Source organism: Chiloscyllium punctatum, chromosome 2, assembly GCF_047496795.1.
Source record: "Chiloscyllium punctatum isolate Juve2018m chromosome 2, sChiPun1.3, whole genome shotgun sequence".
Taxonomy (NCBI): domain Eukaryota; kingdom Metazoa; phylum Chordata; class Chondrichthyes; order Orectolobiformes; family Hemiscylliidae; genus Chiloscyllium; species Chiloscyllium punctatum.
In genome coordinates, this window is record NC_092740.1 from 152,911,537 (window position 1) to 153,037,708 (window position 126,172).

Below are 126,172 nucleotides of genomic sequence, written 5' to 3' on the forward strand. Positions count from 1 at the left end.
TTTATAATCCAGCGAAAAGTTTTGTTTTGTGTGCAGTGCAGGCAGATCTTTGGATAAAAACAGAAAGAACTGCAGAAGCTGTAAATCTGAAACAAAAACAGAAGTTGCTGGAAAAGCTCAGCAGGTCTGGCAGCATCTGTGCAGAGAAATCAAAGTTAATGTTTCAGATCCAGTGAATATTCCTGAGAACAGAATCATTGAACAATTGAGTCGAGAGTGTGGTACTGGAAAAGCACAGCTGGTCAGGCAGTGTCCGAGGAGCAGGAGAATCGACGTTTCAAGCATAACTTCTTCATCATGCTCAAAACATCAGTTCGCCTGCTCCTCAGATGCTGCCTGACCTGCTGTGCTTTTCCAGCACCACACTCTCGACTCTGATCTCCAGCATCCGCAGTCCTCACTTTGTCCTCATGGGTGATTGAGCCCAGCGAGCAATAGATATTATGGCTGCAAAGAAGATGCACATAAATCAGGATCAGCATTAGATTTGAAATTTGAGAAGCTCATTCAAAAGTCTAATAACAGCAGGGAGAAGCTGTTGGTATGTGCGTTTAAGCTTTGACATTATGGAATGTGATAATACTGGAACCTGATCCTGGCATGGTTCCATCCTATTTTACACTGGCTCTTTACATTTGCCGACTCTCAGGGATAATATTTTGATGACAGATTGGGGTAAAGTGTGGAACTTCCTTTATTCAATTAATCATCTTCGCAAGTAAACCTGCTGATTGCACTGAAGTATGAGATGGAGAGTTTATCTCAGTGTCTATAATGGCCATTCCTTTCTGCTGCTGCTGTGGCATTTTGTTACCTTGGTGTTCCAGCTGGGGATGCAACTTAATTCATTACAGAGACTGCAGCTCACAGCCATTCCCCTACAGCAACAAGAACCTGCCTCATATTTGTCCTGTTCAAACAATTGTCTAATTGCATTTAAAAATATTTTTTGTTGAACTCAGCTTCAACAATATTTTGCAGCAAGACTTCCAAATTACAGCCATCACCTGTGTAAAAAAGATCATTCCTAACCTTTAATTCATGGCAATTCCAAGCCTAGAAATTTACAGGGGCATCACAAATTTCTATTCCACCACCTGCAGGAAGCTAGTAAAAAAGTTAGTCCAAGAATATTAAGGACACCATCTTTTATGCAATTCTTTGGGCTTCTTCCCCATTTGTGTCAGGATGTGAGACTATTAGAACCATCAAACCCCAATATCTTACAGGAAAATGTATTTCCTAGGGTGTCACGGTGGCTCTGTGAGGCCACTACTGCCTCACAGATTCAGTTCTGCCCTCGGGCGACTGTCTATGTGGACTTTACACGTTCTCCTCATGTCTGTGTGGGTTTCCTCTGGGTGCTCCGGTTTCCTCCCACAGCCCAAAAATGTGCTGGTCCTGTGGATTGGCCATGCTAAATTGCCCATAGTGTCTAGAGATGTGTAGGTAAGGTGGATTAGCCATGGGGAATGGAGGGTTAAAGAGTGGAGGGGTGGGTCTGGGTGGGCTGCTCTTCAGAGGGTTGGTGTGGACATAATAGGTGAAATGGCTTGTTTCCACACTGCAGGGACTGTATTTAATAATTAACTTTAACAATGAGCCAAACAGGAGCTGGAATGTATGAGCTGTATCTGTATTGTTTTAAATTTGTCAATGGGTTATGAAGTATATTTCAGTGAATCTATCCATTTTTGAAGTAGCTTATGCAGGTTAATGAGGTGTGTCACTCTCAACCAGATAGAATAAATGTTTATTTAGTTACCAAAGTAGAATAGCACAATATGATAATTGCCTCATTTCTGTGTCTCTAAGTTTCATGAGCATTTAGTGCTCATGTATAAAGTAAACATAAACATAGGAGTATAAAATCATTTGGAAAAGAACGTGTTTGGTATAGTTATCTGGGAATAGAACTCTTGTGACTGAAAACAAAGAGTAAGGGGCCCCTTCAAACCACTAAGCCAAGTATGAATAACATTGACTGCAAAGAAAGGTAAACTCCTATCAGGATGATCTTTGGAGTTCAATAAATAAATGCAGAATGTCTGAGCAGTTTTGTTTGAGGTCAAAGCCAGTTCTCACCTGACATCTTGCCATGATTTTGTCTAACCATTTCAGATATTTAGGCTTCGATTCTCCCTGAAGTTGCTGCCTGTTTTTTTAATGAAATAGGATCAGGAAAACACCATACATGGACCTCACAAAGAAATAAGGTCATCGCCAACTTCTACATCAACTCCCCTTTCTCACTCTACTCCCATATCCCTTGGTTCATGCCATGCCCAAAATGCCTAGACAGTAAACACAGGAAATAGCATTCTTAAAGGCTTAGTGTGGTACAAAGAAACTGGATCTGAATTCTCATTTTTGAGAAGAACTCTCCAGTTTCCTTTACTGTTACAGACTTCTTACACCACACATACATTTTTAAAGGTTTGTCCATGGGAAATGGGCAGCATTTATCACCCATCAGTAATTGACCGGAGGGTACTTAAGAGTCAACCACATTGCAGTGGGTCTGGAGTCACATGTAGGTCAGACTGAATAAGGGCAACAGATTTCCTTCCCTAAAGGGAAATGAACCAGATGGTCCATAATAATAAATAAAACTGATTGTTTTTGACGAGCTTTTAGTTCCAGAATTTTTATTTTTAATTCAAATGTCACTATTTGTCATGTGGCTTTCAAATCCATGTTCTCAGGATATTAGCCTGTAGTTCTGGATTACTAGTCCAGAGACATTGCTACTACACCACTGCCTCCTCACTGGGGTCAACAAAGTAACTTGTTTGACCTATTCTCTTCTGCTTAGATCCCAGACCCTCTCCACAGTCTCACCATCACTATAATAGTTGCAGGATGCTCTATTATAAGCTATCTCTGAGTTGCATCCAATGAAGCAAAGATAGCCATGACATTTGCTACTTACGAATGTTTGCCAATCCACCTTCACATTCTTTTGACGGATGAACCAAGCCTTCGGTTGACTCAGCTGTGCTCAAATTAACAGCTTGCACACCAGCCATGGATCCTTCACCTAGATTTTGACATTATGAGGAGGAAAAGGATGACCATGTAGAACAGACAAGGTTGAGGCTTGGGGATAAGGCATTACTGAAGTTATCTTTTATCTAATTATCGGAATTCATTGATCTTGATCTGTAGACCAAGATGATGTTACGGAGCTGTACCTTCAAAGTAACAGATCTAGCAGGAGTTAATAGTTCTTCCACATTATAAAGATGAGGAAATATGTGATCTACATGTGTGCGTGTGAAAATTATTGTCCATATTGACCCAAATAGTCATTGCGCAGATATACAGCAAGGTCTTTATTCAACAGAAGCAAAATTTACAAATAAATTGATGATTCCCCAGTTCTCAGCTCCAACAAAGCAATCAATCCATTGAAGTTAAATCCTTAAATCTGCTTTTCTTTTCCATTTGTATTCCATAGTATTATTATTGTAACTTTAAGACAATTTTATTGCATTTCTTTAAATTGTTTACACTTTATTACATTTTTTTTTGCTTTAACCTCATGAACATCTTATTTTACATATTATTTCAAATTATTTCAAATGCTTTATTGGTTTGGTCGGCTCAGACCATTCACAATGGTTGAACATTTCCTGTACCAAATCTCTGTTTACACCAAATTTGGGTAACGTTCAGAAGTGGAGTAAAGAGCAGATACACATTTTTTTTCCACAGAGATTCAGTAACAACAGAAATGCTTTTCCAGAAATCAAGTGTGTCATATTTTTGATTGTGGATTCATGCAGATATTTGCAGGTATCGTTACCTCTAAGTTAACTGTACATATATTCCTATTCCTAGTGATACATCTACATTAATATTTGGTTTCTACAATTAATACAATACACCCTGACTTAGCTATTTTATCAAAAATCAATACTTTTAGCTACCATAAAAATATTCCAAGGTTCAAAAGAAAATGTCACTTTTGCACTTGTAAACTTTATTTAAATTTTCTTTTACACAGAAGCCTCTGCAATGTTAAATCTATTCATTGAACTTTGCATGTTTTGAATATGCATTTTTAAAATGGGTTAATTGAAAGTATGATTGGAAGTGTTTATGTACAATTGACAAGACAATTTTAACTCTTCAATTTGTCGAAAGGAATAGGACGATAATAAAAATGGAGGAACTTTATCTCCCACTCATCTGCAATATTACCACAGTTGGTTTTGGTGATAGGTAAGATTCCAGATAAATTCAAGCAGGAACATTATTTGTGAATACAAATCAAGGTCTCATAATATATGCTCCATTGAATGAATGCGTTTTGCTCGTGGCATTGAATGAATGGCTGGAGCTCGATTCTTTTAATTGAATATTATGAGACTCTTGTGAAATTTGGCCTCTCTCTTAAGTAGGTCTTCAACTTCTAAGCCGAGGGGAAGCTGCTCTTCCAGATTAAATCTTGCTGTCATCAGCCTCACTTCAGTGCTGCTGTGTAGCCCTCAGATATCCTGATCTTAAACAGCCCCTAACTGCGACAAATTGCTGAGCAGCTGACCCAGTCCCATGTGGGACTACCTTGTACCCGAATTGTCCTCCTTCTAGTTGTTAATTGTCCTCCTTCTAGTATTCCTTCACATTGGAAATGGGAAGAACTCAGACTGTTTGATGTCTCGTCAACAATTTATCTAGATTAGATTAGATTACTTACAGTGTGGAAACAGGCCCTTCGGCCCAACAAGTCCACACCGCCCCGCCGAAGCGCAACCCACCCATACCCCTACATTTACCCCTCACCTAACACTACCGGCAATTTAGCATGGCCAATTCACCTGACCTGCACATCTTTGGACTGTGGGAGGAAACCGGAGCACCCGGAGGAAACCCACGCAGACACGGGGAGGACATGCAAACTCCACACAGACAGTCGCCTGAGGCGGGAACCCAGGTCTCTGGTGCTGTGAGGCAACAGTGCTAACCACTGTGCCACCGTGCCGCCCATAAAGCATTGCCATTCCCTCTAGAATTTTGAAGAGAGGTCCAAAATAAATGACATTGATGTTGTGTTCATGATAACATATAAAATGCAAATAAATCTGTTACAAAGTATAAAATTTGCATGGATGGGGTATGCTATGTAGAAAACTGGATAGATATGCTATAAATGTTCATAAAAAATAAGAATCAGAAACTTTCCAGTCTTGATCCTTGGTCTTTGACGAGGTAACTGAACTGCTCCAGTGGGTCAGTTGGTGGCAGAGTGCTACAGATGGTGTTAATGCCTCTGGGCAACAAAACAAAACCTGTCAATGAGAGTTGCACTACCAGTTCTGAGAACGCACTCTGACAATGTTAGAATCAGGTCCAGATCAGCTGTTTCCCTCGAATGAAAGGCTCTGTTGTAGAATCCTAGAATCCCCACAGTGTGGAAACAGACCATTTGGCCCAACTCTCCAAAGAGCATCCCACCAAGACTCATCCCCTACCCTATCCCTGTAACCCTGCCAACCCCACAGCTAATCCACCTAACCTACACATCCCTGGACAATATGTGATAATGAGCAGTAAGCTGTTATTTTTGGTAATGTTGATTAAGGGATCACCACTGGCTAGGACACCCAGGATTACCTCCTTGGTCTTCTTAAAGATAGAGACATGGAAACTTTTAAATCCATGTGAATGGGCAAATGTCTTATTGGAAAGCGAGCACCTCTTGCAGTACAGCACTCCCTCAGTGCTGCACTGGAGTATCAGCCTTGCTGCATGTGCTTAAAGCCTGGAGTACAATCTTGTGATTCAGAGCATAATTCACTGAGGCACAACTGCCATTTCTGCTTGAATAAACAAATTTAGGCTCTGTGGGACCCAATGACCTATTGGTAGTCATTGATAAATATAACAAAGAATCTGTTAACATTTTTACATTTTTGGTACAGGTTGTTTCTCCTGGGATCATAATAATTCCCATCCATGTCACTCGGGGTCCTTCCAGGGATTACCCCTCCCTTCAACCCAACTTGCTGATTGGCACCACATACAAACCAGTCCAAACCCCACCCTCTGAAATCACCATCAGTATTGGAGCATACACGATTCTTCAGTGGCAGTTAAATGCGACTCACCTCCAGATTTGGCTCTGGTTCCAGGCCAGTGTGGACCCAAAGGTGGAAACATTACTATGGCAACTTTATATCTGTTTGGAGCACAAGGCAAATTTTTTGACTTATGCTCTCAAAATAGAAAAATGTGCTCCATCAAAATTATGTTGGGACAATTGCTTCAGATGTTTAAAGGCATTGCCAACAGTTTTCTGCTAGTGTCTAATTTTATACTGGCTCTGAGTGATGTACTTTATTGGTTTCTGTTTTGAGTCTTACTGAGTAGATACCTCTGGAAGATTTTGCACATGCATCTTGTACGTGCATAAAGTTCTAGATATATTTTTCTAATCAACCTGTCATTAAACATCTCTGGAGCAGATGGCACTTAGACCCAGACCTCCTGGCTCAGAAGTAAGGATGCTACCACTTTGCCATGAGAACTGTGCAGAAAGTTCCATTTTGTGTAAAGAAACATGACAGTGCCCAATATGTAAAATATGAAAATTGAAATCAAGTCAAAATGCTCCTTAGCTTCAGCACTATTCATGTTTCCAACGAGAACATCAACAAATTTCAAAGCTAAATAAAAGATTAACTCTCCTGAGAAACAAGTAGATAATGACAATAAGAGAAAATGATTAAGATAAGTGAATAAGAGTCCAAAAGGATGCAAGTAATGAAAATAAAGTCAACCCAGCAAAAATACTGAAAATTCTAGAAATCGGCAACAGAAACAGAAAATGCTGGAAAAACTCTGCAAATTGTACATAATATGTGCAGAGAAGAAAACATGAACAATATTCCAGGTGAGCAGCCTTTTTATCTCATAGCTTCCCATTATCTGGGGTTCCAAACTCTCTCTAGGTATTAGGCTATTTACACATACTTCTTTCAATTTAATAAACTGTGTATTCCCTGAAAATTGTGCTGTCTCATTCCCATCGGCGAAGATCAAGAAAAACTTGGGTGATCAATTTGTTAAAGACTCTGTCTGATTCATTGGCATGGTCCTAAGTTTCCCATTTGCCCATCATTTTAATTCTCCGGACCATTCCCTCCTTGCTCGTTCTGCCTCATATACTGTTACATGACGTGGTAACGGAGTTTGAAGAATAGCACCTCACTCTTCTACACCAATCACTTAGACTCGACATTGAGTTGAATCTCATGTCATGACCACTGGCAACATCTCCATGAGATTCCGTTCGGATGAAATGTGAGTGAACCTGAACCATTACTTCTCTTTGTCTCTCCGCGAATGCTGCCTAACATTGTAAGTACTTTTAGCTTTACATAGATTGATATTAGATGATTTTTTGGTGCACTGCACAATTATGTCCAGTGAAATCAAGGTCAACTCCTTGACATTCAGTTGCCAGCAGTCAAATCTGGGTTGGTTTATAATGTCCAAGTTGAGATTGGGCAATCAAGATTAGATTAGATTAGGTTAGATTCCCTACAGTATGGAAACAGGCCCTTTAGCCAAACAAGTCCATACCGACCCACCAAAGAATAACCTACCCAGACTATTCCCCTACATTCACCCCTGACTAATGCACCTAACACTACAGGCAATTTAGTATGGTCAATCTACCTAACCTGCACATCTTGGACTGTGGGAGGAAACCAGAGCATCCAGATGAAACCCACGCAGTCACGGGAGAATGTGCAAACTCCACACAGACAATTATCGGAGGTGGGAATTGAATCCGGGTCCCTGGCGCTGTGAGACAGCAGTGCTAACCACTGAGCCACTCAAAACCAAAAACAAGATTCAGAAGAAGTAATATACTCACAAATATAATTCCAAAAGTGAATGCAGATCTCACCAGCTGAGATCATTGACAATACTAGTTCAACTTCACCAAACAGGGTTTTAGCTCCTTTTTTATACTTGGAGCAACAATGTGGTAGTAACAGTAATGAACGCAGACCCTGCAATGTATGAGACATGTATATTTAGACAAGTACAGTGGCAATCTAAGTTTTGGAAGATGCCATAGTATGCAGCCAATAACGTTATAACTACATATAATCACCAACTAAATATCAGAACATCATCTGCCAATGTCTAGTTGGAAAATCTTTGCATTCTGATTAATATGCAGCCATATATCATGCTCCATGATCAGTGGCATTGAAAAATCATGAATGAATTAGATATTTCAGAAATTTTTATTTATATTAGACACAACAAATGGGAGATGAATTTCTTTGAGGTTTCCCCCAATCTGTCACCACAATGACAGTGCTTACAACCAAACTATCTCCAAAACTTATAGTCACAAAGTAGAAGAATTAATGAGGGAACTTATGTCAAGTATTAATCCATTTTTATAACACTACCTTTGACCATATGAAAGAGGGGTAGGAATAGACCATTCGGCCCCTCATACCTGCTCTGCCATTCAATTAGATCATGGCTGATCCATCATTCCTCACATCCACTTTCCTGCCTTATCCCTGTAACCCCCCCTCTACTGGTCAAGAATCTATCTCAGCCTTAAATATACACAAAGATATTACCCCCACAGCTTTCTGTACCAAGGAGTCCAAAGGCTCATAACCTTCAGAGAAGAACTTCTGCCCATGTCGGTCTTAAATTGGCACTGCCTTATACTGAGACTGTCCTCTGGTCCCAGTCTCTCCCATGAGGGGAAACATTCTCTCAGCATTGATCCTGTCGAGTCCCTTAAGAATCCGATATGTTTCAATGAGATCACCTCTCATTCTCCTAAACTGCAGAGAGTAGCCTCCCAACCTGTTTTGTCTTTGTTCATTCGATAATCCCTCCAGACCAGAGATCATCCCAGTGAACCTTCTCAGAACTGCCTCCAATAAAATAAAATGACCTGTCCTTTCATGAACGAATGCAGTTAGAACCAATTTGTAACTATCAGTCCTGAGTCATAGTGATATCAGGGAATATATATATATCATATGGATATGAAAAAGGTTAATAATTTATTCTTGAAACTGCACAAATCAATTATATCTAGACAGGTAAACTTTGAGGCTGGTTTCAAACAGATTTCACTGCATATGTGATATCATTATTATTATTTCATCTTAATGTTAAAGGTTGCTAATGCTGAAACATCATTTAGAACATATAAGCAACCTAGAATGATTCTAAATTTGACTAATTGAGAGGTAAGCATAGAGTTAAGAATTGTCTGAATCACGAGATAGGATTGGTGCCCAATATTCCACCTTGACATCTCCTATCTTTTTATAGAATGCACAGTTTTAATTTCATGGAGGAGAGATTATTCATACTAGCTTTGTGTTAGTTCCACCAACAGCTACCTTGCTCTCCCATTCGGACTGGAGAGTGACCCTACCTTGTCTGCAAGCAAATGGAGGAATAATTTGCAATTGATTATCAGGGTTTCAATAGCCAGTGTCTATTATATTTTCAAAAGTTTATCTTAAGGTACTCATTACTGATGAGGAGAAATTTATGAATAGATTCAAATGTACAGCTTTGTAAGGTCATCCTTATGTCTAACATATTCACAAATGCTCATTTGCAACTCATCCTTACTCAATCAAAATTGCGATGTTTCTGTGACAGCTACCGAGTCTGTTTTATCTACATCAAAGGCTCCATTGACATAAGCTTCCTTTATCTTGTTTTTGTCCTTCTCAGATGCAGCAGTTTCCAGAGCAAATGGATTCACTATGTCAATGCCACTTGTGAGATCCATCTGCTGCAGTTCTTTACTGGACAGCTTCTCCACAATTCCGGCTCCGAAAGAGTCGCCGAGTACGTTCACCATTGTCCGAAACCGATCCCTAAGGAAACAGGCAGAAGAGGTTATGGATCAGAAACAAACAGACTGAATATCTTTATAAAAATATCAACTCTTTCTGACCATGCAGTCTGTAAAGATGCAAGATCCTGAACTATCTGGACATCCATTTACATATATTTTTGGAGTAACCTACAGTAAAACAATTTGAAACATAATTTGCTCAATTCATTCTTTTAATCAATTTCTCAGTTTCAAAGAAAGCTCTATGGAATTCAACAATTGTTACAAATATGTTACAAATCCTTTCAAGCTTAGCATCACTAGACACTACAGAATGAGCATGATTATATCTTTCTGCTGCTCAATATTTAGTTAACAATACCGTGATCCAGAGATGATAAAATTCTCCTGTAATCTGCTGCTGTAATATTTCACATGATACCATGCTACATTTACCAACCTTTTACAAAGAAACCTATCATGGTAAAATATGATTATAATCCAAAAATTGGTTTAATTTTACACTAAATCACAGATAAACAAAATACAGTTCTCTGAACCATCAGTATTAAAATTCCATGGAAAGCGAAAGAATGTAAACTTTACTAATGAAGTGGTCAAATAGTAAACTTGAAGTTAAATAGTCTTCAACGAACTAATTTCCTGTTTTGCATGTAAACACTCCATAGATTTGTGCACCTAATCTATCAATCAGTCTGAGGTAGAGAAAAATACATTCCCTTAAGACTGAAGTTTGTGGAAGGAGTTGGGGTGGAAGGTGTAAGGGTTAGCCCAATGATCTAGCAATCAAAGTTAAAGAAAGCTAACAAGAACTGTTGATGCTGGAAATCAGAAACAAAAGCAGAAATTGCTGGAAAAGCTCAGCAGGTCTGGCAGCAGAGTTAACATTTGGGGTCTGGTGACCCTCCCTCTGATTTCTCTCCACAGATGCTGCCAGACCTGCTGAGCTTTTCCAGCAATTACTGTTTTTGTTAGCAATCAAAGATACCTTCGAACAAAATGCTTCTTTGTCATCTAAAGGTCTGAATGTTGAGCCACCTGCCATAAACGAATCAATGCTTGGCCATTCAAAACATCAGGCCTGCACAAGTCTTGAGTACAGGAGTTGCAATCGTTGGTTAGGATGTTGGTTAGGTCACTTTTGGAATATCAGGTGCAATTCTGGTCTCCTTCCTATTGGAAGGATGTTGTGAAACATGAAAGGGTTCAGAAAAGATTGACAAGCATCATGCCAGAATTGGAAGGTTTGAGCTATAGGGATAGGCTGAGCAGGCTGGGGCTGCTTTCCTTGGAGCATCGGAGACTGAGAGGTAACCTCATAGAGGTTTAAAACATCTATGGATAGGGTAAATAGACAAGGTCCTTTCCCTGGGTGGGGGAGTCCAGAATTAGAGGGCATAGGTTTAAGATTGAGAGGGGAAAGATATAGAAGGGACCTAAGGGGCAACGTTTTCACACAGCGGGTGGTACATGTATGGAATGATCTGCCAGTTGTGGAAGGTGTCATCAACAGTGCTATCAAGCAACATCTGCTCAGCAATAACCTTTTCAGTGACACCCAGTTTGTTTTTCAGTGACACTCAGCTCCTGACATCATTACAGCCTTGGCTGAAACATGGACAAAGGAGCTGAATTGCACAGGGAAGGTTAGAGTGACACCCCTTGACATCAAGGCTACTTTACAGAGTGTGCCATGAAGGAGCCCAAGAAAAACAATTCAAGGGAATCAGGAGGCTAACTCCCTGCTGGTTGCCATAGTTGGAGGTCAGTCAATTCTGCAGCAGCTTCTCAGGGTTGTGTGCTAGGCTCAACCATCTTCAGCTGCTTCAATGGCACAACTTCCATCAGACGTAGGGATGTTCACCGATGTTTAGCACCACTCGCAACCCCTCAGATACTGAAGCAGTCTGTGTTCAAATGCAGCAAAATCTGATCAATATCCAGTTTGGATTGACAAGTGACAAGGAGCATTCACACCATGCCATGTGCCAGGCAATAAGCATATCCAACAGAATAGAATCTAACCGTCACCTCTTGACATTCAATGGCATCGCCATCATTCAATGTCTTACTGTCCATGAACAGCAAAGTATTGTAGATGCTGGTAATTTGAAACAAACACAGAATGCTGGAGAAACTCAGCAGGTCTGGCAGCATCTGAGGAAAATTATAGAACTAATGTTTTGAGTCTGCAGAAGACCAGTGATGGAAGGTGTCATTAACAGTGCTATCATGCAACACCTGCTCAGCAATAACCTTTTCAGTGACACCCAGGTTGGGTTCCACCAGGGCCACTCAGCTCCGGACCTCATTACAGCCTTGGCTCAAACATGGACAAAGGAGCTGAATTGCACAGGGAAGGTTAGAGTGACAGACTTGGAACATGAACCTTCTTTCTCTCCACAGATGTTGCCAGACCTGGTGAGTTTCTCCAACATTCTCTGTATTTGTTCCCCAGTATCAACATTCCGAGGATACCATTGACTGGAAACTGAACTGGATGAGCCAGTTCAATCCCGTGGCTGTAACCGCAGGTCAGAGGTTTGGTATCCTGCAGCAAGTAATCAACTTCTGACTTCCCAAAACCTCGCCACCATCTACAAGGCACAAGTCAGGAGTGACTTCCCCTTCCCCCACCTCACCCTAGTTTCAAACTTTCAGCTCAGCACTGTCCCCATGACTTGTCCGGACTTGTCCTACCTGCCTATCACCTTTTCCACCTATCCACTCCACCCTCTCCTCCCTGACCTATCACCTTCATCCCCTCCCTCACTCACCCATTGTACTCTATGCTACTTTCTCCCCACCCCCACCCTCCTCTAGCTTATCTCTCCACGCTTCAGACTCACTGCCTTTATTCCTGATGAAGGGCTTTTGCCCAAAACGTCGATTTCGAAGCTCCTTGGATACTGCCTGAACTGCTGTGCTCTTCTAGCACCACTAATCCAGAATCTGGTTTCCAGCATCTGCAGTCATTGTTTTTACCTCGCTGATTTCTGTTAATTGAATATTAATTGAATTTAATTGCATTCAGGTTGTGATATTAACTGGAAAAGTCAATTACGTCTCTAAAAAGGAACACAGTTAAACTGTAACTGTGGGGTGAGAAATCTTTGTAAATAAAGGCTTATTGAGATATGTAAAGTTTTGTTCCTGTACAATTTTTCATGAGCTGGGTTAAAATAAAACTTTTACCTAATAATACAGAAAATGAAAAGAGCACATTTAATTGATATTGTCATTCAACTGGGTGATTATTACGTTGAGAGGGTTGTGATGGCATTTTGGAAGCTGAGTAGGGGATTGAAGGCATGTTCATTTGTAGTAAGTGGGGAGGACCCCACCTATATAGTCAAATGTAATTAATATAAACTTAACAACATGGTGTCAAAGGCTGTATTGTATAGCAGTCTTCAAGATTACATGCTGCAATGTATTATGCAGTAGTAACTACACATTTAACTCCAGTAACTCTGTATGTGATAAAGTTAGGATATGGACGAGCAATACCAACTTTGAGTGACACATTTGTGAAGGATATAGCAATTTATGAATAATGATGCAGAACCATTCTCAACCTGTCAAAGGAACAATAACTTTATTTTAAGCCCATTATGTCACTGAGTCATAAATCATACAGCACAGAAACAAATCCAACTCATCTGCGCTGACCAAGTGTCCCAAACTAAACTGGTACCATTTACTTGTGTTTGACCCATATTTCCCTAAACCTTTCTGATTCATGTACCTGTTCAAATGACTTTTAAATGTTATAACTATACCTGCATCGACTACTTCCTCTGGCAGTTCATTCCACATACAAAGCATCATCTGCGTGAAAAAGTTGTCCCTCAGGTCCCTTTTAAATCTCTCTCCTCTCACCTTAAAACTATGCCCCATAACGTTCTCCTGATGACCAATCTATTAAAATCATGTACATTGTAAAGCTCCTCTGCTATAACATGTGTTAACTAAATCTAAGGAGCAAATGTCATTCAGAAATTATTTGTTGTCATGATTGGTTACCATGGAGCTGTCCAGAAAGGTGAAAGTTTGATTGACATACATGTTATGAAAACTTTAGGCATTTTCCAAATTGACATGTTAACAATGTGCTATATGTATAATGAAGTGGAAGACTTTCTTTTAAGGTACTTGAAAAAGCTTACAAAGTATCTTGGGCATTGATTGTACACTGATCCTTAAGAAAACCAACAACCTTGTAAAACTGGATGACCTGACCTTGCTGTAGTCTTTCTGTGATGTCAAAAGCAATGAATTCTCTGGCTACTGTGTGTCAGGCATTTTGCAAAACACAAAAAAAGAAACCCAAAGAACTGCGGATGCTGTGAGTGAAAACTGAAAACAGAAATTGCTGGGAAAACTCAGCAGGTCTGGCAGCATCTATAAAGAGAAAGCAGAGTTAACATTTTAAGTCCAGGGAAGCAATGCCTGTTCTGAAGAAGGGCATAAGTGAGGACTGCAGATGCTGGGAATCAGAGTCTAGATTAGAGTGGTGTTGGAAAAGCATCACTCTAATCTTTTCTGAAGAAGGGTCATTGGACCTGAAATGTTAACTCTGCCGGATTAGAACAGAACTTCTACCTAATAATATAGAAAATGAAAAGAGCACAAGAATTTGATACTATTGTTCAAATGGGTGATTATTATGTTGAGAGGTTTGAGATGGCATTTTCGAAGCTGGGTAGGGGATTGAAGGCATACTCATTTGTTGTAAGTGGGGAGGACTCCACCTCCATCCAGAGATGCTGCCAGACCTCCTGAGTTTTCCCAGAAATTTCTGTTTTTATTTTTACAAAACACATGTCTATTTTGCAGCCTGATTGATATTTGGGAGTTCCTCACATTGTAACACTGAGCTGCTTTAATTTCATATAGATTCTGATCCACAGACTTCCTGCCACAGTTTGAATAATATGGTTTTTGACCTGCCATTCTGAAATAATTTATTACATCAAAGAAAAAATATATGACTAGTACTGTGAATAACATCTTGAACACTAAATATAATTCTCTTTAACTGAATACATTCCATTACAGATCAGTTGTTAATTTTAAATCTAAGATTTGTTTTTTTGTAAGGCAAGGGTACTAAGGGATATGGACCAAAGGCAGGTATATGGAGTTGGACCATAGATCAGCCCTGATCACACTGAATGACAGAGCAGACTCAAGGGGCTGAATGACCTTCTCCTGTTCCTATGTTTAAGAGTTATATTGTTTCCTAAAAGAAAAATGCTTCCTTAAAAAAAACTTCATGCAGACTTACAGTAGCCAATCCACGGCCATGATCAGAGTGATGTCATTAGCAGGCAATCCAACTGCGGTAAGAACAATTACCATGGTGACCATGCCAGCTTGAGGAACTCCAGCTGCTCCAATACTGGCTGCTGTGGCTGTAATGCTGGAGAATTGAGAAACACTGATCAGACTCCACACTGTTTGCTGCTTTACCCATCATGAAAACTGTAACACGCTGCACAAGCACTCTTGTGTCAGTGCTATTGTCCCTAACTCTGGACCAGGAGGCCTGGGTACAAATCCCACCTGCTCCAGAGGTGTACAATCTCTGAACAGGTTAACTAGGAAAATATCTACATTTGAATGGATGAAATCAGTGCAAATTAAGTACCCAAAGAGATGTAAAAAAAAAGCTAAATTGGTTTAAAAGAGGGAGGGGAAAAGCAGTAAAATCTTGTCCACTGACAGTACTCCCACTTCATAGGGCTCAGTGGTAAATGCACAGACTGGGATGACACTGAGCATTACAAATCAGTTCACTCCCAGTTTCAAACAGCCGGGACAGAGAAGTGAAACAAAAGAACTGTGGACTCTGGCAATCCAAAACAAAAAACAGTAACTAATGGCGACTGAAAGCAGATGCTGCCAGTCCTGACGAATTTTTACAAAGATACGAAGGCAATAATTAGCCTGTGTTCTTGGAACAATAAAGAGAATTCTAATGTTATTAGCTATCCAGGAACTAAAGTAGGATTTGAAACCTTTAATGTTTTCTGGGTAAGTATTAAGTTTAAATGAATCAGAACCATCAAATCTCCAACTCTTTTAACTTGTTGGACAGAGGTTAAGGTAGCCCCACGGGATTTACCCCAGCCCTTAATTCTGAGTCCCTGTACTTCTTTCCATCCATGACACCCAACCCAGGAACCCCGAGTGCAATTTCACCCACTGTTTTCTTGATACTCCACAATGCCAGAACAATGGCAGTTCACTTCTGACAAGAATCACAGCCTCCACAGTGTTGGCTGACAGTCTGCAACTGTGTGTGGAGTTTTCATTAGGGCAGGACTTACACCTCTAGGTTCATGATTCCAGGGGAAGGCTACCACCAACAAACCCTGTTCTTGTGGGGCATTTGGTGGGTCTTCCTCAAAACAGTCAACATAGGTCACTTGATAACTTGCCAGCAGGTAGATGGGACAATCCTTCGCCATCCACCAATGACTCAGCCAATTCTCTCTTTGATTCTGTCTCTCCTTGTGGTTTACAGGTATGTTTAGAACATTGCAACTTGACCACAATACCTTTGCGTATTTTACATGGAACATAACTATGGAGGGAAATGGTTTAATTCGAATGATTTATTAAATTTGATAGCACCAGCACGTTTTAAAAGAACCAATATCCTTACATGTTGAAACCTGAGCTGGAGGTCTCACCTGATGGTGACTATCTGTCCTGCATCCAATGGATAGTCATTAAGCTGAGCAATAAATATCGCAGCAACTGCTTCATAGAGAGCTGTTCCATCCATGTTTATTGTGGCACCCACCGGCAACACAAATCTGGTGATCCTTTTGTCAACCTTGTTTTTGTCCTCAGCACATCGGAATGTGACTGGCAGAGTTGCGGAACTGCATAGAGGAATGCATGTTACTACCAGAGCAAAGTTCTTTTCACTTTTGTTTTTAACTTCTTAGCATTTTCACATCTTTGTCTAATTGCTCTGTTCTGATGCTACAACTCTGAACCATCCCCGAGCTACATCCAACATCTCTCTCGTTTTATCTCTACCCTCTTTCTTAAAAATCCATTTTTTTGTCACATGCACAAACAGTATTCCAGAACATTTTGGTTCATTACATCACTCATTCCAAGGCATATTGGGCTAATATTTGCCTTGTTTGATTTATTTAAGCAAAATAATCATTTCTTCCACAGCATAGTAAAATAATGAGGATTACTTTGGAAAAATGTCACAATTGCTTGTGCAAAAGATTCACTATCTCACTCTCACTCACTCACCATATTAGCTCCTTTTAAAGATCGAAGCTATCCTCTGGCAATTGACCCAAGTGATCATTCCAACACCTGGGAAGATATAGTGAGTGTATAGACAAGGGGCATTAACACCCCTATGCAATAGCAAGAAACTGTTATAAAACCTTGCCTGTCATTACCCAACCTGCAGTTTCCAATGGGATCAGAATAGCAAGCAGAAACCAAGGCTAACTAATGTCCTTCCTGGTCTAGAGATGCTTAAGACATTTATTCCTGTTGTTGAGGTGCTGAATCAGCACATGGGAATTAAACACGCTGCCTACTTAGTCAGTTCTATTCAGTAACAGATCGTGAATTTCATTCAATCAGTAAATCTGCAGGGACTCAGTATTTTTGATTTGAGTGGGACATTACTCATTAGAATCTTAATTAAATCCTGCAGAATAAATGATTAATCAAATTAACATTTTTCCTTCTGTGCAGTCACTATAAATTCTTCTCCAAACAAGGTCCAGGTTGCTTACTGGATTGTACAACAGTCACTAACACCTATCCCATTACCTGGATGAAATCATGACAGAAGTCAACAATGCCTCAGCCATTCCTCCAACGAATATAAAGGGATTTTTCTGAACCACAATGAAATAGATCATAGGAAGAATAATTCCACCATGGATGGCTAATCTGCCAAAGGAAATTGCAACAAAATTTAAAATGAATTGGATTTTACGTAATATTGCCTTCAATAAAGACTTGTAAAATCCTATATAAAACCATCCTATACAATTTAAGCCAAATACTATGTGAAAACTCATTGTGATTGTACAATGATTACACTATGATTTTGTACTTTTGAAGATGTGTAATACTGTAATCATTATTTCTTGTTTTTCTATTTTTTCTAAAGAATTTGTACTTAAGAATCTGTATCGAGGCAACTTTGTACCAAATATGGCACTGTAAGTGGTGACTTCTAAACTTTTCATGTGAGTACATGTGAACAATAAAGCTAATTCATTCAAATCAAATCAATTGAGACCTTCAAAGAGTTAATATTTCTCTCTCTTCTTTTTCTTTCATTCAAGAGAGCAGTTAAGAGTCAACTCTGCACTCACATATAGGCCAGACCAGGTAAAGATGGCAGATTTCCTTCCCTGAAGGTCAGTTGTGAACCAGATGGGTTTTATAATGATCAATGGTGGTTATAACTATACAGTTTTAAATCTCATATTTCACTAATTGCCATAGTCCCATAGCTAATTGCCTGTTGTTCTCGATTCTAGTCCAGAGACATTACCACTGCACCACTATTTCCCCCAATATGTACATTCCTGCTCGAAACAACATCATGGTTTTCAGAAGATCCATTGATACATATGTAGCATCCACTGGTAAATCACTGAGCTAAGATGAAGAGTCTTAGATATATCCTGTGAAGCATCTTGAGATATATCTTCCATTAAAGATACCATATAAATTAAAGGATTAGATTAGATTCCCTACAGCGTGGAAACAGGCCATTTGGCCCAACAAGTCCACATCGACCCTCCGAAGGGTAACCCACCCAGCCCCATTTCCCTCTGACTAACACTATGGGCAATTTAACATGGCAAATTCACCTAACCTGAACATCTTTGGACTGTGGGAGGAAACCGGAGCACCCGGAGGAAACCCACGTACTCGCAGGGAGAATGTGCAAACTCCACACAGACAGTCGCCCAAGGCTGGAATCGAACCTGGGACCCTGGTGCTGTGAGGCAGCAATGCTAACCACTGAGCCACCGTGCTACCCCTAAAGCTACTGTAAATTTTCTCTAAATAATTATTAGGGTATTTACTCAGCAAGGCAAAGGTTAATATGAATTGGAAGGACAACTTTCAATGTTTCACCTGTGTGCTCTTGGAACAATACATTTCTACAAATGCAGACATAATTTATATTACAATAAAACTCAATCCGTATCCCAAAAGAACATGCTTATGAATGACAGTGATTATCTGACAAATACACTCACATCATTTCATGATTTTACAGAGAGAGTACAAAGCCAATATGAATTAATGATGCACTTGAAGACATTTTTGATCTCTGGGTTATTGGCTAGTGCAATGTGAATAGAAACTGCTTGTGCTTTGTTAATATAAAGTCCTCAACAACAATTTTCCTGTCCATGTGCCATGTATTTAACATCGGCCTTGGAGATCATGGGTGTCATCATAACCGTTCAACCATGCCAGGTTTAACCCTGCATCATCACTGAACTATTCAGACCCAGATATTCTGAAGGCCAGATAGTTGTTGGAGTACTGAGGAACTGAGTTATGCATGCAGAATTCCCAGCACATGATTTTGTGGGAATTGCCCTGCTTCCGGAACCTTGCTCAAAGTCTAAGATAAAGGGTTCTGCCAAACTTTTATGGTTAACCAGGAAAATTTAGAGGATTAAAACTTTACTCTAAGTCCTGGATAACAACAGAACAGAACCTTTGACCCCCTACTAACCACACCCAGCATCTCCACATACAACTCCTACAACCTCTGACAACCCTCCAGGACTGGCCACTAGACCTGACCCTGTCAGATTCACCTCCCACTGCCAGCCCTCCTAAAACATGACCTGACCTTGCCAGATCTAAAATCCACAAAACCCCACCCTGCCCATAATGGACTCAATACCTATCCCCCACCAACACAAACCATCTCACCTATTACAATTTTACACTTCTCACTGGCTGCCAGAGAGCCTATGAAACCATTTACAAATGATTTAAATCCTAAAGTAGAGCAGCATGCTATAAAACAGGGGCACGTCTTGCTTTGCAATGCTACTCCTGCACAAAATGGATGTCTACAGGTTTTCCCCCAGTGGACACACATGTGGCATACCTGACTTGGAAATTCGACTGGAAGCAAACTGATGAAAGGTAAGTGGGTAATTTTATAGAGAATTACTGTTGGATGAATCTTTTCCAACATTTCTGGGCCGGTCCTCTTTGATAACTCCATAAAGAAACATTAGTCTGTATATTTCCTATTGAAATAACTTAATCCGGACACTGTACATTTAAAGACAAATGCATTTGTAAACTTTCAAAATTTGCTTCAGTAATTCCCAATTAAGCAATTTAAAAGTTTTGTGATACATACCCAGTCAGCACTGTTGCCATATAAAGGCCAAGTCTACGGAAAATTTCCCAGTCATCCACTCCCATTACTTTTGCAGCAATAAGAAATAATATACCTATTGGCATATACCTAAAAAGAAATCATTGACAAGTGATCAAATTAGGAAATATAATTTCAATTGAACATCAATATGTTTATTTCTAACCCTCAGTTTAGAAATGATAGTTAATTTAATTTTATTTGCAGCTCAAGCACTAAAATAGCAAAGTTTGCTTTTTCAGAGTAAATCTCGACATTTTAATTTGTGAAGTTTAAATAGTTTAGCCATTTTTTTTTTCACTTTCACCAAACCCCAATGGCAGGAGTCACCCAAGATACAATTGACATAAGATTCTTGTTTTTGTGGAATGCTACTACTGGAATCTGATTACAGGGGCTAACACTTTCCAAAAACAAAAACAGAAACTGCTGGAAAAGCTCAGCAGCTCTGGCATCATCTGTGGAGAAACATTAGAGTTAACGTTTTGGGTCCAGTGACCCTTCCTCAGAACTGACGGTAGCTACAAAAATATTGTTTTTATGCAGAAGATAAGGTGGGGAAAGTGGGGAAGGGGTAAACAGCAGGTGGAGATGGAGAGCCCAAAGAGAGAGAAAGGAGTAGATAATGGTCAGCCTAGGAAAATGAATAGGCTACTAGTGCAGACTAGTAATGGCTAACAATGGGTTGTTTGTAATAGTGGGCCACGTGATAACAATTCCTGATGAAGGGCTTATGCTCAAAACGTCGATTTCCCCTGCTCCTCGGATGCTGCCCGACCCGCTGTGCTTTTTCAGCACCACACTCTCGATTCTGATCTCCACCATCTGCAGACCTCACTTTCTCCATGTGATAACAAGGCCTGGTGTGTGGGGGTCGGGGTAAGGACATGGAAAAGATGCCTCAAAACCTAAAATTGTTGAACTCGATATTGAGTCCAGAAGACTGCAGAGGTCCCAAGTGGAAAATGAGGTGCTGTTCTTCCAGCTTGCATTGAGCTTTGCTGTAGCTCTGCAGCAGGCCTTATACAGTGATACAGGCCAGGGAACAAGGTGGTATATTGAAGTGACTATAACTTCTCACTTTACTGTGTCTCCTTAGACAATGAAAACAGTGATTAACAGAGAAATGTGGATCATTGTTAACAAAAAGAGTTATGATCCCTTCCTCTCTTAGGACAATCTTTCTTGGTGGGTATATTTCTTGCATGAACTGAATGAAGGCATCAGAGAGTTGATTGCTGTTTATGGATCTTGTAATGGACAAGAATGAAAACCAATCATTGGTTGCTGCAATGGTTCCAATAATTAGCACAGGAAGGATAGTGTTGAAAAAAGGTAGAAATTAATTTTAATGCAACATTCTACTTACCACATAATAATCTGTACAATTTTCATGGTGGCTTCATTCAATGCATCAAAGAAATCTAGCAGAATTTTGCCTTTTTCGCCCATCTGTCCAATGACAATCCCAAATACTAGGCAGAAGACAATGAGGCCCAGTACATTTATTCCATCAGAGTATGCACCAATCACTTTGTAGTCACTGCTCTTAGTCTATGAGGAGTTTTGAACAGATTAAAAATAAGAATTTTAACCTATTTGTTAATTGAACACATTGATGACTTCTTTTCAAGGAATTGCTACATTTTCTGCACTCAACAACTGAAGCTCTCAAATGCAATGCAATATGAATAATTTTTTTTTAAAAAATCATGTGCACAAGACCGAGGACAGACCCTTCCAGGTTAAAATTTCATTATAACATCAATATTTACAAAAATCACATCCAAATTTTCAAGATTCAATTAAAAAAAATTTCTTCGCTTGTCAATGGGTTAACTATTGAATAACCTCTAGGGAGGTTAAATCCTGGGACTTAACACTTCCTCCTCCTCACCACAAACAAATGTCATCTTTGATGGCTGTAGTGCACACTGCAGACTATCAATTATGGGATCTTCTTGCTCCATATGACTCAGTAACTATTGTGTAAGCAAGGTAACCCTCCAGGAAACTAACCTCTTTACTTGTTTCAAAAATCTCATCATTCTTTACCAAAGACAGATTGGAGAGAAAGTGACATGAATATCTCTGCAGTGCCACAAGACTGGCTTTACACACATAGCATTGTGGGAAAGCCATGAATGGAAAGATTATAGGGATAGAATGTGTGTCAGGCGCAGCAAGATTGACTGATTGAAATCTGAAAATTATCTATGCTGTCAAAATTCTTTGCATGGAGTGGACTATGTGGGAGGGCAAGAAACTGCAAAATGTTGCGCTATCCTGCAGTCACACCGAGATGCAGAACGCTGCAAGGCCAAACCTTGTTATTGTGTATTATATTCATGTTTCTGTCTTTCATAGGCCACCTCAAAATCAATGGGTCTTCCCTCCTGCCAGTTCTTAACTTTAAAAAGGTAAATATGTCCACTAGTTTAAAGGATATGGATATTTCTTTTCCAGCTTGTTCAAATACCTTTTTAACTGAAAGAGAATTAGCTTTGTGTTTGATTTTTAATTATGGAAGAGGTGAAAGCAATTCACTTCCAAGGCCTCAATGTGTTTTCAACTGACTTAACTGAAGCTGTGAGCCTTGTTGTTGTGTAGTTAGTAGTAGATAATGTTTGTCCCTGGGTATACTTGAGGGAAAGACTTCAAGACGAAGGCAACCTTCTCTGAGACAACGATTGATGCTATCCTGCCCTCAGTCAATAGAGGGCCCAAACTGACTCCTTACGCTTCAATCTCCAAAGGCAATTTCCAGATTTCTGCTTTCCACCTTTCAAAAGTGCAATTGATGCATCACGCTCACCCAGCAGAGATTTGCAAAGGTCTGGGTGTTCATAATGCATGTATGTAACTTTATTTAACAGAGTTCAGCAGAGACCGTACAGCCAGCAGCCCGGAGCAGAGCAGGGATGGTGACAAGTGAGGCTGGGGATAGGGGGAGGAGGGCACAGCCAGTGATCTGGAGCAGAGCAGAGACAGTGGCAAGTGGGCGTGGGGGGAGGGAGAAGGGGATACAAGGATGGCAGCGAGCGGGCGTGGGGGGAGGGTGAAGGGGATACAAGGACAGCAGCGAGTGGGTCTGGGGGCAGGCAGAAGGTGATACAGGGATGGCAGCGAGTGGGTCTGGGGGTTGGAGAAGGAGATATAGGGATAGCGGTGAGTGGGTGTGGGGGAGGGAGAAGGGGATACAGGGATGGCGGCAAGTGGGTATGAGGGAAAGGAGAAGGGGATACAGGGATGACGGCGAGTGGGTCTGGGGGGAGGGAGGAGGGGATACAGGGATGGCAGCAAGTGGGTCTGGGGGAGGGGGAAGGGGATACAGGGATGGTGGTGAGTGGGTCTGGGGGGAGGATGAAGGGGATACAGGGATGGGGGCGAGTGGGTTGGGGGGAGGGAGAAGGGGAGACAGGGATGGTGGTGAGTGGGTCTGGGGGGAGGATGAAGGGGATACAGGGATGGGGGCGAGTGGGTCTGGGGGGAGGGAGAAGGGGAGACAGGGATGGTGGTGAGTGGGTCTGGGGGGAGGATGAAGGGGATACAGGGATGGGGGCGAGTGGGTCTGGGGGGAGGGAGAAGGGGAGACAGGGATGGTGGTGAGTGGGTTGGGGGGAGGGAGAAGGGGAGACAGGGATGGCGGTGAGTGGGTCTGGGGGTAGAGAGAGGAGGGTACGGCCAGCAGCCTGTAGCAGAGACAGCTGCTGGTTGGGAACCTGTGGGGCCCAGTAAGGCCACATGGAAGCCCTTATAGAAGGACTGCAATGTCTATCATTTTAGCTTTATTTCTCATTTTCCTAACTTATACTATGTATATCTATAATGTAGTGTTTTTTTTTATTTACTTTATTTTTATCTATCAAGGATTGCACTGTGTATTGGCAACATTGTCCACACTTCACTATCCTCCCTGTTCTTTTGTGTACCTAATCCGAATTCTGATCCATTGGTGCACTAACAAATGTAGAACAAGTCACTCCTAAATGTAATGTTTCATGAACACAGAGAGTGATGGGTGCGTGGAGTGCACTGCCATCAGTGGTAGTAGAGTCAGATACATTAGGGACATTTAAGCGACTCTTGGATAAGCATGTGGATTATAATAAAACAAAGGGTATGTAGGTTAGTTTGATCTCAGAGTAGGATAAAAGGTCAGCACAGCATCGAGATCGAAGGGCCTGTACTATATTGTTCTATGTTCTTTGAACACCATTGAGTTTATTAAAGCAAGTAGCTGAGATTGTCTAACAAAAGTCTTATTAGTTTTCTCACTTCACTTTAAGGCTTGTCAAAATGTTTTGTGGCATTTTTACCACAGGTATTTACATTTTTGAGGGTGAATCAATAATCTTGGACTTGAGGGGGAAGAAAGCAATTCCTCCTTTAAAAATCAGGTTCAGAGATAATCATAGGTTTTGTGCCGGCACCATACTCTGGCACACTCATCTTTTGGCATAAGCCACAAAAGAAAATAAGGAGGAGGATTATTAAATGGGAAGGTCAGCTTTAGCAGTGAATCTGCTCACAACGCATACTCAAAATGGAAGCAAGTTTTACCTGAGTTTATAGAATCTATTTAATTTCCCTGGTTTTTAGACTGCAAATAATGTTCAAAAGTAGCCTAGAACTGTACATGACAATGCAAATTTCACTACAATGATCCTTACTTAAAAATTAGGACATAAAATCATTGTTAGGAGTTGTTTTTAGTGGCAATGTAAGGTATGCCACACATCAGGAAGTCATGCTTGATGTAGTAATCACTGGGGACAATAATCTGTATATTGACGGGGTATAGCTAAATTAAACCCTAGTGCTTTGGATAGCAAATCCCTGGAATGGATGAAGAGGCTTCATATTTCATAATTGTTGTGAATTTGAATTTGAAAGATTGCAGACGCCTGAATTTTAGCTTCTGTTTTGTCCTTCATTTTTTCCCTCCGCACCTCGTACTTCACATGTCCACAGTTCACAATTGCTCCATTTTAAACAATGCTTCTGAATAAAAAGTGGAAAGAGTGTCTCTTAGAATGCAACATTGAGACTTAGGAACAGGGTTTCTCTTCACTCTGTGAAGTTGGTGTTTCTCTTCACTCTGTGGATTTATGTATTAGTGCTAGGAAAACTGGAAAACTAAGAATGTGAGGAGACTGATGCTGTTTTCTTTATCCTGATGTACTGCGTATGTTCATTTACTCAGATCTTGAAAACACATTTTATAAAAATTGCGTGGCAAATATCATGATGCAACTGAGTACCAAAGAAGTTGTGCAACATACTGCAAATACAAAAGCAAAATGCTACACAAGATATAAAGAAGCATTTTGGGAGAAATAAATAGATTGAACATTTCAAGTAGAGATCATTTCATTTACTGTGTTTCTCTCTCCACAAATGCTGCGTGATGTGCTGGATATTTCCAGCAATTCTTTTTGTATTTTATATTAGCTATGTTACCTCATTCACTTGTGTTGTCATAACAACATTAACCATTGGGCTAGTGGGAATACTGGCATTGTTTACAGGTTCAATTCCTAGTCGTTTGCTTTTATACTGAAAAACAAAACCAAAGATGAGGTCACACAATAACTCTGAATTGAATCAATCACTTTATGTACTGCCAAATCAACTACAGTTCTTTAATAAAAACCAACCAAAGGTAACTTAAGCAAATATGAAACATTTTAAGGGGAAGACATGAATACTGGCATTTTGGATAGTTATGAAAATACTATTTATGTCTTCTGTAACTGGTTAGTTATGAGGCATGCGTGAAGTGAGGTGGTACATTTTCAACACAGTTCCTAGTGGCCATGGGGAGAAAACTGATGATAGTTAACAATCTTACACATGATGGCATACCGTGACTTTTCAGAGATTGGAACCCAGTTTAAATTTTGCAGCACTAAAGTTTGCAATCCATCTGGCTGGAATGTTGCCAATTCTTTTCAGCACAAGAGTGTTTCGAGGCAACATTGTAGTTTTACCAAATTTTTGGAAATTTTGACTCCTGGCAGATCAGAGATCAGAGTGACTTGTGGGTTAAAATATATCCAGTTGTCATGCTCCGGCAGCACCACTAGGGAAGGCTTTTGGATAAAAGCCTGGAAAGGACAGATCTTTGTTGAATATGATCATTTTGAAAACATTAAAAAATATTTTTACAATTCTTTTATGTGGCTAAATACCCCCATGGTGAAACTTACACCAATGGAAATGTTTATGCCTATTATTGCGTTGGAGACACAAATTTAATTCCCTCTCTCTGCTGTGAAAGATGGAAATGAAACATTCAGAATCTTGAATTTGAAAAAATGTTCCCTGATTTGCCCCTTAAGCCTTAAAGAGTGACTGTAGAATATTGCCATTAAGTAGCAACTTCTTTTTATGCAGTTGCATCTAATTGAAGCTGCCGAGTTGCCTTATTTATACACCATTTCCAATTGTCCTCTCCTTATCTGAGAAACTAGATGGTGTCCATTCCCTTCATGTAAATCACAGCAGGTACCTGGTAGCTGCATCTCACCAACTGCATTTCCCAGCCATCAGTCACTTGCTTCTTCACAGCAACATCCTTGCTTGTTGAGTGAGCACCATCCTCAATGACCCATCGTTCACACAAGTTGACATTGGCAAATAGCTAGTACATCCTTTTGCCTCTACCAGGCAGCGCTCAGAAAGCTAGTGTTTCCAATTAAACTTGTTGGACTATAACCTGGTGTTGTGTGATTTTTAACTTTATGGCTTTAAGCTTGCTTTCTTAGAACTCATTCACTTTGTGCTATCTGGCGATTACCAGGCTCTGTAAACTTCACAACATTGTATGTAGAGCATACTCACTGACTTTACCACAGACTAATGGAATAGCGGCCTGTGTGTGGCTGGCATTGATTTCAAGGTGTACAAGGTGTTGTCTTCCAGGCTGCCTAACTCAGTGGCTTGTATTGTTATTTAGCACAAAAGGAGAGGCAGGCAGCTCGTGATAGTGGGAAGTGCTAAATGTTCAAAGGGATGCATGTGTTGCTGGGCATATGGCTCGATGCTCTGTCAAGGTCACACCTGTAGCAATGCGCCAGCTGGTTCCACATTTTATGTTTTCAAGCAATGTGGCCCAATGTGAAATTCAAAAGAATGCTCTCCTTCATGGGATGAAGGGGGTCTACAGTCAGTCAGAAAATACCACCACAGTTAAAGAGCTCATCTGATTTCAGTCCAGGGGATTGGTCATGGTCAGTCAGGATATTAGCCCCACCAGAGCCTAGACCCTGGCACATGCCCTCTACACTGTGCTTACTCCATATTAATGTGAAACACATTGACGGATCGCAGTCCCCCATCATTCTTCCTGTATCTGCGTGGGTTTCCTCCGGGTGCTCAGGTTTCCTCCCGCAGTCCAAAGATGTGCAGGTGAGGGTGGATTAGCCATGGGAAATGTGGGGTTACAACAGGTAGGGGGTGTGGGTCTGGGTGAGACTTTCTCCGCCAATTCGGTGTGAACTCGATGAGCTTTCTGTACTGTAGGGATTCTCTGAATCCCCGAAGTCTGTAGTTATCTTTAATCAAGGAGGGGTTTGCTGGTGAGAGTTGAGTAATGTTTGACCATTCTCTGTCTTTTCTTCATCCTCAGGATAGCTCGAGTAATTTAATCAGATTGAGCAGCAAAAATTAATCTTCAGCGGATATATTTAACAGTGCAAATGAAGGTATGCTTACAAAAGCGAACAATTATGTACTCAAACCACCTATAAGCATTTTGTAATTTTTTTTTCTCCTGTGTCTTCCATTATCTAAGTGCTGTCCCAACTTCAGCCAGGATGAAGATTGTGTGCTGGTGTTCATGATGTGACGCTTTTTGGTAGAGACAGACGAGGCCTGCTGACTTTCCTGTCTGTTCTTGGTATGAAATGCTGCAGGCTTTGGGATCATAGGCAGGGGAAGGTGGATAGTAGTGGGGGGGGATGACCTTGAGAAATCCAAGCAGTAGCAACAACAGGCTAGAATCTGGATGTACCTAGGATGCTCTGTGACTGCGAGTTACGAGTTTATTTATTAAGTAAACTTGTTTCAGATTTCCAAATAAATTTACTCATCCTGCTTGAGTGTGGTAATTTTGTTAAGGAACATTGTACAAGAATACAGAAACTGTAACATTTTCTCAGCAAGTATCAATATTTAAAAGACACGAATTAATATAGAATTAACACATTTATTTGGTTGATATAGAGTTTTCTGCCTGGCATACTATTTTATTTGAAGCAATGGCAGTGATGTTTCAGTGATTAGCAATATTTCACATGAAGGTACCTTTTGATTTTGAATCATTTATCTTGGAGCCGTGTTAAACAAAAGCAAATAAAATTAACCCAAAGCTCTGTAAGTAGCTGAACTGAGATTTTTAAGCAGAGAGAACAAGAACTCAATTACCTGTTGAAAGCTAGCCTGCACCAGGTTTTCTGGGAATGCATTCCTGTACGAAAAGAAAACATTAGTTATGAGACTTCTTCAGATAAATTGATATGTGGAACAAACACTCACCCAAATGTGGTAATCTTGCATTGACTATATTGTTTTTAGATGGTTCAAGTACAAACTAATATTACTTGCAATTAACTACCACCAGTCTAATGTCTGGCTGTTTAATGGGCTATTCCTTCTTCCAACTATCTCATTATATTTCTAATCAATGAACATCATGATCCTTTTGATAACAAACCAGAGCCAAACAAGAGGCCTTGTATCTTTTTAACTCGAGTGAAATCCTGTTAGCTGTGCCCACCACACTGTACATTTTGTCCTGAGCCACTCCAGATGATGATATCATGAACACATTTTATTTGAACAGGGCACATATCTGAATTAGCAACCTAAATATATTTACAGAACTTAAGCAGAACATTAAAGTTGAGGGACGTACAAATCTCTGTGGAGTTATTCAATGAATTTCAGAAACTAATTATAAATCTAGAGAGAAACAAAGCCACTGAAAAGCTGACTGGAAAACCAGAGAAATTAGCTTAGATTAAGGTTTAAGATGAAAGTTAACCAGGGAATATAAATGTACAAGAACGATAAATTAGTTAGCTGTTTGTATTGAAAGAAAAATCTTGTGGAATGGTGATTAATCTGACTGTTATGGATGCCATATATATTGAAGGAAGGATTAAAAGGTAACAAATGTCACTCACAGAGAATCTCCTAAAATGAAAAGAAGGGGATACAAAATACTATGCTCAGGGTATAAATGAATGATCGGAAAAATTATAAAAATGACCAAGCATCACTTGTAAATACTACCAATACTTTCCGAGAAATGGAGCTTGTTACAAAAGAGACATAAGACTCTGAAATAAATGTGTGCACTAGAGACAGGACAACTGGCATTCCGTGAGACTTTCAGTTATTGGAAGAATCAATCTTTGATGGATCAACAGGATAAAGAATGACAGTCAATCTACTGTCAGCTTTGAAAGTGAGGGGTTAAGAAAATTAAGTGACTGCAGGAATTTCCAGTATTTCTGATGACTGCAAAGATCCTAATAAAACCTTTCAGATTTTACATTCCATGGAAAATGAAGGTAAAGTTGCCACAGTATTACTGGAGCACTGGGCTGCTCTCTCATTACAAAGAAAGAAAAGGACAACTGGAACTCATTTAACTTGAGGGTTATCATGCCTTGGGAAAGGGGTGAGAGAAAATGAGAATCCTTCATGGTAACTTCAGCTGGGCAAGAATTGAACCCATGCTGTTGGCATCACTCTACATCACAAAGCAGCTGTTCAGCCCACTGACCCCATGGACACCTGAATCCCTCTTGCATCATTGAAGCAGATGGACCACCAATTACAGTCTGGCAGTATGCACAGGTCAACCTACTCTTCTGATTTACAAGGTAACAAACCCATCAGAGCTGAAAAATGTGTTGCTGGAAAAGCGCAGCAGGTCAGGCAGCATCCAAGGAGCAGGAGAATTGATGTTTCGGGCATGAGCCCTCCCAACAAACCCATCAGATGTAACAACAAAGATTCCTGATGCAAAATCGATCTCATATATTTTGTTCAAGCTAAGCAGGACAAATTCAGTAAGTTACACCAGATGGCATTCAGCTGCAACAACTCATAAAGGTCATCCTCACTGAATGTATCTAACGCATTCCCAGGCCATTGTGTCCTTTCAGCTCATTTAGGGATGAACTAGGACTTTCCAAAAATGTAATCTCCAAAGACTTCCGCAAGCTCTACATCAAAAAATGTTTGACCTTGTGAACACGTAAGCTCACATGAGGGTAGAAAAAAGATTGATTGTCATGTCAGTCCATATATTGGTTTAGTATTAATATAAAACATCGACCAACAAATCACACTGTGTGAAACTTGTCAACTCTATCAATCTCAACAAATTGCGAAACTGTCCACCCCAATGAGAATCTTTCCAAGCTGTGAAATAAGATCACCTCTGATTATTTTCCATGCCAAAGGATACGATAGCATTCTAGTGACTGACTATTTCATCAGGTTTCATATTTTACAACAAATTAAAATATACCATTAATGGTAATTGATTTTTGCACATTGACTGCCATGGTTAGTGTTCAGGTTCAGTGTACCTTGTGTCCAAGTGTTTTACAGTGGATTAGAGGCACCCTTTCAAAATGTGAGAGAAAATGGATGCTCAACATGTTACCTCTTCTCCTCATTATCCTCAGTCAAACAGTCTCACAGGTTTCATTTTTCATTCCATTAAAATCCATAAACACTAAGTGAGAAGTGGGCAGCATGATGGCTAAATGGTAAACACTGCTGCCTCACAGCATTCTCCCCGTGTCTGTGAGGGTTATCTCCGGGTGCTCTGGTTTCCTCCCACAATCCAAAGATGTGCAGGTTAAGTGAATTGGCTGTGCTAAATTGTCAACATTGTTCAGAGGTGTGTAGGTTAGGTGCATTAGTCAAGGGAAACGTAGAGTAATATGGTAGGGGAATGGGTCTGGGTGAGTTACTCCGCAGGGTCGGTGTGGACTTGTTGGGCCTGTTTCCAACTGTAGGGATTCTGTGATTTTAAAATGACTAACCAAGTTTTCACATGGCTATGTTAAATCTATAGGAAATGGCTTATCCTCACTGGCAGCTGCCATGTTTGGGCTTCAGAGTTTGTCCTCACACGCCCTGACCATCCAAACATGTGCTACAATGCATTTGAAATGAGAGCAAAATCAATGAACAGTTATCTCAGTTTGAACCAGGGCCAAGCAAACAGGTTTGAGATGCTCACAGTAACATGTGGATTTGTGGAAAGTTACTGGGTCATAGCCAGCTGAGGTCACATGTCATTGGTAAGAGCAATAGTCCAATCCTGTGAAGAAATAGATGACATGGCGCTTCATGTAACAACCTTATCTAAAAGAGGAGGGAGATTAAAAACTGAACTATAGGCCAGTTAGCTCAACATCTGTCACCGGGAAAATGTCCATTATAAAGGACATATTAGTCAAGCATTTAGGAACTTAGTAGAGGCAACAGGTCTTCATTCTGCAAAGAAAGGGATTGAAATGAACTTAAGGTCACATGAAACATGTTAACAGGGTGTAAATTTGAAAAGGGAAAAAAGCAAGGGGAAATATTTTAATCTATCTTCACCACAGAACCAATTGGATGGATAAATAAAATTCCTTCAGATTCTTAGCCACTGAAAATCTGGTAGCAATTCAATGTTCACATTTAATCTATTCTCTTGAGCTTAAAGCAAGGACATCTGTCCTAAGTTACTGGGGAGCCTTCTTTGTATTTTGATTCTGATGTTAGTATTGAATCCTTTCAGCATCAATAATACCTGAGTGAAGAAGATGCTGTTGCTTATCCATCAGGTGAAGACAGTGAAAAAAAATGAGCTACAGACAAAGAGTTCTCAAATAGTTAATTCCTTTCCTTTCCCTCTATACCAGGGACAGCAATAAAAATACTCAAATGCCCAGAAAGAGACCTCTAGCAGATTCTTTGTCCAAATATGGATGCAGCCTCATCGATTAGGTTGGCACAGTGACTGAGTGGTTAGCACTACTGCCTCACAGTGACGGGGACCCAGGTTCAAAACTATCATCAGATGACTGTCTGTATGGAGTTTGCACATCCTCCCTGTGTCTGTATGGGTTTTCTCCCTCAGTCTAAAGATGTGCAGGTTGGCCATGCTAAATAACCCATAGTGTACAGGGATGTAGAGACTAGCTTGATCATCCATGGGAAATGGAGGGTAATAAGAATTGGGTAAGGCGTGGGTCTGGGTGGATCAGTGTAGACCTGATGGGTTGAATGGCCTGCTTCCACATCGTAGGGACTCTATGAGATTGCCATCACTGAAAAGGGGAAAATTTATTTTTTTCATTATCAATTTGGTGCTTAAGTTCTTCTATGTTCAGAGCAGGAAGTGTTGGCAGAGAGCTGTATAGTGGAAATATCATTGGATAATTACTCTACAGGCTCAAGTTAAAGCTCTGGGAATAGGTTTCAAATCTCACAACAGCTACAGGTGAAATCTGAATTGAAAGCTCATCTCAGTAAATACAGAGTATGGTAGCTGTTGATTTTTGTATAAAAATTATTTGATTTTTCTAGTATCTTTTTTAAGGACAAAACCTGTTTTGTGTGATTTGTCCAATACATAACTGCAGTAACCTTGTAAAGGCTCTGACACAGTCCCGGACTCCCACCAGAGTTTAAAAGACGGCCTAAGAATGATACTGATGGAATTTGTTGTCATTAAATCAATGGAGTTTAATCCCATAGAGAGTCCCTCCATTGTACAAGTGGTTTCATCTTATGACTTATAACATCTAACATGTAACATCTAACTTTTTAATCTTTGATACCCGCATCTGATGAACAGAGTGAAGTTTTCAAAGATTAAATATAATCAGCAACCGTTTCCTAATCTTGTGCAATTTGCTGTAGTCATCACTTATAGTTGAAGTTCAATAGGACTGCTTTAAATTCTATAACTTTTCATGCAATCATTCTTTCTATTTCCACACCAGAGGTTGGATTGCCCCATTAGCCTTTGACCTATCTGGAATTCATTTGAATTCTGACAAAAATCAGATAAATGCCTGGTAATGATCTAATGGCTCCTGCGACAGCTCCATTTCCAGACTCAGTGATCCCTGGGCATTATTTCTCACCCCATTCCAAAACATTTTCCTGATTTAGTTTTTACATTAATATCTTGGGTTTATAACAAAAGCTACATTAGTTGGTAGCCATCAAAGTCTTCACACCATATTTGTGCAGAGCACCAGATAGTAATTTTATATTAATGCATACAGAGGAACCTTGATTATCCGAATATCAATTATCTGAATTTCGGATTATCTGAAGAAGATCTCAAAGTCCCGAGAGAAACATTACATCAAAGAGGTGTTTTCAACACTGATCATGTCTTTTGTTTACAATAATTAAAAATGAACTCGGCTTACTCCAGCATCTGCAGTCCTCACTTTCTCCTTACTGAAATGCAGCCAAGAACAATGCTGTACATCGATGGGAGCCCGGGTACCATCTCCAAATGACTTACCACCCACGATCTCTCTCTCTCTCCACACTTTCCCTGGAATTCTATACAGGGGTGTACCCTAAACCCCGTTTCCCCAGATAATATCTACAACATTGTCCTGTATAGGGCAAAGGCGGAACCTGTCAAAAAGTTGCAATAAAACCTGTGTGTGTGTGTGTGTATGTGTGTTATTTTGGGCACCCCCCTCCCCCCCCCCAACAAAGGAGGCGTCATATTGTCGGTGTCCATTCCGGCTGCCCCGGGGGGGAGGCAGGGGAGGGGGTGGATGGGGACTCATGGGTGTTGATGGAGGCAGTGGCGCACGGGGTTGGGGGGCGGGGGGGGGGGGGCGACCAGAGAGTGGGGTTGGAGGGGGCAGACTGGGCTGGGGCTGGGGCCAGATGAAGTTGAACGGGGTTGGGGGGGGCAGGCAGGGGGGGTCGGGGTGGGGGTGGGGGCGGGGGTTCACATGCATTGTGCTGCTGCCTAGTGTCCTGAACAGGGAGCAGACTTAGCAAGTGTTCGCTGTGTCAATCCCATTGAACTCATTGTGTGCGTGTGGAGGGTGTGTGTGTGTGTGTAGTGTGTGTGTGGGTGTGTGTGTGTGTGGAGGGTGTGTGTGTGTGTGTGGGGGGGGGAGGGGGGCGGAGGGGGTGGGGTGGGGGGGGTGGTGGCGAAAAGGTTTGAGGTCCCTTATACACGAGTGTGTGTCTGCTCAGAAACAAACCCTGAGACAGAGAGAGGGAGCATGGTAAGCAGAGCAAAAAAAAAGGAAACTTCAGAAAACTCCGAGCCCCAGAGGAGTGGCATTGAATCAATTAACCGAATAATCAATTATCCAAACAAAATAATGCTCACACATCTCGTTCGGGAATCAAGGTTCCTCTGTAATACTAATGACACTTCTGGGTCCATATAGCATGGATTTTGTTACAGACATAAGCTTGTTTTAAAATTAATTCACAGGATATGGGTGTCACGAGCTGGGCAACTGCATCTTCCTTCTCCCCCTCCCCCCAAACGGCAGGAAAGAATCAACCACATTACTGAGAGTCTGAGGTCACACGTAGGCCAAACCAGGTAACAATGGCAGATTTCCTTCCCAAAAGGACATTAGTGAACTAGATGGGCTTTTCCCCAGCAATGGATAATGGTTTCATGGTGATTATTAGCCTCTTAACTCTGAGCTTCTCTTGCGTTCAAATTCCAGCTTCTCTCCTAGCAGGATTCAAACCCAGGTCCCCAGAGATCCTGTCAATTTCTTCAGCTTTCTGAGAGATACCAGGTTTAATGGTCAGAGAACAATACCTGGATTTCTGGATTTCTGAATTAATAGTAAGGTGATAACACCGCTCGGCCATCACCTGTCCTGCTGAGTAATTGTCATCTGGAGAAGGAAACCAGTGCTGAATGGTAGATTGGTGAATATTGTAGAATGCTATTTGATAACTTTTGAGAATTAAAGTACATTTTCAGAATCTCTCCTCAATATTAACTGTACATGCAGAGTCCATGAGAGGGTGAATATTACATGATCTGTGGAAGGAGCAATCTTGATTTAATAAATACTACTTTTCTATCTTTCACAACATGAATCTTTGACTATAAAAATAATAAAGTTTCCTTTGCTAAAAGCTTGGTGATTTGTTAAGTTCACGAAAAAAGTGCTCTTGTGGATGCTGAATATCTGGAATCTTAAACAATTTACACAGCTGGATAAAGCTTTAGTCTATTAGAATCTGATTAAAGATTAAATACTTGAGGTGGGATTGATATCTGACAATAAACATATAATTTTTTTACATTGTGTTGCTTAAAACACCTGACATTACAGTAAAAAACAATTACACTCAGCCAATTTGATAAAAGCGAAGCCCATATATATTAGTTCTGTCTAATAATGGGTACAGTTAATATAAAATTATATGCATTTGGTTAAAACCTAAACGGATTAAAAAGATGATATTTTGATTAGTCTGTGATACTTTTTTCAGTGATATGATGGGGAAGTGAAGTGGTTAATCTGTGCTCAAGCAAAATTTATATGTTGATTGTAGTTAACATATACAGAGGTGAAGGTCTATAAAGATTGCCTCGATTGTGTTAACTCACCTAAGGAGATCTAGCAACGCATCCACAGTGGTGACCTCTGGGGTACTTCCACTCCTGTCAATTTCTTCAGCTTTTTGGGAGACGCCGGGTTTAATGGTCATCACCAACACAATCCCTTGCACAAAAAAAGTTTGCGTGTGAGTAAATTCAAAAATTTCTCTGTCAGTAAATGTTGATTAAATAAGGTTCACACATCAGTTAATGCTGTATAAATTTCATGGTTTAATGCTAGTTACAAACTCTAAGGCATGCATATATATCTTACACTGCAAGTTTTACTAAAACAACCTAGAGCTGAGATGTCTGACCTCCAACAACCCCGATTATTTTGTTTATGTCAAGTATGACTCCAACCATTGGAGTGTTTGCCCCCTGATACCCATTGATTCCAGTTTTGCCAGGGCTCCTTGATGCCATAGATCCCTCAAGTGGATAAGGTGACAAAATGGTAGCACAGAACTTAACAGGAGGTACAAATTCTGCACTTAGCAGGACAAGGATGCAAGAGACCAGAATTGGGGAGAAAAAAATGAAACACTAATTTTTATATGGTAAACAAAATGGTTTCTGTTTGTTTGGGCTATCATTAGCATAGAGATGAAGCAGGAAGTTGATTTCTGGTGTAACCTTTAGTACAGTCCAAATTATTTAATAATTTTGGAAGGAGCAACAGGAATAAAGAGTATTGGGCTGGTGGTAAGATTCTTGGTAGTGTAGATGATCAGAGAGATCTTGGTGTCCATGTCCGTAGATCCCTGAAAGTTGCCACCCAGGTTGATTAGGTTGTAAAGGAGGCATACAATGAATTGAATTGAATTTATTGTCATGTGTAACGCGGCACAGTGAAAAGCTTTGTCTTGTGAGCAATACAGGCAGATCACAGAGTTAAGTAGCATGGATTGTAAATAACAGGTAAACAGTGGCAAAAACAAAAACATAGGTACAGGCAAATGTTAAGAGTTTGTGAATCCATTCAATATTCTAACAACAGTAGGGTAGAAACTGTTTCAAAACCGTTGGTGCGTGTGTTCAGGCTTCTGTACCTTCTCTCTGATGGTCGAGGTTGTAGAAAAACATTGCCGGTGTGGGATGGATCTTTGAGAATGCTGGTGGCCTTTCCTTGACAGTGGGCCTGGTAGATGGATTCTATAGATGGGAGGTTGGCCTTTGTGGTTGTCCGGGCCGAGTTCACCACTTTCTGTAATCGTCTTCAATCTTGAATGGTACAGATGCCAAACCAGGTAGTGATACATCCAGACAGAATGCTCTGGATGGCGCACCTATAAAAGTTGGCAAGGCTATTCACTGTCATGCCAAATTTTCTCAGCTGCCTGAGGAAGAAGAGACATTGTTGGGCCTTTGTAACCAGGGCATCCACATGAAGAGTCCAAGAAAGCTTGTTGTGGATGACCACTCCCAGGAGCGTAACTCTCTGCACTCGTTCCACCTCTGTGCTGTTAATGTGTACGGGGGGGGCATGAGTAACATCTTGCTGAAAGTCAATAATGAATTCTTTGATTTTGCCGGCATTGAGGGTTATGTTGTTCTCAGTGCACCATTTTCCCAGGTCTTCCACCTCCCATCTGTAGTCTGTTTCATCGCCATTTTAGACAATGGTGCTGTTATCAGCGAAAATCTAATTGGCATTAGTCTGGTACTTGGTGATGCAGCCATGGGTATACAGTGAGTACAGTAGGGGGCTGAGTACACACCCCGGGGGGCTCCAGTGACGAGTGTTAGTGATGATGAAATATTGTCCCCAGTCTTCACTGATTGTGGTCTGTGGGACAGGAAACTGAGGATCCAGATGCAGAGAGTGAGCCTTAGTCTAAGATCACTGAGTTTAGTAATCAGTCTCGAGGGGATAATAGTTTTGAAGGCTGAACTGTAGGCAATGAATAGGATTCTTACATAGCTGTTCTTGGTGTCAAGATGTTCTAGGGAGGAGTGAAGGGCAAGTGATATTACATCTGATGTGGATCTGTTGGTCCGATAGGAAAATTGAGTGAGTCAAGAATAGTGGGGAGACTGGAGTTGAGTAATGCCATGACCAACCTTTCAAAGCACTTCATGCCCACCGAAGTTAGGGCCACTGAGCGGTTGTCACTGAGACATGCTGCATGAGCCTTCTTAGGCACAGGGATGATGTTGGCCTCTTGGAACAGGCAGGGAGAGTGGCCTGCTGCAGGGAGAGGTTGAAGATGTCCAAGAAGACCTCTGCCAGTTGATCTGTGCATGCTCTGAGTGCACGGCCTGGTGCTCTGTTGTTAGTGCGCAAGCCTTTATTGGTAGAGGTATTGAGTTTCGGAGCCACGAGGTCATGCTGCAGTACTTGGAGCGTTCCATACAGTTCTGGTCACTGCATTATAAGGAGGATGTGGAAGCTTTAGAAAAGGTGCAGAGGAGATTTACTAGGATGTCGCTTGATATGGCGGGAAGGTCTTATGAGGGAAGTTTGAGGGTTTTGAGGCTGTTTTCATTGGAGAGAATAAGGGTGAGAGGTAACTTAATTGAGACATATAACTTAGTCAGAGGGTTAGGTAGGGTGAACAGCGAGAGCCTTTTTCTTTGGATGGTGATGGCTAGTATGAGGGGACATAGCTTTAAATTGAGGGGTGATAGATATAGGATAAATATCAGAGGTAGTTTCTTTACTCAGAGAGTAGTAGGGGCAAGGAATGCACTGCCTGAAACAATAGTAGACTCGCCAACTTTAAGGGCATTTAAATGGTCATTGGATAAACATATGGATGAAAATGGAATAGTGTAGGATAGATGGGCTTCAGATTGGTTCCACAGGTCGGCGTAACATTAAGGGCCAAAGGGCCTGTACTGCAGTGTAATGTTCTATGTTCTATAACTGTTGTCCAATATCAAAAATCGCATCTACTGTTGGACTTTGTGTTCTGAAGTTTGCAATCACAGGCTGGTTGAGAATGACTGCACATTGCAGACGGTCCACAGGACGGGTTGTTCTGTACAGTCAATCAATGGGTTACACATCTGGCACCACACCTGCCCTGGCACTTATCACATTCAGCATTTGTAACGGTCGGCAAAACATCTTTTTTGGCTTTATGACAGTATCCCATTAAGGGTTAAAAAAAAGCAGTTTAAGACAGCTAACTTCACCTGTCTTTGAGACACTTTTCCCTGCCAGTCGAATCTGTGAGGTAGGTTGGACACTGTTCAGGGCTGGAATTGTGACCAAAGGACTCTGAATGTATAAGCATTGCTAAGGAGAATGCCCCAAAACCTACTTGCCAACCATCAAATATTGCTCCCCATTTATATTTGGCATTCACATGAATGTCCTTAAGGGTACAAGATGCAAAATTTCAACAAAATATATCTTTTCTCAATATATTTAAGATATGTACCATTGAAATATGATAAACAAAAGAGTTAAAGACTGTACGGTCTATGTAATATTATATAGTGATATTTATTACCTAGAATTACAGCAATTATAGTGGTGGAAAAATAATATATCACTGCCCGCACTCCAACTTTCCCAGAAACATCCGAATCCAAGGTAGCAACTCCTGTGGGGAAAAGTTCAGCAACTTTGTTAGCACAGTGCTATTACTTAAATCGAGAACAAAATATTTTAAATGATCTATTTGTCAACTTCTGAAAAGCATATCTATTGGTGACAAACTACAGTCTCTAATTTATTGTACCACTGTTCTGTTGTCTAAATCACTGAATAATTTAGCAAATCTTTCAATATAATAAAGAAAGAACTTGTACAATTTCAGGATACCAAAAAGTTTCTCATAGCCGTTGTGACCGCTATGGTACAGCAGGAACATACAGAAGTCAATTTGTGCAACACAAAGTCCCTCAAACAGCAAAGTGCTGCATAGACATGAGGCTGGGTTTTAAAGTCGACCACCATCTAAACAAAAAATCCGAACTCCTTGTACATACCACTGCTTTCAACTGGAGTCAAACCCAGCTTGGTGCAAGCTTCCTTATTGATAGAGTCATAGATCAACACACCCCGAAGGTAACTGCTTCATTCCTGATATCAACATCTAAAACAACTAAAGCTACCTCACTGAAGCAAATTGTGTCTCACCTTCTAATATAGCAATGTTGTATCAAGAAAGAATGGCAGATACAGAATCTGTTGCAAACATAAGTTGTTGATTTGTAAAGCAGATAAATAACTGTTCAGCAACTAAAGGATTCAAAATTTTGGAGAAGCTAATTAGACTTTGGAGGAGGACCTCTATACTGCTTATGTAGGTGCACAAGAATAAATGAACAGACAGAAGAAAGTCTAGCATGTGGCTGCAGTTGGAAAGTGAAATTGTAAGAAAAATTGCCAGAGTGGAATATAAATTTCTCAAGAATCCATCAAAATGTTTACCTTGAAATAAGCAAAAAAAGTGGCACTGTAAATTTCAAATCCAGCCTTGGATGGTGCACCTTTAAAGAAGAGAAACTATTTTCCATGACAACAGAAATTGGGAGATGGAGAATCATCTGAAGACTCAGTCTGCAAGGCGATGGAATTTGCTTTTCACTACAGACTCAGCAATTTATTGGCTTTTATTGATGTAAACCGCTGGTGTCAAAGTGGCCCTGCTCTACTGCAGCACAAAGTTGTGCAATATTTGCAAACACAGGCTGGTTGTGCGTGTTGGTCCATAGAATGTGTTGTTCCATGAAGCTTTTGGGTAAGCTTTCAACTTAGTAGTTCATATGCAGTATTTCAGGTGATGCCTACTGTAGAAGTGAACACAGAAAAATATTTGACCTTTTAATTGTGGATACTTTAATAGGAACCTAGGCTATAGGTTATGGAGGAAGTAATGACATGAATAAAATTTTAAAACATAAAACTAATAAGCTCTCAACATCACAATCCAAAGGAAACCAATTTATCATGGCACTCTGAGCTGATTTTCTCTTGAGAATTTTGCTAGTCAACAACCAAATTAAATCACACAATAGAAAAATAATCATAGACTGACATGAAGGAAGGTGATGAATCTGTGGAACACACTGTCACAGACGGCTGTCAAGCTTGGAAGCCAAGCCATTGAGTGTACTTAAGGCGGAGATAGATAGGTTCTTGATTGGTAACGGGATCAAGGGTTACAGGGAGAAGACAGAGAATTGGTTTGCAAAACATATCTGCCATGATCGAATGGTGAAATAGACTTGATGGACCGAATAGCCTCGTTCTGCTTCTACAGCTTATAGCCTATATGTTAGTGCTATTATTTATTTGCCAATTACAGTGTCCCCCAGAAGAAGCTGAGGACAGGGTTATCTCATTTCAATGGGTTTATAATTAAACATCAATTGAAGATTGGCCTGTGTTAGGTACATGGATGAGACTCCCATGGATTCCGAAATGTTCATCATCCAAAGAGTGAGAAATGTTGGAAAGAAAACAGTGTTCGTGCTTTTCCATTGAAGAAAAAACCCAACAGCACAATTCCGAAAACAAAAAGTAACTCAAACTCATGATAATGGATGGATGGATGAAGAAATGATGGAGAAAATTTGAGAGTTTCTGACCAGGAGGATTTTATATATAAATGTTAAAGAGAAGTTGTCTTATTTGAGCCATGTCCAGACCACACCTAATTGCGTATAACTCAAGTTTTTACCCACTGGCTGAAAATGTAATCTTAGTAACTTGACTTTTACATGAGTATGTGGTAATTTGCTTGAATTATTTGTTTTTATGGTTTCGGTAAAAGAGCGTTTATTTAAGGATCCGAGCTGAACTCCCCTGTTGTTCTTTTGATTGGTGTCAGGGGATCTTGTAAGTGTACTGAAAAAGTCAGACAGGTCCTCACTTTAATAGCTAGTTTGAAAGTCAACTCATTCAGCAACACAGAATCCCCAAAAATGACATCCCTAGATTATGCACTCAATTATCTGGAATGTGGCTTAAATTTACATTTTTTTTGACTGGAGTAAGAGAGCAATGACAACTTTGAATAATAGAAGCACAATTAGTTGAGATTAATTTCTATATCACTAACACGACTGATGTGCTTGGTTTCACACTTACCCCTGCACCACTTTTGTGAATTCAGGCTGACAGGTCAGAGTGCAGTACAGAGGCTAACTCAAATGAGATAAGTTGAGACTCTTGTTAACTGTTTCAGTGGTTTGAAGAACAAGGGCATATTCTCCTGGTGCATTGATCAATATTACTTTTTCAACCAATATTACCAGACATGGGTCAGCTACTAATTAATACTGGGTAAAAACAATGACTGCAGATGCTGGAAACCAGATTCTGGATTAGTGGTGCTGGAAGAACACAGCTCCTTGGATGCTGCCTGAACTGCTGTGCTCTTCCAGCACCACCAATCCAGATACTAATTAATACTATTGAAGTTCTTTTGAGTGTAGCTGCTATCACTGCACTACATCTTCATTTTCCATAAGTTCACTTGCACAGAATTACTGGAAAACCACAATATTGAAACAGGCTACTTTAGTTATCCCATCTGGATTGATGGGCATTGGTTTTTCAAAGCAACAGCTTAAATCAATACACCGATTCTTTACTCAAATTCATTTATTCCTCTTTAATCTAAACCAATTATAATTTACTACTCAAATGGATTTTGGTTCAGTCATAAACACTAGTCATCTAATCCACAAAATCAAAAATTTCTGTATTTTTAAAAAATTCTTCCTCTTTATCCTAAGTTTTAAAAAAAATTCCATTGTTTTCTTGTAGACTCTTTGTTTACTGGAAGCAATGGAGATTTGTTTCTTTCCATAGTGTTCAGTTGCACGATCATTTTAAACATCGCCATCATATCATCTCCCAGTTCTCTCTGTTCTATCAAGAATGGCCTCATGGGATATTTCAGATGGATGTGACAAGGTATGGTATAAAGGCATGATATTTATTTTAATGTCATAACATGTAGTCTATTCCTGCTACTGGAATAATCTGTCTCAATGTATAATTTACTGGCTCCTTGATGAAGGCACAGTGCTCCAAAAGCTTGTACTTTCATGTAAACGTGTTGGACTATAATCTGCTGTTGTATGATTTTTAATTTACTTATAGGTAGTTCTCATAGCAAGTATTCAGTGTGTTACTATTGTTAATGGAACTTTATGATTATTGCTAAGAATTGATATTGCTCAATTCCTCAATTTTTTCTGGAAGTGAGTCTGCACACAAGTCAGTGGGGTGATGGGTTTAGAGTTTAAAATGTGATGAGAGATATTTGCAACAGATGCACCATGCTATTCAAGTAAAGTGAACTTATACATTGATTTGCATGCTGTAAATTAACATACATCGGCCGGTACAATTACAACTCATATTATATGTGAACACCATACGTTTTCATCTTGCTGCCAAATGTAAACCAGGCATTGTAGATTGGTTGCCCATTATAGAAACTGATGTTGAACTCAGTATAAATGATGGCTTATTTGGAAGGCTGATTTTGTCATGTCAGGTTTAAAGGTAGAAAGTGGAAAGGGCACTTTGGAAAAGTAAATCAAGGCAGGACTTATACAGTTAATAGTAGAGCCCAAGGGAGTGTTGCTGAACAAAGAGACCTTGAGGTGCAGGTGCATAGTTCCTTGAAGTCACAGGTAAACAGGTGCTGAAAAAGGCGTTTGGCACTTTTGCTTTCATTGGTCAATGCATTGAGTAATGGAGTTAGGAGGTCATGCTGCAGCTGTACCATTGGAACACTGTGTTTGATTCTGATCTCCCTGGTATAAACTGTGTTAAACTTGAAATGGTTCAGCAAAGATTTACAAAGATGTTGCCTCGTTTAGAGAGTTTAAGCTATGGGTAGAGGCTGAATTGGCTGGAGCTATTTTCCCAGGATTGTTGGAGGTTGAGGGGTGACCTTATAGAGGTTTATAAAATCATGAGGGGCAGAGACAGGGTAAATAGCCTGGGTCTTTTTTCACAGGGTAGGGAAGTCCAAAACTAGAGGGCATAGGTTTAAGGTGAGAGGGGAAAGATTTAAAAGGGACATGAGGGACAACGTTTTCACGCAGAGGGTGGTGTTTCTACAGAATGAACTGCCAGAGGAAGTGGTGGAGGCTGGTACAATTACAACTTTTAAAAGGCATCTGGATGGGTATATGAACAGGAAGGGTTTAGAGTGATATGGGCCAAATGATGGCAAATGGGACTTGATTAATTTAGGATATCTGGTTGGCATGGTAAATTGGACTGAAGGGTCTGTTTCCGTCCTGTATAATTCTGTGGCTATGACTCTATAAGTAGAAAATCTGCTACAGTTAATAAAAATTGTTACAAATATTGCCAATTACATTCCAGTTAAAACAGTTTGAAAAAAAAATCAATGATTCTGAAAATTAATCTTCCTGATTTTCAATGCACTCAGTCTTAAATGCAACTCAATACAATTATTTACCTGTAATCATACTGGAGACAATTAAAGGTAAAATGATCAGCTTCAGCATTCTCATTAGGATCTCTCCAGGAAAGCCAAAGTAAAATTTGTCTAGGTTTGACAAAACAGCAAATTCACGTGCCAGAATCCCGGTCACAATACCTAGAAAGCAAAATATCATGTGGTCAATGGGCAATCAATAGGACAGCATCTGAGAATCTTTATCAATTCTAGAGACATTTGACCATTTTTACCCAAATGCAAAAATTTGGGGATTGACGTATTTTAAACTGCTGTTGTATAAATCACTAAGATATTTTAATAAAAGAGTCACAAGCTTTAGGAATCGACAATTTGTTTTAAAGTTAAACAAAATAGTTGTGAAGTGTTACAGATTGCAGTCTATCTCAAATAAGTTAGTCTTTTCCTATGCAGCATCACTGGAATGTTAACCTGACCTTAGGTGATTAAATAATGCTTCTAATTATTTAAGGACAATTCCAGTTCTGTATTACCATGACAGTAATTTTTAACTAGTTGCTGGGTTATGCTACCAGGATGGTGGTTCAATTGTTAATAATCAAAAACATTTTCCTTCCATTGTTTTAATGCTAATCTTGTTCATTCCATTCCATCTGCTTCTTTGAAATATAATTGACCAAAAAAAGTGTGTTTAAACTCTGCCCCAAAGAATATGTTCTTTCATCTGGATCTGGAAGCTAAAATGTAAGAGCTCAGACTTTTGCAGTTTGAAAAGAGCATGTATACTTTTGCAATTGCAGTTTCATGTTTTCTTTCTATTTTCTCTTATTGTTTAAATAAAACTTTAAATTAAGCTAAATAAGTATAGCTTGTTTTGACTGTTAATTGCCCATTAACTTAAACATATCTGCAAGTTATACCTCATCAAGTGAATCAAGATTGGACAATTAGGCAAGAACATGAGCAAAAGCCACAATATTCGGTTCAGATCAAAGAGAAATCATAATTGTTACATCCTGAATTAAGTTAGATTCCCTACAGTGTGGAACCAGGCTCTTCAGCCCAGCCAGTCCACACCGGCCCTCTGAAGAGTAACCCACCCAGACCCATTTCCCTCTAACTAATGCACCTAACACTATGGGCAATTTAGCATGGCCAAATCACCTGACTTGCGCATCCTTGGGAGGAAACCAGAGCACCCAGAGGAAACCCACACAGACACAGGGAGGATGTGCAAACTCCGCATAGACAGTTGCCCGAGGCTGGAACCAAACCTGGGACCCTGGTGCTGTGAGGCAGCAGTGCTAACTGCTGAGCCGCCGTGCTGCCCTATTAGGCTATTGTATAATTAGATATTGGATAGCCCTGGTATATTTCAGACCGTAATGTACTCAGCCTGCTCACAAGGCTTACCAATGTATCTATATGCAAGATATATCAGAAAGTTATACCCTGGAAAAATCTTATTAATAACTGGCTTTGTATGTTAGTTAGGCAGTAATCTGTGAAATCAACCTAGTTTCTGAAATCCAACTCGATACATGTTAATTTAAGATAAATCAATTATCTGAAGTATCCTGTTAGCTTTAAAGTGACACATAAAAACAGTGGAGCATTGATGAGAAAAAATGGCAGAATGTTGCCAAATAAATTGTTGAAATTATCAATATCAAAATTGTCAAATTGCACCAGATTAAGAAGAATTGAGCCAATATCATTGGGGCTAAGTGTTCAGGAAACCAGCTGTTCAGAAGTGGGGCAACTGCAATACATAGGTCTCAAGGAAAGGCACTCCCACAGCATCCACCCCTTTGCTTCACAGATCTGGCATTTGTGGAGAGAGAAACAGAATAAATATTTCACTTTGGATGTTAGTGTTTTTTTTGAAACTCAGTTTAAGTCTAAACTGGGTCAGATGACATACATGAGGCCCCACTTTTAGAGAGTGTTCTTGGAGGGTGCACTGCTGTGACCTTTGTCAGTTAGAGACACTGCCAAAGAGGATCCTGCAATGTTTCTTTAGTCTGACTTATTTCTGTGAGGCTACAAGTGACTAGGCTGCTTTTTGATCCAAAAAATATTGCAGACATCACACACCATTCCTGTACAAGGGCTTAAACTGCAGTTGTCATAATAGTTTCAAGTTAACAATGTGTTTCTGTGGCTCTTAATTGGTGAAGTGTCTTGAGACACTCATTTGGCATCAGTAACTCACTAGTTGGACTAAATTGGGAATAAAACTTCAAGTTTGTTATTAGTGAGCTGACACACTCTGCTGGTTAATTCCTTAAAAGTATAAATCGACCTCCCACATTTTCTGACATTGCTAATTTTATAAGAGATTCTAAATATTTTCAAAAATCTTATGAAATAACATCACACTTTTTTGTTTTACAATTTGATTTTATACAATGTTGGTTAATATTATGTATTAAACTTTGTCATTCTCATGAGTAATGCCAGTTGTTCTTAATTGTTGTCAATGAAGCAATCAGATTCATTCTTAACTTGTGTTATTTCGACAAGTCTCATGTTAAAACCACTTGCAGTTCACATAGGTTTAAAAATCAATTAATATAACAAAATAAATATCCTTTTATCTCCCCAGATGATGCTTATGCAGAGAGATGCCAAAAGAAATATTGAGATGTCTGGCAAGTGAATATAACCACATTGTTGAAATATAAGAGATCCATTAACCGATCCCTAGACAATACTCTCGACATCTACAAAGTGTTTGTTTGATGGAATCTTCCACAGTTTTGTCTCCAGATAGTGACATGCAGTCCTTCAGGTTCAGTATCTCTCAGACAGGGATTTTCAATTCAATCTCAAAATTCTTAAACTAAAATCAATAACAACAATTTTCACTGATATGTACCTTTAAAGTAATAAACATACATTATCTGGTTACTCATTATTTTGCAGCAAGTTGCTATGCACAAGTTAACTGTGAGAATATCCTATGTAACAAAAATGACTATACTTGTAAAATAACTATGATTATTAATAGTTGAATTGATTTTTTAAAATTGAATTGAATTTATTGTCATGTGCACTGAGGCACAGTGAAAAGCTTTGTCTTGTGAGCAATGCAGGCAGATCACAGAGTTAAGTAGCACAGATAAGTAAATAATAGGTACACAGCGGCAAAAACCAAAACACAGGTACAGACGAATGTTAAGAGTTTGTGAGTCCATTCAGTATTCTAACAACAGTAGGGTAGAAACTGTTTCGAAATCAGCTAGTGCAGGTGCTCAGGCTTCTGTACCTTTTCCCCGATGGTAGAGGTTGTAGAAAAACATTGGCAGGGTGGGATGATGCAAGTTTTTCTCTTGAATCTAAGACAATCCTCACTGTACATTTTACTTCTGTCTGTGCCAGCCATTTTGGCACCTTATGACAAAAATTAATGAAATTCAACTGACAGTATTCTTTGAGGAATGTTGGTTAATGTTGTCATACAGATTTATATCCTATCAGAATTTTATTGAGACATTATAACCTCGCTTCATAAAGCAAGGCCAGTAATTATTGTCTATTCATAATGGTTTTTGAAAAGTGGGGGTGAGCCAAATTTTTGAAACATTATAGTCCACAACATATAGGTACAACCATGATGCTGCTAAGCAGGGAGTTCCAGAGAATAGATGTCGGAAATTCAGCAACGATTATGTTTTTGGGTATCATGGGGAGATAGTTGGAATCTAGCTGAAGATGGTCATACTGATAGGGGTGGGTTCTTTACCCAGAGAGTGGTGGGGGCATGGAATGCGCTGCCCGAGGGAGTGGTAGAGTCAGATTCATTGGCGACCTTTAAGCGGCATTTGGATAGGTACATGGATGGGTGCTTAATCTAGGATAGAAGTTCGGCACAACATCGTGGGCCGAAGGGCCTGTTCTGTGCTGTATTGTTCTATGTTCTATGTTCTATGTTCTATGATAGAATATTCACAATGAATGAGCACTAATTCAAAATCTAAAGGGAGGATGGTAGGTGGTAAGCAGCAGGAGATTTCCATATCTGTATTTGACTTAATGCCATTATACCTCCTGGTGTCCAGGGTCAACATTAATGAAAACTCTTCCCTGTGAATACCACCATGCAGCTATCTATGATGGCCCTGGGAAATAATGCCCACTATACCATCCTCTTAGCATTTGTGTATCTTTCTTTAAATTTCCTTTTTTATATCCATTACTGTCAAATTTTCATTCTTTTGACCATTAAATTATCTTTTGCAGTCTATTCCATTCTGTCACCTGATCAAACTTCAACCTTTCTCTTTCACAAATTAAATCTCTGTGTTCTTGTATTTTACTTTCGGCCTTTGAAATCCTCCAAATGTCTATCGACACTTTCCAATCACTATTTTGTTAATGGAAATAAAGTTATTCAATATTACATTCTGTACATTTTATGTTCAGAATACTCATTCCACCTGGCACATTCTTGTCTCTTCACTTCTCTGGATTTTGTCAGTTGGAATTGTTTGGATGACACTGGCTGTCTTTTTGTTACTGTCATTCGTTCTAACCTAACATCCTCTAACTGTACAAGTGTTCCATTCCCTCTGAACCAATCTAAATATTGTTGTCAAATGTGCTCATGAGGGTTGCTACTGTTATTTGGGAAACCAACCCCAACTCTGAACAGACTGACACCAACTATCTTATAACCATGGGCGGCACGGTGGCACAGTGGTTAGCACTGCTGCCTCACAGTGCCAGAGACCTGGGTTCAATTCCTGCCTCAGGCAACTCTCTATGTGGAGTTTGCACATTCTCCCCATGTCTGTGTGGGTTTTCTCCGGGTGCTCCGGTTTCCTCCCACAATCCAAAAATGTGCAGGTTAGGTGAATTGGCCATACTAAATTGTCCGTAGTATTAGGTGTAGGGGAATGGGTCTGGGTGGGTTGTGGGTTGGTATGGACTTGTTGGGCCGAAGGGCCTGTTTCCACACTGTAAGTAATCTAAACTTCTCTTACCTTGACCGAGGTCATGAGAAGAACTGGCTGACAGGAGAGAGATCTCAATCCCAGGGCTATAAATAACAGAGCTGTCTCTGGTGCTCTGGAGCAGAGTGGCAACACTGCGAGTTTGGTGAAAGGGGAGTGTCAAGGAGACCAGGATTTGGATAGCGACAGAAGAAGTTTTTTTTTAAATGTTGAAGTGTGACATTGCAGGGAGATATGAGCTGATACAGTGGGACCTGAAAACCAGCAGGAAATGAGTGGCGACCTTGGTAAGACCAGGTAAATACTTACTCAGTTTTTAAAAATAAAAATTGTTGATTTTGTTCAGATTAAAGTACAGGAATGGGGTAATGTCCCCAGTATATATTTAATATTCTTTGCACAAGAGCAAGTGAAATAAAAGCTCTGGAATCCACATCATGTGATTGCACTGGAGACGAAGTAAGAGATTTACCAGGCTGTTTCCTGGAGAGTTTCAGGTCTGAAGAGAGACTGGACAGTTTGAGGCTGTTTTGAGCAGAGGAAACTGAGAGGGACATGATTGAGATGGATAATGTTGATGAGCATAGGAAGGGTAGACAGGCAGAAACATTTTTCTTTGATGGAGGGTCAATGACCTGGGGCACAGATTTAAGGTGAGGGGATGTGAGGAAAAGCTTTTTCACCCAGACATTGGAATAGTTTTTAACCCATTGCCCCTAAGGGTGGTCGGGGCAGAAATCCTCTTAACATTGAAGAAGCATTTAGGTGTGCACTCATACAAGGTTATTGCAGGACAATGGGATTACAATGGGTAGAATGCTTATTTTTGACTGGCATGGATGTGATGGGCTGAAGAGTATTTTAGATTGAGGCATGGCAAGGCAGTTCAGCCAGGAGGAATGCTTCTCCTGTCAAATGTACAAAATCAGGAACACCTCCAATGACCAGGGTGAGCACTTGTGCAAGATGTGTCTTCACTAAATGGAAATCTATGTTTTGAATCTGGAGCTATGTCTGGAATTACAGTGAGGCTGAGATTGGATGAGCAGCATTATAGCGAGGTCATCAGACCACAGGGGAAGAGAGGGAATGGGTGGCTAGCAGAGCGAGTCAAGACACCAGGCAAGGAGTGCAGGAGCTCCCTGGCCCATTTCCCTCATGAACAGATTTTCTGTTTCGGATACCGTTGGATAATCTGGTTTCTTAGGGGAATGCAGCAAGAGGCAAGACTCTGACATCAGGAGGGGCTCAACAGTTCAAGGTGGGAGAAAAAAGATTGGGACAGCAAAGGGGTTAGGAGATCCTATCATAAAAGGGAACAGAGAGAGAGGATACTGTATCACAGACATGATGGCAAGATGGTTTGTTCCCTCCCTGGTGCCAGGTCATTGAGCAGTTACAGGACATTCTAAAGTGGGAGGGAGAGCAACCAGTGGCCATGGTCCATGGTTATCCCAACAACGTAAATAAAACAAGAGGGAAGAGACCCTACAGCAAAGTATAGGGGGCTATAGGAAATAAATTTAAAAACCAGGAGTTTGTTAAGCAAAGAACATCACTTAAAAATCTGATCTCCAGAACCAGGGGTCACAATTTAAAGATACGCAATACATCATCTGGTATTGAGGTGAGGAGAAATAATAGAGTCTTAGCAATGTACTATGCAGAACATACCCTTCAGTCCAACTCATCCATGCCGACCAGATATCCTAAATTAATCTAATCCCATTACCAGCATTTGGCCCATATTCCTCTAAACCCTTCCTATTTACATACTCATCCAGATGCTTTTTAAATACTGTAACTGTACCAGCCTCCACCACTTCCTCTGGTAGCTCATTCCATACACATACCACCCTCTGCATGAAAAAGTTGTCCCTTAGGTCCCTTTTAAATCTTTCCCTTCTCACCCTAAACCTATTTCCTCCAGTTCTGGACTCCCCCATCCCAGGTGCTGAAAATGTGTTGCTGGAAAAGTGCAGCAGGTCAGGCAGCATCCAAGGAACAGGAGAATCAAAGTTTCGGGCATAAGCCCTTCTTCAGGAAGAAGGACTTATGCCCGAAATGTCGATTCTCCTGCTCCTTGGATGCTGCCTGACCTGCTGCGCTTTTCCAGCAACACATTTTCAGCTCTGATCTCCAGCATCTGCAGTCCTCACTTTCTCCCCCATCCCAGGGAAAAGACCATGTCTATTTACCCTATCCATGTGGAGGCCTGCAGAATTCTCTGCCACAGCAAGATTTTGAAGCCGAAACATTGAATGTTTTCAAGGAGTTAAATATAGTTCTTCGGGCTATAAAGGGATCAAAGGTTATGGAGAGAAAGTGGGAACAGGGGACTGAGTTGGATGATCAGTCATGATCACATAAAATGGTGGGGTGGGCTTGAAGCGCTGAGTGGTCTGCTCCTGTTTTCTATGTTAAGCAGGATCTCAAAGGCAGTAATGTTAGGATTACTCCCAATGCTATGTGCTCGTGAGATCAGGAATGCTGTAAGATGGAGGGAATTGGAATGCTGAGGCACTTGGATGGATCAAGAGAAAGTAAGTCAACTAGAAGCTAAACAGTTCAGATCCCAGCAGGATCGACACCAGTGTCCTCACTATGACTTTGGGGATGGTTTAAATTAGAGTGGCAAGGAACTAGAATCCCACAGAGGAGACAAGAGTGAGGCAAATAAAGATACAAAGGACTTGCACATTCAAATTGCAACCAAGTTCAGGTTTTACTCAGCCATTTCTCCAATGTGGGGAGCTGCTGGCAGTAATGTTTATCTTGTTGGGACTCTTGGCACTGCTCTACCAATGCAGCTACATCTCACCAACACCTTCATTCTGGAAACCCCTGGACGACCCTGGTGGAGTTCAGCCAGTATCTGGTGGTGAACTTTGCTTGGGACAGTCTTGCTTCCCATCATAATATACCGCCCTCTACTGTGATCTGGTCTCTCCAGTTTCAATTCGAGTTATGATGGCTCTTTGGTTTCCCTACATCACCATCAGCTGTTTCAGTTTTGCCAGGACTGGATCTTTCTGGGTCCATATTGTCAGCTGTGACTGGATGTGCATCCAGAAAATTTAAAATCGTAATGGACTCTTCCACTGTTGGTCCCACTAAATGGTAGTGTATCTGCCAGTGGGAGGCAGCTCAATCCGAATGCATATGCATTGGCCTCTTGGTCTCCTTGACCGTGTTCCAACTTACAATTATACACACCTAGTATCAGAGCCACCACTGAACTCGGCCTGAAGCTATGGGAAGCGCTGCCTTGTCTGCTTTACGTAGACCTAGCAGGGGTTTGTGGTCCATTATCTTTACAATTTTATGTCCGTAAAGACATTGATGGAACTTCCTGACACCAAATATGACTGCCAAACCTTCCTTTTCTATTTGGTCTCTGCATTGGCCAAAGTTCTGGACGCATTCACCATTGGATGTTCCTCTCCATTGGGCCACCTTTGATCAAGTACTATTTCAATGGCATTCGGGGAGGCATCGCACGTCAATACCAGATCTTGCTTGGGATCATAATGTGCCAATACCTTACAGGATGATAGCTGTTTCTTCATTCCCCTTGGATAGGCAACCATTATCAGGCTGACCTTTTGTTGATGCAAAGGTGCCAGGATGGAGGCCAGCTTATGTACAAACTTTCCATGATAAGGCACCAGCCCAAGGAAAGACCTAAGCTCCGGTACAGACACATGAGCCGGGGCACCTTCGATCGCCCTCACTTTATACGAGTGCAATGCGGTCTTGTTGACTCTGTAGTCCAAATAAGTCACTTGGGCTGCTTGGAACACACTTTTTTTCCCTTCCAAGGCATATGCCCAACTGGGAGAAACATCTAAGGACTACATCCATGTTCTCTAAATGCTCTGCATTAGTCTTCCCTGTTACTAGCATATCACCAAGATAAATGGTGACCTGCAGTAGACCTTGTAAAATGTTCTCCATTTTCAGCTGAAAAAATGCACAGGCTGATGATACCTCAAATGGCACCTCATATGTATATATGTAGAGAGAGAGAGAGAGAGAGAGAGAGAGAGAGAGAGAGAGAGAACAAACCCTTCTGGGTATAAATTGTAGCATACTCATCTCACTGCAATTGCAAATATTCATGGCTCATGTCCGGCTTTGTGAAGGTTAGTCCCCCCGCCAGCCTTCCATATAAATCCTCTATGTGAGGGATTCAGTATTTATCCAGCTGTGAAAAACGGTTCACCATTGATTTAAAATCCCGACAAAGGGGAACTGACCATTGGGCTTCACAATCAGTACAACCGGTGCTGCCCTGTAAGACACACGGCACTGCGTGGGCCTTGCAGAATCAGGGAGTTGCTGCCTGGTCAACATGCAAGGTGGCCTTGGCTCTTTTGATAGTCCCCAGATGTTCCTGAAAAACCTCCAGGGATTTAATTCAGACTTCACTCAGTCAGCTGTTTTCTAATCAAAAAATGTTGGGCCAATTAAATTGAATCTTCCTCAACCAATTTCGCCCCATCAGGCTTGGGCCCGAGTCTTTGATTGCAATCAGTGGGAACTGAACCAGCTGCTTCTCAAAGGAAACCAGAACCAAAGTTGTACCGTTAATCTGTAAAGGTCCCCCGTACAGGTTCTCAGTCTAGCCGAGGTCTTGCGTAAACTTAAGGCTTGGAGACCAGAGTGAATTTTGTTAAAACCTTGTTCTGCAATGACTGGTAAAGCCACACCAGTATCGAGCTCCATTAGAACTGGGTGAATATTTAACCAAACATTTATTTTGATTGGTTCTCATTTGGATGTTGCTAAGCAAGTTAACTATTCTAGACCAGATGTAGGTGGACTTTCCATGGTGTACACTCTCATGGATACTGGCCAATGAGCTGTCTTACTCAATTTAGGTCTAGTGGGGCTCTTTCACTGACTCAAGTCCACATAGCAGCAGCAATTACAATGGCTAGTTGGCCCAGATACTGAAGAAACTTCTAACTGTTTGGCCGAGGCTTGGCTTTGTTTTAGGGCTTTGCTGGGAGCTGACCTAGATCCCTCCATACAGGATATGTCCTGAGTGAGGCTATGCAATTGTCTTCACTCAAGTGGTGTCCCCCAAGCTCAGTTGGATTGGTGAAGTTACCCACTTCCATTGGAATACGCTGCAACTCATATGCTCCACTTGCCCCATTTCCCAATGATAAAACCAGTTGTGGTTCCTGTTAAAGGCTTCAACTGTAAGGCACTTTTTCCGGATTAGTGGTGCTGGAAGAGCACAGCAGTTCAGGCAGCATCCAAGGAGCTTCGAAATCGACGTTTCAGGCAAAAGCCCTTCATCAGGAATAAAGGCAGTGAGCCTGAAGCGTGGAGAGATAAGCTAGAGGAGGGTGGAGGTGGAGAGAAAGTAGCATAGAGTACAATGGGTGAGTGGGGGAGGGGATGAAGGTGATAGGTCAAGGAGGAGAGGGTGGAGTGGATAGGTGGAAAAGGAGATAGGCAGGTAGGACAAGTCCGGACAAGTAATGGGGACTGTGCTGAGCTGGAAGTTTGCAACTAGGGTGAGGTGGGGCAAGGGGAAATGAGGAAACTGTTGAAGTCCACATTGATGCCCTGGGGTTAAAGTGTTCCGAGGCGGAAGATGAGATGTTCTTCCTCCAGGCATCTGGTGGTGAGGGAGCGGTGGTGAAGGAGGCCATTAAGAGTGTGGTTGATCAGTTTCTGTTTCGAATTCTCCAATCCTGTCTGCCTCTCAGAACTTTGGTGCATTTGACTGACAAGAATCTATCCACAGCATAAAAACAGAAATTACTGGAGAGACTAAGCATGTCTGACAGCATCTGTGGAGCAAAAGCAGAGTCAACACTTTAGATCCAGTGACCCAGAACTGATAGCAGCTGGGAAAAGGTGGTAGATGTGCTGAAGACAGGGAGTGCAGGTGAGAACAAGCTGGAGATGGATCCCAGAGATAGACAGAGACAGAGACAGCCATCTTGAGAGTTGAAATAGCCTATCACTGTTCCCAAATTATATATTCTTATGGAATATGATTGTCTAAGGGGATTGGCAGGTGTGGGGCCATAATTTTCAGAGGAAGTGGACTTAAAGTGGTTCCATTTGAATTGTCTAAGCACAGAGAATCAGTTCCTTCGAGTTCCACAAAATCAAAGCTATCCCCATTCACAGAATGACTTTTGGCTACACAGCCTCCTCATGCTGGTCAATGCTGAATGGTATAGATTCTGCCCAACTTAACCCAAAAATGGCAGTTGGGGTCATATGCATGTCAAATGATCCTGGTTAGCATTTGAAATAGGCTCACTGCTAGTTGGGGTTGGGGAGGGGAGGTGGTTGGCCATCCCTGTGGTAGGCCCAAGGAATTATCGCCTTGACAATGGAAGTTGGGCAGCATGATCCCTGGGATGGAGGGATTGTCTTATGAGCAAATGTTGAACAGGTTGGAACTCTACCCACTGGAGTTTAGAAGAATGGGAGGTGATCTCATTGCAACATTTAAGATTATTGAGGGGCTTGACAGGGAAATGCTAAGAGGATGTTTCCCCTGGTGGGAAACTCAAGGACCAGAGGGTATTGTCTCTGAATAAAGGGGCACCAATGTCAGACTGAGGTGAGGAGAAATTTCTTCTCTCAGGCTGGTAAAATTGCAACTTTTAAGAGGCATTTGGATGGGTATATGAATAGGAAGGGTTTGGAGGGATATGGGCCGGGTGCTGGCAGGTGGGACTAGATTGGGTTGGGTCGGCATGGACGGGTTGGACCGAAGGGTCTGTTTCCGTGCTGTACATCTCTATGACTCTATGAGTCTTTGGAATGCTTTGCCACAGAGAGCTGTGTGGGGGTGGGGGGTGGTGGGGGGTGGGGGGCGGGGTCAGAGTCCTTGTGTATATTTGTGATAGATAGTCAGGGAATCCAGGGTTACAGGAATATGCAGAAAGTGGTTGTGAAGGGTAACAGAGTATATTGAAAGGTGAAGCAGGCATGAGGGGCTGAATGGCTTTCTCCTCTTCTTCGTTTTTATGGTCTTGTGGACTATTTATCCCCCACTAATGGGATGACCCACTTTCATCAGGCGGGTGGCTGAAAACCTTGTCTCTAATTGAACAAATTGTCATCATATGGAATATATTATAAGAAGCCAGCAGATCAGTTCAGGATTCAAAATCATTGATGCAGGTGCAGGAGTAAAAAATACCTCCTCGGTTATTGAACTCAGCAAAGAGAACATGTTTTAGGTTCTTGACTAAACTGCAGGAATTGCTGATACATATGAAAACAAATGCCTATTAGTTGATTGTATGATACACAGCAAGGGGAAACATATTTAAAATTAAGAATTTTTTTTAAAACTCATTTTTAAAAACTAGAATTTTGAAACCAGTTCCTAAATAATAAACTGATTTTGTGTGTTTTAGTGCCTTCAGGAAAGGGTTGAACAATAATTTTCCATGAACAAGATTTTGGTGCTGAAGATTTAACAATAGATTGGAATTATCGATTGCACATTAAATCATTGGCCTGGATTTAATGTTGGCTGCCCATGTCTGGCCATTGGGTGGAGGGTGGCCAGAGGGTGGTGAATCTATGGATCTTATTGCCACAGAGGGCTGTGGAGGCTAAGTCCTTGAGTGTATTTAAGACAGAGAGAGATAGGTTCTTGATTGATAAGTGGATCAATGATCACAGGGAAAAGGCATGTGGATTGGTTCGAGAGACATATCAGCCATGATTGAATGGCGGGTCAGACTTAATGGGCCAAATGTCCTTACTCTATTCCTATATCTTATGGTTTTAGGAAGGTGTCGGGAGAAGGGATAAGGTGAGTAAGTTCTGGGTCCACAAGACTCTCTGGATAGTCAGAACGGGTTTCACTGGCAGAAGTGGTCACTGCTAGGAGCTGTACCTAGAAGGAAGGAACACATTAATAGATCTGTGCCCTCATGACCAGGTGTCTGAGGTCTGGAAACACTGAGGCTGATCAGGTAAGCTTTGTTGAGGAACACAGCATGGTTGGAAAGTATAGGTAATGCATTATTCCTGTTTGGAGCTCCGCCCCGCCCCTTCTAAATATGTCAAGGAGTGCCCAAAATAGCAGGGTCACTCCTACTCCTCTAGCCTCCCACCATGGTTGATCTGCTTGTTTTCACACACAGTGGCAGGCCCCTGCTCCTGGTTAAATATCAGTGGAGGTAGGAAGTTAGCCTCCGAGTGGAGGACCAATCATCACCTTCCCAGCCACTGATGCCATAGCGTAGTACTATAGGGTTGGGGGGCTTGCTGGTGAGCACGCTGTCTTTGCATCACTACAACTGAGTCACAGTAGAATCCCTACAGTGTAGAAGCAGGCCATTCAGCCCATCAAGTCCACACCAATCCTGCAAAAAGAATCCCATCCCATCCCTGTATTTCCCATGGCTAATCCACTTAGCCTGCATATCTTTGGATTGTGGGATGAAAGCAGAGCACCATGCAGACACAAGGAGAATGTCCAAATTCCACACAGATAATCACCTGAGGCTGGAATCAAACCTGGCTCCCTGGTGCTGTGAGGCAGCAGTGCTAACTACTGAGCCACTGCGCTGCTCACAAAGCTTCCAACATCACCATTGATCAGGAACTTGGCTAGGCCAGCCATTGAAATCCACTCATTAGTTTTAGAGATATATTATTGACAGACAAATATGTTAACAAACAGGGATCCAGCTGAAGTACTAGAACCTACCCCAACAATATGAAACATTGCATAGGTATATCCTGTACACAAAAAGCAGGACAAATCTAACCCAGCCAACTATTGCCCCCATCAGTCTACTCTCAATCATTGGTAAAATGATAAAGTTGTCATCAATAGTGATCTTCGGAGGTTTGGTGCAGACTTGATGGACCGAATGGCCTCCAACTGCACTCTAGGGATTCTATGATTCTGAACTATGACAGATCCTGAGCTCCATGGTAACATTCTAACCAGAGCAACCCTTAGGTTGCTCTGAAATTCAGGAGCTTTTTTTTTCAGCACTGTTCTCCATTAACCCATTCCTTCGCTCATTCAAGAGACTGACTTTGCTTTTTACAGGACAGGGAAACTTTTTCTTCTAGTTACCAGAAGCAGTTATATATTCAGTTGAGTGTTAAGGTCATTGTAGATTTAATCTGTAAAGTACACTGAACAGAACACAATGTGCCAAAATAGTTTACAGATTCCCTTTTATTCCCTTGCATTTGCCTTTTTCATTGACTTTGTGATTCAGATTTGCTTTTGAAAAAGCTGTCTAGTTTTGATTAAACTTTAAACAAGTTATTGTTTTGGATGGCTTCGCCATGCTGTATTACTGTGGACTATTTGATGAATCCTTGGCCAGGTACACCTACAAGATAAGCATCTGCTTCAAGGCTGAAGTATAGGGATTGTAGCATGGCAGTTATGTTATTGGATGAGTTAATTAGAAGCCTGGACTAAAGTTCTAAATATGAATTTGAAAACATAAATTAAAAAGAAAAATCTAAAATACGAAACATTTCTCAGTAATGATGACCATTAAAACATAAGCTGATGTAAAAAGCCATCTATCTCACCATTAGTCCTTACGAGGGAGTCTGAACTATACAGTAGAACCTCGATTATCCAAATGAGATGCGCGGGGAGTATTTTGTTCGGATAATTGATTATTCAGATAATCGATCTGATTGTAAACAAGCAGTAATTTATGAGCGCCGGTTATTAAACATTTCTCGGTTTTCCGTCATTGCACGCCATAATGCCACTTAACCAATAACTGGTCTATCGTAAACAAGCGGTAATTTGGTGCTGGTATCAATCATTTCTCAGTTATCTGGCAATGCACGCCATAATACCATTTAACCGATAACTGAATGCTGAGTTACCTAATGTCACTTTTACGGTATCTTGAGATCTTGTTCGGATAATCTGAAATTTGGATAATTGATGTTCGGATAATCGAGGTTGTACTGTATATGCCCCCCTACCAATAGCAATGTGGTGAATACTAAAATTCCCCTGGGATGACCTGGCAAGCGATTCAGTTGTATCAAACCAATACATAGAAAGCTGAATAAGAATAAAACTGGAAGGACCATCCAGCATCAAAATAGTGAAGGAACACCCAGCCAATTTGGCATTGCAAAGTATTCTTTACCAACATCTGGGAACTTCTATCAATCAAACAATAGGTTGACATGGTCCTATTCACAGCCAATGTCCTCCATTATAGCTCTGGCTATATCCAAGGCCCCTGGCAAAAGAGTCCCTTTACAGGTAATGGCCCAACGGTAGACAGCAGAAAGTGCGTACATCAAGGATTACTCAACATTAACTCCAGACCCCATGGTGTCTCATAAAATCAGGTCAAACACGGACAAGGAAACATCCTGCTGATTATCGAGTACCACCCACTCAAATAGTGACGCCATCCAGGACAAATTAGTAGCTTGGTTAACACCCTATGCACCAGCTTCAATATTCATTTCTTCCACCAGTTACATACACAGTGTAGTTGCTGTGTATAATATCCACAAGTTGCACTGCCAAGGCTCTTTCAACAGCACATTCCAAACCTGTCATCTGTACCATCTTGGACAACAAGGACAGCAGACACAAAGGAACATCACCATTGACAAGTTCCACCACCAAATTACATACAAACCAGATGTGAAATGATATTACCATTTCAGCGCTGTGTCTGAGTCAAAATCTCCCTGATAGTATGTGATTTACTTAAGCCATAGCAACTACAAAGGTTGAAGAAGATAGGTCACCATCATCTTCACAATGATAATTACCGTTGGGATAATGAACGCTGTTCTTGAAAGCCAAGTCCAAATCCCATGACCAACTAAGAAAAAGTGCCAAATAAAAGTTTCCAGTTAGATTAGAGAATGGTAACTGATCAAATTGCATTGGCTGGCTCCTGTAGTTGTCTCCAAATGAATTGATCTTTAATTCTGACCTGCACTAAATATTGGATTTTACTCATTGGGGGCAGTTTCATGCCTCTTCCTTGAAATTTGCAGAAATTATTTATTGTATAAGAATTTGGCTTCAGCTGGAGTATCCCACCCCTTAGCTGTCACAGTTTGAGAAGGATGTTAGGAAGTGTTGGAGATACATCAGTTTAGAACAGAAGGATTGGAGGCTAGGGCAACTGCATGCTCCTCTTGCAGGATGTGGGAGGTAAGGGTCCAAACTAGTGTCCCTGCAGAGTTCACCTGCGAGAAGTGAACCCAACTCCAGGTCTTCAAAGACCGTGTAAGGGAACGGGAGCTGGAGCTGGACAAACTTCGGATTTTCGGGAGGCTGAGGGGGATACAGAATAGGGAGTTATAGGGAGGCACTCAACCTAAGTTACAAGATAAAGGTAGTTGGGTGACTGTCAGGGGAGGGAAAGGGAATAGGCAGATAGTGCAGGGACCCCCTATGGCTGTCCCCCTAAATAATAAATATGCCGCTTTGGATACTATTGGGAGGATGACCTACTGGGGAAAGCCACAGCGGCCAGGTCTCTGGCACTAAGCCTCGTTCTGTGGCTCAGAAGGGAAGGGGAGAGAATAGGGGAGTGACAGTGATAGGATATTCAATCGTGACAGAAAGAGACAGGGGATTGGTTGGTCGCAAATGAGACTCCCGGATGGTGTGCTGCCTCCCAGGAGTCAGGGTCAGGGATGTCTCGGATCAAGTCTACAGAATCCTTAAGGGAGAGGGGTGCAGCCAGAAGTCATGGTACACATTGGTACCAATGACATCGGGAGGAAAAGGGATAAGGACCTGAGAAGTGAATATAGGGAGTTAGGTTGGAAGCTAGAAGACAGGACAAAGAATAATAATCTCAGGATGGCCACCAGTGCCATGTGCTAGTGAGGCTAGGAACAGAGAGTGATTTGGAGGAGCCAATATTGGACTGGGGTGGACAAAGTTAAACGTCACCTAACACCAGTTTATAGTCCAACAGGTTAATTTGGAAGCACTAGCTTTCAAAGCGCTTCTCCTTCATCAGGTTCTACCTGACAACCACCTGATGAAGGAGCAGCGTTTTGACAGCTAGTGCCTCCAAATAAACCTGTTGGACTATAGCCTGGTGTTGTGCGATTTTTTAAGAGAGTGAGTGCAGCTGAACACATGGCTGCAGGGCTGGTACAGGAGGGAGGGCTTCAGATATGTGGATCATTAAGTTACCTTCTGGGGAAGGTGGGACCTGTGCAAGGAGGGTGAGTTGCAACTGAACTGAAGAGGTACCAATATCCTGGGCTGGAGATTTACTAGATCTCTTTGGGAGGGTTTAAACTAGATTGGCATGGGGATGGGAACCAGAGCTATGGATCAGAGGATGGGGTAGCTGGTCAGCAGGCAGATACAGTGTGCAGAGAGTCTGTGAGGAAGGATAGATAGTTGATAGGGTGAAGTTGCAGTCAGTGTGATGGTTTGAAGTGTGTCTATTTTAGTGCAAGAAGTATCAGGAATAAGGGTGATGAACTTACAGCATGGATCAGTACTTGGAACTATGGTGTTGTACCCATTACGGAAATTTGGATATCACAGGGGCAGGAATGGTTGTTGGATGTTCCGGGATTTAGATGTTTCAAAAGTAAAAGGGAGGGAGATAAACGAGATGGGGGAGTGGCATTGCTAATAGTATGACAGCTGCAGAAAAGGTGGTCATCGAGGAGGATTTGCCTATAGAGATAATATGGGTGGAAGTCAGAGACAGGAAAGGAGCAGTCACTTTATAGGGAGTTTTCTATTGACACTCCAATAGGAACAGAGACACGGAGGAGCAGATGGGGAGGCAGATTTTGGAAAGTTGCAAAAGTAACAGGGTTGTTGTCATGGGTGACTTCAACTTCCCTAATATTGATTGGAAGCTCCTTAGTGCAAATAGTTTGGATGGTGCAGATTTTGTCAGGTCCACGAAGGATGCCTGACTCAATATCTAAATAGGCCGGCTGGAGGGAATGCAAATTGGATTTGGTGCTTGGCAACGAACCAGGTCCGGTGTCAGATCACTCGGTGGGAGAGCACTTCAGTGATAGTGATCACAACTCCCTGACATTTACTATAGTTATGGAGAGGGATAGGAGCAGACAATATGGGAAAGTATTTAATTGAGGGAGGGGGAATTACCATGCTTTCAAGCAGGAACTGTGGAGCATAAATTGGGAGCAGATATTCTCAGGGAAATGCACAACAGAAATGTGGAGGTTGTTTAGGGAGCTCTTGGTGCGCATGATGGACAGTTGTCCCACTGAGGCAAGGAAAGGATAGTGGGATGAAGGAAGTTTGAATGACAAGAGACATCGAACATTTAATCAAGTGGAAGAAGGAAGCTTACTTATGGTTGAGGAAGCAAGATCAGACAGAGCTCTAGACGGTTGCAAGGAAGCCAGGAGGAAACTGAAGAATGGACTTAGGAGAGCTAGAAGGGAGCATGAAAAAGCCTTGGTGGGTTGGATTAAGGAAAAACCCAAGGTATTCTAGACTTATGTGAGGAACAAGAGGATGGCCAAAGTGAGAGTAAGGCCAATCAGGGATAGTGGATGTAACTTGTGCCTGGAGTCAGAGTAGGTAGGGGAGATCCTTAATGAACACTTTGCTTGATATTCACTAGTGAGAGGCATCTTGTCGTTTGTGAGGACAGTGTGAAACAGGCTGATACGCTCAAACAAGTTCAAACAAGAAGGAGAATGTGCTGGAAATTTTGAAAAACATGAGGATAGATAAATCCCCTGGGCCTGACGGGATATACCCAAGGTTACTACAGGAAGTGAGAGAAGAGATTACTGCACTTTTAGCGATGATCTCTGTGTCCTAACTGTTGACTGGAGTAGTGCCAGATGATTGGAGGGTAGCAAATGTTATTCCCTTGTTCAGGAAAGGGAATAGGGATAACCCTGTAAAGTACAACCAGTCAGTCTTACATCAGTGGTGGGCAAATTATTGGAGAGGACTCTGAGAGACAGGGTTTAAGATTATTTTGAAAAGCATAACTTGATTAGAGATAGTCAGCATGGCTTTGTGAGGGACATGTCATGCTTCACAAACTTTATTGAATTCTTTGAGGATGTGACAAAACACATGGATGAAGGTCGAGCAGTGGATGCGGTGTATATGGATTTTAGCAAGGTGTTTGATAAGGTTCCCCATGGTAGGCTCATTCAGAAAGTAAGGAGTCATGGGATACAGGGGAATCTGGCTGAATACAGAACTGGCTGGCCCATACAAGACAGAAGGTGGTAGTAGATGGAAAGTATTCAGCCTGAAGCTCGGTGACCAATGGTGTCCCACAGGGATCTGTTCTAGGACCTCTGTCCTTTGTGATTTTTATAAATGATTTGGATGAGGAAGTGGAAGGATGGGTGAGTGAATTTGCCGATGACATGACGGTTGGTGGAGTGGTGGATAGTGTGGAGGGCTGTTGTAGGATGCAAAGTACAGGACGCAGTGCTGGGCTAAGAAGCGGCAGATGGAGTTCAACCTGGAAAAGCACGAAGTGAATCATTTTGGAAGGTCGAATTAAATGCAGAATATAAGGTTAAAGGCAGGATTCTTGGCAGTGTAGAGGAACACAGGGATCTTGGGGTCCATGTCATAGATCCCTCAAAGATTGATAGGATTGTTAAGAAGGCGTATGGTGTGTTGGTTTTCATTAGCAGGGGGATTAAGTTTAAGAGCCACGAGGTTATGTTGCAGCTCTATAGAGTCCTGGTTGGTCCACACATGGAATATTGTGTTCAGTTCTAGTCACTTCATTATAGGAAGGATGTGGAAGCTTTAGAGACGGTGCAGAGAAGATTTTCCAGGATGCTGCCTGGACTGGAGGACATGCCTCATGAAGAAAGGTTGAGGGAGCTTGGGCTTTTCTCATTGGAGTGAAGAAGGATGGGAGATGACTTGATAGAGGCGTACAAGATGATGAGAGGAATAGATAGAGTGGTTAGCCAAAGACTTTTTTCCCACGGTAGAAATGGCTATCATGAGGGGACATAATTTTAAGGTGATTGGAAGAAGGTTTGGGGGAATATCAGAGGCAAGTTCTTTACACAGAGAGTGGTGGGTGTGTAGAATGCACTGCCAGTGGTGTTGGTAGAGTCAGATACATCAGGGACATTTAAGCGACTCTTAGAGAAACACATGGATGATAGGAACCCACATAAGGTGTGTGGGTTAGTTTGATCTTACAGTAGGATAAAAGGTCAGCACAACATTGAGGGCTGAAGGGCCTGTTCTGTGTGGCACTGTCCTAAATTCTCTGTTCTATGTAACATGGTTCCAGCGATGAAGAATTCCAGTTATGAAGCTAAGTGTGAGAGGTTGGACTGTTCTCCTTAGAGAAAAGCAAACTGAGAGAAGATTTTCAAAACCATGGCAGGTCTGAAGTGAGTATATAGTGAGAAAATGTCGCTACATGTGAAAGGGCACAGAGGTAAAGTATTCACAAAAGGAGAACCAGGGAAAAAAATTCTCTTAGAAATTGGTTAAGGTCAGAAACGCACAGCCTTGAGAATGTAATGCAGGTGGGTTCAATCAAGACATTGAAGTGGATATTAGACTGTCATTTGAACAGCAACAATAAACAGGGTTGCAGAGAAAAGGCAGGGGAATGGTACTGAGTGAAATTCTCACTTCAATAGCAAGTGTGGACAGAATAAACGGAATAGCCCCTTCTGTAATAATTCTGTGATTAACTTTCAATGTGGCTTCTGGTGGAAGAGGCTTCACACTGGAAGTACAGTATCATCAAACTAACTCTGAATTTTTCAGAAGAAGTTCTCATCTTGCCCTATATTCTTCAAGTGTGCTTTGAAATGCTTCAATAAAAGTTGGTAGATCTTACCTGTTAGCCACATAACCAGCATAAGGAGCATTTTTCCAAACCTTCACAGGGTAATCTGATATGCTTACAGAAACCAGGCCAGGTATAAATCAAGGGGCTTTTGTTTTCACAAATAGCAAGGAACTAGACTGGCCAACAACAAATATCACAGACTGAACAAAAGCTCACTTTCTCAAAAAACTTTAACAGAAACATACCATTTTCCACTAGTGGATTGTCTAATATTCTTCATTAAAGTGATTCTATGTACAGTACAATATAGAAACAAAGTATTTGACTGCACTTTCTTTAATAGACATCTCTAACATTTGGAACCTGTGCTTTTTTTTTGTCTCAAACATGACTGAATTGGTGACCTTAAGACGCAACATTTTAAAGTACAACCATCACAATCATCTTTTTAATTCCGAATTAGAATATGTGTTGGTTTTAAAAAGAGAGCTCCCTGATGTAAGTTCTGAGCAATATAATTTTGTGACTCTGGTGGATCTGAGTGGATTACCTCCAGCCTCATGGGAGATTATGGAATCGACAATTTTTTTGACCTACTTTAGTAAAAGCTGGAAATATGAACAAAGAGGATCTAAATTAGTGTTATCCAGCAGTAATTGCAATATCTGTCAGCACTCCTGCTGATCAAACATATATTCTCCTTTTATCTTACCATACTGCCAACAAACACACAAAAAAAAATTAAAGTATGCACTGTCCAATTTTAAACATTGAGCTTAAATACCCAATGATATCGTCAATTTATTATTTTTGATTTATTCTTTAGGAACGCAACTAACCAAATTTTTAGATTCATAATTATTCAAACGTGGCTCATGGTTTATTCGACAACACTATTCTAATCATACATAAGACAAGCCTGCATTTGCTTCAGCTATTTTAAATACATCATTGAGGCAGTCATTACTTAAACCATTCTCTTTCCAATGTTTTATTCCACAGTAACAGCAATTAGCTGACTACTTTTCCAATGGAGATATCATATATCTTTGGATGATCTTTTGATGTTTCAGATGTTGAATTGCATGACAACATTAGCGATATATTTAATGATTAGTGCCATTGCTCTGTGCAACAGAGAATTTCAAAGAGTAGCAGTACTCAGAAAAGAAAATTTTCACTGTTTCTGACTTAACTTATCAACCCTTTATACTTAAATGTTATGTCATTGTTCTAGATGTCCCTCTGCCTGGAAGATCTTATGGCTTTCACAGTTAGTACTAGTTTTGAAAAGGGTGAAAGTGAGTGAGTGATTGAAAGATTTTGTGTGGGAAATGGTTTCAATTGATTGTCACCAGCAAGACTGAAGCAAATAAATTGTGAGCAGAGGACTGGTTCTTTACAAAATGCATCTAAAAACTAATGCTATTGTAATGGTTTATGAAATAGCATATTAAACTTATTCATCTCCAAAACACTTTTAAATTGAATTTTGTGAAGTCCAATTATTGTACAAATTTGCAAATGAAATTTACACAAAAAGTCTGCTCTAGTTTATTGTTTGAAGAATGCAAATGTTTTAAAAGGATAATTATTTCTCAATTATTCATAGCATATCAAGCCAAGTTGTGAAATGTTGATTATGTCTAGTTGAATAAAGACTTAATGGGTGAGATTGTGTTGGAATATTTGTGTTAACCTTAAGAAGGGATAATAATGAGTACATTATTAAAAAGGACAACTATATTGTGATTCAGTTAAGTAATTAAACTGATGACTTAAAGCATCCAGCTATCCATTGAATTAGGAAGGTGGCAAGTTGAATTTTGCGTGCCTTCAGTTTACAAAAAGTCTCACCTCTAATAGTGATGTGAAGCCTGATGCACTAATCCTATTCTTGGTACAGTTACTTTAATCATGTCTGGTCTGTTTTCTAAACCATAGCTTGGTTTCAGTTTGTTTTGAAGAGTCTGAAGCACAGAAACAGGCAATTTTGTTGAACATGCCTTGACTAGTATTAATGCTCCATAGAGAAGGCCCTTTCCATTCCTTTTCCATTGATCCTGTCAGCATATCCTCCTATTCCTTTCTTCCTCATGTACTGACCCAGCATAACCTGTAAATTGCCCAATTTCTTTTTCACATGAATGCTTATCTGTGTACATTGAAATTTATGCTGTTTTCTTTCTGAATGTTTCATTAGGTCTCTTCTATGGCCAGGAAGGTAGTGGAGGCTGGAAACTTATAGAACATTTAAAAATATTTGGAAAGGTACTTCAAATATCATAACATTCAAGGATAGGGGACAAGTGTAGGAAATTGGGATTAGTCATAGTTATATTGGTGCAGACTCGATGGGCTCAAGGGCCTTTTCTGCACTGCGTGAATCTATGAAACTCTGAAACATTATCTCAGCATCTGTCCTGTTAAGAATCCTGTGCTTCAATAAGATTATGTCTCCTTCTTCAAAAATCCAATAAATACACACCCAAGCTGCTCAATATTTCCTCCTAAGGTAATCCCTTCACCTCAGGAATCAGCCTAATGAACCTTTCTCAGAAGTGCTTCCAATGGCAATTTTTTTGTCCACTCACCTAACCTACCTGAGCCCCAGCACTGCTCCCTGTGGAACTCTTAATTACAATTATCAACCTGATAATGATCCACTTATTCCGACCCTCTGTTCTCTGTTTGTTAGCCAATCCTCGACTGTACTAATGTATCACGTCCAACATCATAAGCTATTATCTTCTGCTGTTGTCTTTTAATGTGGCACCTTATCAAACGTTTTCTTTGAAATTTATACTTAATAACTTTATGTCCTCAAAGTTGTCTCATAAAATTATCAAACACAATTGCCTATTCTGTCTGAAAAGGCATGTAGTGTTGCAATCTAGTGCTCCAAACCTGTTTTATTTGCCATCATAAAATCAGGTACAATTGCCCTATTCTAACAACTCAAAGAACAGAGTTTTATGCCTTTGGTTATGAGTGCAGGATTACACCTCTTCCAAACTTTATCTTCATGTTTCACACATCTCAGTAGTTGGACTTTCCTCAATTTACTCTGAAAGTCAACAATCACTACACTTAATGAAGGCTCAATGTGTGCCATTTGTTTCAGCTGGACAAAGAAACTGAAGCATACCAGCCATGCATTTGGGTTTTTTGGGGGGAGTGAAAACAGACCCTGCAATCCAACAGAGCACATGAAAAGATGAGTTGGGAAAAAGAGTAGGCCATTTGGGTCCTTGAGCCTTTTTCACATTCAAAACGTTTATGACTGATCTTTCTCCACATTACTCTGACAACCTTTCACCCCTTTGCTTGTTCAGCATCTATTAACCTTTTAAAACATTCAAACACTCTGCTTTCACTGCCCGTTTTAAGGGAGAGTTTCAAAGACGTGTGACTCTTGGTGAGAAAAGGATTCTCTTTTCGTTTGTCCTAAATGGATTACGCGTGACTTTTGAATTATGATTTCATGTCACACAGATGTGCAGCATGAAAACAGACCCTGCAATCCAACTCGTCCATGCCATCCTAAATTAACCTAGTCCCACTTGCCCACATTTGCCCTATATCCCTCTAAATCCTGAGTCAGCATAGTTTTGGTAGGGGTAGGTCATGCCTCACAAGCCTTACTGAGTTCTTTGAGGATGTGACAACACAAATTGATGAAGGTCGAGCAGTGGATGTGGTGGAAATGGATTTCAGTAAGGCATTTGATAAGTTTCTCCACGGTAGGCTCATTCAGAAAGTTAGATGGTATGGGACAAAGGAAACTTTAGCTGTCTGGATCCAGAATTGGCTGTCTGAAAGAAGACAACAATTAGTGGTTGATGGAAAGTATTCTGCCTGGAGGTCGGTGACCAGTGATGGCCCACAGGGATCTGTTCTTGGGCCTCTGCTCTTTGTAGTTTTTACAAATGACTGAATGAAGAATTAGAAGGGTGGGTTAGTAAGTTTGCCGATGACAAAAAGGTCGGTGGTGTCGAAGGCTGTTGCAGGCTATAAGACATTGACAGGATGCAGAGCTGGGCTGAGAAGTGGCAGATGGAGTTCCACCTGGAAAAGCGTGAAGTGATTCATTTTGGAAGGTCGAATTTGAATGCTGAATACAGGGTTCAAGACAGGATTCTTGGCAGTGTAGAGGGACAGTGGGATCTTGATCCCTCAAAGTTGCCACCCAAATTGATAGGGTTGTTAAAAAGGCATATGATGTTTTCGCTTTCATTAACAGGGGGATTGAGTTTAAGAGCAACGAGTTTTTGCTGCAGCTCTCCAAAACTCTGGTTAGACCACACTTGGAATACAGTGTTCAGTTCTGGTCGTCTCATTATAGGAAGCATGTAGATGCTTTAGAGAGAGTGCAGAGGAGATTTACCAGGATGCTGCCTGGATTGGAAGGCTTGTCTTAAGGAGAAAGGTTGAGTGAGTTAAGGCTTTTCACACCGGAGAGAAGAAGGAAGAGAGGTGACTTAATAGAGGTGTATGAGGTAATGAAAGGCATAGATAGAGTAGATAGCCAGAGACTTTTCCCCAGGGCAGAAATGACTGTCACAAGGTGGAATAATTTTAAGGTGATTGGAGGAAGGTATAGGGGGCGCTGTCAGAGGTAGGTTCTTTACACAGAGTGTGCTGGGTGGGTGGAATGCACTACCAGCAGTGGTAGTAGAGTCAGAGACATTAGGGACATTAAAGCAACTCTTGGATAGGCACATGGACAGCAGTAAATTGAGGAGTGTGTAGCTTAGATTGATCTTAGTTTAAGATAAATGCTTGGCATAACATTGTGAACCAAAGGGCCTGTACTGTTCTTTGTTCTAAACCCTTCCTATTCATGGACCCATCCAGATGCCTTTGAAATGATGTAATTATACCAGTCTCCACCACCTCCTCCGGCAGCTCATTCCGCACGTATACCACTCTTTCTGTGAAAAAAGAATACTCTTTATGTCCCTTTCAAATATTTCCCCGCTCACCTTAACCCAGTAGTCCTGTAGTTTTGGACTCTCTCCCACCCCCCACCTCCCCCACCCCATCCCCCACCTCACCCCAGGGAAAAGACCTAATCTATTTACCCTGTCCATGATTTTATAAACCTCTATAAGGTCACCCCTCAGCCTCCCGTGCACCGGGGACTTCTAGATTTTCTTTCACAAGAGTAAACATCCTTTCCACATCCTCCCTGTCAAGAACCTTCAGAATTGTATAGGTTGCAATTAAATCATCTCTTGCGCTTTTAATCCCTACAGCATACAAATATAGCCTGCCCAACCTTTCCTCATCAGAGAACCCACCTAATTTAGGCATTAGTCCAGAGCTCTTTCTCAAGCTGCTTCCTAAACATATACATCCTTCCTGAAATAAGGAGTCTAATAGTGTACTCAGCACTTCAGATGCGATCTCGCTATTGCCCTGTATGACTGAAGCATCCCCTCCCTAAATTTGTATTCCATTCCCCTTTGCAATAATAACATAAGTTTAGCTTTCTGAATAACCTGCTGTATCTATATATGAACCCTTTTTAATTCATTCATCGAAACATCCCGATACCTCCCCAACTCAGAGCTCTGCAATCTCTCACCATTTAGACAATATGCTTCATTTTTATTCTTTCTGCTAAAATGGATAATTTCAAATTTTCCTACTAGTTCTTTGCCCACTTTTTTAGTTTATTTTGAGACTCAAACATAGAAAATAGGAGTTGGAGTAGGCCATTCAAGCTTTTGGGCCTGTTTCACATTTCAACAAGTTCACAACTGAACATCAAAATCAATCCCGTGTTCCAGCTTTCACTCCATACCCTTTGATCCCTTTAGCCCAAAGACCTATATAGAGCTACTTCTTGAAAATAATCAATGTCTTAGCATCAACTGATTTCTGTGACAGAGACTTCCATGGACTCACCACTTTCCGGATAAAGAAATTTCTTCCCATCTCAGTCCCAATGACATAGTCCTGTATACTTAAACTGCACCCCCTGCCTCTGGACTCCTAGGTGATCAGGAACATCGTTGCTGACCTAATCTAGGCCTGTTAGAATGTTTTGGTTTCTGTGAGCGATCCCATTCTCATTCTAAACTACAATAAATACAGTCCTGACTGATCCCATCTGTCTTTATACATCAGTCCTGTCATTCAGGAATCAGTCTGATGAACCTTTGTTGCTCCCTCTGTAGCCAGAACATCCTTTCTCAGATAAGGAGACTACAACTGCACTCAATACTCCGGTGTGGTCTCACAGAGACCTTGTATAATTGCAGCAAGACATCCCTACTCCTGGACTCCAATCCTCTCATTATGAAAGCTGACATACCATTTGCCTGTTGCACCTGCAATACTTATGTTCAGCGACTGTGTACAAGAACATTCTGATCTCGTTGCATCTTTACCTTTCCAAATCAGTCACCATTGAGATTGACTGTCTGCCTTCCTGTTTTTGCCACCAAAGTGGATAACCTCACATTTATCGACGTTGTACTTCCAAATGCCAGACATTTGCTCACTCACTCAACTTGTCCAAACCACAATGAAACATCTCTGCAGCTCACCCTCCCACTCAACTTTCTATCATCTGCAAACTTGGAGATATTACATTTAGTTCCCTCATCTAAATATTTAATATATATTGTGATATATGCACATCTGGCCCACCAAAATGTTAATTTGTCTCTGATTTAGACGTAGTCTTGCCTGCTGATTTTAAAAGGGCAGTTCACTGTGACAATGTAATAAAATTAAAATGCAGGGTCAATGCTGTTACAAGTTTAACTTAGGCACTAAATTAATATTATGTTAACAATACTTAAAGTAGATATGAACTGGGACCAATGCACTGTCATGAATCTTCCACTTCTCTCAGAAAAAAGGCTTGGCTGGTTGCTTTATGTTGCTCATGAATGAGTAAAGCCATCAGTTTAAGAAAATGATGTTGATCGCCTACACAAGGAAGACAAAGGCCACATAATGACAGTTATCAGCTGATGTAATTGCTATAGTGATATATTCTAAGAAGAAAGTCAATGGATGTTTAAGGAATAAATGCTGTAGTGAATGATGAATGGATCACATCAAGAAAGTGCCTACCATAACAGAGAAGGAGCAATACATGTAACACATTAGCACATTAAGACTATTTTTGCAGAATCACATTGGATGAAAAATTCTAAACAAAAAAGTTTGCAAAAAGAACATCTTGGGAGAAAATTACAATGCTTAACATATTAAAAATGTTGAAAATTAATTTAAATGTAATAATAGATACAAATTTATAATGTCTTTAATTAGCAAATCAAAATTTGTTTTACAGGTTAAGAGGTCATCAACTGAATTATTAACTCTGTTGGTGCTCCACAGTAGCTGTCAAATGTGTGAAATATTTTCAGCATTTTCCAATTTTTATTTCAGGTTTCCAGCAACTGTTACATTTTGCTTTTTGTACTCGCTGCTTCACAGATGAGTTTGAGGAAATTAATACATTCTAATAAAATAATTTAATGTGTTTCTCACCTTGCTTTTTACAGTCCCCTTTGGGCAAGCCCTGTTGGCCAAATTAAGCTTTGCATTCTCTCTCTCAGTAAAAGCATTCAATAAAGGCAAAGTTTCTTCTGCCAGCAAAAGATGTCACAAAAATAGGACTGATAAGACAGACCATCCAGCCATTCTTAACTAATTTATCTAGAAATACAAACCTCCACTACAAATCCCAGCAATTTCTTAAATGAACGCAGGGTTCATGTACCTTCTCTGGAAATTCATTCCACGTGTTAGACAGACAATATAGTAATCCATACCAACTCCTGCAAATCTGGTGCATCAAGGCATAAGAATGGAAGAAGGTTTTTTTTTGCAATCTGTGAATGTGACTTGATGTAACCAAGTAAAAAGTGTGGGGAAAATAACAATAAAAGGGGGGAATAAAACATGGGTACTTATCAATTAATAGGAACTTTACTGGGTATAAAAACTGTAACATTTACTGGCATGATCAGGGTACTTTAGTTCCAGTGAAACATGTTCCACAATAAGGAATTACTTTCAGGCAGTTTATTTTATGCAGTACTAAAAGAGACAGCGTTAATGGTATTCTGCATCTGTAATTTGGTAAAACCAGCAATTTAAGCATCCACTTCAAAATGAGATGTGCTAGAACGATGTTAATATAAACAGAGATCTTAAAACTAATAGAATGTATTCAATTTAATATGTTCCTTTACATATTAATCATTTACCAGAAGCAACCTATTATGTTACAAAGGAGCAACCATCGTAGAAGACAACAAAAGGATTCGGGAATGCACAGATTCAATGCTTACCTAAGACTACAGCGAGAATTGTGCTCATGAGCAACCAGTTCTTCCTCAACACAGCTCTAAAATCACATCTTTTTGTGGATTTCTTCCCCATGTTTGTTTGTTGGTTTAAATTCAAAGAAACAGATTAAAAATACATGTGTGCATGCACACACATACACACACACTCACAGACATAAACACCAAAAACAGTGCTGAAGTCAGTGTGAAATGCTGCTGCCTTCACTTCACTGCACTGTGTTCCGTCACTGCAGACAAATCCATACTCGAGCCACTACATGCACTCAGTTGTAACTAAGTACCACCCCTTCTGAATGCAGTGAGAGCAACCGAACAATGGCTACCATTAAAACATAGAACTATGTTTTTTTCAAAACAAATGGCCTGTCCATCGTTTAACCATGGATTCAGCACCCAGTGAAGATTCTGCTCTGATAGAATCGAGCCCTCAATCACTGCCATAAAAATTCTCATGTAAATTTCATTGTAAATCATAAAATTAAAATGATTTATATTAAATGAAAAAGGGTCCTTTTAAAAGGAAAATTTGATTTCTTTGCTTACTACAATGTATTTGTTTAAAAAAAGTAAGTTGTTTATGTACCCAACATAACATTTTTATGAATTATCAACGTTGGGAAAATTTTATGAAATATATTTGAAATAAGAGTGAAATTGATCTCAAGCCTGTTTAAATAAATGCAGCACTGTACAGTGAAGTTGATTGCGTATTTCAGCCAAAATGTGGGAATCTCACTCAGAATCAACTTTAAATCTCGAGTTTGTTTTTGTTCAAAATTATATTGTTTTGTCCCTCTTATGCCAAAGGCAAAATCTCCATTAAATCATTATCGTGAATTACAGTTTATGTGTGAGGGTGTGACATATCAAAGATTGACTCACCTAGCCTTAACGAAAGCTTTCTGAGAGAACTACTGATTTTGAAATCAGTACTACTTTTTACTAAGTGTCAGTAGGTTTCAAAATAGCAATGAATTTCATTTCTAAAGCATCCAAGCTCGTAGGATTTAGCCATCTATCACAGAAGCAAGCATCAGAAAGTGGCTCAACAAAGAGAAGTTACTTGTTATAGTGATAAACATCGAACAGATATTACAGTGGTAAAGAATTTGCCTTCTTATCAGAAGCTGAAACATTCTGAATTACAGGACTGGCAGTCAATGCACTCCTTTGCTTCTGTTGGACAGTTCTCAGTCTGGTTTTGAGATTATAGGGAAGTACTACTGGAAATATTAATGGTACATAATAATAGAATGCATCACTAATTCAAAACACAACAGCAATGTTCAGAGATAATGGAGTGACATTCAACTGTCAAAAGAAGGTAAATGTGGATATGTGCAAGGCATTAAATCCCTTAGAAGTGATACGTGCTTCGGATCCCAACATCATCTTGGTTTCATCTATACTAACTGCTGTGTACATACCGCCTCAGGCAAGGTTGAGGAAGCTCTGGATGTGCTGTACTCCACCACTAACACCCTGGAGACAGAACTACCAGAGGCCCTGTTTATTGTAACTGGCGATTTCAATCAAGCCAATCTAAGGAAGATATTGCCCAAGTACCACGGAACATTACCTGCCCCACCGGGGGTCTGAACATTTTAGACCACTGATACACCACTGTGAAAGATGCCTACCACTCCGTCCCCTCATTTTGGGAACTCCGACCACAATGCCGTGTTTCTTCTCCCGGCTTACAGACAAAAGCTCAAGCAGGAGACCTCCTCGTGGATACAGGTCCAGTGCTGGTCGGACGGGGTAGAGGATCAACTCCGGTGCTGTCTGGAATCAGCTAATTGGGCCGTGTTCCAGCAGGCCGCAGGTACCTTGGACGAGTACGCCACCACCGTCACAGACTTTATCAGCAAGTGTGTGGAGGACGGCATACCGAGGAAGGCAATCCGGGTCTTCCCCAACAGGAAACCCTGGATGAATCAGGACATACAGAACCTGCTAAAAACCAGGCGTGAGGCCTTCAGATTAGGAAACACACTCAATTATAAGGAATCCAAATATGATCTTTGCATAGCCATTAAGACAGCCAAGGACCAATACCAATCCAAACGAGAGACCCAGACAGACACCTGGCAACTATGGCAAGGACTGAATGACATCACAGGTTCAAAACAGAGACAGTGCAATTTAGCGAACCTATCCCAACACCGTGGATGGCATGGTGGCTCAGTGGTTAGCACTGCTGCCTCAAAGCACCAGGGTCCCAGGTTCAATTCTAGCCTTGGATGACTGTCTGTGTGGAGCTTGCACATTCTCCCCGTGTCTGTGTGGGTTTCCTTCCACAGTCCAATGATGTGTAGGTCAGGTAAATTGCCCATAGTGTTAGGTGTGTTACGTAGAGGGAAATGGGTCTGGATGGGTTACTCTTCAGATGGTTGCTGTGGACTTGTTGGCCTGAAGGGCCTGTTTCCATACTGTAGGGAATCTTAAAATAAAGTCACTGCATCAGAGGTCAGATCAGCTTTCCTCCATATGAATCCAAGGAAAACGATGGGACCAGGCCGTACAGTTAGAGTATGCGCATGTCAACTGGCAGAGGTCTTCTCGGACGTCTTCAACCTCTCACTGCAGCAGGCCACTGTCCCTGCCTGTTCCAAGAGGGCCAACATCATCCCTGTGCCTAAGAAGGCCCATGCAGCATGTCTCAATGACTACTGCCCAGTGGCCTTAACTTCGGTGGTCATGAAGTGCTTTGAAAGGCTGGTCATGGCATTAATCAACTCCAGCCTCCCCACTACTCTTGACCCACACCAATTGGACCAACGGATGCACATCAGATGCTATATAACTTGCCCTCCATTCCTCCCAAGAACATCTTGGCACCAAGAACAGCTATATAAGAATCCTACTCATTGACTACAGTTCAGCCTTCAACATTATTATCCCCTCAAAACTGACCACTAAGCTTAGTGATCTTGAACTCAGGCCCACGCACTGCAACTGGATCCTCAGTTTCCTGACCGACAGGCCACAATCAGTGAAAATTGGGGACAATATTTCAACATCACTAACACTCAACACTGGAACCCCCAAGGGGTCCATATTCAGCCCATACTGGACTCGCTGTATACCCATGACTTCATCGCCAAATACCAAACTAATGCCATTTACAAGTTCGCTGATGACACCACAATAGTCAGTCGACTCTCAGATGGTGACGAAACAGACTACAGATGGGAGATGTAAGTCCTGGAAAAATGTTGTGCGGAGAACAATCTAGCACTCAATGCCGGCAAAACCAAGGAGCTCATTATTGACTTTTGGTGGGATGTTACTCATGCCCCCCTACACATTAACAGCACAGAGGTGGAACGAGTGGAGAGTGTCAAACTCCTTGGAATGGTCATCCACAATAAGTTTTCCTGGACTCTTCATGTGGATGCACTGGTTACAAAGGCCCAACAATGTCTTTTCTTCCTTAGGCAGCTGAGGAAATTTGGCATGACGGTGAATACCTTTGCCAATTTTTATGTGTGCCATCGAGAGCATTCTGTCTGGATGTATCACTACCTGGTATGGCAACTGTACCATTCAAGATCGGAGATTGTTATAGAGAGTGGTGAACTCAGCCCGGACAATCACAAAGGCCAACCTCCCATCTATAGAATCCATCTACCAGGCCCGCTGTCAAGGAAAGGCTGCCAGCATTCTCAAAGATTCATCCGGCAACATGGTGGCTCAGTGGTTAGCACTGCTGCCTCACAGCACCAGGGTCCTGGGTTCGATTCCCACCTGTCTGTGTGGAGTTTGCACATTCTCCCTGTGTTTGTGTGGGGTTGCTCTGGTTTGCTCCCACAGTCCAAAGATGTGCAGGTCAGATGAAATGGCCATGCTAAATTGCCCACAGAGTTAGGTACATTAGTCAGGGGTAAATATAGGGTAGGGGAATGGGTTTGGGTGGGTTTCTGTTCGGAGGGGCGGTGTGGACTTGCTGGGCTGAAGGGCCTGTTTCCACACTGTAGAGAATCTAATCTAATCATCCCACCCGAGCAATGTTTTTCTAAAATCATTACCATCGGGGAGAAGGTACAGAAACCTGAACACATGTACCAGCTGGTTTTGCAACACTTTCTACCCTACTATTGTTAGAATACTGAATGGACTCACAAACTCTTAACCTGTGTTTTTGTTTTTGCTGCTCTTTACCTATTATTTGCAATCTATACTACTTAATTCTGTGATCTGCCTGTATTGCTCGCAAGACAAAGCTTTTCACTGTGCCTCAGTAAACGTGATAATAAATTCAATTCATCTGGTTTTGCAGCCAAGCAGGGACCTCCCTTGGACATTCTGAGATCTGGTCAATGTTGTCCAATGGATTCAGAGTCGAGAAGGAGGAAATATATCTTCTTCTATCAACTTGTTCAGAGATGTTAGTATACTTTTCTGAGGCAGGTCAGATTTGAAACTAACCCTCCTGGCTCAGTGATAGACATTACCACTGCACCACGAGAGCCCCTCCTTGGAGCTGTTGGGTAAGTCATTAAATTATTTAAATAGGTCCTTAACTCCAAGGTAACCATACTGGCTTTAACAACCAGTGCACCTACATTCTGAACTTGTAGCAAATCACCATGGTCAAGCGAGCAAGTGTGTAGAAAGAAGTACTTCTTCAGTGAAACGGAAACAAATGTATAATTTGTAAAAGGGATATTAAACAGCTAGGAGGCAATGGTATGGTTGTATTCTTGTGAGAATATTATTACAGAGGCTCAATTTTGTTGAAATGAAATTTGAATCCTGCCACAACAGATGGTGGCATTTCAATTCAATCAGATATCGAAAATCAGGAATCTGAAGATGACCTGGAAACCATTGCTGTTTCTCAGAAAAATCTACCTGGTTCACTAATGTTGTTTAGGAAAGAGCTCTCCCATCCTTCGTTGATCTTGACCGATGTGTGACTCCAGACCCACACAATGTGGTAGGGATGGGCAATGAATGCTGACCTAACCATCGATGCCCTCATCCCATGATTTAATTTTTTAAAATGAGGTGAGGACCTGAAGGCAAGCAGCCATCATAACTAAATAGAAAAAGTTAAGTACTGAATTAAAAATGGCACCTCATTTTTAGATATGCCTGATCTATACCTGACGTACCCTCCTGCAGTCTTCATTGAACTAAGGTTAGTCCTGTGGCTCAATAGCAATGAGAGATGGGGTCATGCTAGGCTACAAACCTGGAATGAGTTGAACTCTGCTGCTGTTGATGGCTGGTAGCACATCATGGAAGCCCAATTTCAAGATGCTAGATCTGAATCTAGCCCATTTAGAATGCTGACTGTGATAGACAACATGATAGAGGGTATATTCAGTGTAAAACTGGGACGTTGTTTTCACAAGGACTATGCATGATCACTCTTACCAAAACTGTCATGGTTCTATTGTGACAGGCAGACTGGTGAAGGTTACATTGTGGTTGTGCTGGCATTATCACTGCCTGCCTCAGGCCCAGCTTGTACTCCAGCACTCAGTCCAATCTTCATCAGTGGTATTAGACTTGATAATACACATTTATGACCTCCTCTCCCCACCAAGAGTACATTCTTTATTCTTGTCACCATTAGTGCATCCTCCATGTGATGTTAATATGGAGGATTAATATTTACCACCCATAACTCTCCGTTAGCTGATTAGTCATAGAGTCATAGAGATGTACAGCATGGAAACATACCCTTCGGTCCAACCCGCCCACGCTGACCAGATATCCCAACCCAATCTAGACCCACCTGCCAGCACCTGACCCATATCCCTCCAAAACCTTCCTCTTCATCTACCCATCCAAATGCCTCTTAAATTTGCAATTATATCAACCTCCACCACTTCCTCTGGCAGCTCATTCCATACACATACCGCCCTCTGTGAAAAGGTTGCCCCTTAGGTCTCTTTTATATCTTTCCCCTCTCACCCTAAACCTATGCCCTCTAGTTCTGGACTCCCCCAACCCAGGGAAGAGTCTTTGTCTATTTATCCTATCCATGCCCCTCATAATTTTGTAAACCTCTATAAGGTCATCCCTCAGCCTCCGGCACTCCAGGAAAAACAGCCCCAGCCTATTCAGCCTCTCCCTATAAGCTCGAATCCTCCAACCCTGGCAACATCCTTATAAATCTTTTCTGAATCCTTTCAAGTTTCACAACATCTTTCCGATAGGAAGGAGATCAGAATTGAACGCAATATTCCAACAGTGGCCTAACCAATGTCCTGTACAGCCGCAACATGACCTCCCAACTCCTGTACTCAATACTCTGACCAATAAAGGAAAGCATACCAAAAACCTTCTTCACTATCCTATCCACCTGCGACTCCACTGTCAAGGAGCTATGAATCTGCACTCCAAGGTTTCTTAGTTCAGCAACACTCCCTAGGACCTTACCATTAAGCGTATAAGTCCTGCTAAGATTTGCTTTCCCAAAATGCAACACCTCACATTTATCTGAATTAAACTCCATCTGCCACTTCTCAGCCCATTGGCCCATCTGGTCAAGATCCTGTTGTAATTTGAGGTAACCCTCTTCACGCTTCACTACACCTCCAATTTTGGTATCATCTGCAAACTTACTAACTGCACCTCTTATGCTCGCATCCAAATCATTTATGTAAATGACGAAAAGTAGAGTACCGATCCTTGTGGCACTCCCCTGGTCACAGGTCACACAACCCTCCACCACCACCTGTCTTCTACCTTTGAGCCAGTTCTGTATCCAAATGACTAGTTCTTCCTGTATTCCATGAGATCTAACCTTGCTAATCAGTCTCCCATGGGGAAGTTTGTCGAACACCTTACTGAAGTCTATATAGATCACATCTACTGCTTTGCCCTCATCAATCCTCTTTGTTACTTCTTCAAAAAACTCAAACAAGTTTGTGAGACATGATTTCCCACGCACAAAGCCATGTTGACTGTCCCTAATCAGTCCTTGCCTTTCCAAATACATGTACGTCCTGTCCCTCAGGATTCCCTCCAACAACTGCCCACCACCACAGAAGGTTTCCTTGCTCAAGTTTGATCTGTTTCCATTAAGCTTCATGGGTCCACAATTAATATTAAGGACTCCCAAGGCATCTCCCTCCTGGCTCTGCACCACAGTGCTACCAACTCTGCTGAGACTGTCTTGCTATTGTGACAGGACATACACAAGGATAGTAGTGGTGGTGGTGGTGGTGTCTCAGGCAAAGGCTTTATGATATGATTCTGTGCGTGTGACTGTCAAGTTGTTGCTTGACTGGCCCATGGTCCAATTCTCTCAAATCTTCCACAAGGCCCCCAGACATGAAAAACAGAAAATGACTATAAACCAAGAGTTCATGGGGTTGCATGGAAAATGATCTTGTGGATTTATATGCACAAATCATTGAAGTGGCAGAATAGATTGAGTAATACTTTAGGAAAGCATGTAGATCATGAGCTTTATAATTTGTTGCTTTTGTACTCAATATATGATGAACATTTGTAAAATGCTGGTTTGACTTAAAACAAGCTTTTGTTTCTGTTTTGGACATTTTCTCTGGATAGGCTTCAAACTCGCTGGGTGCAGAAAAGATTTATGAGAATGGTTCCAGAAAGAGGGACCTCAGGTATTTTGTCAAAGGGAGAAGTTGTCGTTGGTCTACTTCAAAAGAGAAAGTTGAGAAATAACTTGGTTGAGGTAGGTGGCACAGTGGCTCAGTGGTTACCACTGCTGTCTCACAGTGCCAGGGACCTGGGTTAAATTCTAGCTTTAGGCAATTGTCTGTGTGGAGTTTGCACATATTCCCTACCTCCACCCCGCCATGTCTGTGTGGGTTTCTTCTGGGATGATCTAGTTTCCTCTCACAATCCAAAGATGTGCAGGTTATGTGAATTGGCCATGCTAAATTGCCCGTAGTGTTTAGGGATGTGTAGGTTAGGTGCATTGTTCAGCAGTAAATGCAGGATAATAGAGTTGGGGAATAGGTCCGGATGAGTTACTCTTCGGAGGGTCAGCGTGGATTTGTTGGGTGGAAGGGCCTGTTTCCATACTGTAGGGATTTGTGGATTCTAAGACATTAAATGCCATGAGTGTTCTGAGTTAAAGATCACACAACACCAAATTATAGTCCAACAGGTTTATTTGGAGGTACTAGCTTTCAGAGCACTGCTTCTTCATCAGATAGCTGTGGAACAGGATCATAAGACACAGAATTTATAGCAAAAGATTGCAGCATGCAACTGAAATGATATATTGAACAAACCTAGATTGCTGTTAAGTCTTTCATCTTTTAGAATGGGTTGCAGGTTTCTGTACATGAATATGTTAATCCCAGAACTTCTTTCAACTCACACTCTTGAGGTAACTTAAGGTTTTATAAAAAAAGTGACATTTCAGGTCAGTGAGTTTAGAGTCTGTCTGTATCACAATCTTGAGTCAGACTGGTTCTATTTCCAAAGTAGGAAGTTATAACATGCTCCATGCATTGACCACCTGCATTGACTGCCTACAGATTGTGTGCTTTTTGAACAAAATAGAATGTATCTGCAATTACAATTCTGCAAATGCAAATTCACCTCCTAGACTTATATGCACACATACATAATTGCAGATATTCCACCCCAGTCCAACACTGGCATCTCCACATCATGAGGGTTCTGGACCAGGGTTGTCCACTGATTTCTTGTGTGGAGCCACATTTCCATTTTCTCTCACTCGGTGAGTCAGTGAGCAATTTTCAGAAACATGATATGATACAACCGTGAATGTGATATTTTAAAAATAATCATAAGCCAAAAAGGAAGGGTTAGGAGTGATATGAGCAGGGTGCTGGCAGATGGAACTAGATTCGGGTCAGGTATCTAGTTGGCATGGACGAGTTGGACCGAAGGGTCTGTTTCCATGCTGTACATCCCTATGACTCTATGACTATAAATAGACCATTTAAAAGGATATGTAATTAAGTTTAAAAAGACCAAACACAGAAGAGTAGCAACTTCTGATTGATGAAGCAACTCTTTGCAGAATTTTTCCTCAGTACTTGGAATACTGGTTGTGGATCAAACAGGATTCCTTTCTGAGCTACCTTCAGGGCCGCAGTCTGCCATGGACAAGCCTGGTAAAAAGCACTTTGGGAAATTGCTCCCACTCATGGAAGGGTCAAGACCAAAGGACATTTATTTTAGGGTGATTGGTAAAAAAAAAAATCAGCGGTCCCATGAGAGAAACCTTTTCCACACACTGAATTGTTCAGATCTGCAATTCATTGCTTGAGACTGTAGCAAAGATAGGTTCCATTATTGCTTTCCAATTGGAACTGGATAAACACCCAAAGAGAAAAATATTGCAGGTTTAAGGGAACAGATAGGGGAGGAGATCCAGTTAAATTGCTCTTGGAGAGATCTGGAGCCTTGTCGGGCCAAATGCCCTCTGTGTGCTGTGGCCATTACACAATTATCTTATCATTTAAACCACTCAAGCTCATTTTTGCTTGTGGTCAGTTGGTTTTGGAGGTTTTAACAATGTCCTATTAAAAAGTTTTAATGTTTCTTACATCCTTTCTTTCTCCCTTCTCACTTTTAATCCAATGTCTTTTCCACATTTTTGGTATAATGCACCTTATTTGACAGGAATCACCCCCTTCTCCTTTTTCCCTCTGTTAATTTCTCAATCAATAGACAACATAGATGATAAGTGCAGGAGTAGGCCATTCAGCCCTGCGAGCCAGCACCACCATTCATTATGATCATGGCTGACCATCCACGCCAGATTGGTTAAGAAGGTAGACTTCTTGTTCCTCCAATGTATTATGGTTCCACTTGCTGTTTTCCTCTTCTGACTATCTTCAGCTCTCAATTCCAGCAAGTTGTAACAAAAAGTGTCTTCAAGCTGAACGGTATGGGAAAACTAATGATGTATGTCATGAGGTGCTCCATCCTAGCAAGACCCAGTCAATGAAAAGAAACAAAACCGATGACATTACCTAATTTACCTTGTATAAGTCAATAATTCAAGAACATACTTCATGCTTTTTAAAGATTGTATTGCAATATTGTGAGTGCTCAGTGGACTCACTTCGTGTTCAATAACGTTTCACTAGGAAAATGGACAAACAAGACACAAACCAACTTATTGGCAAACTGAATTCCCGGCATTTCACTCAGCTATGTTGAATACACTGTGGTGAACATTCAGCTAATAACAGTGCTTGCTACATGTGCCTTGCAGCACATGACATTGACTGACAAATGGTTGTGTGCTGAGCTAGAGTCTACATAGCTAATTTCATGCTGACTTAGATGGGCTTGTCAGAGCTTGCTGATATAATTAATGCTAAAATCCTGACTATCTGAAAAATTGAAATCTCTTTTTATGAAGATAAAATTTATACATGCTGGAACTTTGAAATCTGATTTCATCTTGCTTAGCCACAAAATAAATATGACAACTTATGCCACCTCACAACCAAGCACAACAATTAATTGACTGCTTTATTTTCTGATATTTACCGTGCCCAATCAAATCTGTACTTAAAGCTGGGAAAACCTTCTGTATGTTAACTGACGTTCTACCATTTTTCCTTGGTGGATGGATAGATCTTTCTGCTTTGCCCACAGAGACTCTCTGGAAGTTTACTGTGGCTGCTAATGTTACATTGAATCTTAGAATTGCTGAATTTAATAATCACGTGCATAAAAAAATGCTGAGACCTTTGCTTCCACTTGCACATAAGTTTCAAGTTTCAATTTTGTCTGATGCTTTCATTTTGCCACTATGTTGACACTACATCCTTCACAGTCTTCATAACAGTGTGCAAGGATTGCTTTTTTGGGATAGAAAGGTTATGCTACATTAAAATGGTTGTCTTCGATAGGAATGGAACTGCTCAGTGGTGCAAGGAGCACGTGGACACAGAAACTCATGTTATCACTGAAGAATTCTTCATTGTTTCAAGCAGCACTGGGTCCTGAACAGGTTCCAGTTCGGGGTCCGGTTGCAAGTTGATATATACACAATTGAGGACAATATAAAAATAGCCATTCGTAAGTACAGGAAATACTTGCATGTTGGATCTTTACATTCAAGCTCTGGTATGGAATCATTTTGATCAGTATGAACATTCCTAAGGTCAGACGTTCCAAAGTCGGGAGCCCTGTACTTTAAGATGCATGAGAGTACAGAGTGGAATGGTTTGAATTTTAAGAACCTGAAGCAATACAAAAGCTGCCTCAATCAGTTAGCAAGTGCTTTGTGATATGCATCTAAGAAGATTGGAACAAAGTTGTTGCCTGTTGGTTAACATTTCAGAGAGAAGTAGCATTTTCTCATAGAGCAGCTCAAATCGAGCTGGGGAAAAATAAAAAAGATTCTGAAGTTCAGACAATGATGTGACTTGGAAAAGGGGTGGTTGCAACGTCTTGATGAATAATTTCATTATATTTCAAAAAAGAAGCCCTATGCACAGTGTAAAGATCACATCATTTTATTTTACTTTACGTTTGATTGTGGATTCAGTTGAGAAAAAAAGACTGTTTTGCAACAGGACAGAGGAGGGAATTTCTGTACTTTAAAAAACTCTCTCTTCCTCTCTCTCACTAGCTGGTGTAAGCTGTTACTATTAACAAATAACAGATAAGACTTGAAAACGTTCTGAACCTCATCATGCCCATTTCAAAGGATCTTTCTCCGCCATTTCAACCACCTTCAACCACAGCTTCCCATCTGCTCCACTGTCAATATGGTCCAGGAACCATTCCTTTTGGGACACCCTGGGTCATACCTCCACCATTTCTAACACTTCTTCACACCCCTGCGGCACCTGTCCATGCAATCACAGAAGATAGAACACTTGCCTGTTCATTTCACCCTGCTCCCTGTCCAAGGCCCCAAGCATATCTTCCAGGTGAAGTAGCATTTCATGTGTACTTCTTTCAATCTATTATCATCATCATCATCATCATCACTGGTGGCCCCGCGTAGACATGGATGACTCTGTTCCATTCTCAGGGTAAGTCTGTGAATGGCTGTACAGTCAAAAGTGGCTTCCCCAGAATCTAATACACTGGGGGCAGAAGGTGGTCATGGACATGGGTGGGTGGGCTGTTGATATGATAACACACTCCTTACGTTGTTTTCTCCTTACTTCTGCTTTTTCCCGATATCATGTCTGAATTTCCCGGATGCTTCTCCTCCACTTTGGACGATCGTGGGCCACTGATTCCCAGGTGTCAGTAGGAATGCCACACCTCACCAGTGAGGCCTTGAGGGTATCCCTGAGGTGCTTCCTCTGTCAACCTGGGGCTGGCCTGCCATTTCGGAGCTGGGAGTCAGGCACCTGCTTGGGGAGTCTCAGTCATGAGGATGACATGCCTAGCCCTTTGCAGCTGATCAGGGGGATGGGGTGGGATGGGGAGGTGGTCAGTGTCTCGATGCTGGGGATGTCGGCCTGCTCGAGGATACTGGTGTCAGTGTGTCTGTCTTCGCATGTGGGCATCTTACAGCCTCAGTTTCAGAGCTGATCCCCTAGTGTCTGTCCTCCATTTTACTTACATTCTCTCTCTCTCTTTCTTCACCACTATCCCTATCCACCTACGCCATTCTCACCAGACTTGTGTGTCTCTTTTACTTTCCACTCAGTGAAGAGAACTCATTTTCACCTCTCCATGCCTTAATTTGCACCCATTTTATATTCCTATTTGTTACTTATCCCAATTGGCAACCCCTTTGTCTTTTGCACTGGGTCTCCACATGATGTATTCCTCCAGATCCTTCTCTATCTCTCTCAAAAACAGAAATAAATACCATTTTCCAATCTCTTACAGTTCTAACAAAGAGCAATGTCAGACTTAATACATCAACTCTACTTCTTTCTTCTCAGACCTGCTGAGTTTCTGCAGTTTTTTCCTGCATTTATGCCAGTTATTAGAAGCCAGAAATACAGGCAGTGACTGGCTCCTATTGTTTGAAAGAAATAGAGTAGATTGGACATTGATTTATTGTCTTTTTTTCTCTATTGTTTTATGTGCTGACTCATAAAAAGCTGACATATTCAACAAGCCTATTAATCTCAATCCTTACATCTCATTGGTTGAGAAGATAGAACCATGTTCTGGTAACTGCATATTTGCTGTGAGTTCGTTATTCTGAGGCCAAAAATATCCCTCTTACTGAATCCTTGTTGCAAGGAGATGAGGCACACTGTTCATCTTTCAGAAATAGCCACCATGCCCTGCCAAAATAAAGTATGGTTTATTTGCATTGTCTCTCTGATCCATTTTTGTACTTTTGAACCCTATTTATATGCCTCTGTAGGACACCATCCTCAAACCTGACTTTACCTTTTCCGCTTCTCATTATTACGGATGTACGTTCTTCTTCAAAGACAAACTTAAGTCAATTTTATTTTGACTGTCACGTTTGTTCAGTGTATTAAATGCTTAAATGGTAACTGCCTCCGAGTAGCTGCTCAAATTATGACAACTTCAAACAAATAGGACATCATGTATTTTCAAAATATTGTTATTCCTCTTTTATGTGTTTGGTTTCAGGAGTATGGTCCTGAGGTAATTAAAAATTGTATTGGATCACAGAAAGAAAATAGGATAATAAATTGCAGCAAGTATTTACACTACTGCTGAGTAAACCAATAACAAATTCAAACATTATTACTTATGAATGTCCTCGCTGTTGTTGGTGTATTTAACCTATAGCAACAGTGCAAGGGATTTATTTTTTGACCAGTGAAGTTAAAATGGATGCCAACTTGACACAGTTTGAACTTTAGAAGACTTCACTAGAGGGTTTGCACATTTTGGAGTCTTTCTACTGTCCTTCCATACATTTATATTCCAGAGGACTGAAGTATAAGGATGCATAGCTCATACTGCAATTATATAAAACCCTGGTCAGATCCCACTTGGAGCACTATGAGCAGATTTGAGTACCACTCCTTTAGGAAGGATATATTGGCCTTGGAGGAAGTATAATGTAAGCTTAAAAGACTAGACTTCAAGGGTTAAGCTATGAGAAAAGATTAGACAAATTAGGCCTGTTTTCTCTAAACTTTAGAAGGTTAAGAGGTGATTTGTTTAAAGTTTTCAAGACACTAACAGGAAAAGACAGGCAGGTAAAGATTAATTATTTCAACTGGATGGAGATTCCAGAACTAGGGGACATAGTCTGGGAATTAAGGCCAGACCGTTCAGGAGAGATGTTTAGAAGCATTTTTACCCACAAAAGGGTGGTAGATGTTTGGAACTCTCTTCCATAAATGGCAGTTGGTGCTGGATCAGTTGTTACTTTTAAATTTGAGATGGTGTGGAAGAACCGGTGTTGGACTGGGGTCGACAAAGTTAAAAATCACGCAATACCAGGTTATAATTGAACAGGTTTATTTGGAGGCACTAGCTTTTGGAGTGCCATTCCTTCATGGTGAAGCACTTTCATCATGAAGCTCATGCTTCCAAATAAACTTGCCGGACTAAAACCTGGCATTGTATGATTTTTAACTTTAAATTTGAGACACACCCATAATGTCCCAACTAATATTGTGAGTTCAGAGATTTGATTAACATGCTGCATGTGGGAAGACCCAGCAATTGAACTCTTGCTGTGGAAGGTTAGATATTGGTCCAACTTGGCCTCTGCTTGCATACCTCCTGCTGCAATGAAGAGTCCAAAATGTAATGAAAGTCAGGCAAAGTCTATACTGGTCAGAAGTTGGACCATATTTCCTTGCAATGAAGACAAAATGCACTCTATTGTGTTTAGATTAGATTAGATTAGATCAGATTCCCTACAGTGTGGAAACAGGCCCGGCGGCCCAACCAGTCCACACCAACCCTCCGAAGAGCAACCCACCCAGACCCATTCCCCTACATTTACCCCTGACTACTCCACCTGACACTACAGGCAATTTAGCATGGCCAATTTACCTAACCTGCACATAGAGTCATAGAGCCATAGAGATGTACAGTATGGAAACAGACCCTTTGGTCCAACCTGTCCATGCCGACCAGATATCCCAACCCAATCTAATCCCACCTGCCAGCAACCGGCCCATATCCCTCCAAATGCTTCCTATTCATATACCCATCCAAATGCCTCTTAAATGTTGCAATTGTACCAGCCTCCACCACTTCCTCTGGCAGCTTTGGATGTGGGAGGAAACCAGAGTATCTGCCTCAGAAAGGATTGTTTTGACCCTATATTCCTTGTACAATTTGTGGAATGATTTACAGAGATGATAGAACAATGACTGCTTATACTTAAAAATTCATGGCAAATCACTCATAGGAACTTTACAAGAGGAGAGAGAAATGTTCTGAACTTCAAACACATTAGAATCATTAAGGAGACTAACCAATAGTGATATGTATAAATCAGTTTAATGCAGATTTATAAACTTTGAGACAAATGAATAAGTCAGTGGGGTTTATGGGAAGTAAATTCGATGAGCAGAATCATCACAGTGGTGTCAAGTAACACTTGCAATGGAATAAGCTGCTCACTGACACTCTGTTTGGGTTCCACCAAGACTACTCAGCTCCTGGTCTTATTACAGCCATGACCCAAGCATAGGCAAAAGAACTGAACTCCAGAGGTCAAGTGAGGGAAATTGTCCTTGGCATCAAGGTTACTTTTGACCAAGTGTGGTATGAAGTAAGATATTATTAAGCAGGAGAGGGTCCAGAGGAGATTTACTAGGATGTTCTGGGTACAGAAGTTTTGAATTATAAAGAAAGGATGGATATGCTGGGACCTTTCTCACTAGAGTGTAGGAGGTTGAGAGGTGACCTTATCGGAGTTTATAAACTTGTGAGGGGTATAGATAGGGTTAATGGTACATGTTTTCTTTCCCCAGGATAAGGAACTGAAAGACCATGAAGGACATTTTTAAGATGAGTGGACAGAGATTTTAAAAAGACATGAGGGTCAAAGTTTTTACACAGAGCATATAGCATATAGAATTAACTTCTAAAGGAAGTGGTGGATGTGGGTACAACTGCAACATTTAAAAAACATTTGGATAAGTACATGAATAGGAAAGGTTTGGAGGGCAATGGGGCCAGGAGCAGGCAGATGGGATGAGTTTAGTTTGGGACTATATTCAGCATGGACTGGTTGAATCGAAGGGTCTGTTTCTGTGCTGTGTGCTTCAGTGACCCCAGGAGCTCTAGCAAAACTGAAGTCAATGAAAATCAGATAGCAAACTCTCCACTGGGTTGGAGTCATAGCTGGAACAAAGTAAGATGGTTTTGACTGTTGGAGATCAATCATCTCAGCTCCAGCACATGAATGCAGGAGCTCCTCAGGAATAATGTCCTTGACCCAACCTCCTGGAACTGAACCAGACCAGTTCTTAGATACTGACGCTAAAAAAGTAAGTTAGACATGAGGAATTCAGCATGATTAACTCACCTCCTATCTCCATGAAGCCTGTCCACCATCTACAAGGTACAAGTTGGAAGTTTGATGGAATTCTCTCCACTTGTCTGGATGAGTGCATCACCAACGACACTCAAGAAGTTTCTCACCATCCAGGACAAGGCCCTGCTGGATTTGCACCCTATCCTCTACTATCCAGGTTCATTTCCTGCATCACTGATGCTCAAGGCAGCAGGATAGACCATCTACAAGATGCACTTCAGCAACTCATCCAGCCTACTCTGACAGCGCCTTCCAAAACCCACAACTTCTACTATCTAGAAAGACAAGAGAAACAGTTACTTCACTATCACTGTCACCTGCTAGGCACTCACCATCCTGACTTGGAACTGTACTGCCATTCCTTTACTATTACTGGGTCAAAATCAGAGTCCTCCTATTAGGACTGTACATATCTTTACACCCGAGAGATTGCAGCTCAAGAAGCTCACCATTCACTTTCTCCAGGGAAATTAAAAACGGGCATTACCTGCTGGCCTAGCCAGTGATACCCTCATCCCATGAAGAATTTTAAAAAATGATAACTGAAAGGTCAAAAAACCGGTAGAAGCAAGCAAAGTATCCTAGATTGAGCCCAGAGTGAAGGATGCAAGATGGGACACAGAACTGGAGAAGATTGCAATGCGGGTATGAGGATTTTGAAGACATTGCCACTTGGGGATTGAAAACTATTTAATAACAACAGAGGAAAACATGATAAGCACATAGGATGTGGTATAGGATGCAAGTAGCAGAGGATTAGAATTGGTTTAAGAAAGAGGAGTTTCATTTTCCAGTAACCTCTCTCATTCATGTACTTATAATTACATCATTTAGAAAACACATTTTTTAATCAAAATCAAGCAATCACAAATTGCCCTTCTGGTTGACATTATTGAATGGCTTCCTTGCTTTGAACAATTAAAAGTCTTACTTAATGTGGATGATTAGTGAAGTCAGCCATGCAATTACACTGTCTAAAACAGAAACCACTCCATTTGCAAATTGTCAGCTTTTAATACAGAAAAGCTGTTAGCAGCTCCCTTCCTGCAGTGAAATCATTAACTGTCAGCTAACAGACAGATTGAACTCCAGCGCGTTGCCTGAGCACAGGTATGTAATGATCACATTACATTATAAATATTGTTGCATTCCACAAAACCAGAAAGGTTGCGATTCATTTATATCAGTGATAAGGAGTGGCAATGGCTGCTGACAGCAACTCAATATTCTGCCTGGTGAAAGTGGCAACATATCTGAAACCAAGGCTCAAGGAGAAAGGGTGACTTTAATCATTAACGTACAGAGAATGGGGTGCAATTGTCAGCTCACTTGCTGCACTCTCTCAGTTTTAGTTACTTTGAAGCTGAGGTTATCTCTGTCACTATGTAAAATACTACATACATTGTTTAATAGAATTTTACAAAGAAACAACCTGATAGCCTAATGCTGGTGCTTATGGTTTCTCTGAGTCTCTTGCTATCCTTTTCAACTCTCTATAGCATATTCTTCTGACCCTGTCTCCCTCATTTCCTTAACTGGTTTGCTCTTTAATGCATCATTGCAGTGTCTAGTATGTTTTTCAAATTGAAGTTGTGAATGAGAGATACCTTTTCTTTCCTTTCTGAAGTACATTTTACAAGTTGATATATGCACTGTCATTGAATAAAGGGAAAATAAGATGAGAAAGACAAAACAAAAAGCACTGTAAAGTCTAACGATGAGCAACAAAACCAAGAAATTACTGTATTTGAAAAGCTCAACAGGTCTGGCAGCATCTGTGGAGAAAAAGCAAAGTCAATGTTTAGGTTCCAGTCAGGCTTGAGCAGAGGCTCATTCTTCTCAAAATGTGAATTCTGCTTTCTCTCCATGGACAGATGCTGTCAGACCTGCTGAGTACCTCCAGCAATTTCTGATAATAATATCATCTTTGCCAATGAAACAGATTTTCACCCCGTTCAAATAACTTTAAATCAGCTTAAACTCATTTATTCCAACAGGAGCTGTTTCATGGGCGTCTTAAAATTTAAAGGGTTAATTATCAAATTAACCCTTTGCATTGTGGAGTAAAAGATTTTCTTAGTATCAATGAATTATCAAAAAATAATGTCTATGTAAAGAAATAAGGGAAAAATGATGTTGGAAATGGTAATTAAAGGATCAATTTTTTTCAGTTTGGGTTATAAACAATGGTGAGGGTAATAAACAATAGCAATAATACAGAAAGAAAAATATAATTCAGATGTCAAGAATGTCAGGAAGTCTTCTTTGAGGCTTTAGAGAAAATAACAACAACTGTTTGTAACTGTGGAATAACACCAACATGAAAATCTACCTTCAAAAGGTCTTGGGGATAGATGCATCATAAAGACTTATCTGTGTCATGTGTCCTTGAACTAAAGAAATTGAGGGTTTGGTTAGGAAAAAGAAGGAAGCATATGTCAGGTATAGACAGGATAGATCAAGTGAATCCTTAGAAGAGTATAAAGGCAGTCGGAGTATACTTAAGAGGGAAACCAAGGAGAATCCAAAGGGTTTTTGTCTCCCAGACTCTGGTGTGGGAGTTAGCTGGCTGCGGATTTATTTTGAACAGGTTTGCTGAGCTGAGCCTTTGGGCCCGCTGATTCCAGAGTCTTGTCAGTCCTGCTGCAGGCGGGTAGGACTAGGTTCAATAACTAGCTTGGATATAGTAATAACCCTCCGAAGGAAATTGCATAAAATCATGAGAAAGAAACAAGTACAGTAACAGAGCAGGACTAGTGCTTTCCGAGAGCCAGCACAGGATTGACTGGTATGCCTTCTGTGATCATTCCAGTGAGCTCTTCTACGTGTTGTGATTTAAGCCGCATCACTTTAAATGTACTTAGTGTCTTTGCAAGAGTTACTCATTGCTCAAAGCCGATCTCTTTTGTCCTCTAAAAGGGTTGTTTGTGTCTCCACTCTAGAAGACTTGAGAGAACACTGCCTGTTGCAGCACTGCAGAAATGTTACATTATCAGAGATGTTGTCTTTCTGATGAGGTTTAATTTGAGACCTCATTCTCCCTCTCAATAGGGTAGTTTGCTCATTGTGACATTGGGGTACTGTAAATGGGACCTTGATATGAACAAATCAGCTGTTCTGTTTCCTATATTAGAGTTGTGGCTACACATCCTAAAGTAGTTTAATAGGTGTAAGTTGCTTTTGTATTATGAAAGGTGCTATCAAATGCAAGGTTTTATGTCTTTCGATTTCATTGATCAGAAAATTACAAACAACATTTGTATCCTGCCAATGCTTTACCTTATGTTAGCACTTCATTTAGATTAGGCCTTGAGCTCAGAATTCCTGGTTGGTTAAATTGTAGCCAGATATTTTTTAAAGAAAACTGTTTGTTAGATGTTGGCATTGTGGATTTGCATAGAATAAATGAAACCTTAAGTTTTAAATTGCTTTAGATTTTAATAATTGAACATGAGATGGGCCAATGGGCTCAGAACTGGCAGATGGAGTTTAATTCAGATAAATGCGAGGTGCCGCATTTTGGGAAAGCAAATCTTAGCAGGACTTATAATAGTAATGTCCTAGGGAATGTTGCTGAACAAAGAGACCTTGGAGTGCAGGTTCATAGCTCCTTTAAAGTGGAGTCGCAGGTAGATAGGATAGTGAAGAAGGCATTTGGTATGCTTTCCTTTATTGGTCAGAGTATTGAGTACAGGAGTTGGGAGGTCATATTGCGGCTGTACAGTACATTAGTTAGGCCACTGTTGGAATATTGTGTGGAATTCTGGTCTCCTTCCTATCGGAAAGATGTTGTGAAACTTGAAAGGGTTCAGAAAAGACTTACAAGGATGTTGCCAGGGTTGAAAGATTTGAGCTATAGGGAGAGGCTGAGTAGGCTAGGGCTGTTTTCCCTGGAGCGTCGGAGGCTGAGGGATGACCTTATAGAGGTTTACAAAATTATGAGGGGCATGGATAGGGTAAATAGACAAAGTCTTTTCCCTGGGGTCGGGGAGTCCAGAACTAGATGACATAGGTTTAGGGTGAGAGGGGAAAGATATAAAAGAGACCTAAGGGGCAACTTTTTCACGAAGAGGGTGGTATATGTATGGAATGAGCTGCCAAAGAAAGTGATAGAGGCTTGTACAATTGCAACATTTAAAAGGCATTTGGATGGGAATATGAATAAGAAGGGTCTGGAGGGATATGGGCCAGGTGCTGGCAGGAGGGACTGGATTGGGTTGGGATATCTGGTCGGCACAGGCAAGATTGACCAAAGGGTCTGTTTCCATGTTGAACATCTCTATGAATCTTTGACTATATAGACAAAATATGGCAAATAAAGGAACTTGGTTTTCAACCATTGTTCAAAGAACTTGAAAGATGTAGAAATTAAAAAGTTGTTTTCACTGTTATGCTAAACACTGTGCTCAAAATTCATAATAGCCCAGTGGCTCAGTGGTTAGCGCTGTTGCCGCACAGCACTTGAGACCTGGGTTCAATTCCAGTCTCAGGTGACTGTATGTGTGGAGTTTGCACATTCTCCCTGTGTCTGTGTGGCTTTCTTCTGGGTGCTCCAGTTTCTTCCCACAGTCCAAAGATGTGCAGGTCAGGTGAATTGGCCATGCTAAATTGCCCATAGTGTTAGGTGCATTAGTCAGAGGGTTACTCTTCAGAGGGTAGGTGTGGACTTGTTGGGCTGAAGGGCCTGTTTCCACGCTGTAAGGAATCTAATCAGTGCTACTTCCTTTACCATCAAATGTCTCAGCATCTGCCTTCATTATTTTGAATAGTCTGACCATGGGAGATTGCTTGGATTACAAATGCAACTGAGGGACGAATGAATGATCAACTGACTAAAGATTTGACATCAAGCAAACAGATTGCTGGAAAAACTCAACAGGTTGGTAGCATCTATGGAGAGAGAAACAGAATTGATGTTTCAAGTCCAATATGACTGTTTTTCAGAACAGAAGTCTCTCCAGCATTCTCTGTATTTTTTTCAGATTTCCAGCATCCACAAGATTTTATTTTTATTAAAAATCTGTCATTACTGTTCTTAAAAGTTTTTCTGCATTTTTTTCCCAGAAAGTTGTAGTAACCCACGTAAAATGGTTATTGCTATTGAACCAGAAGAAGCAAAGATAGAACATTATTGGGAATGACCAGTGATTACAGAAGGTCTGGTTGGGTAGAGTTACCAAGTCCTTGGTTACCAAAAAAGATTTAGCATGTTACCAATGAATCAATTACAATTCTTGAATGAAAGAAAGTACTTTTTTTTTTAATTTGTCCACCCTGAGAAAAATAATTAAAATGTGACATTAACATACACACAGGTACAAAGTTAAAGAGGGATAGTGCTCAGTACAAAAGAAAGATGAAAGGGGTCCACCTATGATTTAAATTTAAAGATGTTAAAGTCTCTTGAGGCTTAAAGGTTTCAATCTAAGACCGAGGTGGCTGAACTGCTGCTTCATATCCTGAATATTGCAGATCATTTGAAGCTCTTGGTGTCCAAATGATACTTTCCAGTTTGTGTTGTCTCTGGATGCTTTGCCCTGTGGGGGTTGAGAAACAGAACTGTTTCCATCTGGTCCGAGACACAAAACCCCTGCTCTGCCAAAAGTAACTCCCTGAAATGTAGCTGATTTGTATATCCCAATGTTTGAGTTCATTGTTTTCATGCTTGATAATTGTTGGTGATCTTTTTCATCTCCAGCATGTGAAACATATCAGAAAGTTGTGATTCAAAATAGGAGATGAGAGTTTCTTTCTAACTGACTGGGTAAACTAGTTTCAGTCTCTTTTTACAAAAGTGTTAATTTCAGTTTGGATAATTTTGTTTATTTTATGTTGGTTTAGCTTTGCTTATTCTGTGAAGTTTAGCTAATCTGTATGGTCACCTGTTTGCTATGGCTATTTTAAATTCACGATTTCTCCCATTTAAACTCACTTGAGTTCTTGGAAGTCTCAGGTATTCAAATTAGATGGCAGAATTTTTTTTTAAAAAGTCAATTATTTTCTCAACATCATGATTAATATAACTGGATACAGTAAGATGTTGATATTACAAACAAACTAATGACTCATTTGTAAATTGTTGATGTTTAACTTTAACTTGATGCAACCACCAAACATGTGTTCCTCTCCTGTCCATTTTATACTCAGCATTCTGAAGGGATCATTCCCCATGATACCTGAATCCAATCTTAAGAAAGACGTAAATATAGACCATCAAATTTTAACTTCCATTATCTACCTGTTATGCTTGAGGTCTTTCATGAATTAAAATATTTATAATAGAATCATACAATCATAGAATCACTACACTGTGTAAACTGGCCAGTCGGCCCATTGAGTCCACACTAACCCTCTGAAGAGCATCCCACTCAGACCCACCTTCCCCCCCCCAACCTTATCCCCATAACCCCAGACTTCCCAAAGCTCATCTACCTAGCCTGCACATCCCTGGACACTACTGGACAATCTAGCATGGCCAATCCACCTAATCTACACATCTTTGGACTGTGGGAGGAAACTGGAGCATCCAGAGAAACTCACATAGATACGGGGAGAATGTGCAGACTCCATACAGACAGTCGCCCGAGGCTGGAATCGAACCTGGGACTCTGGCATTGTGAGGCAGCACTGCTAACCACTGAGCCACCATACTAAAAAGGAAGAAGCGTGGATCCAGATCTGAAATAGCTGTTGTGGTTACCTAGCTATGGAATGAGGCAAGCTACATGAGACCAATGTGGAATGAATATGGACTGGTAACAGTAAGGACTGAAAGACTATCTCTCAGATCCTCTCTCCCACAGCTTGTTTCTCCTTTAGAATACAGTTCCCAGTCAAAAAAGCAAGTTTGAAAAACAGCCATTATTTATGAAGTCAAAGATATCTACAGATTTCACCATTGCTGAGTACACCTGTCAACAATTAAACAACTGTGGACTTGTCATATTCAAATGACACGAGACAAAGCAATTGAGGGTCTGAATGAGGCAACAGGTTTATTCTACAGTGCAGCTCGGGGATACAGCTTGTGTAGATACTGGCTCCTTGGTCACAGTTTCTTTGATAAATTTATGCACCTTCTAGTCATGCCGTGTGCTCTGTCATTCACATCATCATATGATTACAAATTACACAAATCCTGTATAGTACTTATAATTTTATGTGAAATGGAAGAGGCTGTAGTTGATGCATTCCACAGTGATTGCATTTTTGCTGAGGCTAGACAGTTCCTCTACTTTGTACATTCCACATTGATTATGGCTTTTTATATGCTTTAAGACAATTCTCCAATCTGTTACAGTTATTATATCTTTACAACATTGTACAAATCTCTGGCTTATGTATATTTAAATGATCAGATCCTTTTTTGTGGTTTAAAACAGGTTTCCACCATTGACTGCAACCATTTTTCTGTAGGATTAAACATCTCCCTTTTTTACATATATTGTAATGGTCATATTTTCCTTTTCAATTCTAAGCAGGTCTCATTTTTGAATTAGTTAAATATGTCTTGACTGCTCCCAATATGGACAGTCATGTCTCATTAGTGTATCTCACTATTAACTTCTATATCTCTACCTTACTTCACGTAGTCTCAGGTTAAGAAAAGGCTAATTTCAAGAGCACTAAGGGCTTTTAAACTGCATAGCTTTTATTTATCCTGTCTGTAGCAAATACATTTAACTTTACATTCATCTGTGTATGTGAGTGTACCTGTCATGTTTATTCCTATTTTTGTAAATAATACAATTTATCTTTCTTTCAAGAGAAACATTGCTTATTGGTTCCTTCATTTTCTCGAGAACTTTAATTTTCATAGAATCCCCACAGCATGGAAGCAGGCCATTTGGCCTATCGAGTCCACAACAACCCTCCAAAGTGCATCCCACCCCGTCCCAGATCCCCCCCACCCTGTCCCTATAACCCTACATTTCCCAGGGCTAATCCACCTAGCCTGCACATCCCTGGCTCTCGGTGGATTGTCACCTTGTCGTGGTGGAGAAGCTTGTGTGGGCCTGAGATTTTGTGAGCCATGCCGTCTGGACCTTTGCACCTGGTAGGGTCACCCATGGTGGTAACACCGAGAGTGAGGTCCCTGACAAAGAACAATCCAGCCAAGACCTCAAAGGTGGAACAGGTAGACAAAGTTACTTCAAACTCAACGGCTGTGAAGAGTGCAACAAATCAATCAGCTCCAATCGCCATGGGCTCCATGGCATTGGAACCAGTTGGTTGATTTGTGAAGTACCTTGTACTTCTTGGAGTACAATGTCAAGCACACGTTAAACAACACATTCGCAGGCGTATTTCTCTGTGGGCCACTTCTTCAAGTCTTTCGGCGATCGGGGGAGGGCGATGGGAGCAGGCAATGTGATAGCTGGAAGCTCTTCGTTAAGAACCAGCACAAAAGCAGTGAATACTTGATTCAATCGCTCAGCTTTTGGACAGAGGCAGGGAAGTTGTTCGGTCGCAGTATTCACTGAACTGGAAGGGAGCAAGATAAAATGCTCTAAAAATAATTCGCTGCACCCCATCCTGTCTAGAGAGTCGGATCCAGAGGGATCACCATTGTGCGGTTGAAAAACATCCAGAAGTGAAACTATGAACCTGGAATATGCAAACTCCGATGGATAGCCCAAACTCAGACCAGCCGGAGAGGAGAACGGCCTTTTTGCCCAGCAACTCCAAACATTCAAGTTTGACATCATTGCTCTGAGTGAGACCCATAGAGCTGGAGAAGGGCAACTAAAGTAAGAGCAAGATCAATACACTTTTTTCTTGAAAGGACTTGATACTGAACAATCTAAGAATCCATTGAGTAGGTTTTGCCCTCCGATACAGCTTACTTCAGAAGCTGACAGAGCAACCACTGCGAATCAATGAACGATTCATGACTCTGTGAATCCAGCTTGTCAAGAACCAACATGCCACCATCATCAGCGCCTATGCTCCAACGCTGGACGCTGATGACGAAGTAAAGGATAGCTTCATCTCCCAACTTGATGACATCTTTTCCTCTGTTCCCAACAATGACAAGATCATTATCTTGAAAGGGTTCAATGCCAGAGTCAGGGAAGATCGTAGACTCTTGACTGGAATAACAGGTAAGCAAGGAGTTAGCAAGGTCAATGCCAATGGAAAACCCCTCCTCATCAAATCCTCTGAACAGCAGATGGTGATTGCAAACACCTTAGTTCGTCAGAAAAACAAGCATAAAGTCTCCTGGCAACATCCACGCCCAAACACTGGCACCTCACCGACTATGTCATCGTGCTATCTTGGGATCAACAAGATGTACTGATAATAAGAGCTGTTATTGGTGCTGACGAGTGCTGGGCAGACCATCGACTCCTCTTATACACCACGAGAAGGTAGATTAGGCCCAAAAGGAAACACTAAAATTGGAACACTATCAAGAAAGTCAATGATGACATCCTTCAAGACATCAACCATGTACAGAAGTTCCAACAAAATCTTCAAGAACAACTGCCTCAATAAATCCCACCATCCCTAGAAGACTGCTGGCATCATTGACAATGCTATCATCACCTCCTGCAAAGAAACAGTTAGGTTCAAAACGAAGAAGCATCAGGATTGGTTTGATGATAATGACAAACTACTCCAATAACTTATTGACAAAAAGAGAAAAGCTTTCATCACCTGACAAAATGACCAACAATCGGCTACCAAAAGGAAACACTATGAGGAATGCAAAGCTGCAATCCAGAAAAGCACCCGAAATCTAAAAGTCCAATGGTGGAGGGGGAAAGCTCAGGAAATCCAACAACTTGCAGATGCCAATGACACTCAAGGCTTCTTCAACACAACTAAAGCTATTTTTGGCCCGTCCACTCAGAGTCAAGCCCCTCGCAAAAGCAAAGATAGTTCAACCATCCTGAAGAGCAATGCTGACATAAATTCTAGATGGAAGGAGCACTTTAAAGATATTCTTAATCAAATTGTCCCATTTGACAGGAATGTGATCAACGACATTCCAAGACAGCCTGTTGATGACTCCCTAAGCAAAATGCCAACACTTCAAGAAGTCAAGGAAGCCATCAAAACCTTGAAAAACAACAAGGCCACTGGCCTTGGTGGAATACTAGCCGAGGTGTATAAAATTGGAGCTAACCTGCTTCCTCACCAACTGCGTCAACTTCTCATCAAGATCTGGATAAATGAAGACATAACAGTAGACTTCAGAGACTCAACAATCATTACCATCTACAAAAGAAAAGGTGATCAATCTGAATGCAGGAATTATCATGGAATTTCCCTTGAGCAACAGCAGGAAAGACCCTCACCTGCATCATGAACAACTGGCTCAAGCCTTTAGGTGAGAAGATCCTTCTAGAGACACAAGCCGGTTTTAGATCATCAAATGTTACATTCGACATGATCTTCACTTCGTGACAACTACAAGAAAAATGTCGCGATCCACTTTAACCTTTGTATGTGGCATTCATCAACCTCACCAAAGGCTTTCATGAGGTATCAAGGGAACACCTATGGAATGGTCCCATCCAGCCATGGATGCCTTGAAAAGTACATTCAAATCCTGAGACTCCTCCACAATGGCATGCTTGCCACAGTTATGGTCAGCAACAGTAACTATGATCCTGTGCAAGTCAGATCAAGAGTAAAACGGTTGCGTGATTGCCCCAACTTTGTTCACCTTCTTTACTGTGACAATCATCCACATCATCAAGGACGACCTACCCCCAGGAATTGAAATTGTCTACAGAACGGACTTTTCAATCTTGTCTATCTTAATTCCAAAAACAAGATATCTATGAGTTCCCTCATCAAGTTCCAATATGCAGATGACCACAGTGTTGCAGCTCCCTCAGAAAATCACCTCCAACAGATTATGACTGCCTTCAACGGTGCATACACAAAACTTGGACTCACCGCTAATTCCAAGAAGACTCAGATCATCTATCAATCATCACCAAAGGAGACAAATTGGATAGAAACATCAATTCAACTTGACAAAACAACGCTAGAAAACGTGGACTACTTCCCATATCTTGGAAGCACCTCTCCTCCAATGTTTTCTTTATGATTAGATCCAACATCATCTTAAATGTACTGGAACAGCTTTTAGACATCTCCAAACAAGAGTCTTTTTTGATCGTGACATCCAGACAGACACCAAAATGTTAGTGTACAAAGCAGTGGTGATCCTAACGCTCCTGTATGCATCAGAAACTTGGGCAACATACCGACGACATCTGAAGGCACATTAAAAGTTCCAATAACGCTGCCTTCGAAACATCTCGAATATCAGCTGGGAAGCTAGAAGAACCAACGTCAGCATGTTGAATGAAGCAAAAACAACAAACATTGAAGCCTATGTCAACAAGAACCAACTAAGATGGATTGGTCACGTTGTTCAGATGAAAGACAACCATCTGCTGAAACAAATCTTCTACTCCCAGGTTAAAGAAGGCAAACATAAAAGACGCGGACGACAGAAGAGATTCAAAGACATTTTAAAAGCCAACACGAAAAAATGTAACATCCACATCAACAATTGGGAAACCAATGCCAAGGACAGGAAACTCTGGCAAAACATTGTCTGAGAAGGGACAATAACTTCCGAAGCAGACACATATGCAGAACTAGAAGGATATAGAACAAAACGGAAAGCCAGGTTTGCCATCTAGAACTACTTGTCCTGAATGCGGAAGCACTTTCAAAGCCAATAGTGGACTCATATCCCACCTGAGAGCCCATAAATAGATCAACAGAATGAAGACCATCATCTTCAACAATATCCATAAACACTATGGGCAATTTAGCATGGCCAATTCACCTAACCTGCACATTTTTAGAATGTGAGGGGAAACCAGAGCACCCAGAGGAAATCCATGCAGATCCACACAGGCATTTACCCAAGGCTAGAACTAACTGAACCTGGATTCTTAGCACTGGAAGGCAGCAGTGCTATCCATTGAGCCACCATGCCACCCAAATCACTTTTGTTGAAATGTTATACCTCTTTGTTTAAACAAAAGCAAATTTTTGCTGAAACACACTGAGAGCAGTTTAAAAAGAGAATGGCCAATTCCCCATCTTCATTGGATTATGACACTTCTCTCCAATCATCCAGAAGAACCATCTCAGAAGTAGTTCAGTGAGGTACTACAATAAGAGTTCACTGTTTTAATGTCAGTCCATGCCTGTTCTCCCTGGACAATGGGTTGGGAAGGGAGTAGAGACGTGGGGATATTGGGTAATATAGAGTCTTCTTGTCATCAATCACGCCACTCTCTTTAGTAAGAGTCTCTAGCTGCCCTCTAACAGTCCTGTCTGTTGCAGCCAAGCTTTCTTCAGGTGGTCCATACATCATAGCACCAGCGAGATCCTTGTTGGAACCTTGATGATGCCAGTTGCCACCAGGATCTCATATCTGGGGTTAAAGGTCAGACCTTCACACAAAGCACAGCTGCGCAATCTGTAAGAGTCCACCACAATCTTTAAGTCCTGCTTACAGATGAAGTTCCCCTCTGACTTATCCAGGCACTGGAAGCATGCTGTTTGCATTGGCATTCTGGATCATGCCTTGGCAGCATAGAAGATCATCAGATTTAATTCTGTTGATGTAGACAGCTGCATCATTCAATACTGTCAACATGTTCCATCAAAGTCCTCATGCACTTTGGAAAGCCAATAATCCTAAACTGCAGGGAGCTGATGTTGAACTTAAAAGCCCCAGAGAAATGACAGCCAAAGTTTGAAGTATGTAAGATTTTGCAGTGCTGCGGGTAATTCTGCACATGTCTCTGGCAGGTGCCAAGAATTGTTTGTATGTGTAATATTTGAGTACTGTGGTTAAATCTATCGACAAGGTAAGGAAGACCTTCAAAGCCCTGACATCCTCCTTTAATGCCTCAAAGGGACAAGCAATTGGCTCATCATTGCAGCACAGTCTCCCCATACATACATCTATATGACCATAAGACCACAAGACACAGGAGCCGACATCAGGCCATTCTGCCCAGTGATTCTGCTCTGCCATTGGCTGATAGGTTTTTCAACCCAGTTTCCTGCTTTCTTCCTGTAGCCTTTGATCCCCTTGGCAATCAAGACCTTATCTATACTTATTTAAATATGTTCAATGACCTGGCCTCCATCGCCTTCTGTGGCAATGAATTCCATAGAGTTCCCACTCTCTGGCTGAAGGAATTTCTCCTTATCTCCATTCTAAAAGGTCTTCCCTTTACTCTAAGGCTGTGCCCTCAGGCCCTCATCTCTCCCGCCAATGGAAACATCTTCCCAATGTCCACTCTGTCCAGGCCGTTCAGTACTCTGTAATCAAATCTCCCCTTATCCTTCTAACATCATCTTGAAAAATAGATTCTGCTCACGCAGGTTACTGGGATCATCAAATGTTGCCTAAAAAATAGATGGACACGGTTTAATTCTTCCAATACGCAAAGAGCAAACAAATTCAAGAACGCCATTGGCGAAGGATATTTTCCCTCAGAATGCTTCACTCAATGTGAAAAAAAATTAAAACATCAAATACTCAGAAGCTATGAGGAACTCACAGTATATCAGATAAAAACTGATAAATATATATGCGATCCTAGGTTTTCTCAGCCATATTTTGCACAAATCTTCAATATAAAAATCTCCTTTTGATGTTTCCTGGCATTATTAAAGATACACAAATTGCACTGGATACCGTGTGACTCTTCTTTCAGAAGAATTAGGCAATTCATCCAAGTTTATTCCATTATCTTGCTGTCTGCAGTAATTCCATCATCATTCACCTTATTTCTTTTGCTTTATTCAGTTGATGCTGCTTTCACTGTCTAGACTACCATTTATTGTCCATATCTGATTGTCCTTGAGAAGCTGATGATGACATGCCATCATGAGTTGAAAAGTGTGGTGCTGGAAAAGCGCAGCAGGCCAGGCAGCATCCGAGGAGCAGGAGAATCTACGTTTCAGGCATAAGCCTTTCATCATGAGCCCATTTGGTGTAGATACACATACACAGTGCTGTTGGGTTGGAATGAAACATGATATATTTGAGTGGCTTGGAGGGGAACTGGCAGGTGGTGGTTTAGATTAGATTCTCTACAGTGTGGAAACAGGCCCTTCGGCGCAACAGGTCCACACCGACCCTCCGAAGAATAACCCACCTAGACCGAGTCCCCCACCCTACATTTACCCCTGACTAACACACCTAACAATGGGCAATTTAGCATGGCCAATTCACCTGATCAGGACATCTTTGGACTGTGGGAGGAAACCGGAGGACGTGGAGGAAACCCACGCAGACACTGGGAGAACGTGCAAACTCCACACAGTCAGTTGCCCAATGTGGGAATTGAACTCGGGTCCATGGTGCTGAGGCTCCCGGGACCCGAGTTCATTTAACCACTGAGTCACTGTGCTGCCCCATGTATCTGATGCCCTTGCCCTCAGTAGACGGAGGTCGTCATGAGTTTGGTACAAATGCTGCAATGATGAGTGCAGGTGCAGCCTAATGTGGCACACTGACTTACTACAAGAAAAATTGATCCTTGACTGAGGACTGAAACACAGGATGGACACTTGACTGATTTTTGTGACTGCAACAATTATCACTTTTACAAATGATTTTCTCACCATTTAATTTTGAGCTGATTTAATTCACTTTTTTTTTCACTTTTTGCCGATATCCCAGTCTAAGGTATTACGAAAGTGCTAAGAGTGTGGTGCTGGAAAAGCACTGCAGATCAGGCAGGATCCGAGGAGCAGGACAGTCAACTTTTAAAGCATAAGCTCTTCATCTGGAGTAAAGAGCTTACTCTTGAAATGTCGATTCAACTGCACCTCGGATGCTGCCTGACCTGCTGTGCTTTTCCAGCACCACACTCTCAACTCTGATCTCCAGCATCTGCAGTCCTCACTTTCTCCCTATTATGCAAGTACACTGATCACAATGCATAATAGAGAACAAACAAATCAAAAGTGAGGAACCCAGTTAGAGGAATTACCATTGAGAAAATACTAAGTAGATATAAAATCGATGCTGAGAAATGTAACTTCAGTGGAGGATCCATTGTATCCTCGACAAATAGCAGAATTCAATTTATTTTAAATTAAGGTGGCTGCTTATTTATCATTGACAGCACTTTGCACACTTCATATCCAAAGCATTGTGCTTTGCTACTTTCACTTAATATACATTTATTTTATAATGCATTCCCAATGGTTAAATACCTGTATTTCTTTTACATATCTGTTCTGAAAAATAACTCAAAAATAACATCAGAACAAATGGCAATTTCTAGAAGGGCATATAATTCAAACTTGAGTGGTTTCTAAAGTAAAATTTGATTTAATGTGAAATATGTAATTGATACTCAGTAAAGAAGGGAGGTTGCGCAAAAGAATAATTGCTCCTCAGACTTGGATGATCAAACTTCTAAAATTTGTTGAATTTCATTCTTCAGACATGCCTGTGCTTACTTTACCAAGTTGGATGCAGTGGGGGAGAGAGGGGTATCAGAAGTTTTCTCCATGAATGAATGAAAATATACTGAATGGTCTTTAATACCCATCTCCATCTTCTCATCTTGCACATAATTCCAACTGAATTCTCTTTACTGTGTGTTCTCAGAGATTTATGAACTACTGTCCATTTATTTTGGAAAATATAAACTGGGCCAGGTCAGGGAGTCCCAGAACTAGAGGACATAGGTTTAGGGTGAGAGGGGAAAGATATAAAAGAGACCTACGGGGCAACTTTTTCACACAGAGGGTGGTACAGATATGGAATGAGCTGTCAGAGGAAGTGGTGGAGGCTGGTACAATTGCAACATTTAAGAGGCATTTGGATGTGTATATGAATAGGAAGGGTTTGGAGGGATATGGACCGGGTGCTGGCAGGTGGGACTAGATTGTGTTGGGATATCTGGTCGGCAAGGATGGATTGGACCGAAGGGTCTGCTTCCATGCTGTACATCTCAATGACTCTATGACTACGACTTTACGTTTTTCAAAAAATTTATTTATTCTTGAATAATTTTAAATTGTAAACTGAATTGTGTGGAGCATGCAATAATTATAAAATTCTCCATTTGTAACTTATTTTTGTTATATTGTTTTTTGATTGCCATTATTCACCATGTTAACGAGAGTTTGTCTTTCCTGATCAAACATTGCCTCATTGTTAGCTTTAGATTTCAGAACCAATTCAGCTTTCAACAAATCATAAATTCATCTACTGAAAGGTAAATAATTGCAGAATGGTTGCTGTTTGAAATTTCTTTTCAAATGTATAAAGACGTAAGACACTGAAACTTACTTGTAATCATATTATAAATGTTACATCTTTGTAAATAAATATTTCTTTTAATGCCTCTTACTAACAAGAAGGTGATGCTTTATTTCCCTCTGTCTAATTGCTTTCATATCAACACAATCATTAATATAATTTTCAACTGTCCTTATTAAATATTATTAATTTGATAATATTACTTGCATTGGCTCCATCCATTCACAACTTCAGTTCACTGTTGTGCAACTCTGCCCTCTTGAGGATCAGTATATTTTCAGTAATTTCCCAGGCAATATCCGGAAGAATAATCTGGAAGAATAAAAGAAAAGAGAGTATTTTTGGGAGTTCCTTTCCAGCATAGACTTTGTTCATCAACAGTTCTCTTTGCGATATGAAGCAACACTCTCCATCTTCAGTAGGCATAAATGTGTCAATTTAAAGCCCATAAGCTCCATCTACACTTCAACAGTTCTGTAAAAATCTATCATTCCCTGATGGGCATCCTTGGGTAGTGAAGTTGTATGTTGAAATTTGTAAAATTGGGTCTTTACATTCTATAATGACATCTAGGCCCTGAAATGATGATGCCATATAACAACCAGCATAGGAATAAAATTGCACTTGGTTGAACTCCTTTTGTCCAAAATATGCAAAGTTAATCATTCCTTTACTTTATACTAATCGAAAGTACTAAAGTAGTGGAGTGAAGATCTCTATGAATAACAGCATGAAGTCTTCATTGCAAGTTATTGTAATATATAAATGTACTGTTATTAGCGATGAAATTCAATAACTTGTCAAAATGGATTACAAGAATTGTAATTGTTCAACATGCTGTATAGAATAGCTACTGTCTAGAGTTTTGTTTGCATGTCATGCTATCAGAAGTCACATGAGTATGGTGACCAATAGTGAACAAAATATTTATCCAAACATCCTCCTTTGGTGAAAATGAAACATGAAAGGTGTACACCATCATTTGCTATTATCATTACACTTACAGTCATAAAGAAAATGACCACCCTGGACCAAAAGCTGTTTGTTCTTCCTCGTCTGTTCCAATTCCACTTATTCTTCACTTGACAAAGGAGCAGTGTTCCAAAACCTTGTGATTTCAAATAAACCTGCTGGACTATAACTTTGTGACATGTGACTTCTGACTTTGCTTTGTCAGTCCAACACCAGCACGTCCACATCACACTTATCCTTCCACACAGATTGTTGGATATTATGTGGCCTGGTTGGTGTGTTTCTGATAGGGTGTAAAACAGGTCAGGTGGCTAGTCCACTATATTCTCACTCACCCCTGATCTCATTCCCATTAACAGAGGCTGGTTGGCTCTAATTTTAAAAAACAGGTCAATTGAGCTTGTTAAAGCCTCAGTTCATTCAAATGTTATCTTGTAAACGTGATGATAAAGATGGCTGGGCAGGCAGATGGGAGTGGACACTGCATTTCTTGTTTCAATTTTTTAAATCTGAAGAAGGAAGGTGGGTGCTATGTTTGGGAAGGCCCTTTGTTCATCGATGGCATTCTGTCAGATTGCCACAGCCTGCCTTCCTACCTGAATGGACATTAAATCCAAGCCTCAAGCTCACTCACCTTGTCTCCCTAAATTGATAAAAATCTGCTCTGACCAATGCCCAAGTCATGTTGCAGCTGTATTGAGCTTTGGTGAGGCCACATTTGGAATTATGTGTATAGGTCTGATTACCTGAAGGATGTGAACCCTTCTGAGAAGGGAGAGAAGTGGTTTACCAAGATGTTCACAGGTTTGGAGGGTATTAACTATGAGGAGAGATTGGACAAACTTTGTATGTTTTCACTTGATCTTCAGAGATTGAGAGGAGATCTTATAGAAATTTACAAAATTATGACAGGCGTGAATAAAGTAGATAGTTGGAGTCTTTTTCTTTAAGGTAAAAGAGGTTAATTTTAAAGGAAACATGAGAGGCCATTGTTTTACACAGAGGGTGGTAAGTGTCTGGAATGTGATGCCAGAGGAGGTGGTGGAGGTGGATGCAATAGCAATGTTTAAAAGGCATTTTGACAGATACGTGAATAGACAGGGAATAGAGGGATACGGACAGCTTAAAGGTAAAAGGGTTTGGATTTAGAAAGGTAGCCTGTGTCATTGTAGTCTTGGTGGACTGAAGGACCTGTTCTTGTGCTGACCTGTTCTTTGTTCTTTGGATTCCTATGCTTTGGGGTCCATTGGTTTTTCTCCTACCTACAGAGTCCATTATGACCATTATGGAGCTCAGGCCCTACCTGGACCATTGGAGCTGTCAGTCAATCCCTTTGCCCACAACTTTCCTTGAGGATTAGGGTTACAACTGTCTGTGCCCTATAAATTTCTGCCATTTTCAATGCCTTTTCTTTAAAGACTTCAGGTCTTTTTCATGGTATGCAAGCAATGCAGGGAAGCATGTGTGGCACTATACTGGTGGCATTACCGCTAAGACATTACATCCATAATCCCAAGTGATGTTTAGAGAATCAGGTTTGAATCCCACCATGGTAGATGTTGGAATTTGAATTCAATAAAAATCTGGAATTAACAGTCTAACAATGACCATGAAACCACTTTTGATTCTTAGGAAAGCCTAGCTGGTTCACTTATAGAACATAGAACATAGAAAAGTACAGCACAGAACAGGCCCTTTGGCCCACAATATGGTGCCGAGGATTAATCCTAATGTAAAATAAGATTACATAACCTACGCACCCCTCAATTCACTGCTATCCATGTGCATGTCCAGCAGTCGCTTAAATGTCCCCAATGACTCTGCTTCCACAACCACTGCTGGCAACGCATTCCATGCATTCACACCTCTCTGTGTAAAGAACCTACCTCTGATGTCTCATCTATACCTTCCTCTTAATATCTTAAAACTGTGACCCCTTGTGCCAGTCAATCCTGCACTGGGGAAAAGTCTCTGGCTATTGACTCTATCAATGCCTCTCATTCCCTTGTATACGTCGATCAGGTCACCTCTCTTCCTCCTTCTCTCCAGAGAGAAAAATCGGAGCTTAGTGAGCCTCTCTTTATAAAGCAAGCCCTCCAGTCCAGGCAGCAACCTGCTAAACCTTCTTTGCACCCTCTACAAAGCCTCTGTCTCTTTCCTATAGTAGGGTGAACAGAACTGGACACAATATTCCAAGTGTGGTCTCACCAGGGACTTGTAGAGCTATAGCAAAACCTCGCGGCTCTTAAATTCGATCCCCCTATTAATGAAAGCCAAAACACCATATGCTTTCTTAACAACCCTATCCACTTGGGTGGCAACTTTGAGGGATCTATGTACTTGAATACCAAGATCCCTCTGTTCCTCCACACTGCCAAGAATCCTGTCTTTAATCCTATATTCAGCATTCGACTTCGACCTTCCAAAATGCACCACTTCGCATTCATCCATCTGCCATTTCTCAGCCGAGCTCTGCATCCTGTCTATGTTGCGCTGCAGCCTGCAATAGCCCTCGATACTATCAACAGCACCTTTGTGTCATCGGCAAATTTACTAACCCACCCCTCAACCTCCTCATCTAAGTCATTTATAAAGACTACAAAGAGCAGAAGCCTAAGAGCAGAGGCCTGTGGTACCCCACTCACCACTAACCTCCAGGCAGAATTCTTTCCATCTACAACCACGTTCTGCCTTCTGTCAGCCAACTAATTCTGAATCCAGATCGCCAAATCTTCCTGTATCCCATACTTCCTGACTTTATAAATGAGCCTACCATGGGGAACCTTACCAAATGCCTTGCTGAAGTCCATGTACACCACATCCACTGCTCAACCTTCGTCGACCTGTCTTGTCACTTCGTCAAAGAACTCAATAAGATTATTTCAGCATGACCTGCCCCTCACAAAGCCATGCTGACTGTCTTTAATCGCTCTATGCTTTTCCAAATAGTCATAAATACTATCCCTCAGAATTCTTTCCAAAGCTTTGCTAACCACAGAAGAAGACTGACTAGTCTGTAATTGCCAGGGATTTCCCTATTACCTTTCCTGAAAAGAGGAACAACATGCGCCTCCTTCCAAACCTCCGGTACGACTCCCGTGGAGAGTGAGGAAGCAAAGATCTTCGCCAACGGCTTAGCTATCTCCTTTCTCGTTTCCTGGAGCAGTCTGGGATAAATCTGGCCTGGCCCTGCAGACTTTTCAATTTTAATGTTTGCCAAAATTTCCAGTACTTCAACTTCATCAATCTTAATCTGTTCAAGCTTGTATCCCAGCTCCTCAAAGTTCTCATTCACAACAAGGTCCCTTTCCTTAGTGAAAACTGAACTCAAAAAACTCCCCTAACTGCTCAGACTCCATGCACAAGTTCCCTACACTATCCCTGACCGGCCCTACCTTCTCCCTGATCATTCTCTTATTCTCACGTATGAGTAAAATGCCTTTGGGTTCTCCCTAATCCTTCCTGCCAAGCCTTTTTTGTGCCCCCTCCTGGTTCTCCTCAGTCCATTTCTGAGCTCCTTCCTAGCAAGCCTATAATCCTCTAAAGCTGTGCTAGATCCTTGCTTCCTCCACCTTAGGTAAGCTGCTTTCTTCTTTTTGACAAGAAGCTCCTCTGTTCTCGTCATCCAAAGCTCCTTAATCTTACCCCTTCTTACCTGTCTCAGAGGGACAAATTCGTGCATCACTCACAAAGTGCTTATGTCCTTTGAGAAAGGAAATCTGCCATCCTTATCTGGCCTGGGGTTAGTATAAATCCAGAGCCATTTGACTTTTAACTGCTGTTCAGTTGTAGCAGTGGCTGCAAAGTCTCAAGAAGGCAACTCACCAAGGCAACGCTGGACAGGCACTAAATGCTGGTTCAGGCTGCAACTCCAACTACCCACAACTGAAGTTTTACAAAGTTGCTAGTGACTTTTCATCTGTTGTTTTCTTTTAGCTGGCACACTCCCAGCCCTTGCTGATTCCTGGAATGAAGCTGTTTTCACCTGGAGTGCTGTTGCGAAGGTGAGCGCTGCTTGATGCTGACCCAGTGCATTTCGTCGAGGAACACATGATGGGTATTCAGTTCCTTAGACAGTTAACTTAGCATAAAAGGAACAGCATCGAACCTACCTCTCCAGCAACTGTGTCAAATGATTAGCTTCACTGGTTGTATGTAGTTTTCAATAGTTGTGACAAGTTACTCACTTTTCACTGCCTAAGTCCAAGCTGACAGCTTTGTTGCAAGTTTTCAAGTTGCAAAGTGGACTCTCTTTTGTTGAGCACATTGAACGTTTACATTCTGACTGGCTCAGTAACTCTACTCTGGCAATGATTTGATAGTTTCAACTGGGTCAGATTTGGCTTTCTGAAAGTTTACTTTGATTTTCTCTCTTTTCCTACTTCTGGCTAGAATAGTTTTGTCATTGGGAGCGTAGTCTGGGTGCAGCATGACATTAGTCACTGGACTTTACTATTTTCCATTAATCCAGTTGATAAGCTGCTCCACTCGATGATTGCTTTGAATTTATCTGTGCTGAATCTAGCCAATGTTCTTGTGATCCCTTTGGCTGCTTTCACTGACAGGTCTTGCCTTTCCATTTGCCTGGAGGTATTGGAGAGTTAGTGTATAGTGTATAACTTCCCAATAGTTCATTCAATGCCCAAAACCTTCACTTATGAAATGAGGACCATTGCTGCTCATCATAATGTTGAGAATGCCAGAAGTATGCTTTCAGGCATTCTAGTCGCCACTGGTATCAGCTGGTCTACCTCCCAGGAATCTAAATAGCAGTTGATTAAAATAGGATTATCAGTGACTGTGAGAGCGAAGAGATTAATTCAAAGAATCATCCATGGTCTGAAGTATCATGAGTCATGACTATTTCTTTCTTGCCTTGATGTTTGATGTAAGTATTACATTGAATAACGTGGTCTTTAATCTCATTGATTGTGATTGGCCCATAGAGCATCCCTTGCCTTCTGCACACTGGAGTGGATTGCTTAATGGTTTGTGTGGCTGTGATTCAGCCTTTCTTTGCTCGTCTCTTTTGGGATAATGTCACACATGGATGTACATTCTTCTTCGATCACAGAAGAAGAACTAGCTTTCATTTGTACTGAATGACTAGTGATGAAAACAGCAATGCAAGAGTACTATGATGTCACAACAAAGTAATGTCAGTGAAGTGGGACTTAGAGCAACCCTCATGCAGTGCGAATGCAGTTGTGCCCAGAATCTTCACACAAACTGAACAATGAACAGATTTTCTAAAACACATCTTTGTATGTCCATTACTCTTACTGTAACATGTATCCTTAATGATTCAGGTCACGTTTGCATCATATCTTCCTATCACGCTGAGCAGTTTGCATCTCATTCTGTCATTTGTTTGATCTGAATTAGACCCTTGTCTGTCACACTCTGTAATTTTGTTGAGTAAGTGACTTTCAGAACATTTTGTGCCCATGCCTCTTATTGATTCTGGAAGATTTCATACTCTGTAGAAGGACAATCAATTTCCCTTGATGAGAGTGCAGCTCTCAACATTATGTTTCACTTGCATGTAGTTCATTCCCAAATGGTCACATTGTTTGCAAAAGCTCCAGAACAGATTGAATCAATTTGAGAAAGATGGTCTAAAGCATCTTGTGGTCAGATCATATCATCACTTTCTCTCTCCCAAACTAATACTGGTGGAAATAATCACAAATAAAGATAATAGCCAGACACTTGTTTCTCAATCTGTGCACAGTATTGTTTAGTTTGCCTTAACTCTTCAGGCACAGACACATGAAGATTGCTCTAAGTCCCAATTCACTGACATTATACTGCAGGATGACTTTATCATGACATCCTAGTGATTTTGTATTGTTGTTGTCATCACTGGTTGTTTGATACATATAAAAACTGGTTCTTGTTCTGTGATCAAACACCAGCACACAATCTTAGCAGTTAGCTTGCATTGAGGTTCACATTCTGATGAAAGAATTGTCAAGATTATAAATCCTATGAACCATTGATCTGCCTTCTTGTCTGTTGGTTACTGCCCTTCTAGAACACACGCCTTATTAGGATCTTGGTGAGGTCTTTCAGCTGGCAGCACATGACTTACCATCTTGATTTCAGTCATTGCCAGTTGCAGATTTTTCTTGCTCAGCTTCATCTGTCAAGCTCTCTCGGGCAGCCTCACTCAATTTCAATCATGATTTGAAGTGGCTTCTTCCATTGCATCTCCACATGCGTAGACAATCAGATTATCCACAGTCACTTCTACTTATGCTAGATCATTGGCAATCTCATGGTGTCAGTGTGATTACTTATGCAGTGCAGAAATGCCAGTCAGCATACATGACAATCTGCACCTCTCAAAGGTATTGGAAAACAAGCAGAAAATTGCTGCTTTCATTCACCTTCACTTGCCATTATTTACCTTTTATCCAGCTCTAGCATCAAGGATAACAAAAGCCCTTGCTTTAACAAAGAAAGAAAGGTATTGTCACTGGATTGTTAATCCAGAGACCCAAGTAATGTTATCATCATATCATAGGATCCTCACAGTGTGGAAACAGACCATTCAGCCAAGGTTCTGGGAACCAGAGTTAAAATCCTACCATGGTGGATAGTAGAACTTGAAATCAATAAAGAATCTGCAATCAAGAGTCTAATGATGACCATGAATCTATTGTCGGAAAAACCCAACTAATGTCATAGAATCATCATAGAATCATAGAATCCCTACAATGGAAATAGGCCATTCAGCCCAGCAAACCCATACCGACCCTCCTTTAGGGAGGGAAACCGCCATCTTGTCTGCTCTGGCCTATGCATAACTCCAGACCCACAGGAATGCGGTTAACTCTTAACTGCCTGTGGGCTGTTAGGGATGGGTAATAAATATTGGCCTAGCCAGTGATGGTCTCATCCCATAAATGAATGTAAAACTTCTTCAATGGTTGACACATGGTAGTGAGATCTCTTTAGAGCTTTGCTTAGATTCTTTAGACCCAAACAGCATCTATTTTCCCAATTGTTTTTTTTACTGCTAATCCAGTTGGTAGCAAGTTTCACTTATTGTCAGCTCATCAAGCCTTCCCATCCTTCCTTTCACTCTACATTTGAGAGTAGTTGGAATTCTCTTCAGAATATATTTTAAATAATATTCACCAGGAAGACACCTGGGAGTTGTGGAGCCTTGGTTGTAATCCGTCAGGATCTCAAGTAGCATCCGGGGAGCAAGAAAATCAACATTTTGGGCAAAAGCTCTTTCCTGATTAAAGGCTTTTGCCTGAAACATAGACTTTGCTGCTCCTCAGATGCTGCCTGACCTGCTGTGCTGTTCCAGCACCACACCAATCTCTGATCTCCAGCATCTGCAGTCCTCACTTTGGCCTATCTATCAGGATCTGTTCAGCAGTTCACCAAAACATAGCAAAGTTGTTACAGTAAGTGTGAGATTAGCTCGCTGTCTAAGCTTTTGACTTGTTTCAGCAGAGGGAAGGGAACTTTGCTTACTCTTCATTATTTAGATCATCTTCTTTCTCACTGAACTGGACGTGCAGCTTAATTTGTTCTCTTAGGTTGTGCATGGTTTTACCAGAGATTCTCAACAATTTTATTTTCAGGTCACCATATCAGGTAACTTCACATAGATCTGTAATACTCATGGTGTGGTATGTTTTTATTATTCATTCGTGGGGTGTGAATGTCTCTGGCTGGGCCAGCATTTTCCACCTGTCCCTAGTTGTCTTCTGAGAAGGTGGTGGTGAGCTGCCTCCTTGAACCACTGCAGTCCATGTGTTTTAGGTAGACACAAATGCCCTGAGGGAAGGAATTCCAGGATTTTGACCCAGTGATAGTGAGGAAACAGTGATACATTTCCAAGTCAGCATGGTGAGTAGCTTGGAGGGGAACTTGAAGGTGGTGTTGTTCCCGTGTATCTGCTGCCCTTGTCCTTCTAGATGGAAGTGGCTGAGAGTTTGGAAGGTGCTGTCTGAGGTTCTTTGGTGAATTTCTGCAGTGCATTTTGTAGATGGTACACACTGCTGCTATTGCGCATCCATAATGGAGGGAATGGTTGCTTGTGGATGTGGTGCCAATCAAGCGACTGCTTTGTCCACGATGTTGTCAAGCTTCTTGAGTGTTGTTGGAGCTGCACCATTCAGACAAGGGGGGAATATTCCATCACACTGCTGACTTGTGCCTTGTAGATAATGGACCGACCTTGGGGAGTCAGGAGGTCACTTACTTGCTTCAATATTCCTGGACTCTGACCTGTTCTTGTTGCCACTGTATTTATGCGGTGAGTCTGGTTGGGTTTCTCATCAATGGTAACCCTGAGGATGTGGGGAATTCAGTGGTGGCAAAACCATTGAATGTCAAGGGATGATAGTTAGATTATCACTTATTGGAGCTCAAACATCTGTTTGACACTTAACATCCAGTTTATATTATTATTCTGTTACTTCAACAGCAACAAACCACTTTCTAACTTGAAACTTTATGGAGTTATTTTGTTCAACAGCGAAGAGTGATTTTTTCAGAAGCATCATCCAATGTCTGTCCAGCAGCTATCTTTACAAGTTAACTTTTCTCATTTCCAAAGGAGTGGTTTAGCTTTTCTCTTGCTTTTCTTCTTGTGGGCATTTTCTATAATCTTTACATCCAGCACCCCACCCTAGGAATCTTTGCTTATACATCATTACATTATTCTTCCTTTGAATTATGCATGCCTGGTTTGGTTTACATGTCGGCATATTGGGAGACCTCATCAGTTCTTCTCCTATTCATATCCTTCAGTTGATGACTAGCTACATTTGAGCTTCTGCAAATGCCAATATCTTTCTTGAGTGTCAGTTTATTTTGTCTCAGGAGATGTGCTCTCATAGCAGCATTACTCAGTCCTAGGTCAACCCCATCTCAACTTGGATGATCTTTCGGGTGTCCACACTTATGAAATTCAGCTCGCAGTTACATAATGAAAAATATTACCCCTCTCTTGCCGAGCTCCAATATGAAACATATTTCATCCACAAGATATATCACCAAAACAGAGCTGCTACATTTATTTTTTCAGGTTTCTTGTTCAATTTTGTGCCAACATCATGATTCTTTCATTGAAACTAGAATAATTGCCAAATTGCTCTCTAACCTTTAATTCATCTTCACAAAGAAAAGGGCTGGACTAAGGAGTCACATAGCTGTCAATACCCTATACAAAGTTGCCGATCAAGATTTCAATTATTCTCTGCGTTTTAAAAAAACAATTGGCTCTTTTACAGCTATCAAAGTCCACTCAATCTCAGCTGCACACATCTGACCTCAATGCCCTAATGCTTGCATCCAGTTCAGGAGCACAGAAACAAGGTATTTTCCTACTGTGCAAAACTGACCCATTGAAATCTAACTCGGGAGGCTGAATGTGCGTTTGAGGTTGGAGCAGAGGACAGGGACAGTTGAACTGGGTGACATGAGAATGAGATCAATGACTGGCACCTGGAGCCTCTACTGAACACAAGGCCTGCCTGTATGTACCTGCACTGTGTGGAAGACTAATATAAAGTATCCTGCAGTCGGCCTCATAAGGAAGTAGTCTGTGAAGAGTGCACTGCAGTCAGCATTGTGGTGAAACTCTCCTGATGAAGGGCTTTTGCCCGAAACGTCAAATTTCCTGCTCCTTGGATGCTGCCTGACCGGCTGTGCTTTTCCAGCAACACTCTAATGTAGTGTCCTGAAAGAATGTCCTTTTTCAGCATCACGGTGAAGCCCTCTAGAGATGGTCCTATGGTCAGCATTGGGTGAAACAGTTGGGGAAGAATGTCAAGACTAGCAATCCAAGGAAAGACACATAGATTGGTAGGACCCTAAAACATACAAAGGACCAGAGGAACTTTGGTGTGAATGTCCATTGATCCTTGAAGGCAGTAGGGCAAGTCAACTAGGTGGCTTCACAATATACTTACCTTTATTATTTAAGGCATTGAATACAAGAGCAAGGACATTATGACAGAGCTGTATAGGAAACTAATCAAGCAACAGCTGAAGTAATGTCTCTGTTCTGATTGTCACACTGTAGTAAGGATGTAATTGCACTAGAGAGGATGCAGAAGAGATTAACCAGGATGTAGCCCAGGCTGGAATGATTCAGCTATGAAGGGAGACAGGATAGGCTAGGATTGGTTTCTTTCAAACAGAGAAGGCTGAGGAGAGATCTGACCAAGATGTACAAAGATCTGAGGCGCAATAGACAGGATAGACAGGGAAAAATATTTCCCTTGTTTGAAAGGTAAATAACTAATTTAAAAGTCATGAGCAGGAGGTTTGGAAAAGATTTTATTTTTTCACACAGAGTTTGTGGATATCTGGACCTCACTGCCTGAAAGGGTGGTAGAAATGGGAACTTTCAATTCATTTAAGATCTATTTAGATGAGCATTTGCAATGCCATAGCATACAAGGCTCTGGACCAAGTGCTGGAAAATGCAGTTAGAGTAGATGGCTGCTTGATGGCTGCCATGGACATGATGGGCCAATAAGCCTCATTCCATGCTGTAAAACCCCTACCAATCGCAAAGGTGATGGAGACTAAAAGCAGCCCTCCAGCCCTCACATGACCTGCCTCCCAAACTCAATTCCCATGCCCATCCAATGCAAATTTATGCTATTTAATGTCATTAACCCAATATCAAAGGCTCCCACATCTTCAATGCCAACCTACACCATTCCACCCACCACCTATCATATTCACACCCTTCATATTCCACACCCTCCAAGCCAACATACACACCCCTACCCCTCTCTCAAAGTGCCTTATATGCCAACCTATACCCCAAATCGCCTCACCCTTTATCAATCTGTATCATCGTATGTACTTGTATCCATACCCCGTGACCCCTCATAACCCCAAAACCAACTTATGTCCCCATGCCAACTTGAGGCCAACTGGTCCCAACCTGTGTGCCACAGCCATTACCTTTTTCTGTCTGTCTCCATGCCAACATTTCTACAAACAAATATGAAAGTCCTCTGGAAAGATGCTGACACACATTTTAGGTTATGTACCTATTGATGATATCACTATTAGACAGACACACTCATTGATTAAAAAATATTGGTTTGAGATTCCTTCAAGTAATTGTTTATGAAAGCAAACTTTTCTATACTAACAGCACTTAGAACTATCTCCCAAACTGCTCATTTAATAGATAGCTAATGAAGTGAAAATAATAGGTTGGGAAATCAATCATGCAGCTATAATCTCTTATATCAACAGACACAAAGAGAGATGAGCACTGATTTTCAACTCCCTTTTTTTGCAATCTTTGGTTAGTTTTGAATTTTTAATGTCTTTGTTGGTTTGAATGGATTTATGAATATTTTCAGACAAATTCATTATTCCTTTCAACAATTCTCAACTGTGCCTAATCTCACAAATGGCACCCCTAGTGATACCTGACCACATAGCCCAATCCAAAGTTGTCCAATGACCAAATCCAAAGGGGTACCTATCTCTACAAAGGTATGTCCAGTTATCCAAATGATCACACAAGGTTCTTAGATCCTTCCAACTTTAATGTGCAAGCTCTGGGTCCATACTACACAGGTATGGAAATCCTACTTTAATGGAGTCAGCTGGTATGTTGAACGATAAACTGTCTCTATGAAAATCACAAGCATGAAACCAGGCCTGACTCCACAAAAAAGTCTTGAGAACTGAGTTAATGTGGATTAATCAGAAATTGTTTCATCTTTTTTCTCAAGCGCTGGCAGGAGACCAATGGTTTAACTTTTCCAAATATTGAGAGTTATTTACATTTTTATCTATTCTTTAATTTTACTATAATACTATAATTATACTATCTTTGTGGATAGGCAAAAACTCTAGGCCGTGTTTAATCTAGTGTGTGAAATGGCTAACGCACTAAAGCCTTTATTTAATGTGATGACATCAGAGATCATATGAGTCTGTCAAACTATAGTGCACAAATGATATTTATCCAAAAAGTGATGAACTTCCTGAAGCTCCCTAGCCATCCGCTAGCACCTTTACCAAAATGGTAAGTGACTCCCACCAGAAGTATTAGTCTGCATTGTTGACATCATCTTGAGCTAAAATGTCACTGAAAAATCTGGAATTAAGCAGCAAATCCTCAACTTTTCACTCAAGTTGCATGATCGGTAATGGAGGTTTATAATCCCTTTTTAAGACATGATTACATTACAAGAACATGATTTTATCTCAATCTATTTCTCTTGGAGCACCTCATTGTTTATTTTTCCCAAGCCGAGAAACAGATGGAAAAATCTTATATATTGTAGTGCTCTTGATCCGAATTTAGGCTCATTTAGAAGCAGTATTCCAACTAAATCAGTTGAGGAATGTACAAGCAATTCAGTTTAAATCAGATGTACTAAAGTGTGACACTAATTGTATTACAGGTCACTTAAGCATATTTATTCAAATGTCTAGAGAACTGAATTAATGTGGATTAATCAGAAATCATTTCATCTTTTTTCTCAAGCGCTGGCAGGAGACCAATGATTTAGCTCTTCCAAATATTGAGTGTTATTTACATTTTTATCTATTCTTTAATTTTGCTGTAATGCTATAATTATACTCTCTTTACATCTTCTCTCCTGAAGGTATTGGCCCATGCTGACACATTGTTCCATCAATATTACTCACCTTTCAACACTTCAAACCAATGGCAGCTCTTCAAGTGCAATTCTGGAAAATGAGCACTGGCAAACTCTGTGATGTCACAGCCAATCAGATCCTCAACTCATCCTTGCATTCCAGCACCTAAGTAACTGGTACTTAGGAACCAGATTCTTCCCTAATCCGGGAATATAACCCTATTGTGGCCCTTGATTTTCTTTTGCCAATATGGATGGATTATATAAAAACCGACAGAACTGCAGATACTGTAAATCAGGAACAAAAATAGAAATTGCTGGAAAAGCTCAGCAGGTCTGGCTGCATCTATGGAGAGAAATCAGAGTTAATGTTTCAGGTCAAGCAACCCTTCCTCAGAACTTGTGTTGAATGGATTATATGTTGGCTTTACCAAAAGAGTTTATAAGAACATAAGAACTAGGAGCAGGAGTAGGCCGTCTGGCCCCTTGAGCCTGCTCCACCATTCAATAAGATCATGGTTGATCTTTTCATGACCTCAGCTCCATTTACCCACCCTCATACCTTAACCTTTAACCCCTTTACTGTTCAAAAAATTACCTATCTTAGCTTTAAACTTTTCTGACGATGCTTGTGCGATAGCTGGACTATAGGTTGACAGAAATTATTCTTATTCCAAGGTAATTTAACAAATGAGTGTAAATTAGAAAATGATAATGCTATTTGCTTTCATGCTGCTATGACTGCAATTCCTATATTGCAGAATAGTTTCCTCCTTCGTATCAATAGAGAAGGAATCAACTATGTTACATTAACTTGTTAACCTATGAGAAAGGAACAAAGTTCTGGTTAATGATTTACAGAATATCTATGATGACTGGGCCATGCTGTTGTCAAAAATGGAACAAAGAAGCAATTGAAAAAGTTGTTACTTCATCACACAGTGCTAAAACATCAAGCTTCCTAGTCTTATCATTAAATCATTCCAATGTTGGATTTAATCATTGTGTCTGTCAAATTTAAGACGAATGCTTAAGGGCTAATTGAGGGCTAAAAGTATTTCAGCAAGATTTATAAAATTTAAGTAGTCTCCAAAACAAATCTACAAAAATAATTGTGGTGAATCACGCAAATCAATTTTTTAAATACTGTCAATAAATATCTGGTTTGTAATAAAATTAAGATACTAAAGAGCTTACTCATCAAAAAAAACAAATTGCTTTACACCATGCAAATCATGATTTACTTCTATTGGCAGTTTTGCTTTTTGATAGCTTTTGTTTTGCCTGGCAATATTTATAACCATCTGCTGAAAATATCTTAATTGGTTACTGTTGAAGATGTAAAATAAAGTCAGTGCAGGTTTGCTTGGCACTGTGGTTTTGCAAAGTCAGCAGGAACTAAATAATAGCTCACAGGCATTACAAATATTATTAATGTTGCTTTGTCTAAATTAGATGGGTTGAAAGGAAAATCAAATATGTGCAGAAATATTGTAATGTACAATTAATCAGAGAACAATTTCGTTTCTCTTATTAGAAGACTTCATTTCTCTCAATAAACTTTGACTTTCAAAATGTCACATAATTCACAAAACAAATCCAATAAAACAGAGTTGAAAAAGCACTTTATAGGCAGATGTGTTATTCTGAAGCAGAGGAAGCTTGCTGTCCACCTGTTGTCACCTGCCAGAGTGTTCCTGCTTCTTTTGTATTTTCAGGGACGTGGTTTTTGTGAGTGTGATGACTGTCGACCTTCCAGTAAAAGGTAAAAACGAGGTTATTCCTGATGAAGGGCTTTTGCCCGAAATGTCGATTTCGAAGCTCCTTGGATGCTGCCTGAACTGCTGTGCTCTTCCAGCACCACTAATCCAGATTCCAGTAAAAGGTAGTCAATCACACCAATTAAGGTGACATTCTTTACATACCACTTAGATTGTCGGGTAGCTGATGAATCATAAAACCCCCACAGTGTAGGAGCAGGCCATTTGGCCCATCAAGTTCACACTGACCCTTCAAAGAGCATCCCTTCCAGAGCCTGTACCTTTACCACAGTTAACATAGAACTTCTTTGCCCACAGCAAACATGTATCTCTATCTACAAAAGGTTAAGCCTCAAAATCACAGATATTAAGTCATCAAACAGAGTAGATTAAAGTTTTTGTTCCAATGTACTGATATAAAAATGTTAATAATGTTAAAAATATTATAACAAAAATCAATAAATTTGTTCATGATTCCCTCAACCCCTTTTCCCCAGTTCTCAATTTTAATTTTTCCTTTCCAACACTATAATCTAATTGTCATATTCACTGAACATATCTATATCTTTCGTAGCCTCATTATTCCCTCTTCATAATTTACTTTCCTCTCTCTTTTCATCAGCAGCAAATTTAGCAACAATAGCTTCCATCCTTTCCCCTAAGTCATTTATATAAGTTGTGAACTATTGTGGTTCCAGCATTGATCCCTGTTACATATTGCCAACCCGAAATCGATTCATTAGTACTTACTCTTTTTCCTATTAGTCAGCCGATTTTCTGTCAATGTCAATATTCTACCCCCCTGCAACATAAGCCTTTAGTTTCTAGATTAACTTTGATGTGATATCTCTAGAAATCTGGAAGTACAATACACCCACCGGCTTCCCTTTATCTGCAGATTTTTGCACCTTCAAAGAATTCCAAAAAATTTATCAAATGTGATTTCCCTTTTACAAAACTGTGCTGATTCTGCCTGATTGCCTTGAGCTTATCAATGTGCCCTGCTACAGTGTCTTTCACATAACTTTAAGTGTTTTCCCTATGACAAATGTTCAGCAGACTAAGTGATTTTTCCTGCCTTCTGCTTTTATATTTCTGGCTAAGCTTCTCTAACACTCTCTCTTTATTAATTTTATGATCATCCTTTTCTGTTTGTTATATTTTATCCAACTATGACCTGTCAGGAGAAAGTGAGGACTACAGATGCTGGAGATCAGAGTTGAGAGTGTGGTACTGGAAAAGCACAGCAGGTCAGGCAGCATCCGAGGAGCAGGAGAATTGACATTTCAGGCAAAAGCCCTTCATCAGGAATGACCTTCATGTCTTTCCTTTTGAAGGGCTTATGCCCGAAACGTCAATTCTCCTGCTCCTCGGATGCTGCCTGACCTTCTCTGCTTTTCCAGCACCACACTCTTCTCTCTGACCTGTCACCTGTCATTGCACATTTATATACTTTCTCCTAAGATTGGTGTTATCTTTAAAATTTCTAGTTAACCATGAATCACTGGTCCAGCTTTTGAAAATTTTCTTACTTTTTGAAATGTATTTATTCTATATAGTCTGAAGTATTCCCTAAATATCTGCCACTGCATCTCCATTGGTCAACACTTTAACATAATTTTGCCATGTTACTTTAATCCAACATACCCTCATAATTGCCCTCCTATTCAAGTTTAAATATTAGTTTAAGACTTACTTCTTTTCTCCCTCAATTGAATATAAAATTCAATCATATGATGGTCACTGCCATTGAGGGGTGCCTTCACTGAGAGATCATAAAGTTATCCTATCTCATTGCACACTATCCAGTCTAGTATTTTCGACTCTCTGGTCAACTCCAGTGCACATTATTCTAATAACCAATCCTGAAGGCATTCTACAAAATTCCTCATTTAGGCTACCTTTGTTATCTGACTTTTTCACTCTATATCTAGATTAAAATCTCCCTTGATTATTGCAGTGCCAATCTCAGTACCTTTCCCTTTATGTTAAACCCTGCCATGTGATTACACAAAAAGGCTTGCACACCTCTTCCACAAGTGACTTATTTCCTTTATCATTGTTCATTTCTACCCAAATTATTCCCATATATTGTTTTCCTGAACTCTGGTTGACCCACTCTATTATGCGAATGCCATCATTAACAATGAACTACCCATCCATCCTTCCCTTACTTTCTATTATTCCTAAATATTCTGTACCCTTCAAGATTTAGGTCCCAAACCACATCATCCTGAAGGCCATGTTTGTTTTGTTTTAAACGGTACATGCATTCAGATACAAAGTATTTTGTTTTATCCTTTTACTCACTTTGCAAATTGTAGTCTTACCTAATTGTTGACTCTTAGCTTCATGCTCTATATTTTTCTATCTTGGTCTGTTTGTAATTTCCCATATGAATAACTTGCTCTTTGGCATTGTCTCTAATTTTTGATTTACTACACCTTTCCTAATGTTAGCTTTCTCCCAATATTTAGTCTAATTTCTTGTCTGCTTCCATAGATATGTGGTTGCCAAGAACATTGGCCGCAGTACACTTCAGGTGGCAACCATCCTATTTGCACTGATCCCACTTCCCTTATTACTGGGACTTGTGCCCCATGAACAGGACCCACTTCTCCCACTCCAGACTTTGAGCAATGTATTCATCTCTCATCTGATTTACCTTGCGCCAATTTGCACCTGGCTCAGGGTAATAATACAGAGATTATAACCATTTGTGATTCCTCTTCTTAATTTGGAATCTCTCTCCTCAAATTGACTATGAAGAATCTGCTTCTGTTGACTTGCCTATAGAGTCATAGTTATAGAGTCATACAGCACAGAAATAGACCCATCAATCCAACACATCCATGCCAACCAAGTTTTACAAACTCAACTAGTCCCACTTACCTGCACTTGGTCCAAACCCCCTAAATCTTTCTTATTCATGTACATATCCAAATGTCTTTTAAATATTGTTCTATATCATTGTTATGCATAAAGACCACAAGAATTGGATCCTTGCCTCGAAGTGCAAGTTCATCTCCAACCTTGCAGATATCCTGAACCCTGGCCTCAGCAGACAACACAGCCAGTTGGTTTTACACATTTTACTGCAGAGAACATGGTCAATCTCCCTCATTGCATTGTCCTCAGCAACATTTCATCTAAGCTGTGTGGCTGGGCATGCGCGAGGCTACTCCAAGGTTCTGTGCGTGAAAATCACATTGGCACGCTGATTGCAGCCATCAGAAATCGTGATTTGGAGATGCCAGTGTTGGACTGGGGTGTACAAAGTTAAAACTCACACAACACCAGGGTACAGTCCAACAGGTTTATTTGGAAGAATTAGTTTCTGGAGCGCTGCTCCTTCATCAATTGGTTGTCCATCTGATGAAGGAGCAGCGATCGGAAACCTAGTGCTTCCAAATAAACATATTGGATTCTAATCTGGTGTTGTGTGATTTTTAAATCAGAAATTGTAACCATGCATAGATCTCAGAGCTGAAAAGAAAATTAGAAGGAATGTCAGCCCCCAGACTTTTACAGATTTTTAAAAATAACTTATCAACAGTGATCAACAGCAAAATGCAGGATGCAAAGCACAATGACAGCATCTTTGAAATGAAATAGCCTGCTCTCAACAGTGGAAGAAATAGGTTGTCACATGTCTAACTGGAGAAATGATCTAACCACACCATTTCCCTCATACACAATATAATTTGCTGAAGCAAGTCAACCAGTCCTCAACAGGTCTGATAGCATGTGTGGAGAGATTGAAACAGAGTTAATGTTTCAGGTCCAGTATTTTTTACTTTTGTTTTCCCTTTACTTTGGTACTTCTTGAGAATTGACCTGATGAGTATAAGACAAAACATTTACACAAAATGTGTCTTTGTTCAAAAATACTCAAATTCTTTATTCCAAACGATTATTCACTATGAAGAACCACTACTGGTGGTTCAGTAGTAGAATTCTCACCTCCCATGCAGGAAGCCCGTCTTCGTTTCCCAGCCAACGCATTTCAGTTCTTACTTCTGGGCAGCACATTGGCTTGGCGGTTAGCACTGCTGCCTCACAGTGCTAGGAACCATGGTTCGATTCCAGCTTTGGGCAACTGTCTGTGTGGAGTTTGCACATTCTCCCTGTGTCTGCGTTGGTTCCTTCCGGGTGCTCCGGTTTCCTCCCACAGTCCAAAGATGTGCAGGTTATATGGATTGGCCATGTTAAATTATCCATAGTGTTCAGGATGTGTAGGTTAGTTATATTAGTAAATGTAGAGTAGTAGGGGAATGGATCTGGGTGGGTTACTCTTCGGAGGGTTGGTGTGGACTTGTTGGGCTGAAGGGCCTATTTCTCCATTGTAGGCATTCTGTGATTCATGATTCTATAAAGTGGTATATTAGAATTGTTGATTTATTTGCAAACTAAGTACTGTATTACAGTACAGTCTGAGCCTTGAAAACTATGACAACAGTGCCACCTAAAGGTGGAACATATCAGAGACCAGAGACTTCTACACACCACAGGGTCATCAATGTGGCAGCTCCCACCACACCCACCCATCAAGTTTGAAAAACTAAAGATAAATCTGATAGATGGATTTATAATTGAATTTTATTGTGAAGTTTGTGGATCGATTTACTTGTATAGCTATATTAAACCTATGGAGCAATCTAGAACAAGAGGTCATAGTTTTAGGATAAGGGTTAACAGATTTAAACAGAGTCAAAAAGCACACAACGCTGGCTTGGACTTTAACCCGGTATTGT

At 40.8% G+C, this 126,172-nt stretch overlaps 1 protein-coding gene across 1 annotated transcript; it reads right to left on the bottom strand.

The window, feature by feature from the left end:
* Positions 1-3,315: 3,315 nt before the first annotated feature.
* On the bottom strand, positions 3,316-73,612 carry slc1a1 (solute carrier family 1 member 1). The gene is made up of 12 exons (XM_072590450.1): positions 73,377-73,612; positions 44,355-44,495; positions 39,408-39,500; positions 35,956-36,070; positions 28,731-28,773; positions 25,764-25,859; positions 21,670-21,854; positions 20,283-20,390; positions 17,696-17,818; positions 16,573-16,767; positions 15,162-15,296; positions 3,316-9,890 (listed from the first exon to the last, which is right to left on the bottom strand). The coding sequence occupies exons 1-12, from the start codon at positions 73,465-73,467 to the stop codon at positions 9,644-9,646; spliced, it is 1,572 nt and encodes a 523-aa protein (XP_072446551.1). The 5' UTR covers positions 73,468-73,612; the 3' UTR covers positions 3,316-9,643.
* Between the last annotated feature and the right edge of the window lie 52,560 nt (positions 73,613-126,172).

What these genes read in the sequence shown, in the direction of transcription:
- slc1a1 (XM_072590450.1), bottom strand. Translation starts at nt 73,467, where the DNA reads ATGGGGAAGAAATCCACAAAAAGATGTGATTTTAGAGCTGTGTTGAGG. An exon ending in TGTCTCCAGTATGATTACAG is followed by an intron (nt 39,501 to 44,354) that starts GTAAATAATTGT and finishes TTTTCCCCACAG; the next exon opens with GAGTTGCTACCTTGGATTCG. An exon ending in TGCAGGCTAGCTTTCAACAG is followed by an intron (nt 25,860 to 28,730) that starts GTAATTGAGTTC and finishes TTTGTTTTTCAG; the next exon opens with TATAAAAGCAAACGACTAGG.